General features: G+C 43.6%; 7 protein-coding genes and 3 long non-coding RNA genes across 21 annotated transcripts in view; 3 read left to right on the top strand and 7 right to left on the bottom strand.

Annotated features, from left to right (window-relative positions):
* Positions 1-46,420, bottom strand: part of rhbdl3 (rhomboid, veinlet-like 3 (Drosophila)) — a 50,677-nt gene extending 4,257 nt beyond the window's left edge. Inside the window, exons 1-7 of one of the 4 annotated variants that reach the window (XM_056408844.1) lie at positions 46,344-46,420; positions 45,517-46,144; positions 44,813-44,836; positions 17,200-17,358; positions 11,528-11,752; positions 11,163-11,311; positions 5,794-5,906 (exon numbers count right to left, since the gene is read on the bottom strand). In XM_056408844.1, the coding sequence (XP_056264819.1) occupies positions 5,794-5,906; positions 11,163-11,311; positions 11,528-11,752; positions 17,200-17,358; positions 44,813-44,836; positions 45,517-45,636 (790 nt within the window). In that variant the 5' untranslated portion in view covers positions 45,637-46,144; positions 46,344-46,420. Of the gene's footprint in view, positions 1-5,793; positions 5,907-11,162; positions 11,312-11,527; positions 11,753-17,199; positions 17,359-19,743; positions 19,790-25,617; positions 25,656-44,812; positions 44,837-45,516; positions 46,196-46,343 lie in introns of those variants that run through there. The other 3 variants (XM_056408847.1, XM_056408846.1, XM_056408848.1) reach the window with 3 other exon arrangements.
* On the bottom strand, positions 27,621-29,309 carry LOC130189862 (uncharacterized). The gene is made up of 2 exons (XR_008830870.1): positions 28,966-29,309; positions 27,621-28,846 (listed from the first exon to the last, which is right to left on the bottom strand). It is a non-coding gene; the product is annotated as an uncharacterized LOC130189862 (long non-coding RNA).
* Positions 46,421-57,068: 10,648 nt separating the features above from the next.
* rhot1b (ras homolog family member T1) lies at positions 57,069-69,470 on the bottom strand. Of its 5 annotated transcripts, none has more exons than XM_056408833.1 (20): positions 69,126-69,470; positions 68,319-68,377; positions 68,133-68,214; positions 67,948-67,991; positions 67,807-67,860; positions 67,618-67,670; positions 67,161-67,269; positions 66,310-66,411; positions 66,002-66,100; positions 65,776-65,884; positions 65,518-65,638; positions 64,581-64,665; positions 64,041-64,186; positions 61,112-61,212; positions 60,830-60,960; positions 60,607-60,690; positions 60,142-60,264; positions 59,870-60,072; positions 58,774-59,013; positions 57,069-58,344 (listed from the first exon to the last, which is right to left on the bottom strand). In XM_056408833.1, the coding sequence occupies exons 1-20, from the start codon at positions 69,160-69,162 to the stop codon at positions 58,194-58,196; spliced, it is 2,133 nt and encodes a 710-aa protein (XP_056264808.1). In that variant the 5' UTR covers positions 69,163-69,470; the 3' UTR covers positions 57,069-58,193. The 5 variants fall into 5 exon arrangements, with proteins under 5 accessions (XP_056264808.1, XP_056264803.1, XP_056264804.1 ...); XM_056408828.1 differs by having other exon boundaries at positions 57,069-58,311; positions 58,891-59,013; XM_056408829.1 differs by lacking the exon at positions 58,774-59,013 and having other exon boundaries at positions 57,069-58,311.
* A 571-nt stretch (positions 69,471-70,041) lies between these two features.
* Positions 70,042-74,415, bottom strand: LOC130189860 (arf-GAP with dual PH domain-containing protein 2-like). Its single transcript, XM_056408853.1, has 11 exons — positions 74,205-74,415; positions 73,618-73,748; positions 73,298-73,389; positions 72,954-73,039; positions 72,718-72,830; positions 72,463-72,609; positions 71,682-71,765; positions 71,516-71,581; positions 71,264-71,338; positions 70,782-71,010; positions 70,042-70,691 (listed from the first exon to the last, which is right to left on the bottom strand). The coding sequence occupies exons 1-11, from the start codon at positions 74,290-74,292 to the stop codon at positions 70,663-70,665; spliced, it is 1,140 nt and encodes a 379-aa protein (XP_056264828.1). The 5' UTR covers positions 74,293-74,415; the 3' UTR covers positions 70,042-70,662.
* A 5,391-nt stretch (positions 74,416-79,806) lies between these two features.
* tefm (transcription elongation factor, mitochondrial) lies at positions 79,807-82,974 on the top strand. Its single transcript, XM_056408849.1, has 5 exons — positions 79,807-80,343; positions 80,814-81,307; positions 81,767-81,916; positions 82,082-82,260; positions 82,371-82,974. Exons 1-5 carry the CDS (start codon positions 80,301-80,303, stop codon positions 82,633-82,635), a joined length of 1,131 nt encoding a protein of 376 aa, XP_056264824.1. The 5' UTR covers positions 79,807-80,300; the 3' UTR covers positions 82,636-82,974.
* On the bottom strand, positions 82,896-88,892 carry atad5b (ATPase family AAA domain containing 5b). Of its 2 annotated transcripts, none has more exons than XM_056408819.1 (14): positions 88,200-88,892; positions 87,748-88,071; positions 87,578-87,674; positions 87,421-87,485; positions 87,156-87,292; positions 86,548-86,719; positions 86,101-86,378; positions 85,909-86,002; positions 85,765-85,829; positions 85,398-85,596; positions 85,196-85,320; positions 83,702-84,459; positions 83,448-83,606; positions 82,896-83,159 (listed from the first exon to the last, which is right to left on the bottom strand). In XM_056408819.1, exons 1-14 carry the CDS (start codon positions 88,738-88,740, stop codon positions 83,081-83,083), a joined length of 3,093 nt encoding a protein of 1,030 aa, XP_056264794.1. In that variant the 5' UTR covers positions 88,741-88,892; the 3' UTR covers positions 82,896-83,080. The 2 variants fall into 2 exon arrangements, with proteins under 2 accessions (XP_056264794.1, XP_056264795.1); XM_056408820.1 differs by having other exon boundaries at positions 83,448-83,561.
* Positions 88,893-89,854: 962 nt separating this feature from the next.
* suz12b (SUZ12 polycomb repressive complex 2 subunit b) lies at positions 89,855-99,256 on the bottom strand. 4 transcript variants are annotated; one of them, XM_056408824.1, is made up of 17 exons: positions 99,112-99,255; positions 98,588-98,732; positions 97,978-98,024; positions 97,810-97,874; positions 97,644-97,712; positions 97,426-97,475; positions 96,689-96,774; positions 96,373-96,604; positions 96,007-96,112; positions 95,810-95,915; positions 95,475-95,652; positions 94,311-94,399; positions 93,982-94,125; positions 93,576-93,733; positions 93,089-93,287; positions 91,970-92,043; positions 89,855-91,624 (listed from the first exon to the last, which is right to left on the bottom strand). In XM_056408824.1, the coding sequence occupies exons 2-17, from the start codon at positions 98,715-98,717 to the stop codon at positions 91,306-91,308; spliced, it is 2,052 nt and encodes a 683-aa protein (XP_056264799.1). In that variant the 5' UTR covers positions 98,718-98,732; positions 99,112-99,255; the 3' UTR covers positions 89,855-91,305. The 4 variants fall into 4 exon arrangements, with proteins under 4 accessions (XP_056264799.1, XP_056264798.1, XP_056264800.1 ...); XM_056408823.1 differs by having other exon boundaries at positions 99,134-99,255; XM_056408825.1 differs by having other exon boundaries at positions 94,311-94,396; positions 99,134-99,255.
* Positions 99,257-99,908: 652 nt separating this feature from the next.
* Positions 99,909-109,465, top strand: utp6 (UTP6 small subunit processome component). Its single transcript, XM_056408840.1, has 19 exons — positions 99,909-101,212; positions 101,440-101,524; positions 101,618-101,659; positions 101,781-101,873; positions 102,142-102,189; positions 102,282-102,345; positions 102,429-102,547; positions 102,686-102,763; positions 102,877-102,958; positions 103,260-103,341; positions 103,428-103,606; positions 103,953-104,032; positions 104,117-104,194; positions 104,616-104,795; positions 107,915-107,995; positions 108,114-108,223; positions 108,378-108,444; positions 108,655-108,727; positions 108,903-109,465. Exons 1-19 carry the CDS (start codon positions 101,121-101,123, stop codon positions 109,055-109,057), a joined length of 1,788 nt encoding a protein of 595 aa, XP_056264815.1. The 5' UTR covers positions 99,909-101,120; the 3' UTR covers positions 109,058-109,465.
* Positions 109,466-109,619: 154 nt separating this feature from the next.
* Positions 109,620-112,445, bottom strand: LOC130189863 (uncharacterized). The gene is made up of 2 exons (XR_008830871.1): positions 112,133-112,445; positions 109,620-110,880 (listed from the first exon to the last, which is right to left on the bottom strand). It is a non-coding gene; the product is annotated as an uncharacterized LOC130189863 (long non-coding RNA).
* A 2,189-nt stretch (positions 112,446-114,634) lies between these two features.
* Positions 114,635-129,680, top strand: LOC130189861 (uncharacterized). Its single transcript, XR_008830869.1, has 3 exons — positions 114,635-115,000; positions 118,733-118,852; positions 128,815-129,680. It is a non-coding gene; the product is annotated as an uncharacterized LOC130189861 (long non-coding RNA).
* The last annotated feature ends 12,558 nt before the right edge of the window (positions 129,681-142,238 follow it).

The raw sequence follows: 142,238 nt of genomic DNA, 5'->3' as shown, positions 1-142,238 counted from the left end.
CTTTCTTTCTCAAATCAAAATATACTTTATTTGCATAGCACAGGGGTGGGCAAACTTTTTGACCTGCGGGCCACAATCGGTTCTAAAATCTGACAGAGGGGCCGGGCCAGGAGCATTTGGACACGCAATGTAATTTATTAAACCTGGAGATTGCGTCTGTTTTTTATACATTTCAATTTAAGGTGCAAAGTTAAAGTAATCAACATTTGGAAAGAAGAGATCAATGGAATCACTTTCAACATTCAAAACAAATTACCCAACGAAATACTCAAGCTCAATAATTTCTAATTGTTTTAAACCCCTCAAAATAATGGACGGATTGTCCTGAGAGATAGACTGTATTAAATATCCTGCCTGCAGCAGAAACTAGAAAGGGGTCTTTAAATTGAGGGCGATGTGCGGCGTCATCTGGTCAGCATGTGTATGAACCCGTCACAAACAGACTGACAAGCGCTTTACTCGAGAAAATATGACCCTAAAGCTGACAATTGAAGTTCGATTTTTAAAAATTATTCATATCTCTTCTGAAAACACACCTTTACTCATGTGGACGAACTGTTTTGGTGTTTGAAATTGGTTTACCAAAGGTCATAGGTTCACAAAAGCAGTGAAATATCTGAATACAATGCTAGATACATGTAATTGCACCTGTCCATCCTGGAGAGGGATCCTCCTCTGTTCTCTCCTTGAGGGTTCTTCCCTTTTTCCCCTGAAGGGTTATTTGAGAGTTGTTCCTGATCCGATGTAGTCAAAGGTCAGGGATGTCTATATGTACAGATTGTAAAGCACTCCGAGACAAATTTGTAATTTGTGAAATTGGGCTCTACAAATGAACTGAATTGAATTGAATTAAATAAATGAGGAAAACCAAATTTTGTATTCACGTTTTTTTTGTAAAAATGATGTGGTCTGTCACACATTCACCAAAATGATAAAGATGGGACTGAGAAATTACTTCATATTGCAGATAAAGCTTCATGAGGTGTGTGCAAATAAAAAATGACCATTACATTTTTTATATTTTTTTATATGTATTGTACATACATTTAAAAAAATCTACATTATATACATGTTGTGAAATAGAAAACAACTATTGACAGACTATTTACAATATGGCTTCACTATAATAACATCATGTCATCGTGTCACGAGACCTCCCTGCTGGCCGGGCAGGTGGAGCTGCAGGTTGCGCTGCAGGTTGCGCTGCAGGCTGCGCTGCAGGCTGCGCTGGTGAATCCTCTCTGTAAAATACAAGACTAGTCAGCACCGCGCACAAGTTACGGACACCGGGACGGACACCGTGACACGTAACGTGTAGTAAAGACTCTTACCCGGTCCAAGTGGACCTCTTCTGGCTGCGTGTTCCTCCTCGTGGCTCCGCAGCTCCTCCAGGCTCCGTGCTGCTCGCCAAAATCACTGCGGATGTTTCTAAATGAGCCTCACCTGTGTGGTGGGCGGGTCCTTTGTGATTTACTGAGTGTTCATTGGTTGTTTTTTTCGCAAAATGTTGACAGACAAACGGATTGACAAATCATGGTGAAGGGTTTTGTGTGACGAGACTTTCCGCGCAAACGCACACCGGAAGTAAACAAAGTCGCGATTTGGACAAGTTCGGCGGGCCGGATTAAAAAGCCTAACGGGCCGGATGTGGCCCGCGGGCCGTAGTTTGCCCATGTCTGGCATAGCACATACATGCATGCATTAGAGTTAATATATATGTGCCATATAAAATGCTCCTCTGCAGAAGCCTCTGAGTTGGTTCTACTCTTGATGAAACCCTTGGAATATAAAAGTGTTCTGGTTAGCATGCTGAGAAGAAGTCTCTGCATAAACCCCCAGAGGCGGTTTTTGGATGGCGCAATTATACCAAAGACAATGGATTCTCTGTGAAAACTCTCACAGATGGTTCTCGGTAAAACTGTTTACATTGGGTTCTAGCTAGACAGGAGAAAACTATTTGTTCCCGGGGTGCACCAAAGCACAAAGGTCCATGTAGTGGCCAATCAAATCAGCTCAATTGTCCACACCTGAGCATCAAGAAAAGCTTGTCCAAACTATTTATTTACAGAGTTCCATAACCCGGAAACGGCTGTCTTTGGGTTTCATATTCCTTCAGAACTGCACTGAAATTATTTTTTTAAATGTCTCATGGATAAAAGTTCCAAACCAGTGTGCCGGCTTCCAACCCTGTGATTTTAAAGGAATGCGCGACATGTGAAATGAAAAGACTTTATTTCCTCCGTTTGTTCTTTGCCTAATTTGTGGCCCCCTCAGGTGTGTGAACCTCAATGGCAGCACACCGAGGGGGCGTAATAACAGCATCTGACTCAGCAGGTCATTAAACACTGCAGAGTAGTAATCTAAGTAACTAAATGATTACACACACAGACACACACACACACACACACCCATATGAGCATTTACAATGTTTGTTTCTCTCGCACAGAAAAAATTGTTCACGTAAGAATCCTTCTCTCAAATTGAAAAATAAAATAATATTAAGAATTCTGGACAAAAAGCTGGTCACCCGTTGAATTAATTCTGAATATCTAATTACAATTCATTTGTTAGCATCAATATTAAAATGTTTAAGTATTATGTACAGAGTGCCACTCCCTAGATTACCGGTACACTATTTTAAAGCACTCTACATTGCTTCCATCCTCTACACACACACACACACACACAAGCACACACACACACACACACACACACACAAACAGTTCCTATGTTTAGGAAGTGTAGCTGGCAGGATGATATCCATCCCTGTAATTAACTTTGTTTGATAACATTATTTTAGCCGCCACACTCACACACACAACCCTCACACACACGCACACACACACACACACTTACACTACCCCCTCCCCTCCCCCTCCTAACACACACCCTCAGCAGGCCCCAGGAGGCCTGTAGGTTTTAGAGGCGAAAGTGGCATCTCATTTATCTTGACTGTTCATCTGAACCGCGGAGTAAGAACCCCTGAATCATGAGGAGGAACTGTAACGCACATCAGCACTCGTGATGAGAAGAGTCAACAGCTCGGCTACGAGTTGAGTTGGCGAACGTTGATTGTGTTAGAGTGGCTTCCTGTTCTCTTTATGGCTTTCTTTCGTTGTCGTGCACTGGTTCTTGCCTGTCGCTGCACCTATCTGGTGCTCTTTGTGCCGGCAGACCGATGTTCACTTTGCAGGTCAATAAGTGAGTACTTGTGTGTTTTTATGCCAGTCCATTGTTTCCATTAGTGTCAGAGTTTGTGTTGGCCCTAGAGGGCCGTCGACCTCTCTCTGAGTCATTGCTCTGCCTCTGAACTCTGACCCCTGTTATGTGCCAGCTGAGCCCTTCTCTGTTCCCGATTGCTTGTTGCTCACACAATCTGATCTCGTGGAGAATTTAAAGGCGCTGTCCGCGTTTCAACTGATCGTTTACGACAAACGGCTGAAATGGCAAAAAAATACTAAAGAACTTGAAAGAAATTCAAATATGTTTGAAAGGTGATGGGCTCACTTTCTGATGTGTGTGCACACACACACACACACACACACACACAAACGCACGCTCTACAGCCAACTGATTTTTGTGTGATATTTGAGAGAAACAATATGAAGGAATACAAATTTTAAAATGATCAGTATACAGGACTGTCTCAGAAAATTAGAATATTGTGATAAAGTTCTTTATTTTCTGTAATGCAATTAAAAAAACAAAAATGTCATGCATTCTGGATTCATTACAAATCAACTGAAATATTGCAAGCCTTTTATTCTTTTAATATTGCTGATTATGGCTTACAGCTTAAGAAAACTCAAATATCCTATTTCTAAATATTAGAATATCATGAAAAAGTATACTAGTAGGGTATTAAACAAATCACTTGAATCGTCTAATTAACTCGAAACACCTGGAAACACATTTTCAAATGTTTGATTTTGTTTTGCTGTTATAAATCTTTTTTTTACTTGGTCTGAGGAAATATTCAAATTTTATGAGATAGGATTTTAGAGTTTTCTTAAGCTGTAAGCCATAATCAGCAATATTAAAAGAATAAAAGGCTTGCAATATTTCAGTTGATTTGTAATGAATCCAGAATGCATGACATTTTTGTTTTTTTAATTGCATTACAGAAAATAAAGAACTTTATCACAATATTCTAATTTTCTGAGACAGTCCTGTATGTCAATAGAAATAAAATCATAAATGTTCCTATGTGTTTCTACTGTTTATGACCCAATAAAGTCAGAAATGCTCTAAAAACTATCATGCATGACTGCAGCCATAAAACATATGTCACAAATATAATGATTTGCCAATATCAGCCAATCATATCTGCCCACGTGTTGCTTGATGCTGAATATTCTAAGAATTATGACTTTGGCTAAAGTCCCTCTGCTTCCAAAATATAAAAAAGAGCCAAGTCAGACACAACAAACCCATCGCAGTCAAACACAACCAAAGTGTGCCTCTGCTCTTCCCCTGGCGGTCGATATCTAATTAAAACAGCAGGCAGACTATGTGTTTGTGTATGGTGTGTGTGTGTGTGTGTGTGTTGGTCTGTGTGCGTACATCAGTGTGTGTGATTTATGGCGCGTTTCCTCCTCATTTCAATGTGAGGTTAATACTACAGGCCACCACAGCTGGTTTCCCCAGGGTGTTTGTCACTGACCCCTGAATATGCACACACACACACACAGATTTTCATGAATATGAAACAAAAACGCACTTGCTGTAATAAGTGTACCGCAATCCTCTCTGCTTTTTCTGTCACACACGCACAAACACGCACACATGTGCACACTCACGCACACTCACGCACACTCACTCACTCACGTACTCGCTGCCACAAGGCATCACTTTTCCGTCCCTAAAAAATCTTTAAAACACTCATCTAAAAAAAGTAGCTCAATAATTCCACTCCAGTTACGTTGTACCTAAAAGTGTCACCCCGGGACACCAGACAAAATAATACAAAATGAAACACGTCAACAGTTTGTCTTGGGGAAGGAAACCAACACAGTATGGACTCGATGACTTTGTCAGTTTATTGATGAAGTCAAGAAAAGAATAGCCTGAATGCATCAGCGCCTGAGGTCGATAGCAAAGTAGGAAGGGAGCGACAACCTTTTCGTTCATCTTTGCTTTTTTTAAAAACTTATTTCTAGTTTCTCCTAAATCTCCCCCACCTCCACTCATCTCCCGTCTCGATGCTTCTCATATCCTGTGCACCCTCTCCAAACTCCCTCAGGCTTATTAAGGCTTGTGAATTCATCTCCTCTCCTCCGCCTCTTCGCTCTACTTCACCCCTACCTCACACGCTCCCTCCTTCCTATTTGATTATCACTGTGTTTGTGTTCTTCTGATTGAGCTCCATTCGAGATGACTCTCTCTGCTCTGCCCTATTGTACGTGGCCAGAGTGGGATGCGGGGGCTTTGAAGGGACACTGACAACCCCCTGCATCCCAACGCGTCTGGTAGGGTAAAAAGAAACACAAGGCCATCTGTCCCAAACGTCCTACACACACATATACGCTAAATATTCTCATTGACCAGTGCCCACCAACACACTGGCTGCAACCCGATAGGCCACTGAATGCATAAAAAAAGGCAACAAGCAGATGGAACAATGGTGGAGATCAAAGGGGGAAAAAACTCCACAGTGTGTGAGTGGGTTCGTCTAGGGGGGTAGAGTGATGTGTAGATAAGAGAGAGGGAAATGTATGCAGTGAGTGGAGAAGGACAGAGATTGTAATTGTTGCATTTGTGTGTGTGTGTGTGTGTGTGTGTGCACACGCCCACCTGCCAGCACACCACACGCATAGACCAGTCCAATGCGCACGGCTCCGTGGACCATTTCTAGAGGGACTCCCACCAGCAGCTGCATGGCCATGTTCAGGCTCAGGTGTTCAATCCTGTAATAACACACACACACACACACACACACACACACACACCACACCTCAAGTTAGTGAGTGTTGAAATAATGAACAAATGTAAAAAGTGATCGTCGTAGTTTTGGTATTTTGATGTTTGTTGTTGTTTCTGATCAAATCACAATTGTTGCTGCTTCCTTTTCAGTTGATTAGTGCTGACAATCAAGCAAATTATCTGCATGTGTAGAGCATTTATTTTTAGAAAATTAACCCGGCAATGTTTAAAAAAACATTCTAAACTGAAACTACTGAAAAACAAAAAGAGAGAGAGCGGTGGAGAGTGGGCAAGTCTGCACAGTAACTATTTACACTTTGGCTTTGAGAATTGGGAAGAATCAGCATCGCTAAACTGCTGGCAGGATTAGCGGTTCATGTATGTTTGTATGAGCTATGAACAAAAGTGAAAAATATATATTTTTTACTGTTTTTCCTTGACGTTGCAAATCAAACACACCAATCTTCACCTATTGCCTTCTACGTTCGTCTATAAATACATTTTTCAGCTAATTTTCCAAACCCTGATGCACTTATAACTCTTATTATTCTACAAACCTGCAATCACAATCAGACTGAAAAGAACGCATTTCCCCTACAAGTAAAATTGTTCAAATGCGAAGACATGGATCTGACAATAAACAGGGGTCATGCTTCCATTTCCTCCTCTGGATGAGGAGTCTGGCAAAGTCTGACAAATAACAAAAGTGATGATTTAAAGTGATGAGGATCTCCTACACCGACTGTAAGAGATTTTACAATAACATATTATCACCTGCCTGTTCCCTACAAAGGCCTGATTATAATGCTTGTTCACGGACAACACACACACACACACACACACACACAAACACACACAAACACACACAAACACACACAAACACACCATCTGGTACTACATCAAACCACACTTGTGGCCATCAACATATAATCCTAGACACACTCCAATACACTCAAACAGAAACAGAGACACAGAGTGTGCACACACACACACACACACACACACACAGCCCACACAGATATGCACCCACACAATCACACACAGCACATCAAGAGATGTGTGGCTGCTGCACATTTACCCAAATCTGATTACAGCATGTGTTTCACTGTGAGGACTATAAGCAAGGGACAACTTGTCCTCTCTCACGCACGCACACTCATACACGCGCACGCATACACACACACGCACACACTCACACAGTGCCCTTCATGGATAGAAAGTCCTTCCAGACAAACCTCTGTCAGCAGCACAGACACATTCGGGTGTCACAGCAGCTTTAGCGTAATACATTCTCCGTTCTCTCTCTCTCTCATTGTCATCATTGACCCTCGCTCGCTTCAGTCCCCTTCTCCATTGTGTCTCTGTCTGAGTCACACTGCCATTTCTGTTGCTAAAAGAGAGACGACAGAAGGAAAGATTCTCCATTATCCCCCCCTAATTTTGACAAACTGTGTGTTCTGTCTGTGTGTTCATTCAATAAACAACCCTGACATACCAGAAATTAATACAAGCCTTCCCCAAACAAACAAACACAGAGACAAGTCAAACAAGACAAGGACGATGAGGTGTTTAGTTTGAAACAACCCAGCCACCTCAGCTACAACGCCGACAGAGGGGATCGTTCCAGTGATCACAATGTGGGATATCGATCAGCTTCGAGAGGCCTGTCCAAATGCACAAAGACAACTCCACTCCAGGTGGCAGCGGCTATCTATTCCTGTACCGCTAATGAGGATGTGAGGGACGGGCTGCACAGTGAGGCAGATCTGTGGATACCCACAAGAGGTCCTACTGTGCCCAGGCGACCATGGTCCTTTCAGGGCGGCATCGAGCCCAAAGAAAAATACGATTGTGATGCGCTCATACTGCGACAGTGACGTTTATGGTTGCAAGCCACACTATTCATGACACTGAGAGGTGGACAGAAGCAGAACGGGCGCAACTGGAGAGAAATACTTTGTTGTGAACTGTTGAGTCACATTTTACTCTCCCTGAAGTGTTCCTCGTGAACTGCTTCGGATCAGAGAGAGAGAGAGAGAGACCGAGACCAGGTTGAATGCATAATGCTCTACTGAGGGATGTTTTGGGGCCAATATTTACATGTTTTAATGTTAAGAATTGGGAAGCATCAGTTCTACTGAGCTGGGGATAGGATTACATGATTTGTAGATGTGAGCAAGAGAGTAAGAGAGAGAGACAGAAAGAGAGAGGGTGTAGGCAAAAGGTGTGTATATATATATATAAAAAATATATATATTTATATAGTGGTCTTACTGAGTCACAAAAGCTTTTAGTGTTAAAGGTCATAAGCACTGGGTACTTCGGAAATGTCACAAATAAGAAATGTTAATAATGTTAGGGAATGGCAGGGAGCCCCGGGGAGTAGGACTCAAACACAGACCTCAAGAACAAGGTCTTTACTCGACAAACATTTAGAGACAAACTGGCCCAGAATGAGGAGTTGACACAGACGAAATCCACAGGGCAACGAGGCACAGGTGGAAACAATGAGGGCGGGGTCTGCAATCACACAGGAGGGCGGCACACGAGGGGGGAGGAGTCTGAAACGAAGGACCAGGTGAGTGACAGACAGCAGAACAGAAACAGACAGTGAACACAAACTACCTAGAGCAGTGGTTCTTAACCTTATTGGAGGTACTGAACCCTGCAAGCTTTATCGGTGCATTAGCCGCACCCTTCGCAATTGGAAAAATTAAATTTGATTTCTTCAAAACATAATTAACGTAGCGCCGGGCGAATTTTTCGCTTCGGTGTATCCATTTCATTCATGACTTTGCAAAGCTTTTGGTGTGAACACAGCATAACGCGGCGAAAAAAAATCGTGAGTTGCCCAAAACGGCCCGAAATTGCTATTGTGACCCGAGCTACACTGTGCAGTGTTTCCCCTAGGTCTACAGCTTCAGGGGGCGGGGACTGACCGACTGACCGACCGATACGAACACCTATAGTTGGTGCTTTTGCCAATCTTAAAACTAATACAAGTTTTCATTTACTTTATTAAAATACAAATACAATTCTATCTGTGAAACATTTAGCTTATTGTGGCTGCAATTCACCTGTTTTACACTGAATACCTTTTCAATATAATAACAATAAAGTGCAACCTGTGAAAAACTAAACAAAACCAGTTCAAATATTTGTCAATAAAGAGTTTTTCTGAGTTTTACACTGCATATCTTTTCAAAACTACAATAACATGCAACCTTTGCAAAAGAAAACGTTTGCAGATATGTGTGAGTCATCACGTTTAATTATGTGTGATAAAATGAGCTTTCCACTACACCTCTTCACATGGACGGATTAAGAAACCACGGGCCCCTGGGCCTGGACGTGTCAAGGCCCCCCCCCCCCCCCACCCGCAAAAAAAACAACAAACAAAAAAAGTAAAAAAGCCCTGACCTCATGGGCCCCTGGGTTTAGGGGCCCCCTGAGCTCATGGGCCCCTGGTGCCGGTAGGCTCGTTCGGTAATCCATCCCTCAGTAGGACTATTGGGGCCTTGTTACTGACATGAATGACTTAAGCCTAGCATATACCGGCATACGGCGCATCGTATCATATCATCATATTCATATCAATACAATGTTAATCACAGCGACGTCACGCGCGGAGGCTCAGGCCCAGGGGCCCCCTGAGCTCATGGGCCCCTGGGCCTGGGCCCGGTAGGCCCGTTGGTTAATCCATCCCTGTCTCTTCAACGGGGTTGTAGGCTTGATACGGCCACTCCCCATAATGCTCAACAGCAGAAACGCCCGTACTCACCGAGACACCTGGCAAGTCGCCAAGAACCTCGGCCGTCGCGCTGCGCAACGTAATCTATTAACGCTGTAATGTAAACATTTACACGAAAACACAGGCGTTTCGCTCTTCATTTATTAATGACTTAGTTTTATGTCTGTGTACTTTGTAATATGTGAAGTTCTCAATAAAGGTCTTGAAATTTAAAAAGAGTCTGCATTTCCCCTCGCGCCCCACCTCATTTCTACTTCTGAACCCCGCAGTCAGAAGTTGGCGCTACAGGCTACTTGAGGCTGTAATCCAGTAAACGGAGTGGAGGAAGTAGAGGTTTTGCGATGCACAAACAAAACAAGTTGTCTTGGACATCTAATGAGAGAAAAATGGAGAGAGGTCTTCAGGAATTATTTTTAAGGTTTTAATTGTTATTTTATGCCAGCTACTATTGGTTATGTGTCATGATGTCCGGAGTCGACGACAAACATTCTCACATTGTGGGAATATCCAGGAAGACACCGATCACTCGCGTTCTGATGTATCAGTTCGGTACGTCAGAATGTTGAACTCTCGGCAAAGGTGTTTCTATAATCCATTTAGCATATCAACTTATTGCAAACTCTTACACAAGTAAAACAAACCCTCAAGTGAGTGTAATCACCTTTTGTTCGCAATTGAGGTGACTTATAGAATGTTGCTATTTCCATAAAGCTTTTTTAATGCATTACTTCAAAAATGCACATAAAGATATGTGAATGGACCTTTGCTAAAGATATTTCCACACTAAGTCATGATTTCTCTCACTCTTTAGTAAATTATATCTAAATAAAGAAATGGGTCTGAATCTGGTTTTAAGTTACTTTGGGTCTCTTCAAAAGCCTTATACATCCATATAATATCAATTTAACTACATAATATGCGAAGGGAAATATTTTACAAGAAGCGGGAGAGGAGAGGAGAGGAGAGGAGAGGAGAGGAGAGAAGAGGAGAAGAGAGGAGAGGATGTAAGCTGAGGAAGTGTAATGGTAGATTTGAATACATTGCAGTATATACACACATTAAAGCAATAATCCTAAAACAACAGCTTGTTTAGGAACTATCTTATTTGTTATGTAAATTCCTTCACTGAGTATTATGAAATGAATCCAAAGAACTATTAGCAACATGCGACCCCTCCTCTCCTCTTCCTTATCTGCTCTTCCTTACCCCCCCCCCCCCCCCCCCCATGACTGGCAAGCATTTAATTGCGTTCAGTTGTTCAGAGTGTTTCACTGGATATTAATTGCACTGTGTATTTGTGTTAATTAAATCGTAGACTAACAAGCTCTGGCTCACTGAATCTTTCAAATGTCATAAAGCGCCCGAGGCCTCTTAGATATGCAGTACCTCTAGTTTGTGTTCCGCTTTTCAAAATGGCATTTTCCACTCCGATAGTGTCACGCGCACAACCTTTGAAATAAGTCCAGAGAGTAGCGAGATGTAAACTCACCCAGTGTGCATGAAAATGTAGCTGAGGTATCTCCAGGCCTGCGCCCGCAGCTGTGGGTGGTACGGTAAGGGGCTCTTCAGGAAGGAGGGGCTCGATACCTGCAGGACCAAGCGGTCCAGCTGGAACCCGTAGTACATGAACACGGCTACCTGGTAGAGCACAGGTGAATACACACAGGTTGTGTGGTTTCATACGCGCCACAAAAAGCACAAGGGAATAAAGTGAAACTGGGACGTCATATCGTCATTTACGTACACAATATAAAGAAAACATGCCTTCAGAACTGGTCGAAAACTCTTGCAGCGTAACGTTAAATCAGACGAGCTCTAGAGCACATATTGGTCTCACCCTCCCAAACGATTTACCTCAGCAATGGTAATAGCCAGGATGAGCCAGGGTGGGGGACAGTAGGTGTAGCTGTCGAAGTACCACTTGCGGTCGACCTCGCGGGGCAGCGTCTCGTAGGCGACGTGTCGGACCAGCCGCTGAGACAGCCCCAAGCCGGCCTCATCTCCCAGACTGCAGCCCTTCAGCTGCCTGCTCCCCTGCAGGATGGCCCTCCGGAAACTGTTGGAGCGCTTGTTGCTCATCTGGAGAAAAGAGGACGGTGACGAAGGGGTGGGACGAGGAGACAGAGGGAGGAGGAAGGCCCGAAAGGAAGAAAGAAAGAGGACGGTTGAGAGTTTTACCACCAATAGTTCAGAATGTTTGAACATTAATGAGCATTCGGTTTTAGTTAACGTGAACTGTCCAAGGTGCTTTATTAGATCTATCAATGTACGAATGGAGTCTCAAAGCATTCTCAGTACAGGCTGCACACACACACACACACACACACTCATCAGTCCAGCACTCTGAAGGACCTCTTCCAGCTCGCCATGGTAACAGAATGCCTGTAGCATCACCTAGCAACCACCAAACCCCTTTCTTAATCCTTCTCTGTCTGTGAAGGGTTCATTTCCAAACCACCATAGGTTGATTTTTGATGGGCGGGACCTCACCAGTAGTTCATCATTCAGAGAAGATCCCCAGTCCAAATCAATTTCTATTTCTAAACCTGACAAAATGAATTCTCTGCTCTCGTTTCAAGAGGACTGCCATCTATTTTGATTTAGTGCGGGCTGTTTTTAGAGCACAGGTGTCACATTTTTCAAACGGTGGGCTTCTCATTTTCAAACACACAGCGCAGCCACACGTAGGCAGTCCAAACACACAAATTCACAACCTGACACAAAAAGGTGAATATATCCATAGATAGTATTTTTCTCTGTCAAAATTGATGGACCTCCCAAAGGCCAAGAGGTCAGTTACAGCTCAGATAGTGTCCTTGACATTTAGAGGCCGAGGTTATCAGAGCGCGTACGTTTATTCCTCATCCCTAAGCAAGGGTTGAACATGTACCCAGCATACAGTGAAACCTCTACCCGGGGATGGATCACTGAACAGGCTTGAAGGAGTGTCAGCCCCCCCCCCCCCCCCCCCGGCACAAAACAGCCTCGAAGACGCAGAAAATAACTACAAAAGGGGCAAAACAACCACACAGGGAAACAAGCCCTCCTCCCCAAATAAAAAATGTGCATAAAAACTATAAAGAACCACCAAACACAACACCCGAAGAGTAAACTATAAAGTGCGTGTGCCTTGCTCTTATGTGGGAGAGGTGGTTAAAAGGCATTAAAAGTATAATAATAATAAAACGCATATGGATACAACTACTGGCCACTTCAAAAGCCACACCTTTAAAGCGTCGCCTGTGTATTGAAGCTGCGATTGATGTTTATTCAAGAACACAAACGCATCACAGAAATAAGCTGATAGTTGTGTTTGAAGAGAGTGGATTTGTTGAATTCATTTAAATTTGACAGCGTCGGTAGGAGAAAAATACAGCCAGCGGAAAAGAGCGATGAGACGGCCGCTTTAAAATCAGAATATCAATAAAGAAATATCTGTCAGCACAAGCAGTTGGCTGAAGCTTCTTCTGGCACCGTTTAATGAGGCTTTAGAGTCTCGGCACAGATCAGCGTTTGGAGATAAACGTCAGAAAGAAGGAGAAAAAAAAGGCCCATTATTTCAGCCTTTATGTTGGGCACAGAGAACTGTGAGAAAATGATTACGAGTTACCATGGCCACTTCTGGACTGCGCATGCACACACGCACACACACACACACACACACACACACAGGCGGACCTCTCCAAGGCAGCCGTGCTCCATAAAGACAGTCAGTTCTTGGTGTGGAGTGACTGCAATTCCTTTGCTCTTTGTAGGACACAAAAGAAAGAATGACCTGTAAACCCGCTGGCGGGAGGAAGAGAGGGGAGAAGGGAAGGGAAGAGGAGGACACATGGGTGTTCGGCCAGCAAGACACAATCTCCCCGTTTGATGATTGGGAATCACAGTTAGAGGAGAAGGAGATGGGAGAGAGACTTAAACAAGAGAATAGGGAGAGGGAGAAGCAGATGGAATGAGAAGGAGACAGAGGAGGACGTATGGAAGTACAGGAAGATGAAGAAGGTCGGAAAATACAAACATTTATTTAAAGGGACTGCGATGATAAGGACATGTTGTTTCAGGCCCTGGTAAGATGCAATTCAGGAATTCCAGTTTGAGAAATGGCTCCATGAGTCACAATCACTTTATCTTTTGTAGCAACAATCGGCAGGTAAACATTATCACTCGACAAAGTAATCGACCAGGAATTTATACTGGGACGTAGTTGATTGGCCAACGCAGAGACATGCCAGACTTCTTTCTCTCTTCTCAAACTCCTTTTCTTTTCTTTTTTGGTATACCCTGCCAACCATGCAACAAAGAGTCCCCAGTCAGGCCTGATGATCTTGAAAAGGGCTTCCACAAACTGCTGAAAGCAAACTATTGTCTCAAACATCTTGCTCGAGCATTAAGATGTACTTTCATTGGTACTAAGAAGCTCGAACCATGGAAAACATGAACTAAAGCAAACCCGCCCTGGTGGTTGTATGCCTCCAACCAATCATGTCTTGATTTGATCCTCTTAGATGTTTGTGTATGTCACATTCATGAGAAATGGACGAACAGACACTTTGTAAACCTAAGGGATGTATATTACTGAGCATCTACTGAGCATATAACTGAGCCAGCTTCTACCCAGAATAGACAGAGTGTATTTTATGAGTGTGAGTCACACAGAAGTTGATGGACGGACAGAAAGAAAGAAAGAAGTGAGTTGTGATTTGAACGCTGTGACGAAGCAGTGAGCAGGCAATCACTGGCAATCACATCGAGAGCCGCGGTGCTAAGGGGAGATGGCGCTACAGCACACCCCTCACTGTGTGTCTCTCTTTGTCTGTCCCTGCCTCCTCCTCCACTTCTAGTCTCCTTCTTTCCTTCCTTCTGTGAAGAGATAGAGACCAGACACTGACAATTAACATGCTGGAAGAATTGTAACTCTCTCTCAAGCTCCCAAATTGGTTGTGACTCCTTTAATCTTTAGAGAGCATCGCTGCCTACCCCTCAGAAGATCCATTACGTTGTGTTTTCATACCCTACATTCCTTTGGCTATTCTTACTTTATTTACAAGCTGCATACACTAGTATGGGTTCACATGTCCCCATTTATTTTATTACTGGTTATTCTGGGCTGCATCTGGCAGTATGGTGACGAGCACTGTTGGGTTTCGGGGTTTGATCCCGGTTGCATGTTCTCCCCGTGTCAGCGTGGCTTCCTCCCACAGTCCAAAGACATGCAGCTTTGGTTAATTGATGATTCTACATTGCCCGTCAGTGTGAATGTGAGCGTGAATGGTTGCCTGTCAACACATTTTCACCCAATGTCAGCTGGGATCGTCTCCAGCCTCCTGCCACCCTGAACAGGATAAGCAGTTCCGGATAATGACTGCATGGATGGACGATTTGGTATCTAAAATGTCAAGAAATGCCTTGAACATTTTTTCAAGGGCCCAAAGTGGTGTCTTGAATTAGCTTTTTTTATCCGACGTATTCCTGTAAAACCTGAAGACATTCTATTAACAATAATTTTAAAAAAAAGACAATCAGCCAGTCCTCACACTTTAAAAGCTGAAAACAGCAAATGTCGGGTATTACTAACCGACTTCACCAATTAAAAGATCATCAAAGCAGCCGTGAAGTCACTTTCTGACAACTTTCAAGTCAACTAGTCTTTTCAGCACATCATCTATTCCCCTAACCATGGTTACATGTCACTGTATGTTTAAAAAAAAAAAAGTTTAAAATCCCAAATATTCTTTACAATTATTTTAATAATAAAGAAGAGCAGTTAATTGTCACTTTTGAATAACTGGAACAAATCATTGTTGCTTGATAAATGATTAACTCATCGATTGGACTAATAAAACTAATTGTATCCACTCTTACTCATTCATCGCATGTGTATTACCATAATCATGAATACATGTCCCTACTTTAAACCTCCCCCTCCCTGTGTTTAGCTTCTGCTGTGGCTGCATCTGTGAATGTATAACCAGTGAGGGGGTGGACACAATAGCGACTACGAAAAAACAAGAAAAAGTGAGTGTACACACAGATGCCGGTGCCCCATTCCTCTCTATCCCACTTTCAGTTGCACGCCATGACCCACACACAGCCTGTCACGTGACATGAATGCACCAGTTGGAAACCAGCACCAAAAAACCCTTTTGACACTTTTCTAAGCCTCCTACAGGGTTCATCCCTTACCCACCGTATCAGACAATAAGCAGCTCTGAGGAACAAGAGAGAGAGAGAGAGAGAGAGATGGATGAACTCACACTCACAGGCAACAATGAATTCCCCACAGCCTCTACAGACACACACACACACACTACCACCCAGTAGTGTAATGTGTGCCACACAACTCCTCCCACTGCGATCCCACTCCACCCTGTTCGGGGTCAGCAGCTCGGCCTCCCATGAGGAATGGCAGCAAGGCAGCGGAGACCAGAAAACGAGGAGGTGAAAAGGCAGCGAGTAGGCTGGGGATGCTCGAGTGAGAAGACTTCAAACAGCAGCAGGCTGCAGTTTGAAGGTGACACTGAAAGTGGGGCAAGGTGAGCGTCAGGAGGGGAATTTATGACCAGGCCGAGAGTATTTTCCCATTAGGAAGACTCCCCACTTCTCAGCTGATTATGGAATGTGGCTTTTAAGGGCGATGTTAAAAAGAAGGAAAATAAGTTTGATGTGTGACAGAATAATTGGAGTATTTCCACAGGTGGGACACAAATGGAGCTATTGTGTAAATTCAGACAGGAATATCTCACCCCTCATGCCAGCCATTTATCCCTCATATGTCTGCTAATCATTTCCCACACACGCTCACTCATTGTTTACTCGCTTCTCGGCGGTGTCAAACACCAGCTTTGCAGATCAGCTGGTCCACTCTATCCAATAAGCATAAGGCTATTATGTACTGAGTCAAGAAACTAGTCAAGATAAAATACTTTCCCGTTTAAAAAAAAAGTCTTTATTTGGGAATTGACATCAATATGTAATGCCTCTCTAAAGTTTGTATTTAGTACTTTTAAAAAAACTTGAGAGCATTGAAAGCCAAAACGATCTTCGTGTTGTTTTTCTGAGTCACAGTCATATTAATTTGTCATCTGTAAGCTTAACTAATGTTTTGCATGTTCCTGTTTAAGTATCCTTGAAAATCTGAGGTCAGCAGCACACCCTCTCCTCAAAATGTCCTACTGCTTGCAAAACTTAGCTGCTGAAAGACGTGTTTAAAGAATATCCATTGTTGGGAAAAATGACAAACTGCCTTTTTGTAACCATAAATAATATTTAATCTTTCTTGGTAGGGAGGATGAAGTCAAAAGGTCTGACGTCTCAGTGAAGTCAAGAGCCTTTGGTGTTCAAGTCTTATTTTTTCCTCCAATAACTCATGTCTTTTGTCATCAGATTCATGAGATATGAAAACCAGAGCATGCAAGCACATTTCTATACCTAAATCAATTAAAATGATTCACTAAACCTGGAAGGAAGGACAAAGGTGCCAATAAACAGTTGGTATCAGCGAGCCTACGAAAGGTTTAACATCTCACCAGGTTGACAAAGTCTTGGTAGCAGATCTTCCCGTCGGCGTTGCCATCGGCGAGGGCCAATAGGACTTCCAGTTTGTGTGGGTCGAGCTCAGAGCCGTAGGTCGCCAGCAGGTCCCTGAACCGCTCCGTGCTGATGAAGCCCGAATTCTCCGAGTCATACTGCAAATGAACACGAATGCAAAGATGAAGCGTGTTGATACAAATACGCCTCCGTCTATAGATTACAGACACATGCAGTCCAACAAATAAGCAGTAGATTCAAATAAACATGCGAGAAGTTTGTGGGCAGGTCCCACACACTCTTTTCTTTCCTTAGTTCTTAATATTTTGGGGCTTCAAATCTCAAGTGACAATTTGGAGTGAAAGTGCCACTTGCAAATAAACAAAAGTAAAAACGTACACATCATGTTTGTGTTTTGTTTTGGCAAATTATATCTAAGAGAGCAGATTGCAGAGAAATGAGCAGAGATATGAGCAAAGACACTTATTACAGCCGACTCTGTTTCAAATGGAACAGACTGCTCAGTAATTCTGCCTGGACTCCTGAAAATCAAGCTGCTCTTGATCCCCCAAGGATAAAACAACAACTCAAATAAAAAGCACTGCAGCTGTGTGACAGTATTTGTCTGTTCGACTGAGGACACACCGGCATGTAATAAACATCAAGGACTTGAGTCTTTGAATTTGAATGTCAGGTTGTTTGTGGATGCGGGCAGAAGACAGCTGCTCCTCCTCTCCACATGCTCACGTGTGCTGAGTCTACGCACGTGTGTGTCTTTCGTGGGGTCTGTATATTTGCAAGTGTGTCAATACAGTGCCTTCATTACTAAATATGTGACATTCAGACATTATGAGCCGCCTGCCAGATTCCAACACCCCCTGAACCAGTAACACACGCATAGTGCACGTTTGCTGCACGCCGTTGGTTGGCAGATGCTGAGTGGAGCCAGCTGGCAGCTTCCACCCAACGGCAACGAGGGAGAAGAGTTCTTTTGGCTCTGTTTCGTGTTTTTGTTTTTTTGACTCCATGCCACCGAACGGAGATAATGATTTTTTTCTTTTTGGCAGTTAAGGCTACAGTTGCCACTGCATTTTCTACTCAATGTCATCTGCGAGATCTGCCGGTTATAATCACTCACTCTTGGCCTGAAAAAAGTATTTCATGTATGTGGCTGCAGAATTTTGGTAAATGATGAGAGTATGATCTCCAAATAAGCATCCTTAGCAGGAAATGCTAAAGCTATAGTAGGGTGGAAGAAATGTGTTTGGAAGAAATATGGCACTGAATATCTCTTCAGATGTGCGAACACACACTGTTCTATTAAAAATGGCCTCCATCAGCACCCCCATCACTCAAGATGAGATTTGTGACACAGTTGGGAACTTACGGTTGTGTTCCAGAAAATGTGTGGTTGCAATAATTGGGTCATAGAAGAGAAAAATAGGAAAGAAAGAAATGTGCCTTCTTCCCTCTGAGAGGTGTTTGGCATGTTTTTCTGTGACACCTTATAAAAAGACTAACCATGTCAACCTTATAGGCCCTCTCTATATCTGGGAGAGGAGCATATTTGTGCATAAATGAATGTTCCTGACTATTTTTACTGGCATTTTTTGATTCACCTTATTTTATCTTGAAAGCTAATCCAGCAAGAGAAGATGTAGGTTATACAGTGGGTACGGAAAGTATTCAGACCCCTTTCAAATGTTCATTCTTTGTTTCATTGCAACCATTTGCTAAAATAAAAAAAAGTCAATTGTATTTCTCATTAATTAACGCAGCACCCCATATGACCATGTGATATTTCAGTTTTTCTTTTTTTATAAATTTGCAAACATTTCTAGGTTTTTCTTTTTTTCTGTCAAGATGGGGTGCTGAGAAATAAAATTAACTTTATTTCTCAGCATTTCTCAGCATTTCATGAGAAATAAAATGAACTTTTTTGATTTTAGCAAATGGCTGCAATGAAACAAAGAATGAAAAATGTAAAGGGATCTGAATACTTTCAGTACCCACTGTATATACTCTAATTTGTTTTAATGTTTGAGACCAAATAAATACATTCAGGTAGAGTTGACAGGCTCTTGTTCTTTCCTCTCGTCGGTGTAACAGAACACCGACGAGAACGTTATAAGTAGGCGACAATTATCCGAATACAATATCAACAATCAGGCTCCCTCGTGGAGCACAAGCATGCGGTGCATGCAGCTACATATGTTAAACAATGATTTTAGAGGAGTAAAGAGATATTATGTGGTCAAATAAAATCTAAAACTGTCAATAAAATAAATATACAGGCCTACGTGCATGAGGGGCGTTAGCTTAACAAGATAAAGTCACTTCATGTTATTATGACTTCTTCCACACTTTACATCGTGTTCACTAGATTGCATCTGGACTGTGTGACAACTTACTTCAATGTAAATATCTGGCATGGGAGGTGTGAGTAACATCCTATTCTGGTGTGATCTGATGCAGCATTTTATGCATTCTGGTGGGTTTTTGGAGACAAAAAGGCAACTTGGGGATCACAGGCGTAACCTTACCAGAAGTGAGCTGTTCAGTAATGACAACTGGCCTGACTGGTGCCATCTGCCACATGGAATCCAACAGAAGAAGAGGAGGAGGCGGAAGGAGGTGTTGCATAAATAATTTGTACAACCTTATTAAAATAGACAGTATTCTTACAATGACTGTGCATTTTCACAGTGCTAGTATGTCCATGCAAAGGCAAAGAAACCAGAGCTCCTGAATGTGATCAAACTTGCACTTGAATCCAATATACACAATGTTACGTTACATGGCACACCTAAACAACCCTCTCTCTCTTTCTCTTTCACTCTTTCACTCTTTCACTCTTTCACTCTCTCACTCTCACAATTCATAAAATGTAAACTACTTTATGGAAAAACAACCAACCTTCTCTTGCAGTAAATCAGCCGGTTTCTGTCGAGACCATTTTTTCATGATGACAAAAGTATAGTCGCATAAAAACAATGTTGTGAGTGTGTGTGTTGTGTGTGTCTGTGTGTTTCCCTGTTATATTGTTTGTCCCAGACTGATGGGGTGTTATTTCTAACCAGGACTGAAGGCTTGCAGTCCACTCCAAGAGCCTCAACACACACCTCCCCCATCTTCCACTCTCAAATAAACGCACATGCACGCACCCCCAAAACCCCAGACACTCTCTTCGCCCCGCCCCCTCACCCTACATTCACCCCCCCCCCTCTCACTGTCTCCCCCTCACTTTCTTTCTTTTTTTCTTTCGAGCTAACATGTGGGCTCCCTCAGAAGTAAAACAAATAAGTCAATAAATGTGCCTGCTATCTCTTCTCCTGTCACTCCTGGAGGCAGGCAGCCATACGTTAGATTGCGCACACAAACAAACTCCCTCGCTCCACTTTTGCGACACCGCGGGCTTCATCGTCGAGTGAGCGCTCTCTGAAGTCAACAGGCCGGCTGCTGGGTTGGAGCGGCCAGAGGGACACACAATCAACAATGGGCCCAAGATGGCAATTTCATGCAAGGTTTACCTGATCCCTTCACTCCAATTAGTGTTCATTTCCTTCTGAGGAAACCAGAGGTCCATGCAGAGCGGGACATTATATGATGCGAGGACAAGTCGCTATCCAAGGCTCCTCGAGCTTCACCACTCACCAAAACTTAAACTGTTTAGGACAAATCTCTGCTGTTGGGCTGCAAATAACAGTTGTTATTCAGATACCCAAAACATATATTAAATGTATTCTCATAGCTGCCTAAGAATACCAGAAAATATGTATGATTACCAGTAAATTATTGGAATTCACAAAATAAATATCTGTTATTAAATCAACTAATGATTTCAGATTTACTTTACTGCAATTTGCCATTGGCTTTTCAAGGTCATAGCAATAACACTAATAAAACACTTTGGACTGCATTGAGTTGCAGCATAATTTTTGATTTATGCAGTACTTACACACTGAGTAGAGTGTGTGTGTCGGAAACATTCAACAGATTGCAAACTTTTATCACAGCACATTTTCTATTTTCATAACCATGTTATTGTCTGTGCTCCATAAGGCTTGTTTTGTAAACAGCAAAGGGAGTGTGATGCAAATCCCTAAGATTAAAATAGGCACACACACACACACACGTACACACACAAATCCTGGTGGAGACATAATAGCACCAAACATTCACAACCAATGAGCTCTCATATTGAGGTCTTCTCAGCAGCCTGGTGTTAGTGCAGAGGAGAAAAAACAGAGAGGGTGGGGAGCAGGAAGTAAAGGAGGGTTGGTCTGGGTCATGGGGAGTGGAGGGGAGGGGAGGGGGGGGAGGTGCATCTTGGAAACAATTCAAGGCTTTTTGTCTTCAGGCTCATTTTCATAAAGCCGAATATTAAGGAACTCAAGGTTTGTAAGGGTCAGGGTTATTTTTCTGAATACTGCAGTTTGCACATGGGAGCCTGGAGAGATGTTGGAGCCTGGGCCAACATAAAATATACAAAAAAGGCTACCGTGAAAAATGTACTTAGAATGATATTAAAAATAACCTTGAAAGCCTGAGAAATCACAATATCTTTTTTTAAATTAAGTGGATATCATACTTTTTTCCCGTTTTGTCCATTTTCCAATGATTCTCCGATCTCTGGTACTTTCAGTGACCTTTGACATTTGACCCACACTATTATACGTCACTCTCCAGAGGCGTGAATGAAGTCCAGATTTAGTTAAGCGGGACAGTGAGTAACTCAACCCTATCGTGGTTTACTACCAGCGACCTGGCGGGCACTCTCAAATCCTCTTACAACTACGTCTCACACACACACACACATACACAGCATGTACTAAATTGCTGATGTAGTGAATGACAGGTCTGCAGGACAATCGCTCAGCAGTCGAACAAGATTTGACTGTCATGCGCATAACTTTAAAAAATGAGAACAAAAATGTATTCCCCTCTAGCGGAACATCTCAGAAGTGAGTTCTTGATTCCAAGTAAACTTATTTTTAGACACCAAATTAAAGTGAAAAAATATATTGGCAGCAACGCAACATTGCTGAGGAGAAATAAATTAAAGTTGCATCAGCAGAAAGCAGAACCCCCCCCCAAAAAAAGATCTTTTGATAACAACATCATCAACAATTCAGACAGGGTGCACCCTGGGAGCTCTGTGGGAAACAGCTCAAACTGTACCGTGTAATCACAAACTGTTTGCTTTGAACTATGAAGACTTTTGCTGTGAGTCATCCTGTCACTCAAACTGACAGGGAAGGAAACTTGAGTCTTAAGTACATCCCTGATGAAGTCATCTCATTTTACACAGAACACTAATCCAACCACACAGGATCACACGGTAACAGGCATGAAGAAAGTCATTCAGCACTGTCCGTGACACGTATGACCTGTCCCAAGAGCAATAAAAACACTGCAGAAAATGCCCGAGGCATCAGCAGAGATGTCACATTTTTTTGATAATAACCTCCATCAGGCTGATGTGGTTTTCAGCATGGCAACACTGACTTGAGGAATCAATAATGTGTAACCTAAGCAACAGGAGCTCCAATAGCCCTTGAGTTACTGTATGACCGTAACGATAATGTGTGCGTTTGTGTGTGTGTGTGTGTGTGTGTGTGTGTGTGTGTGTGTGTGTGTGTGTGTGTGTGTGTATGTGTGCATATAATGTAGGTGTTTGTGAGGGCAAAGAGACAAAAATAAATATAATCTTTAAGATGCAGGAGATTTGGCAGCATTGTTTCATATTATAAGTGTCAGATAAAAACTACTGTGTATAAATACAGTATAAACTATATGTGTCTCGCCAAAGAGAGCAGTCCTATGTTAATACTGTTATTTGGGGCATTAAGCTGAGAAATGTATTTCTATATTATTGGATCTCTAAATATAATTACCGCTTATCCAGTCAAATAACTGGTGTGGCCGAACTCCAGTCAGTGTACAGCCTCTCCAGCAGTATAATTACTTCCAATCCCCCCACTGAGTCAGACAGTGTGCACCACTGAGTTGTTGCTATTTAAAGGACGGTGCAGTAAAAACAGCCTCTACCCGCTCGATCTGCTGACCTATGGACAACACAAGCTATTGGATAGATGTCAAGGCTCTTATGGATAATTTCCATATTGACCCTTTTTCTTCTATTTACTATTCATTCCTGAACAATTGCAAGCCTCTAATTTGAAGTGTTGCTACTGTATGGGGTAATAGTGGATTGCATGCAGCCAGACTGGCCAAGACTGCCTGCGGTTGATATTATGACAGCCCATTTAATGACCTGGCAGTGTCTTACTCTTCTACTGGCTTTTCCACTGCAAGTGGACAGCAGGTTGTTCAGATAAGACTCGTATTCTGCACACAAAACACAACAGGTATTTCTGACCAATGACCATGATTAACATTGAGATGGTAGAGCCTTGGTTAAAGATGAAAGGTTAACTAACTATAGCTATGTTGTCTGGGTATAAACTCAACTTAGTTAACATATACTGTACATTCACATGTCAATTTCACATCATGTCTCCTTATGAGCCAGTAGACGGTTACAGGGGCAGCTTTTGTTGTCTTTATTGTAGCCATGTTGCCTTGTCATAGCAGGAAAGAACACAGGAGGAGCCATTTCCAGGGACACTTAATGCAAACAAGGTCGTTAGCTAAATCTGGTTCAACTGGGCTTTTTTTATAATTGAAAAAAAGTCTGCTGGCTATAAAAGGCTACCACATCTCCCGTGGTACACCCACACAGGTGTTTCCACTTTGGCTTGATTAGCCCTCAGGACTATATGACCACATTCAAGCTGCACTTGATTGACATCTCTATCACAGTCTCCACGTGAGACATGGAAAAGGTCAACATATTTACAGTATGTACTGCTGTACACATGCCCACTTATGCATGTAGATGCCTGTTTGGACACAGTCTTTACAAGCGACCTCTTCTCTTTGAGTCCTCTATTATTGTGGGTGTGGCAGCATGAACTGTAGACGTACACAAACACACACAACCATACAACCATGATACACAGTTACTCTGCTTCCCGTAACTTCCTGAGCACAAAGCCAGAGTTTTCCCTTGATATGGCGCAATTAGCAGTTCTAATAAAAAGCCACTGTCGTTAGAGTGGAAGAAGCTTGTTAGTCTCCTCGATAATTACACTGAAGCACCAGGGAGGACAGGCGAGAGCAGGGGCACCTCAACCACTGGCCATCACTCTCACACGCACGCACGCGCACACATTTTCGGTGCTACTGGCAACCGTTAGAGATAGGAGACGCGCTGTGTTTTTATAGTCGGAAGTGGCCCAGACCTGGTCTCATTTAGGGGACTGGTTCAGATTGAGAAGATTGGACAGCTTGTCGGCAGGCCGAGGCTCTGAATGGGGTGGGGCAGTGATTGAGAGGTGAAAGGTCAAACAGACTGACAGTCAATACAGTGGGGCAATGAGACATCATGGATGAACATCCTCATGTTAGTGACCATGAGCACACAGAGTTGGCTTAATTTAGTAGTGCCTCTTTTTCTATCTATCTCTCTCCTCAGGCAGTCCACCAATTTGGTCCAGACTTAATATAACTATTTGATTGATTGCCTTAAAGGTGTGTACAAACATCCATTGTCCTCACAGGTTACATCAAAACAACTTAAATAACCCCGACTTTATCCCAAGCACCACCCAGAGACTGACATTTGAGTTTTTTACTGTAATGTCTCTCTACCTATTGGATGAATTGCCAAGACATTTGGAACAGATATCTGTGGTACAAGATGGATCTTTATCACTTTTCAACAGGTAAAACTTGTTTTTGAAAAATCATTGTTCATGGTTTCCAGACGATACATCATAAAAACAGTTGCTTTAGTGCCACCAAGAGGTTGACATTTGTGGTTTTCAGTGAAGTGTCTCATTAGCTGCTGGATAGATTATCATGAGTTGTTTTCCTCAAGATGAATCGACCCCTTCATTATCAGGTTCACCCACTATTTTGAGTTAGAGAACAAAGCTAATGGCATTCCCATCAGCCTCAGCTGTAGTGCCAATGTTAGCATACAATGTGCCTGCTCAATTAAGTTAGGATGCTGATTTAAGCATCAAAGCAAAAGAATTGAAGTATTTTATGGGAGACAAATGTCAATATGAAGAACGTCTACTCTGAGTCCATTATGTTTCCCCATGAATTTCCCCTCCTGCATACATACTTAGCCATCTAATTAACATCCTGTTGATGCATGGTTCAGATAATGTACAGATAATCCTTTTAGTGAGTGAGAGCAACTCGCATGAGCCAAGAGAGATGTGGAGCCGTGTGCACAAATAAACACATACACCGGCAGAGCAGTTTGTAAGAACGAAGAGCCGCGCTAACGGAGGTCCATCCAACGTGAGCAAGTCTAATCTCCACCACAGTCTGTGTCTGACCTGACAGCTCCCGGCTCGGGCAGGCACTGATGCTGAGGGGGTACCAGTCGGTAGCCAGTGGGTTGTTTCATTGTTCTCTAACAGAGACAGAATTCAGAGTTACTCAGACAAAAGCAGTACTGTTCAGAGGAGGATGAAGAGAAGATGCAGGAATATTGCAGTGTCTCACGATCCAAGCTCAAGAGGAAAACATGGTCTTCTAATTGAGCTGCATGTGCATTTGTCTTCTTTCAAATCTCAGAGGAAGCTCTCCGTCTGCACTGACGAAAAAACAATCAGCTCAAGTTGACCTGTGTGACACGCAGACTGTTTTCAGTCCGGCCGTCACTCAGATTCTCCTTCCTCTTTTCAATTATCATTACCATCAAAGCATTCAAATTGAATTTGCCTGCATCTCAGCTGGGAACAAATTCCCTGCAGATGGGCAGATCCAATACCGCTACCGCTCTTCCCAGTCAGACCGACCACTGGCGTCACTTGCCAGCGGCACAGAGGCCGCAGAGCGGGACGGGGTGCAGCGGGGAAGGGATGTGATGAGCCGTCGAGGTTTCGCACCATTAATTACCCAGACATCACCTCTCCCGTCGCCGAGGATTCTGTGGGAAAAGGTCAGCCGTCTGGCTCGCGTAAAGACCGGCTCGCCATGCATGTCACGGCCCCCAGTTGGCCCAGCCAGTGCTCTGCCCACGTCACACCTCAGAGACATGACTAATGCCTCAACAAGGCTTGTAATAGCCCCCAAAATGCCACCGACGAGTAAGGAGAGAGGAGGGAGGACAGAGGAAGACAAGAGTAGAGTCGGCAGGAAGTAGAATATGGCGAAAACAGAAAACAGAGGTAAAGGATTCAAAAGCAGAGAAGAGACGTTACAATGGATGAGTCAACAGTGTGATGCAATTAGAACGAGGGAATAACAAAATATCGATACTTGACATTTTGGGACTGGAAGCTGCGATTCAACGATGGCTATCAGGTTGATATATTATCTACTTTTAATTATGTAAATGTCCTATGAGTCACAATAACACACAGGCAGCCAACTAAACTAACTAAAACACTGCCTCAGGCACCAGACGACACCCAGACGTTGCTGAAATAAATCCACAGGTCGTCCTGGACAGAAACGAACAAAGGTGAAATTGCTGCCTGTGATACCTTCAACTGACAAGTTAATTAAGCAACAATCTGACAAAGCAAGATCAACAAGCTGAGAGAAGGCCTCGCTTGTCCCAGTGGAGCACTATTATAACCCACTTTCATTGAAGCAGCACCGTCACAATTTCTCACCCACTCTCTTTTCTCTCCCTCGTTACTCATGTTTGAATACGAGCAGTGTCTGTGTGTGTTCCCCCTCCTCCCTCCGGGGGAAAACCGAAGGGGCAAAGACTGCACACTTGAACTTGTTATTTTCCCGGCTTATTGTGCGAGGAGATAATTATTGTAGGGAACAGAGCAAATCCACTCTGCTTTGAAGTGTGAGGAGACACAGGAAGGGTAAAGCAGACAAAAAGATGGGGACTAATCACAGGCAGGCGATAATTGTGAAGTGTTGTTTGTCAATTTTAAATAAAAAGGTTGGGAGGGGGGAAGTGGCAAAACACTAGAAATTATTTATACTACAACAGTAGAGAAGAACAACACCACAAACCACAGCCAGACAAATGATCACAGATTGAAATACACATCTCAACACACATTTTGCATGACAAGCATTCATGGGAGGTTATTGTAATGGATTCCATCGCATGCTATAGGTCAGTGGTACTCAACTTCGGAGGCCAAGAGGGCCACATTTAAACCACAACAGGTGCAAAGGGCCACAAATTATTATTAACATATATTTGTACCATTTTATTCACTGTATTTACTACTGCTGTTTAATATGCTGTCTTGCTAGTCATTTTTAATGCATTCCAAAGCATCATGGAATATTTAACAAATATTCTTAGTTTCAGGAACAAATGTAGTGTAGCGACTGCGTTTCCAAGGATGACAAGTGTTGGTCAAGCTGATGTTTTATTAACACTGGAGTGAATAGCTTTGCATTGATGACATTGATAAAGTTTGCAATTGCTACTTTTCCTATTGAGAGCTCTGTCTGCATTTCACAAATATTAATAACAATAACAATATAACAAACAACTGTTTACTTATTCCTAGTGAGAGCTCTGAGTGTGCATTCTTTTCACAAGTCCTTTCAGATCTGGTTGTTGCTCAGTTGTAGCTGCTCTGAGATAGTCTGCCAAATGTCTGTCAGTTAGACTGGAACGCTGCTTTGATTTTATTATTCCCATGGCAGAGAAGGAGCTTTCACACACATAAGTAGATCCAAAGCAGGTCAGGATTTTCTGAGTACACAGGATTAATGCAGGGTTTGTGTTCCTCAGAACACAGGATATCCAGAATGTATCAATGCTCTCCTCCTTGTGTCTTTCTTTGAGGATGTTGTTGTGCTGCAGCTCTATGAGTTGTTCCTCAAACGCAGCCCTTTCGACTCGATTTTACAAACAAAATTAAATTCACCTTTAAAAGGCTTTTGCATATGACACATACCCATGTGTTATACATCAAAAATTCCAGAACAATCTCAGCTCTCTATATAATGAGGCACAATTGACCTCAGGTACAAGTGGAAAGAAAAAATATGGCCCTAAAGCTGAAAATGTAAGTTCGATTTCTAAAAATTCTTCATATCTCTTCTGAAAACACACCTTTACTCATGTGGACCAACTGTTTTGGTGTTTAAAATTGGTTTACCAAAGGTCATGGGTTCACAAAAGCAGTGAAATATCTGAATACAATGCTAGATACATGTAAAGATGTCAAAAACCACATTTTGTATTATCGTTTTTTGAGTAGAAATGATGTGGTCCGTCACACATTCACCAAAATGATAAAGATGGGACTGAGAAATGACTTAATATTGCAGATAAAGTTTCATGGGGTGTGTGCAAATAAAAAATGACCATTTACATTTTTTCTTCTTCAAATAAATGTATTATACATTACAAAAAGTAAACATATTCTCCATAATATTCATGTTGAGAAATAGAAAACAGAACACAAATATTGATACAGAATATTTACAATATGGCTTCACTATAATGGCATTATGTCATCGTGTCATGGTCCTCCGGGGCACGAGACCATTGCTGGCCGGACAGATAGAGCTGCAGGTGGGGCTGCAGGTGGATCTGCAGGCTGCACTGCAGGTGCTGGTGAGTCCTCTCTGTAAAATATAATACTAGTCAGCACCGCCACACGTAACAGACACCGTGACGAGACACATAACAGACACGTCCCGACACGTCCCATCACGGACACGTAAAGTTTAGTGAAGACTCTTACCCGGTCCAAGTGGATCTCTTCTGGCTGCGTGTTCCTCCTCGTGGCTCTGGAGCTCCTCTGAGGCTCCGCGCTGCTCGCCAAAGTCGCTGCAGCTGCTTCCTTGTTGTGAAGTCCGCTCGCGCCGTGTTCTCTGGCTTCTCTGACTGACAGACTGCTAATGAGCTCCACCTGGGAGGTGGGTAGGTCCTTGTGATTTCTTGAGTGTTCATTGGTTGTTCTTCTCCGCAAAATGTTGACGGACAACCGCATTGGCAAATCACACTACTCGGTGCCGCGTCACCCGACACGTTCGTCCCCCTATCTTTCTCTGTGAATCGCAGAGGAGCTTACGGTAGAGAAATGAACGAAAGAGGAAATCCTCCGGATTCATCCAGTATCTCGACGACGTATTGTCGCGGATTTTAAAAACGTAAAGCTGTCAAAACGCACTGTAGCAGGCTTCGTTTTCAGAGGGTTAAATTAAAGGCGCACTACCTAATTTTCACACGATTTTGGTTGGCTAATTATAATTATTATGCATTCATAACCAGGCATGTCGGGGGCCACAAAATAAGCGTCCGCGGGCCGCCTGTTGAGTAAGTCTGCTATAGGTGTTTGCTATCTTTGGTCCACCTAGCAGGCTGACCGTGTAATGCAACAACACCAAACCACTACTATGGAGTTTAGACCCTCATCTCTTCAGTCATTGTGATCATTTTGGAAAAGAACGCTCAAATATACTTTTGGAATAAAAAAATTTAAATGATGGTGTCTTCCTTTCTTCTGAGCCTTAATTTTTTAATTCAACTCAAGGATCTAGAAAGGGTTGAATAAGGCATCAGGGAAGTCCTCCAGAGATAGTTACGATAATTCTAGTTAAGAGAATCTTTCATGTTTTGGGGAAATGAGAGGAAAACCAAGAGAAATGTATATATATTAGGGCTGTCAGCTTTAACGCGTTAATCTATGCGATTAATTTGGCCGCGATTAACGCACTAAAATATTTTAACGCAATTAACGCAACTTTGTTTACTTCCGGTGTGCGTTGAAGTTGTTGCACTCCTGTGAGTGTCAAGCCGCAGCAGTCCGCCTCCTTTCCTCCCGTCTGCTCCTCGATATTCACAGAGAAACAGAGGGCAACGTGTCGGTGACGCGGGGCGGAAGGTGCAGGTGATTTTTTTTCTTTTTCTCCGCCCCGATGCATGCGCAGACACGCCAGCATGAAGCTCTGCGGCGCGCGAGACAGAGAGCCGAGAAGAGTGAACGACACGTCGAGACAGAATGACATGCTGCTGTAGAGACGATCAACAACAGACGTTTAGTTTTAATACAAGAACAAACACATCTTGAAGAAAAGAACCTTACATTACTTCTGCTGTAATTTGGCGCTATAGAGAACATTACAGGGGGGCGGGGCCTCACCCTGACAGAATGGTGGGGGAAACACTGGGATGTGTCACATGCAAAAGACTTTAAAAGGTGAATTTAAATTTTTTTGTAAAATCGAGAAAATTCCCCCAGCCTCCAGAGGGTTAACGTGACATATTTGAATGTCAGTCAGTTTACCAAGGCCACTGGTTCTGCTGCTGTTCAGTGTTAAAGATGACAGGACCAATGGGGGTCTCTAATAAACCTTTTCTTACGAATCTGATGTTTCACTGAAGAAACCATTTATCATCCACGATATTAAATACCTCACTGGCACTTTATAGGTAGGAGCCTCTTTGAAAACACAGCTCTGTGTGAAGTTTTGTCTTGAAAAAAGAATACAATTAAACAAGTGTCTAAAATACACGCTGTCTGAAGGGATTACTCGTTCATTTAGAAGATTTAGTCTTTAGAAGAAGAAAAAAACTTTTAATCGCGATTAATCGCGATTAATGAATTTCAAAATGTGCGATTAATTAGTTACTTTTTTTAACCCTTGTGTTGCCTTAGGGTCATATTACACCCTCCCCCCGCCTTAGGATTAATTTGACCCCATTCAATGTTTAATGTCGGTGTTCTTTCGGTAGTCAACAAACAAACATAAAGTGCCTCACACTTAAACTTGGAAAACAATATTAATTCTAATAATTTTCTGGAGGTTTTAATTGCTGGCGTCAAATTGAACCCAAAGGGTAAAATATGTTAGTAAATATAAAGGTAACAGGAGGGTGAAACATTGAATCGGGTCAAAATGACCCAAAGGCGGGGGGAGGGTGTAATATTGATTCGGGTCAAAATGACCCTAAGGCAACACAAGGGTTAAATCGATTGACAGCCCTAATATATATATCCCATCTAGTGCCTTCCTGCAGTGAGGCTAAAGTTTATCTGCAGAGCAGCTTCTCCTATCTGGACCTGCAAATTCTACCAAGTCAAAGTCCTGATATCGGTTTAAAACATAATTGAAATTTCAAGTGCATGGCATTACTGGTGGAGTCACTCAGATTAGTCTTATCAGCAGGTACAGAGAGAAGTGACTGGCAGGCCCTGCTGGCCAGAGTGCCTTCTCTCTCTTCTTCTACTTTCGTTCTTTTCTTCTTCCTCCCTTTCCCAGCCTCAATCTTCTTTCACTTTTTCACTCTCCCCTTTCTCCACCGCTCCTCTGTCCTCGGTGATGGTCTGCTTCAGGTAATTGCATTCTCTACTGAGCATGTGTACCTTTTTTTTCTCCTCCATCCTAAAAAAACCATAACTGTGAGTACACACAGCCCAAATTCAGGGACCAAAATGAATCTTCAGATCATGCATCTGTTACCCTGCAATGCTTTTCTATACATGCTAACGAAGGAAAAGCAGATTGTACCAACACTGCAGTGCCGGTAAATTCAGTCCCAGATTTAAACCAAAATAAATAAATAAATTAGATTGTCAGAAATGTCAGACTTTTCTATAGTTCTGGCCAATAGTTAAATTCCACTAAATTGCTCTCTCAGTCAGTATAACAAACGCAGATTTCAGATCGTGCTGAACTGGTTTGCTTTCTCAGAGGAACATGTTTCTCAGAGGAACATGTTTCTCATGGCGGCTGCAGGGATGACTGACTCAGTGACTGTCTGGGCAAATCAACGGAGCACTGGGTCACCTGTCTTGCTTGACCTCATTCATCACAAACACACACACACATGCACACACACACACACACACACACACACTTGCATGTCATCATCTGAGGCTGCCTGCAAATTAACACGGATCATCAGCGTTTCCTTGCCAACTGGCCGTTAACCAGGCAAGGTTGGTCGGTGTGAAGATGTTTTAGTGGGTGCACACGCATCTGGAGTTCACACACAGATAAGGCTCGATATGGGGATAGGTGTCAGACACTACGGTATTACTTTCAATTCCTGGGCATCTGATCCCCTCACAGTGCTGGACCTGAAGCACATGGGGCCGTCCAACTCCTCATCTCAGAGGAGCCTACAGACCTCTGTCTTTGGACGGTCCTACATTCGTACATTTTTTCTGTTGTTAATGTCTGTCAGTATGTACACGTTATGTATGTACCTATGGAAATAAATTACTCGTACTCGTGAGCATGTGGACTCACACGGACTACACATATCAGCCTGAAGCAGCGTCACAGTGGTTTCATTTTTAAACCCTGATCCAACAGGTAATTACATCCAAACCACAGCAGCTGCTTCACCTTTAGCAAACACTGCCACCTGTCAGGGAGTACGTTTCCCTCATGTCACCCTGATCATGGAGCATTGTTAATGTTCTTGAGACTGAAGGAGGAAATCTCAAAAGAACGGGGTGCTTTTATCAGGATAACCCTTCAGACCATATTACTGAAACCTTGGATCTGCTATACTTCAGAAAAATAGATCCCCAAAGTCATCTTATAACTCCATCTGTGCATGGCAGATAAACTAACCAAGATGATGATCAGTGTATCATTCGCCTCAAAGCCTTTGGTGAAATCAAAGCAGCCGGTCTACGTTATTTCAAGTTAGTTTTTCTTCTTTCTTCGTCACGGACACGTAGTTTGAATGGTGTCTGTGGAGTTGATATGCCGTGTAACTTGTGTTCAGCGGGTCTTTGCAAACCTCATGTTGTATTAGTTTCTGCTGAGGGTGTGAAATGTGCAACCTTTCCGTTCCCTGCAACCGGCCGCGCCCATTGTTGAGAATAACGCTGCCATCCTCTTCGTCTCGCTCGAGTAATTAAGGTTGAATACAAAAAAAGGACAGAAAAGATGCCCACGAAAGCATCAGAGAACCTGGACTGACATCACCTCGGTGCAGCCTAATCCAAATGAAATGTGTTTCCGGGCAACGTCGTATCAGTACGCTTGATCAACCAGCAGCGTGTTCTCCCCCGGCCATGTCGACACCTCTGCTAATTCCCACCGTATCGCAGCAGCTCGCACCACAGACAGCCACTGACATTACCCAACACACCAACACACACACACACACACACACACCTCTACCCACTCTCCCCCTGACTTGAAACCCTGCAGGGGTTAATACCAGACCAGATAGAGAAGCACTAAGGTTTCTACGGAGACAAGATGCAATCAAACTATCATCAAGGCTTTTATTTGATAGATGTAGCAATATCAAGCTGGAAGATTGTAAATCACAGAGAGTTCCAGATGCTATCAAAGTCCTGCAGTGCTGGTTGTCGGCTTTAGCTTGCTTCATAGGCCAAAGGCCACTTTCGCAGGGCTTAGACCCTCAGTGTCAATTGGTCAACATGTGTTATCTGACCAGGTCTGACTCTGCTCAGCTTTGGTATGAAAAGGTGACCAAAGCACATCACTGTACTATCACTATGGACAAACTGCAAAGACTTCTATCTCTCTCTGCCATGAATTAAGATTTGTAAAAGCTCAGTCTTAAAGCCAGCAGTCTAAGGGGACAAACAGAGAGAGAACAACATTCTAAATGATCCGCATTAGTGTGATGCATGGTTTGATGGCGAGGTAGAGGAAAACAGACATGTTCATAGTTTAAAAACTAGGGGGAGAGACGGACCGCGAGAGAGCTGGAGAACGAGCTGCCCCCCAGCTGTCTCCAGAAGCAGAGGGGATTGCAACACACCATCTGACGGCCCTCAGCAGACTCCAGCGTGTGTTGAAACAAACACTTAACCCCCTGTCGCTGCTTGTGAAAGCATTCACGCTGGAGAGAAGTATTTATGAAGACGCAAACTAAACACACAGACAATAACGAACCCAAGCAGGACCTGAATCCAAGACATGTAAACACCCCGGCAGGAGGGTGGAAAGCTTGACCCAGCGTGGCCAGTGATGCCAAACATGACAGAAGTCAAAACCCCTCTGACAGCCCCGTCAAACACGCATTAAGCTGCGATGCATGGGGCACGGGCAGGTCACCACAGAGACCATAGATGGAGATTGCTTGACCTTTTCTCCCAAAACCTCCCATTTACACTGAGGTGAGAAGAACCCCTCATTAACCACAGGCCCAGCCCTCTCCTAAACATCCCTTCACTCCTGCATGCATCCAGCGGCTCTTCACAGAATAAGAATGGGAACAAAAAGAAGGCTGTCTTTCACTCCCATTCAGTCCCTTCTTCGGTCTGCTCCGAGCCTGCCCCGAGGCCGACCCGCCATCCCCTCCCCTCCTCTCCTATAACACCATAATAATAAAAAACGGCATTCAACGCAGATTTATGATCTCTAATAGCTGGGGCTGGGGCTTGCCTCGAGGGGAGGCCCCCCCGACTTATTTTCTTCAAATCTGAAGAGAGAAAAGGCACGGGAAAAAAAGGGGGAGCTGAGCGAGGCTGGGGTTGAAGACGGGGGACCGTCGGAAACATTTTCAAGGTTGCCATCTGGGTCGGGGAGACCTTTGAAAATGTCTGTCAATCTTCAACCAGAACCCCACCCCTACCAGATGGGTCAGGCTACAGGGAGAAAATGACTTATTACAACAGTATAAGTGACAAATGCCCTTTGACACTTCCTTTCCTGGACTGTTTTTGGGGCAATTCTTCAAGTAGGAGCTTATATTAATCTACACCAATCAGGCGGTCAGCTGTCTCCTGATCCTTGGTGGTGGAAAGCCCCACTAGGGCACCCTCTACTTTATAATCCTATTCCCGTAATCCTCAGAGGTCAGTGAGCAAGAAACAGTCCCGGCTCTCTCTATAACAGACTCCCCTTTCCTTTTACGACGAGAGAAGAGTTCTTTTAAACTCCATTACTGAAGTTAGAAAAGAAAAACACTTCCAGGAAAGGCCCCTCAGGGACCTAAAGAGGTCAGGCAGATATGATGCTTCCGAGCAGCAGACCAGAAATTCACCACTCCGTGAAACATGAAGAAGAATTCACCTATTTGCAGGGAAATGGTTTTATTATTCATCCTACATGAAGAGGTCACTGCCAATTGTTATAGAAATAAAAAATGTGCTATATATATATTCAAGATTCACAAGTCTTTTTTATATTTTGTACCCTCTGTTTTGAAGGAACAATTCGTCGTTTTGAGAAATATGTTTATCTGCTAGAGTTGATGAGAAGGTTTAATACCACTCTCATGTCTGTTTAGCCCCTTCACACATGCACTAAACTAGTTTAGATTCTTCTTCAATACATGTTTGGCATGAAAAAAATACTTTCCCGTGTTGGTTGTACTTAGCTATACCCTATTTTGAATTTTCAAAAACCAAGAAAACGAGAGCCAAACAGCAGCCCACGAACCAACGGCTGCCATCACGGTAACTACGTCCACTCCTCCTATAAAGTATATAATACCAACCTAAACACCGTCACATATACCTCGTTAAAAAATATATATATATTTTGGGAAGGGCTCTGCTGTAAAAGGGTTGGGTAAAAAAAGGATCGAACTCCACCTGTAATGGAACTGTAAGTTATCGCAACTGTGGCAGCTGTTCCCCCCGAAGGAGATCATTCCTATCATACCGACACCTTCAGTGCCGGACCCTGACAGGCACCCCGATAAGCTGCTGTATCTGCAACTGTGTCTGTGGTAAGCCCAGCGATAAGACTCCCCCCCCCCCCTAAAATGCGGAGATGATTTCTATTAGACACAGCGACACTGTCAGGGCCGGACAGTCGAGAGGCTCTCCTTGGCCCTGTTCTCACACTTAGCACTAACATGCAGTGATGTGATTCCCAGCAGTCAGCTGTGAATATTAGTGAGATCGTAACCAAAATGAATCAGGTACACGCTGGCGTTCCATCAGAGCCCCATGGGGAGATGACACCACAAATCCCCCGGTGGAGTTGGAGAGGATTTGGGATAGAACCGCACACGCCTTCCAAATGATTACAAAAGGTGTTGCAAAATGGATAGCACCCTAGATCTTAAGGCTCGCCACATTCTAGACCTCCGTCTAGTTACTGTTGGTATTCAACAACAACATACAGAGTTTTATGGGTTCTTGGTGCAAATTGGTGCAATAAATGCAGATTTTATGGCCCCACAGCACACAATGATAATAACAGATCTCCAAGGGGCCGGGCAGAGTAATCAGCGTCATTGTTGCGGGTGACTAAGATTGTTTTTGAGCAAGTTTAGGGAAAGAGCTGGTTTATATAACCAGCCTCCCAAAAGATCTCCCACCATTCATCTTCTAAAACAATATGGGGAAAAGCCATGGATATTGTAGTGAAGGTTCATCCGGAAAGACATAATACATTTCTGAGAAAGTGGGAAAGCTGCCCCATATTAAAAAGTACTTACTTTATAGGAGGGATCTTGACAGGGCCAGATCACACATTACAGTTTCTTTGAAAACGTAATCATTAAATGGTGGTTTCTCTAATAGTTACATTTCGGAAGAAATAAATCCCTTGTATGCCTCTGCTAACCGGTCCAGTTACAGATACACGTAACTACTTCATCCTGTTAGACATTTGAGTGAAACTGTCATGAAAAGCCAATAAATCCTTGAGTTATGGCCTGTGAGGTCACAGCAAGGTAACCCGATTGTTGAATTAGGAATACTGCTGGTCTTGGATCAGTTGAAGTTAAGTTACTGGAACCGGTGATTGGAAAAAACGGTGTTTGATCAGAGCCTCCTTATTCTTTAAGATGTCAGGCCTTCAGTATTAATTTTCAAGACCCCCATGATTTTCCAACAGCTCAATCATGAAATGTGTCATAAGATATTTGACAAAGGCATGTGACAATATACTCCACCCACAGGGACTTATTACTTCTTTACTAGAATAATCTCAGCAGAAAAGACATCAGTCTGTGTGTATATGTAGCGTTGTTGCATAATAGTCAGATGTCACAGTAAAGTGTCATAAATAGCTATATTTCCTTTTGGTCCGTTTTGTTTGTGTGCGTGTGTGTGTGTGTTTATGTGTGTGTGTGATGTGGTTTTGCCTTGTCACAGTCAGCCAGCTCAGCACTCTCAGGTTTGGCAGCGATGCCCTGTAAGACGACACGGAGGGGACCGGCCGGGACCGGAGATCTGGGTGAAAGCTAAGCACTGTCGCTCACCTTGGGCTTCTGCTGAGCCCGGGTTGCCATGACAGCAGCAAAACAGCCAGTGGCGTCCGAGAAAAGCGGAATACTTTTGATTAACAGACCGAACCCCCGGCTTTCCTGTCCGAGAAGAATTCCGCTGGTCATGTGGAACATGACACTGATTATGCTGCGATGTCAACCTGATGAGCCAGATGTGTGACGGTGTTGAGCAGATTCAGCGCACAGCTCTACTAATACCCCTGGATCTTCCAATTCAGGTTTCTTTTCATTTGAAGAAAAATGAAGACAGGAAGTTGCTGCTGAGAGGTGATTAGAGGCCCAACGCTGACTGGGACTCCCACCTGCTTTGCGCCAAATGTGGAAATTGCTTTTATTCCCATAAGTGAGATGTCAAGTAGAGAGACACTGCTTTGCAGGGAAAGATTTAAGCTTCTGGGAAGTTGTCATGTACACAAACCAGAAAAAGGCAACACATTGGAAGGACAAATGGGATGCCTGATGTCTTTAAGAGGTAGGGAAGAAAGTTTTTAGAAAATGAGCAGAGTGAATCCGGAGAGAACAGCAGCTTTGAACCACAAACTAAACGTTCTACCTACGGTGTGGGTGTGGGTGTGGGCATGGGCGTGGGCGTGGCATAGGCACGGGTGGAGCAGCGAAGAAATGTCATAACTTTTGAATTACGAGTGTCTCGAATTGCATTGTCTACACCGCAGCCTGCCATGACTTCAGGGAGCGGAGGAGGAGGAGGAGGAGGAGGAACAAACAGGGAGACGCCGTTGTTAGAACAGTGCTTCACGGACAGTAAAGCACACGGAAAGGAAAAATTATCTGAAAGCCAGCAAATAATTTGGAGTTGAGAATCCAGAAAAGTGTTGCAGCCGGCATCACAAATCCAGCACACACAGGCGTAAACATCTGCGCTGGGAATTGTCGGCTTCTCTTTGCGGTGGTCGTCAACGTGGCCATCTGTCTCGGTAAAAACGTAACTGCTCTTCCATGTGCGACAATGAACGAGTTGTCTGAGTCGTACGCTCGGTGTGGAACATTCCCTAATGGGCAGCACTTGACTGAGGAGGCAGAAATCAGTTAACACACAAACACAGCCACACACACACAAACACACACACACAGGTGCACACAGCCAACACAGGATTATCCTGTGTCGGCAGCGCACCTGCCAGGTTCACTGCAGACCTGAACTGCTTATGACATAGGAATGAGCCCCAAAATAGGCGTGCGTGAGTGTGTGTGTGTTTTCTAGGATCTTACTCGGTGAACGTTCCCATGGTGACTTCAAGCTCTCTGACAAAAAAAATTTATTTTCCATTTAGCGCTCCAAAGGTTCCTTTGAAACCTCCTGAGGTGTCACCGGAACACCGAAGAACAGCAGCCCGACGAGTTAGGTCACGCACTCGCGCACGTGCACAACCACGGCTGGCACGCCACCCTGTCAACGGCTCCGTAACGACAACCTGTGGGAAGGTATTTCAGTTTCAGCCATCAGGAATGGACCGTATCTTTGATCCACCTGGGGGTCAGAGTGACGGACTGAAATAGGAAACTGCTTCAACGGTGCTGGTTGATTGGTACGTTGGAGTTCAGGAAGTCATCCTCCAACCTACCCTGAACAAAGGCAGTCTTGCTGACATATGCACACCCGAAAGTAAACAACCTAATGATACAATAAAGGCGCCTTGTCAGATGGTCAAATAGGAAACCCGACCCTCTCCAACATTTCAATGGTTAGGTGTGCAGAGCTGAGAGAGTAAAGAAGGGATTAAACTTCCCTCTCAAGCATTTCTTAACACAACTGCTTGACGTCTTTTTGTGTCCAACAAGGAAAGATCGTCTCTTATGGCAGAATGGCTTTTGAACTTTCACTGGGTCCAACAAACCGTTGGACGAATGAGTTGGTTCTGAGCACACTGGCTCCGGGTTCAACCTGAAGACATCCTTTTCTCCACTGTGGCCTTCTGTCCACACTACGTTGCCGTTATTCCACATCCAGAAAAATGTGCACACGGTGAATATAAGTCTTTGGCAAACAAAGCCCTAAGCTTGCTCTGGGCTTTTCTTGGACCGTGTAGCAGAAACACTTCAAACCCTCTCTATGAACACATCTTTTTAAATGTCAACATAGCTGTACCTCCCAGCCCAGTCGTCTTTTAGCTGCGTCTATGATGCCAGAGGACTTTGCTCTCATAAAACAGTGATTTGATTGCGTCTGGTCCACAGTTAGTCATCCCATCACTATCCGCTACTCGTTCAACTGTCTGCTAATAAAAACACAGGAAAAACATACGAGATGGACAGAAGTTTGGAAGAAGAACTGAAAACACTTGGGCCGGCCTCTTCAACTGGTGCAGCTTCACCAGGACCAGAACAATAAGGCCGCGATTGGTTTGTTTAACTCTTCCAAACACATTTAGATCCCAACCAGCAGTGACACAGACATGCGAGATGTAACCTCGGGGAAAAAATAAAACCATAATTTTAAGTTTTTTCTTTTCTTGAACTAGCATGTGGCAAACCTTTAACAAAGCTAATCCAAAGAGATGAAAGCATGGATGAGCAGACCGAGACCGAAGCCTCTTCACATCTGCAGTGTCGTCCACATTACACTGATGGGGGCTTCATAACAAAAAGATGAGAGGCAGGGGTGGAGAGGGAGGGATGGAGAGAGAGAGAGAGAGAGAGGGGTAATAAGTAAGTGAGAGAGAGAGAGAGGTAATAAGTGAGAGAGAGAGTTGAAAGAGAAGCTAGAAAGCAAACAATCGGGGCTAATTTGTGCTTGGGAGCCCCATCACAATCCCCACTGGCCCTGAAAGGCAGCAGGCATACACAGGCGTGTTCAGCGGGCGGTGTCTGCTGTCACTACACCTGCCCTTCCTTGACCTTTAGTAATGGATTTACATTTTTAGGCGTGGCGGGTGGAAAACATACTGCATGTGCACACACACACTAACACACACTAAGCATACGGAGGTTGCCAGATCACAGAGTCCTTCAACCATCAAAATAAGCCCTTCGATTTTGCACACCGTACGCCAATTACGGGTCTTCTTTCACCCATTTACAGATTGACGTATCGGCAACAGCCGCTATTTTTACCTCGGTATAAAAGCACGGACTGTTTTCACGCTCCACCAACTGGAACCGCGCCTTTCATTAAGGAAATCTATTTAGAGCCCAGCAGCGGGGCGAGGCGGATGAGCGGGGAAAGATGAGCTCTGATTAAATCTCTCAATGAAAATGTTTGAGGCTCCGTCTGTTATTTCATCGCCACACGGGCGTCGAGCAAGGTGCAGTTTTCCGCCGTCAACTACTTTCACGGTCCTGAATCAAGACAACGTGGTTGGATATCAAACCCCCGGACTGTTATGTGGTTGAGTTATCCCCGAGACACCAACGTCAATCACCGCTGCGGAGTTAGACGAGCAGGTCGGCAGACCCCGACCCCGCCATCTCTGCACGTATCGATGGCAATTATGCGTGACGAGCATATCAGTCTTCCAAAGAGGTATGGGGAAGAAGAACAAAAAGACACTACGGAGGAAAGAAATCCAAGAGGAGGCCAACTGATGCAAAGATATAAGTCTGCTTCAGGGACACAAAGAGGTGGTCACATATTGGTCACATATATAAATTCTACCATTCTAAGTCTTTGAAACTTATAGAAAACCCGAAGCTAAAAAATACTAATATAACAGCTGCATCTATCGCCTCCATTACTGCAGTTGTTCTGATCTCATTGTCTAAGCTGCTGTTTGCTTTTAATGACGGTGGCGCTGACGGGGCGTGGCCAGTCATGCTGTCCCTGCATGCACCGGTAAACGCAGACGGGGGAAATCCTCATTAAGTGTCTGTTACCTGGGTGGTGGAGCATTCATTTGAAGTGTACGGAAAGAAAAAAGAAGAAAAAGACAGCGGGAATCTAAGAAGGACGCCAGCTGGGTCGCTCACGGGACGCCGAGGCGAGACGTCACTGGCAGACAAAACAACTTTAAATAAGGCCTTCCTTCTTCTCTCGGGCATGACCGCCGAGTGTCCATCTAACAAGCGTGACAGATACAGCAGTGCCACTGGGAACAGGTGGCTTCCCCACTGTCAAATGTCTGCTTGTTATAATTAATGATGTTCGCCGAGCTTATCCAACACCAGAGCGCACGGCCATTATTTCAGTTGCTAAGTGATGGGGGTTGGGGGGGGGGGGGGGGAGACTTTAAATCTGGCACCACGTGGCTAAAGCACTGTTTCCACTACAGCACCGTGCATGGGCGAGTATAAGTCCCTCCGGCTAGACGACATTCCCGACAGATAAGAAATACTTATATTTGTGGTTCGTGTGAGTTTTTTTGGATCATAACTCGCATTCAGAAGCTGTGTCATGCCACCAGGCGAGAAAACGAAGGCAGGAGGCACTTCCGTGGGAAGCAACGCAGCCATGTGAAAGTGTTTAATCACTAAGCTCCTTGAGGCGCGTGCCCGGGGCATTTCAGCATGCCACTCACTGGCAGCAGGCTGTCGGCACAAAAGGCAACCGTAGACGCCCAAACGGATCTCTTTCTCACACTCACCGATGCAACAGGCCAGAGTCCAAGAAGTGTTACTGTTCACTGCTTTTAGTCTTCGATTACAACAAGAGACACGAACGTCTGCTGCGAGGCTGCAGTAACGACACAAAAAAGCTCTGATATAGAGTCCGCCGTTTGAATTCATCCTGTCTCTCTACGAGGGCTCCATCTACTTTGAGTCGAGCCCAGGTCTCCAGTCTGCACACATGGGGACTTCCAATCTGAGGCTTTACAAGCACTGGGGCATTCCCAGTCCCCTTGGATCAAAGCGTGGTGCGTCTGTGCTGTACGTGGAGCGCGCCGTGATGAACCGTGTGCAAAATCACGAACAGTGCTCTGCGTCTAGAAGACAAAACAAATGTCTTTTGCCCATTCCACGACATGAACTGTGGTCAAATCCTCAGATGTACATACATGTCGATCTAACACTTCCTCATTTCTCATAACTCGGACGGTTGTGTGGAATTGTCATAATGGGCATATGATTTCACTTCATACGCGTTATGGCCAACGACACAGTGAAGTGACCTTTGACCACCTAATTCCAATCAGTTCAACCAGGAGTCTGTTTGTGGCAAATCTGTAGAAGACAACCCTTCAAAGCGTTCCTGAGATATTGCGGTTATGAGAAAGGAAAAGACGGACCAACCCACAAACATACCGCCGAGACGTACGCAAGCAACATGAAGGAGGGATGATGCACATATTGGGATTGGTGTGTGTGTGTGTGTGTGTGTGTGGGTGGGTGTAACTATAGAGGACAGGTAGAGGGACAGGTAGAAAAAGAGATGACGGGAAAAGGCTTTTTTAAGCAAGACAAACTGCTTTAAAGACGACTGAGACAAGTCGTAGGCCAAAAAGATGAGGGATAGGAAATGATCCTGTCTTTCCTCTGCTGTGTAAACATGATGGGATGGACAGAAATTAATAGGCTGTGCATTCGACAAGGCAGGGATGCCAGAATGTGTTACCACGAGAGACGCATAATTGTCTTTATCTCGGGACGTCTCTTTTGGCCACTCGATTACACTCACCGGAGCATTTTATTTGAATAAATAAGTTACAGCCATGAGCGAGGAGGTCGAACTGCGGACTATGAGAGATGACAGGTGTAACTGTAAAGAAAGTATGGATGAAAGAAATTAGAATGCACGAAGGGTCAATACTGAGGGCCAACATTGTTTGAGATTTGAAAAGTGTGGGATGGCTTGTTGAATGTGAGACGTGGCCCAGCCACCTGGACTCACCCCATCATTACCGGTTACATAAAGGGTGAAATGCAGAGGCAGAGGCAGCCCATGGATTATCCACACCGTTAATCTTGATCAGCTGAACTATACAAACGTCGGCCTTACGTGCACGGAGGCACGTTGAATCCTTTGCATTAGGCAAGTCAAAGTCGAGACCCTCTGTTTCCGAGCAGACGTCGTCTCTTTGTCTCTCATGCGGTGACACAGGTGTGTCGGACCGGTTTAAAAACCCTACTTGTCCTCTCCTTCAGCGGCCCGTCATTTCTCTCCCTTAGTCACTTCACAGAGACGCGGTCTCGGAGGTCAGCCCCTTGACAAATGGTGCAACTCATTGTGAGGCAGAAGGAGGAAAGCAGGACAAAAGAGTGAAAGGACATTTGTTGCTGCCAGATCTCGCCATTTGGACAAATCCGCGTCTTTTTGTTGTTTTTTTTCGGCCCGACGTCCACTTGAGGAAATGCATTACGGTGCCGCACGCATAAAGAAAGACGATTGAGAGGCCCACTTAATGCCTGTCCATAGAAAATGCTCCATTACTAATACACCCGCCCGCCCACACACAAACACACTGACACGCACACACACACACACACACACCCCTGCTAGCCTTTCACATAATCCCATGGGACCTCAGTCCCTCTCCGAAAGAGTGAGCCTGACACGAGCCTCTGATTCAAGCCGAGACCTTCCCACTAACCCCACACACACATACACACGCACACACACTCAGCTCAGAAAGTATAGGGGGCCCCAGGTCAGGCAGGTGCTGTGGCAGCCCCATAGAGTGGTGGCCATGGATGTACAAGTAAGTGTGTGTGTGTGTGTGCGTGTCTGTGTGTGTGTGTTATGGATCAATGCATCTCGGATTATGGAGCACCCTAATTGCATTATCAGGGTCAATGTAAGCATTCGACACACCCACGCGGCTCGCTTACATGTTATGTTGTGATTGTCACCCAGCAGGCAAAAGGATTTAAAGCTGCACCGGGCATGATTTTGATAAAAAAAATTATTGTGTATGATCTGCCTGAATCCCAAACCGGGGCTGAGATCTGGTATTTTCACTTTAGTCAAATGAAGATTCCCGTGTTTACCAACAGACAGAGAATAATCTAAATGAATCGGGGATGCAAAACCATGCAGTGAGCAAGCAGCCAGGGGCCAAACATGAGCGCGCTGTGTGAAGTCTCACACAGGATTTCTGGGTGCTGAATTACTTTATTTCTGCTACCTTCGCCTAAGTGGAACATTTCCCAGTGCAGGTTTAAGTCCCTTACATTAGTTCTAAAGCCACTGTTACAGAATAATTACAACATCAAGGCCATGATGCATGCACCAAATTGCTATAACTTTTTTATTTAAAATAATTTAATGAGCATCTAAAGCACTTTTTTTCCAGATTAAACAGGAACGTTATGTTGTTCTCCTCTTCCCACTGATGCTTGTGGTGCGATAATGCAATCTTCCTCATGTTTGATGACCTTGATCTATAGTGCACACATCTGCATTGGTACAAGCTAATAACGAAAGGTCACCCACTATTCACACGGGAAGACAACACCGCTCCAAAATGAGTAAACGCATGCAAATGGTGAGTGATTCGAGTCGCGGTACATACCTTGTCGAACAGAGACTTCCATTGCTGAGACGAGGAAAGAGAAAGGAAATGAAGGAGTGAGTGAGAGGAAGAGATAGAAAAACACACAAATACCCTTCAACAAATGATCAAAGAAACAGGTGTTGCAGTGGAGAGGAGGATGATAAGTCTGGGCCAAAAGGACTTCCCTCTAACTGCAGTCTAGAAATCGGATGCTGTGATTGTCTGACCATTGTGTTCAATGAGCCACAGATATGAGGTAACAAAGGATGGATCAATGTGTAAACGGGTTCCTTATAAGAGGCTTATTTCAAGTTTAGACTATGTAGCAAGAGTGGTGTGTGTGTGTGTGTGTGTGTGTGTGTGTGTGTGTGTGTGTGTGTGTGTGTGTGTGTGTGTGTGTGTGTGCGTGTGCGCGCGAGTGTGCGTGTGTGTGAGTGTGTTAGAAAGAATTTGGTGCTGCATAACTCCGTATTTTTAAATCCCGTATCTCCAGTTATGCCATGACATCTATATGAAATAACCTTCTAAACTTCATTGTTGGGCTCACGACATTCTCACACACTCAAACCAATAATCTACATCGTGCATTTGTTTGGCAAAAGGCGCAAAACAAAGTGCGTGTCCAGCTGCGTAATTGTAAAATTAGAGGAAACGGTTACAGTGCACTGTAACCGCCCCCGTCCCCCCGTCTCCCCCGGTACCGTGCATGTATGTAGACTCACATCCTCTGGGGCCACGGGAAGAACGTCGGTGCTTTCCAAAACCTCGATCTCTTCGCCCTCCGCGTGGGACGCCACCGCCGGAGAGGAGTTCACAGGTGCCTCCCGCGTTACGCCCGCCATCCTCGGGCTACTCGGTCCTCAAGAGTGACTCCACATAGTTCGCGATCCCATGTCGGTCCCTACGTTAGCAACCACAAGAAGGCACGAGAGCAGAGCATCGCGCTCGCTCGCGCATCCCTCCGAGACCTCGGACCTGTCTGCGGCTCTTGGACGGGCGGATCAGTGCGAATGGAACAAGAGACGCCGATGAATAACACAAATATAGAAAATAGAGGTGTGCGTACTCTGCAGTTATTCCCAGCACACGTCCACAATATACCGGGCAAATAAATCTTCACCAGCAGAGGGGGGAAAGTTGATGTGGTGATAGTTCAGCAATAGTTCTTGGCTGGGGAGTCCCTTTGGGGTCTCACGCCACAGAGGATCGCAGGGCTGGAGGGGCGTCTGGCCGCGAACAGAGGCAGAGGTCCAAGTTTGTGGAGCAGCCAGAAAGAGGGGAGGGGGGCGGGGGAGTCCTGTCACCACGGGACGCAGCGGCGGCGGCGGCTGCTGCTGAAAGCAGATCCATCTGAAAGAAATAATGACATCATCAGACACCGCACGACCACATGAGACGCAGAGCACAGAGAGGAGAACCCGGACCAGATCACTATAAGGTGCGGGTGTCTCATCCGGCTGCACCCGCAGGGGAGCCGGTGGACCTCAACGTGGGCACCGCCACATGGCAAGCAGGTGCCCTAATTTTTTGTTGTGGTGCGTCATGATACCTGGCACGCTGCTTTTGACGGCGCAGCACGGGACAACCGTCTGCTTTCTCTGGCGCGTGCCAACAGGAAGACTTAAAGATGGGGGGGTTGGAAACACACCAACCGCCTGCGTTGGGAAGTTACCCAGTTCAGCTCCAGAAGACGCCGGCACTCTGCTCCATCCACATGAGTCTCTCCCGGCACGGAGAGGGGGAGGAGGGGGCGTAGAGTTCAGTAAAGTTAGAAAGATATTCACAGATTCGGACTTCCCGGCTCAATAGCTCTCTCACGAAACGGAGTTAAAACACAAACAACACCTCTCTGTGATCGTAGTGATGTCAACAACAAGCTACAACCTTCATTTTACCAAAAAAAGCCGGTCTCCGAGATCGATGAATAACATTGGTCTCAATGTGCGATCAGCTGTGAGACCTAAGCCCAGGGACCGTCTGCAAAAAGCAATCCAGGAAAAACATATTCCAAAAATATTCAATATATCCACTGAAAGATTGTGTAGGCTGACAGAACGTATATCGTACGTCAAATGGCCACCCTGTAATGTACTACAGCTGTTATTTGGGGGAAAAACTCATCTTAAATAATTATTATGAATATGTTGTCATATGTTATGGAAACAATCTTCAATAGCGACACTGTTATCAAGTGTAGAGTGAAATCATTCAATACCTACATCAATGGGCTCCACATTAGTGGACTACCCCTCTCATTTTGAGGAAAAAAGATTTGAAATAATTTTTATGAATATTTTGATATCATTTATGGAAACAATCTTCAATAGCGTCACTGTTATCAAGTGTAGAGTGAAATCATTCAATATCTACATCAATGGGCTCCACATGAGTGGACTACACCTGTTATTTTTGAAGAAATACGATTATGAATAATTATTATGAATTATTTTAAATATTTTATGGAGACAATATTCAATATATCCAATGTAGTAAAGTGTTGGCTGACAACATTTCCTACGTCAATCCTTTGTTGTACTAGATCAGCTATATTGATGATGTGCTTTTGCATAATTTTAAATAAAATGATGTTTAACCACCAATCCTGTGTTGGTAAAACTACAATACTTTCTTCAGAAGATCTCTTTTAATCATCTCAGTTTTGTTTTTAGGACAAAGTGTAGTGGCACCATGTTCTCGTCAGTCACCAGGATATCTATTGATTATGAAAAAGCAATGTGTATTTAAGATTGTTTGTTCAATTTGGATTATTTTGAACCGAAATGTGTTTAGCATCGATACAATGTAAAACGGTGTCCTATTTGCTTTCCAGTAACCAGCATATTGGTTAAGGAGCACTTTCATGATTTATTATACATACTCAAACAAACAATAGATCTTATATTAACTAATTGCTTCTTCTGAGAAAACATGTAACCCAGTGGTCATTACTTAAAGTCTGGTCATATCAGTGATTTGGTCAAATTAGTGCAATTGTAAACCTATTCTTCATCTTGAATTAAAAAATAGTACCACACACATTATAATAAGAGCCATCATAGTCAAGTAGTTCCCACATTTAATCTTTATGAACGATCAGATACCAAAATACACATGACTGGTTCGGCTTGAACAACATTTAACTTGATAAACTTTCGGTACTAAAGTTCATCCAACAAAGTCAGACATACACATTCCTAAGTGTTCAGTTACACAACACACAATAGCAAGGGGTATCTTTGTTTGGTATTTGTGCTGCTGTCATCCCAAGGCACTGCGTGTGAAACCATCTTGAGCAAGTTCCACACTGAATCTACATGGGGATAAATAAATTAAACATATTTTAAAAATGGAAACTTTAGGAAACATGTTATGCATACAAGTTAACAATATTTGATTAGTAATGTTATTCCTTGAAACTCACTCCAGGTTATCTACAGATTATCCACAACTCAGATTGTCTAAAAACAAGTCTCACCCAAACAGCATCAACATCAGTTTTGGGCAGGTCCTCTATTCCACAGAAGGAACAGACCTCATCCTTTGAAACTAGAAATAAATACATGTATATTCGTGTCAATTATGTATTAGGTCAACAAAAATATTGATTACATATTTTGAACAAAACCTGATTGTTTCAGAATGTTTTCAGCCATGTTTCTTCTTAGCTTTTCAATCGATTGTTTAGATGAGTTGATGCGAAAATGCTGCGGAATCTTTGGAAGTTCCATCACCGTCATCTTGGCCATCTGTCAAATGGCAAAACAACACACCTTGTATGAATTTACATAGTAAAACAGCATATTGTTTAATCTATCAGAAAGACAAAAGGTTGCATTAAATAACCTGCATGATAAAGATCCCACAACTGCTGCCATCTTTCTGGCAGCTGTGGGTTATCTGCCACTTGATGTTAACCCAGTCCTCCTTTCCAAATCTGTTCCGGCGCATTTTGAAATACTGTCTGCAGGATGAAAGGAAAATAATTTTGGTTTACATTTGCACTTACTCTATGGCCTTACTAAAGATGTGTATAACATTATATATTTCCCATAATCTAATTAATATTACCCAAATCTTTGGCCAGCCTTTCTGGAGTCGTCAACTTCATTTGACCCTTGCAGAGGATCAACCACAAATACGGTTTGAAAGGGCATGGAGATACTGTTTTAAAAAGAAATATAGTGTTAAAGCATGCCATATTTTAAACTTACCAACAACAGCAACAATAATAACATAATACATTTTATGTATGTAAAACCTTAATGAATGAGCAACATTGGAAGTATATTTATTGTACACAAGATAATCACAACTGTGAGTAAATAAAGAAACAAACCACGTTAAATAGGCATATTTTAACATTTTACTTGAAAGTACTGAATATTAGTCTGAAAATAAGTTCCACAATATGGGGTCATACTCAATCAAAGAAAACTCAAATTGTTAGAGTAGCAGTGGGGACTACAAATGGGATCCTGTTGGATGATTCAAGTGCTTTGATTGGACAATAATTATATATATATTTTTCATTAAGATAGGGATGACGACCATGGAGACATTTAAAACTAAAAGAACAGTCTTAAAATCAATCCACATGCTACATATGTGCATGTACAAAATGCAGCTACATTAGATACAAATATACAATCTCATTGTCTCTTAATTTATTAATGACAATTTATGAAAAATTACATTAACTTGTAATAAAACTTGAATTTAACATTAAAGTAGATTTAGTTATATTGACTTGATTGTAGGTTGTTATAAATATTTAAAGCAATTTTAAGATTGATAACCTTAAAATACACTCACAACAATGAGCCGTACATGAATGCTGAAAAGGCACATTGTACCACATGACCAGCTGCATACTCACCACAAACTTCCAGTGCACATTTCTTATGTTGACAAATCCAATGGCTCCATCATAGTCATCAAACGTGACCTGACAACATGCGTAAAAATTGAAAAATATTTGTATTTTGCTGCAAAACTCAAAGAGAATGTACCCAGTATGCATTATTTATTTTTCCTCCAACGGAACAACCAAAAAACTAAAGCTGCTTTTTCAAATGGATTGTTTCAAAACAACTTGATGTTAAGATTTATAATAATAATAATATAATTACTCACCTTTTGTAACCCTTACCTGGCCATTTGCTCTCTCGTGCAGTACAAGATTATACCCATGGTATAATGATTCATGAGGTATAGCCGGCCAGCAGTATCCATAGAATTGAGGATGGCTCTCATGTAACATTCAATTACCTTTAGGAAAATTTGTTTGGAAAATTATTATCCAAAAATGGAAGGTAATGAAAACATTCAAGTTAAGTCGTGTTTACTTCATGCAACACTTTGATAGGTTTGTCTGACATAACATTCCAGACCCTTTGGTCTGGCTGACAATCTAATTTAATATCTATTAAGCAGTAAAACTCATGACATTTTGACATATTTTTTAAGGTTTGATGAATCAACAGATGGGTTCATTGGAGATAAATGATCTGTTACAACAACACTTTTAATAAGAAACTTGCCTCGCCTATGATGAGTTCGTCTGGCCTCAAACTTTGAAATTCACTGTGCCGCAGGTTTATATTCAGCTTCTGTTCAGCATTTCTTATAACAGCCACAACAACTTCAGTTGGTTTGCATGTCCAAAGGGCGTCAACCTACAAGCATATTAACAAGAATAAGCCAAGTTATTTCATTTAAGATTTGACAATAAATACTGAGGCTGTAAATTATATTGTGCTGGTACAAAAAGCTGATACTGAACGTGAAAATTATCATCATCATCATCATTGCTGAAATGAACGTGCCTTCATTTTTCTGACATCATTAAAATAGTTGTGTTTTTGGATTTTGTAAGTACTTTTATGCAAGACAGACATACTTCAACATAACTGTGTCCTGGCATGTACACACCTTGTCAGGCTCTATAAATTCAAATGACAATTGTATCTGTGAAGTGCATACATTCTATTTCGTGAATTAGCAAAAAAGTACCTCTGTTGCAGGCCCTTTACTTCTTATGTCATCACTGCTGCTCTCCTCGCTCCTCTGAAGTTCTTTGACAGTGTTCAAAGTTGACTTTGCTCTTTTTGGAACCGGAGCAGTGGTTGGAGCAATGAAGTATTTGGACCTGGAAGTATTGGTCTTCCTTTGATCCTTCTTTGCCCAACCCTCCTTGGATTGAGTGATGTCCTTTGGCAACACGGTTTTGAGGAGCAACTGATCAGAAAGATTATGCGACATGATATGTTCTCTGTATCTCCCCTGTAGAGAGCCATACATGTATCTGACAAAGGCCCCTGGTCTCAATTTTTTCTGCTTTTTCAGAATGGAGTGTTTAACAATGCCAAACCATCTCTCCACGTGGCAGTTTGTGTCCCTTGTTTTAATTGGACCAAAGGTGTCATCTTCAATATCAGTTGCATATCTTTTCAAGTTCCCCAACAGCAGACCACTCCAAAGGGGGAAAATGCCTAAATAGTTGTCGAAAAGTACATCTACAATGCCGGGGCAGAAGTATGGGTTTTCGCCATCATGTGGGGTCTTGGCATCTTCCTTTTCAATCTCGACCTTTACCTCCTCCAAGACGTTCTTGAATTCATAGGTAAAGGGAGATCTGCCAACAATTGTGTGGGCGTTTCGTCTTTCCTCTTCATCTTCCTCTTGAGCCAGGGGGCTCTCTTGAAATGTTTCGCTGTCTTCTGTGTCGGGAATCTTGGATTTCTTTATTAAGTCCTGCATGGTCTTCAAATGAATCATGACAGTATTGTTGTTGTGTTTACCCATTAAGACAGCGCACAGTGAGCAGAAGATTTTGAGTGCTGTGGTCATTGAGGTAGTGTTTTGCAACCTGGAAAATCCAAATGTCGCAAACTCCTTTAAACCTTTGTCTGCTGTTTTACTCCCAATTGATTGAGTGACAGCTTTGAGCATGTGTGCAGAGCAGATGTGAAGCACTGAATAGATTTGTATTTCCTTCCATGTCTTCTGTTTTAAACAAGTAGCAAACGCCCTGTCCAAGTAGCTGACAATACTCTCCTTGTTAAATGACAGAAGAACACTTTGAAGTAACGCCCAGCTGTAGTCCGTTTCTACCTGCTGTACTCTCAGTTTGGTGTACTGGGACACTTTTCGGATGAACTGCATTAGCCAGAATGTAATTGGTGGTACCGAATGTTCATTCGTCAGCATTTCACAGACTGGGAGGGGAGGTGCATTCTGACCACCTCCAGGAAGAGTGAGAGAATAGTAAAGCAGTCTTTTAGTCTGCCCAGGAACTTTAGATGCAACATTACCTGTGGCATCGAGGTACAAGGTCAGTGGGGTCTTCTGTCTCAAGTGCTGCACAACTATACCTATTCCTGTCTCAGTATACATATGCACACCGAAAGGGTCAACTTGGAAGTGCTGTATGTAGCCAGGCATCTTGTGAAACTCTGCATCACATTCCTTCATGATGTTTTGAATGAGGTGCATCTCCATAAAAACATCATCATGTATTCTTTTGCCCTTTCTGACCTCTGAACTGATCACTTTAAGAACATTTTTGTTCAGACTTCTGGTAATGTTTCCTGAAATCAACTCAGCAACAGGTTTTTGTTTTGTTTTGTTATAGAAGTGTTGACTCACTCCTTTACGAAGAGCTCTTGCAATTCTCCCTCTTCTTGAGTTTGCTGCTGGTCTGAATTTGTTTTCACTTTTTTTATGTGCCATTTTTCCTCTTTGGAAAACAGAGATTTTAACCAGGGACTCTCCAACTGGCTCCCTTTTCATTTGAAACAAGTATTTTGCACTACATGAAGGAAAGGTACATACTGCAGTGATGTTTAAAAATGGACTATTTGTTTTACGACTGTTCCCAATTTGGCTAATATTTTATACACAAAGATCAACAGATTACATTTTATTTGTATGCTTTGTATTTCTCCTGTCATCATTGTTTTAAGGACAAGGATATTAACCCTCCTGTTATGTTGCGGGTCAAATTGACCTGTTTCAAAGTTTGAAAACTATGTAATTACTACAATGAAAAGACAATAAAACAAAAAATATGACTTACCTATAGCCATGGATCTGGTGTGAAGGCAAGTTGTCAAAGGAATCCAATCGCATAAGGTAATTAGAGATGTCTTTCCCAGTCATTGTGGTTTGTATTCTCAGAAACTGAAAGTAGACTCAGAAACTGAAAGTAATTGAAAGTTGCACCTGATTGGCCGATTTAGTCATCCCCTGCATCCTCAATTTGATTGGTTATGGGGATGGTGGCCATGAGCTGATCGTAACAATCGACATGTCAGGTGAAACTACACTGGATACAATGAAAGTTATTGAATATTGTTTTCATAAAATATGAACAAATATTCATAATATTTGTTCAAAAACACATTTCTCCAAATTAACTGCTGTAGTACACTAATTGATGTAGATATTGAATGATTTCACTCTACACTTGATAACAGTGACGCTATTGAAGATTGTTTCCATAAATGATATCAATATATTCATAATAATTATTCAAAATCTTTTTTCTTCAAAGTAAGAGGTGTAGTCCACTAATGTGGAGCCCATTGATGTAGATGTTAAATGATTTCACTCTAGACTTGATAACAGTGATGCTATTGAAGATTGTTTCCATAAATATGACAAAATATTCATAATAATTATTCAAAAACACATTTCTCCAAAGTAAGAGGTGTAGTCCACTAATGTGGAGCCCATTGATGTATATATTGAATGATTTCACTCTACACTTGATAACAGTGACGCTATTGAAGATTGTTTCCATAAATGATATCAAAATATTCATTAAAATTATTCCAAATCTTTTTTCTCCAAAGTAAGAGGTGTAGTCCACTCATGTGGAGCCCATTGATGTAGATATTGAATGATTTCACTCTGGACTTGATAACAGTGATGCTATTGAAGATTGTTTCCATAAATGATATCAAAATATTCATAATAATTATTCAAAAACACATTTCTCCAAAGTAAGAGGTGTAGTCCACTAATGTGGAGCCCATTGATGTATATATTGAATGATTTCACTCTACACTTGATAACAGTGACGCTATTGAAGATTGTTTCCATAAATGATATCAAAATATTCATTACAATTATTCCAAATCTTTTTTCTCCAAAGTAAGAGGTGTTGTCCACTAATGTGGAGCCCATTGATGTAGATGTTGAACCCTGAATTGCTCCCTACGTCTATGGTGTATGATTGTAACAGGATTGTAAGTCGCTTTGAGGTTCTGGGACGGGGATGTCTATATGTACAGATTGTAAAGCACTCTGAGACAAATTTGTGAAAATGGGCTATAAAAATAAACTGAATTGAATTTGGATAAAAGCGTCAGCTAAATGTAATGTAATTGAATTATTGCAAGTCAATGTTGTACTTCATGCATATTGGATATTTCGAGCTACATCAAAACATCACACTGTATTTTACATGTTCTTCATATGTTTTGTCTGCTAAAATCTTGTAAAGTAAAAAAAAAAGCTATAAAATAAAGATGTAGAGGAGTAAAAAGTATCATATTTTCCTCTGAATTTCAGCGTACTAGAAGTAGAAGTGGTACGTAACGCATAAGGACACCTGGAATTATTTAAGAGCACACAGCGCTTGAGTAAATGCCGTTACATTCCACCACTGCACTTAAATTGCCTAATGGCTCAGAGAATGGGGAGTGTTCGAGGCCGTAAACTGCCCCCTCCTCCACCGCTACAATCACCCAAATGATCGGGTCCGATTTCAGGCAAGCACCTCCCTGTTACCTCCAGAGACATCATAGCAGACTAATAACTGGGTGGGAGCAATGCAGGAGGAGAAATGATGTGATGGCTCTGTGGTTGATCAGTATAGCTGCGCTAGCATTGCCATGGAAACAATATGGCCATTGGCCAGCTGATATTATTGGGCCTTGGGGTCTTTTCCCGATTCCCACACAGCAGGGTTAAAGTTGGACTCTGATATGTTTAAAAAAGAGCTATTCTGTATATATCATGTGCGGTCAGAGATCAAGCAATGGCCAAATGTGGAGATTCTGTATTTCCAATTTTAATTTATCGTGGCCTTATCGATAATTCTGACTTGTGCAAATTTGAACAGCCTCAAAATAATGTACTGTTACCTCTCAAATACTGATAATCATTCAAGCATAAACATAATGAATATAAGGACTTCAAGGCGTCCTGCTGAAACCATAAATAAAATCCATCATACAACATCAAACAAATTACAGGAATATTAGGACTTGGGCTGCACAATTAAAATCAGAATCAACAAAGTAGATGAATCCATTCATAAATAAACCCTTTCACTGTATCTAAAGGACAGATCACATTCCATTGTTCATATTACCAAGGAGCAAAATGAATTATTGTCTTGTTAGCTATACAGGCTCCAACGGGAATTTCAATTAAAAGCAGCTAATTGGACAAAATAAGCTTTGACGTGGCAGCTTTCACAAGTCCTGAGCAAACGTCAGCTGCAGAGCTGTGACAGGAGAGGCGGAGGAGGCAAGGCAGTGTGAACCAAAAGGAGGGAGGGAGACAAGATATACGGCAGGAAAAACACCTATGAAGTGGGAAAACCGAGCTCATGGTGCCAATAAATTACCAGCTGGGGAGTGTTGCCTCGTTCTGACAGGAGTCTGCGTCGTGTGATAACTTCTCTGAGCCACAGATCTTCACTGACGAACTCCGGCTGAGGTTCCACATGCGTTTTATTCCCATAATTGAACTGTCAGTGCCACAATACACCTGGAGGAGACATTTATCAGTTACTTATATGTAAGCCATTTTTCAGTTACTTTGAACTATTTCAGCCATTTAGTTACCTTTAGTTAGCAATTTATCATTCTGTTTAGCTATTTCATCCATTTATCAATTACCTTGAACTATGTATCAGTTACTTTAACCTGCATCAGCCAGTTATCAATGATTTCTTACTATTTAAACCATTTATCAATTATTTTTGAACTATTTCAGCTCTTTATCAATTACTTTTAGTTAGTTCAGCCAATTACTATACTCACTACTCTTACTATTAGCTAGCCTTGTAACCCGTTTATCACTTTCAGTGTACCATTTCAACATCTAACTTCCCACACACTCTGCAGTGCATCGCGGTGGTCAGGTGGTGCCGCTGATGCAGGCGGTGTAGAAGCTACTGTAGTACACCCCGAGGTACAATACTCCTGTTTGGGAATCACCTCAATGTCCTCTTTATCAAACACACACATCTTTAGCAGTATCACCAGAAGCAGTACTGCATGGCAGGGTCTTAATGATCATGTTAAACAGGAGTTCTCCTGCAGCACGGCGTCTGACTCTCACATAATTACAGATGCTCATTAGTGAGGAGCAGTGGTGCTTTAAATGTCCTGACAAAGCAGTTGAACCAGAGAATTCAGCTTCAGATGTCCAAATGCAGTGTTTCTTAGAACTTTATCGATTGAACAAGCCCAAGTTACAATGTTACTGTCTCAGCTGTCTAATTTATCACAAATGTTGAGTTGTGCTTTTATGTTTTTATTTTTTTTAAAGGTGTGTGGGTTAGTCAGTCAGCCTAAGGTCAGGAGATGTCAATTTAAGTAAAACCAGATGATGCCCCCCCCCCACACACACACACACACACTGCCCAGTTGGCTCAGCTCAAGCTAACCCAGAGTAATATGGTTGTTTAGAGAATAATCACACTTTTTTTTTTTATCTTGATCAAATCGTTGTACTGGATAAATAATGCAATAAAGATACATTTTAACCATGAATGTGGGATATTTCTAATATAACATCGTCATCCGTCCCTGGTACTTCTCCCCCAACAGACCGGCTCTTTATGGAAGCTGATGCTAAGTAAAGCATATTTACATGCCCGCCACTGGTTTTGTAGATGAGTGAGCCACTGGTGTTTTCTCTTCAAGCAATGCTGCCCTCTTGTGTCATTAGATGCTTGTTCCTTACTATCGGAATATACTAAATATGAACTAGTCTTGTCAGAATGGGATAAAAAGAAAGGTGACCTAGTGATGAATCATCAGAAACAAAAACATATTTACAGAAGCTCTGATGGTCACAAATAATTTAAAACGCTTGCTTTACGATAGTTAAAGAACACCGTCTGCATCGTGTAGCAAGCATCAGTCACAGAGCTGTTCAGAAAAACTAAGTAGGCTACCCTAATGTATTTATGTGACGGCTGGACAACTTCAAATCTCTTGGAAACTGAAAGGAAACGCCATCATACCAGATGTCATATAGATATTCGTTTATTGTAAACTTTTGGAAAGGCAGGGCAGAGTGATGACATCAAACGGGACCAATTGCATGGGCGTTAACATCTAGGGCCATATTTTTGCATCTTCTGCCATCAGTCGAGGCAGAAGGGCTGTCGAACCGAACTGTGACTCGACTGTTGTCGGTTTCAGCACTCCTGTCAATAAACATGATGAATACAACCCCGGGATTATGGGGAGGTGGACCGCAATGTAGAGAAGTTGGCATGCTGGTTCTTTTGCACAGCGAGTTTTAAAACGCTGGAATGTGATAGATAGAAAGGTCAGAAGCATGCACATGAAAAAAAATAACAGAGTGGCTGCAAATGTCAATGTCACACACACAGGAGCTGATGTTGGGGAAAAAGTGACCACGGTCAAGAGAGAGCAGCAGACTCTTCCACACATTCACATCCACTGATCAAACATTGACCTAAGACGCACAAATGTTAATAAAAAAATAATTTCAAAAAAGTGGGCATCCAAGTGTTTTGGGCCTGAAAAGCAAACTCGATTGTGAATATCAACGCTAACGTATGTGTGAGTTCATCACCAGGCCACTGAGCCATTAACACCGTTGCATCCAGTGTGTTGACGTGGCTCTTTTGAACAAAGACAAACAAATGGAGAGTCTACTCTAGCAAATATACTATTTACACAAAGTTCAGTCTAATAAAAGCACCAAGGTTATTGCAAACCTCACAGCTGACACCAAGTCCTTCCATTTATCCGCTTCCATTTGTCCTTCCATTTATCCGCTATGTACGTAAGCAACTCCATCATCTTAGTCACTACAGCGCATCAGCAGCTAACACTCATTTATTATATAAATATAGATATTTAACTTTGCAGACATTTGAAAACAAACAAATTATGGAAAGTAGCAATTTGGGTACAAAATTAAATATATATATTTTTATTCCCATGATAATAAATTGACAAAAGAACATGCACCAAATAAAAAAGAGGAATGTGTGCCATGGTGAGGTTTGACACATTTTTCCATCCCACCAAAAACACAACAATGACTGACGTCCTAATGCCATCAAATTAGCTCTGTATGTAGCATGGGGCCGAGAGGGTTGGACCCGGGGGCCGGAGAATCACCGTGGCTTGAGCAGCACCCTGTACATGGCGAAGCCCAGCATGGCACACACCGTGGCACCGGCACTCGCTCTCAACCAGAAGGTTGAGCTCTTCAGGTCTGCTTGTCTGACGTGTCTGTAAAACAGAGGGAGGCAGTTGAAGAGAGAGAGAGAGAGATATCAATATAGAGAAGGGGAGGACAATAAAGAGTACAGAGACGATGAGGTATTACTTGCGAAGGGTTGGCGTGAAAATAAATAAGACAAACTGAAATAAAAACATGGGTGAAATGACGGAGGAGGGCTGCAGCCTCGACGCATGCTGAAAAAAAAAAAAAGCCAGTCAAACAGATGACAGACGTGCAGGGTTGTAGTTTTGACACTAGAAAGACAACAAGGAAGTTGACGCCAACGCCATGACAATGAGACTGAGATCAGAATAAAAAAGTGCATGCTGTCAATCCTACTGTTGTACAGGAAGCAACATCAAAGGTAGATGGAAAATTAAGATTTAATAAAAAATGGAAAATGACAGTCAAAGGAATTCTAATGGGGAAATGCGTGCGACATTCTTTTCTAATTCTTAAAAATACAACGACTTTCCAAAAAAATAAAAGAAATGAGGGGAATGAACGCGACAAGCTGAGGCGGCGATGACGACCGATCATGAGGCTGATGGGATGCAGAGAGACGGTTGAAAAAAGGCAAGAAGGACCTTCTGAGTACAACAGCGTAGAGTTTGGCCCTGACCGTCTGCAGCAGCTCAGAGTTGAGGAAGTTCTGACACAAGCAGAAGGCGCACCGGTTACAAGTGCACATGCAGCGCAACCGGGCGTGGCTTAGGAGGACATGGGGAAGACAAAAACACCAACACAGTTTGTATTTCGGAGGAAGAAAGTCACACGGTTAGAGTTTTAAGAGGCCAACAACAATAGATGAGTCGTATGAGGCTCAGCGCCGGGGAGCCAGAAGCCATAACAAGGAAAACAGATCAACCGTACGCAACTTTTAGGTTCCTGAATTATCCAAGCATCGGGAAGAAGGAATCAAGTACACTCAAATGATCACTGGATTATTCTCAAAATAGAGTTGAATGATGAGAATAAATCAGTGGATTAATGGAGACTGAAGTGCATCACGTATGATACGGACACTTGGAGAGTAGGAGACCCCCCCCCCCACCTCCTGAGGAGGCAGGTTTATCCACAGGCATGGAGAGAAGTTACAAACAGTCTCAGTGGGATTTGAAGAAGAAAAAAAGGCCTCCCATCTGTACACAGGATTTCCTGCCATTCAGGACCCAGCTGCAGGAACAACTGCAATTCCCTTATTTATACGATATCAGGAACAATGGTGATGCACAAAAGCCCCGAGACGGAAGCAAAAATTAATTCTGCTCATCGATTTTCTTAAGTCTGATCTAAATAGGACTTAATTTCTTCCAATGTGCTCTTAAAACAAAGTACGTACATATTACCAAACTGAACATTTTAACCTTAAAGAAGGTAGGTTCCATTGTAGGACTGTTACACCGCGTTAGTTCTACATGACAAAAATGGCCACTTTAGAACATTTTAAACCAGACAGGCGGGCCTGTTAACAGAGAAAGGTACAACTTGAGTTGTACTTAGCTTGGGGACCTTAAGTGACAAGTGCAAGGTCCACCAATCCAGATGGAGGGTCTCCATACTTACGGGTACATGGCCATAGTGGTCAGCTTGGTGTAGATGTCTCTGCTGGGCGCTGCTGCAGTGTTACAGGTGAAGGACTGGGGAGGTGGCATCTTGTGCCTCCTGCAGAACTCCAGAGGACTGCAGCCGTACATCTGTTTGATCTCCGGCAGGTCCGACTTCGCCGCGATCATCATGCATGGTACCTTGCTGTCCATGAAGTATTGCTGAGGAGGGAAAGAGAGCGGCGGTTACGGTGTCGCTCGTCTTTCGCTGTAATGTGCGCACGGTTTTACCTTGAAGACCGTGGCGCAGTACTCGAAGGAGTAAGGGTTGCTGACATCGTAGAACAGGCAGACGATGTCACAGGCCAGATCGGCCTCAGACAGGGAGTCGAAGTCAGGGAACACTTCATGAAGCTGAGGGGAGGGGGTTCGAAGACGTGTCAGATAGTTGCCAATAATCTCTGCATCACTGTGGCCTGCTTTCGTGGCCTGGTTTATTTACCACCACGGCATTTAAAAATAAAACGTGTTTCATTGTGGACGGCAGCACAGGGAGTGCCTGTGTGTGAAAACATTATGAAAAAAGGCAAAAAGTGCAGGTAATAGTTAGGTGCTGGAGTAAACTTGTACGAACATTGTTTAAATACTTTTAAAACCATTGCGCAATGTGCCTCGCTAAAGGAAGAACAAATATTGAGGCATTCAGTGCGACAGACACACACACACACACACACAAGGGGCCTCTTTGAAACTCACAAGAAGGTATTTCTCCTGGCCGTAAACGTAGGTGGTGCTGATGGCGTAGTAGGATCTGTGTTCCTCTCGGATCGTTTTTTGGCGCTGAAAGAAGAGAAGAGACGTCACGTCGAAGCAGATCGTGACATGAATCTAGGGTTGAAAGCATCAGGGGGTGAATTCTGATTTGAGTCTGTGTGAGATACAGATTAATGTAAGAATGAGAAGCATCTGTTTTATTCACCATGTGGTTTCTACCCAGGAACGCTTGCAGGAAGCCGCTCTTGCCGCTGCCAATGTCTCCAAAGACATTACAGCGGAAGACGCTGCGCTGCGTCTGCTTCTTCTGCAGGTCAATCTTCTTATCTCTGGTCACTGTGCAGGGGAGGGGGGGGCATCAAAGGATCAGTTCAGACTGCTGCTGTATGTCAACTATATTTGTGATATCACAATAAACCCTAATACAGATCTACAACCCTTGTATTGAATGTGAATATGGAGAAGAAGTTGTGATGGTGTAATCGACCTGTGATCCCTGATGCTTGGGACTCGTGCTCTGCAATTATTGAGTAACCGAGGTAACCCAAATACTCCAGGCATCGCTGGACATCCAGATATGTTGTTAACCTGAACAAACGCACATGGAAGTCAAAAGACACAAAACAAGAGATTAATCAAGTTAAGAAACCCATGTGACAGAGATTGTGTTGAATACATAGTGTAGTGGCACTCCGTCTAGTTCTGATTCTTCTGTACCACACTTTTGCGATCAGTCTTAAAAACTAATTGACACAAGTAGTTCTTTCATACAAAAGGATGTTTACTAAAAAACGTAGAGTACATGTTCACACGGTCAAAAAACGATGTCGCTTCCAACAACTCTGAGCTCAAACACGACTGACAGTCCAACACACAGCTGTTATACTGATGTGACATCATCTGATTGGAAGCTTACATTCAGACAAATTATTTAGCTTTCAAATACAATACTAAACTAGAACGGGCACTCGGTAGAGCGCATACCTTCGCATATCACAAGATTGGGCATTGAATTATGAACATTTTGGCATTAGTTGCATGCCAATTAGACAAAAATGTATCGTGCTATGGTAAAAAAAAAGATTTTGACCTTTCCATGACCTTGACCTTTGACCCGATTGATCCCAAAATCTAATCAAATGGTCCCCGGATAATAACCAATCATCCCACCAAATTCCATGTGATTCAAGAAGATTTGACCTGTTCATGACCTTTGACCTTGACCTTTGACCCGATCGATCCCAAAATCTAGTCAACTGGTCCCCGGATAATAAACAATCATCCCACCAAATTTCATGCAATTCGGTTCAATACTTTTTGAGTTCTGCGAAAGATTTTGACCTGTTCATGACCTTTGACCCGATCGATCCCAAAATCTAATCAACTGGTCCCGGATAATAAACAATCATCCCACCAAATTTCATGCGATTCGGTTCAATACTTTTTGAGTTCTGCGGAAGATTTTGACCTGTTCATGACCTTTGACCCGATCGATCCCAAAATCTAATCAACTGGTCCCCGGATAATAAACAATCATCCCACCAAATTTCATGCGATTCGGTTCAATACTTTTTGAGATTATACAAATAAATAAATAAATGAATACTGTTAAACTAAACATTCTTTCAAATCATAATGAAAAGGATTTATATATAGTTACCTTTTTAAATCTTTTAAAACTAAATTATTATAACAAATGAAACTAGAATGGGCACTCGGTAGAGCGCATACCTTCGCATATCACAAGATTGGGCATTGAATTATGAACATTTTGGCATTAGTTGCATGCCAATTGGACAAAAATGTATCGTGCTATGGTAAAAAAAAGAGTTTGAACTTTCCATGACCTTGACCTTTGACCCGATTGATCCCAAAATCTAATCAAATGGTCCCCGGATAATAACCAATCATCCCACCAAATTTCATGCGATTCAAGAACATTTTGACCTGTTCATGACCTTTGACCCGATCTATCCCAAAATCTAGTCAACTGGTCCCCGGATAATAAACAATCATCTCACCAAATTTCATGCGATTCTGTTCAATACTTTTTGAGTTCTGTGAAAGATTTTGACCTGTTCATGACCTTTGACCTTTGACCCGATCAATCCCAAAATCTAATCAACTGGTCCCCGGATAATAAACAATCATCCCACCAAATTTCATGCGATTCGGTTCAATACTTTTTGAGTTCTGCGAAAGATTTTGACCTGTTCATGACCTTTGACCTTTGACCCGATCGATCCCAAAATCTAATCAACTGGTCCCCGGATAATAAACAATCATCCCACCAAATTTCATGTGATTCGGTTCAATACTTTGAGTTTTGCGAATAACACGCATACAAATAAATAAATTAATAAATGGCGATCAAAACATAACCTTCCGGCATTTTCAATGCGAAGGTAACTAGAACGGGCACTCGGTAGTTCGCATATCACAAGATTGGGCATTGAATTATGAACATTTTGGCATTAGTTGCATGCCAATTGGACAAAATGTATCGTGCTATGGTAAAAAAAGAGTTTGACCTTTCCATGACCTTGACCTTTGACCCGATTGATCCCAAAATCTAATCAAATGGTCCCCGGATAATAACCAATCATCCCACCAAATTTCATGCGATTCAAGAACATTTTGACCTGTTCATGACCTTTGACCTTGACCTTTGACCCGATCGATCCCAAAATCTAGTCAACTGGTCCCCGGATAATAAACAATCATCCCACCAAATTTCATGCGATTCGGTTCAATACTTTTTGAGATTTGCGAATAACACGCATACAAATAAATAAATAAATAAATAAATGGCGATCAAAACATAACCTTCCGGCATTTTCAATGCGAAGGTAATCATGCATTTGGCTCTTACACATAGCAACGGTAAATACTCAGGCATTGGTGGTTTCCTGATAACAATTAGCAAATAGTTAATCAAAAGTGTTGAAAGATATGTGTAACATTTGAACTAAGTTTGATACCTAGTTTTGTATCTGTTAACTAATAAGACAATTGGTGTCATCTTTGCACTTTCTTTTCTGCCCATGTTAGACACAGCATCAGTTTTTATCATGCCAGCAGAGTTTCTGACTTGTGGTACAAACCACATGTATTAAACACAAAAATAAATTATTTAAAAAAGGATAGATTTGTATCCCCGTTATTTTATCCAATAACATATTGCTACTTCAGTCTACAGGTGTCGGCATTAAAACTACATTTTCAATGCGGCTAAAAAACCAGTTTGCTTCTTATATAAGAAAATATATAAATTAGTTTTCTCTATTTCGTTTTTAGGGTGATGGCATTATCAAAATATAACAAATATTATAAGCTTTGCTTGAAAAATCTAAATAGAAACTTCAAATGTAAAAAAAGACACTGCACAGCCCTAAACTTAACGAGTGGCCACTTACGTCCACTGGGAGAGATATCCCTGGTAGGTGATCCAGCCCTGGTCATTAGTGCAAACTGTATTATTGACATCTGGACCCCAGGGCATGTAGGGAAACACATCAAACAAGTCCCTCGTCTCTTCTGGTGACAAGGCACAGTCACGGTCCTGATAAATGCAAAAGGTCGGTTACTGTTCGGGATGGCGTGCGACGGCAAACTAGGAACAATTTTGCTCAAGGGAGGAAATGTGTTCTTTAGTTAGCCGGCTGTCATCTTTACCCGTGTAAACAAACACGAGGGACTGGAGCACTCGCTCACAGATGGACAGAAAGCACATGACGGTCCAAGCTGCCACCTTTCCCCTCCTTGACTTTCACTCTAACCTAATTCTTCGGTCAATCCCTCCCCGGTGGCAACACGTTAAATCTCGCCTCAGCAGGTGGTCAGCGGCGGCTCCGCCGGTGTATTTTGGTTTCGTGCAGCGTTCCGTACCGAGCGGCTCTCCGTGAAAGCCTCTCCGAGGGTAAAGTAAATACAGAACTGGGTTTACAGGATCGCACCTTGTCATGTTTGTCAAAGATGCTCTGGAGGAAGAGGTAGGCGTTGTGGTTGAGCTCTGTGGTGCAGTCTGGAGGGAGCTTCAACCTGGAGACAGCCATGTGAGGACAAGGTGAAAGGTATGGTCAGTGAGCAGAACACAAGATAAACACACAAAACACTTCTACAAAAGAGGAGAGATGTTTTAATTTGCTTCCTGGTCCTCAGTAGAAATATGTATCCTTATCCTTCCTTGCTAAAAACTGCAGCGTTATGGAAAGTACTGAATCTATCGTCTCATTTAAAGGCTTAACAGTGCTGATGGTTTAATTAAAATAAGCAAAAAGGTTTAAAGATGTTTAAATTTAACCAAAAGGGGGCTTTGTGTTTGAGGAAAGTACAGAGAAGAAATCAAATTGCCACTGACGCGCCATGGGTTTCGGAGTCGACGCAGCCAAAAAGAAAGTAATGTCCATTTCGGTATGTTACGATTCTGATAATTTATTTCTTAAACAAACAAAAAGAACAAACGCTGACACTTCCTCTCTGTGCTGATGCTGGTTAAAAACCATAGGCCACCCTGGTGCATGCTGGTCCTGTGCCTATCCACCTCTACATATAACCACAGGTGCCCAGTGTTACCCAATCAGTGAACCTAAAACTAAATATATTTAAACAACAATCATAATGTATTAAACTAAACTACAACTATCATAAGAAACAACTAAACTAACATATCAAAATATAACCTAAAAAAGCAATAAATAATCAATTTTACTTTTCAATAAAACCTAAACACAAATGTTAACTTAAATAGCTCCAACATACAGTATTACCCTTTAAAGAGTAATAATGAGTCCCGACACTCATTAAGGGAAATAATGAGGCTTTTATTAAGGATGGAGTTGATGATGTGTCTCTAGAACAAACAAAAAAGAAAGAAAAAAGGCTGAGACTCACGGAGGGAAGAGGTAGTCCTGATTTAACTCCAGGTCATCGTCGTACCCAAACCTCCTCAGCACCGTCCACGTTGTCTCATGGCGACCCCGCTGGATGAACAGGGTGTGGAGGAACAGGAAGCCTGGCGCAGAATATCACAGAAAAAACTAATAATACCATCCGGTAATAATGTCACAAGAGACTGTGTACACGTAAACACGAGAATGACGAGGATGATGAGGATGAGGAGGATGAGGAGGCCGATCTGTGCGTTCCTACCCGTCAGAGTGAGTCCGTTGTCACACACTCCGTCGCTCAAATTCTTCCTCACCACATTTTTGACGTCCTCCAGCGCCTGAGACTCTAGTGGGGTGTTGAAGCACGTCCGCTGTGAGCGATCAGACACATTGTTGTCGTCAAAAAGAGCCAAAGACCTTTTAGTTTTTTGTGATTTTATAACCCCATTGTTAACTTTGTCAGCTACAGCAGCCATGAGCCAATTTACCTGGAAGAAATTGAGCTCATTATCGTTGAGAATCCCATCATTGTCCAGGTCAGACACTTTGAAGATTCGAGTCAGGGCTTTGACACAAAGGGACTTCATCTGGGAATCAAAAAAGGGAAATCTAAAGTTCCCTTTGACAAATGCATATTGTAATTCACCTACTGAAATGCAGCGATGTATTCCGCTTTCAGACCTTAACTCTCTCAAATGGAAATTCATACGTTTTATTTTTCTAATCTTGACGCCGATAGCTATCTGCATCACAAAAACAGTGGCGAAGAATCGGCACAGTATAGTTCCGCTCTTACGTCTCTTCTCTCTGGACAGTAAAGAGGACCTGTGGGGTGCAGCACCGCCTTTTGGGCATAGTAGAACAGCTCCGAGATGTTCTTCAGGTTCTTTGCTGAGCACTAGAAAAGAAAGAACAGGGTTTGATCCTAATGTAGAAACATATACCGTTTACGAATACGCTATATAACAGTGTAAACAAATTATATAGATAGACATATACACACACTGTATGTAGGAGCTCAGAAGGGGTATGAGCACACCTGATCTGTCTGAGCCACACGTCTGGTTGGAAAAAAAGAAACATCACCGCCTCGCTGTCGTCTACCTCCAACAACCAGTAAAGTTGCAGTTTTACATCCATGTCCGTCCTAAAATGTCATCACTTTGTCCTTTTTGGCATTTGGTCAAAATTGTCCTAATTAGCATGTGAAGTCTTGTGTTATGGGTCCAAAACAAGTGACCTTTGACATTCTAAATCAGGTTTACCTTGAGTGCAACTTTGTCATTAAAAAAATAAAACAAATCTTTGCACCAGCTTAAGTGGACTTTTAAAACCCTTAAAAAGCTGCTGCTAATAAAGTAAAAAAGAAACTGTCTGGATGTTAACTTAAAAACAATCCTGTTACTCTTTGCTCCTAAAATGACTCCACCCAACAGTTATGGACACTTGCGCCCCCTTCATGTTTCATGTAATAATGCTAGAGGATATCGATTTCCCTTTGTGTTTACATCCCTTGTGAGCTGGTTTACTGAGCGACACGTCACTCGTCTCTCTACCAGCAGCATTGCCTCAATACGGAAGCGTTTAGCAGCCAAATCTAAAACAGCATCAACTTCAATGTTCTGCTGTTGAGGAACGGTCTCTCACCTCGACGCAAGTCTCTATCTCACTGTAACGGTTCATGATGGGCAGGATGGTCTCCATGCTGCTGTGTTCCACCAGGTCCGACTTGTTGCCCACCAGAATCAGAGGAACCCTGAACCACACACACACGTTTATTTACAAGAACATAAACTCTAAATCTAACGGTGACTTTTTTATTATGTTTTAGTAATTTCCCTTGTGAACACAGCACAACAAAAAAACAGAGAATGAGGCTGAATCTGCTCATTGGAAAAATGCTGCATTTCCATGTCAGCTCTCCACTTACAGAGAAGCTCTTGTGAGGCATTTTCCACCCCATGACTGAAAGTCACCACTTCAAATCACCGCCAGAAGGACTCCATGAACTGGTCTATTCACCTCATGTTTTATTTCGAATGTAATATAATTGTCCAAAGCTGAGCCGACAAAGAAAACTCGTTATTTTTAGACAAGTTCACACCTGCTGTCCTTGTCCGTGTTCTCAGTAATGAGGGGGATCCAGTGGCTCGTCACCTATGGAAAACAAAAAGGTAGGGAGGATTAAAACGGAACAGATCATCACCCATGTCCCACCGCCCACCTCACAAGTGTTACAGTTTAACTGCAATACGAACCAATTATGGAGATGCCAGGCTCAGTAGCTGCTCACCTTTTCAATGGACGTCTTGCTGTTGACAGAGTAGACGATGCAAATCACATTCGCCTACGAGAGAGACCAACAGACACACACATGAGGCTTACGCCTGAACTCAGCACTTCTCTAACAGGAGGGCACAACGTGGCGACTGACCTTGGAGATCTCCTGAAACAACTGCTCATCGGTCTGCTCTGCCTCTGCAGGAGAAAGATGTGTGGACTGCGGTTAAAAAAAACAGGAAAGTGCTCTAAACATAGAACGTTGTACGGGACCAATGTCACCAAAATTCAATGCATTTTAATCCCAAACAAAAAGAAACAGTCGTCGTCTTAAGGTACCCGAGTAGTCCACGATGTGTGTGGGAACCCTCTCTGGTGTGACGTCTGCAGGGATGGTGATTTCCTCAGCGCGGTAGGGAACCTGGGATAAATGGAACACGGTCATCACTTGCGTCACGCAGACACGTTTACAACCAGTTTGACGCGATTTCACCAACTTCTGACAGAATAATCATGTAAGCGTACCACTTTCGGGAACTCCTCGCTGACCAGCGACATGATGAGAGAGGTCTTCCCCACTTTGGCTGTGGAAAGAGGGCAGAGGAGTGAGAGTTTAGTGCAAATGAGACAGATTCTTAGCAAACACGTCACCACATTCCCTTAATAAATCATAACAATTCAATTAATATTGTAGCCGTGGGGACATCATTTCTTGATTGATCATGAAAAAGAGACGTTATATCATTCTGGAAACAGCTGGGTTTCCTGTGAAGAAAAAACACTTTCTTCAGATGGAACGATTGGAAAATAAAATGATCTTTCCTTCTGGAGGTCACTTCCTGAAAAGCCCAAAATGCATTCCATGAATTCAATGAGCAGCGAAAACCACAGATGGGGAGATGTCACCTGACCGAGCAAGAGTTTCAAATAGATGTCCTTCTCTCTGTACAATTAGATACATGCATTTGGCTTTGCTGGGGAGGAAGGATTTTAAATGTTCTTCTCAAGAAAACATGGGCGAATAAGCTTACAATATCTTTGCAGAAGTTGAGACCCAAACATCCATTTTAAAAAGGAGCATCCTAGTCCAAGTCTACAACAGACAATCAAGTGACACAAATGGATAGTTGTGGAAAAGAAATATCCACCAACTGTTTTAGAAAGCCACGGCTGATGGAGGAGATGTACGTTTCCTCTGCAGGATACGTTACACACAGAGACTGTAACACAGAGTAGCGCTGCCACAATAAGGACGCGTGAACTGATCCGCATGAGACGGAGGTCCTCGTCCAGCTGACGCTGCAGACAACAACAGTGCACAGCTTCACTTACGCTCTCCCACCAATAATATCCGCACGTCCTTGCGCATCCTCCTCCTCGGCGTCGACAAGCTCGGTCAACGGGCTCGTGTTGAACATTGATGCTCCCGTCTGGTTGAAGGACACAAGCAGCCAGCTCTCCTCGGCCCCGACTCGCTTGCTAACAGCTACATTCGCATGACAGCTCCGGGTTCGCCTTGGTCACAACAGCCGGGCGGTGCGCCGCTCACACAGCTGAACAAGCCGTGAGATAAACGGGACTCTCACGCGGTGCTTTCAGTATTCCTCCACCTCAGTACGCCGGGCTGCCAATGCCGCGGTGTCGAGCCAGCTAACGCTCACAGACTTGACTGTTGAAGCGTCAGAAGGCGCTCGTGCTTTCCGCCACGCCCCTTCTTTGAGGGGCGAGCAAAGATCGTATATCAGTGACAGAATCGCATTTTAAAAAATCATGATTATCATCTCCATCTAATGATTAGATGGAGATGATAATCATGATAATCATGATTCTAATCCTATGATTCCATTCGGCACGTGAGAGCGTTTGCAGTATTTATTTAAGTAATACAATGTAATAAAACTGCGACTTAAAATCTGTCGTGCAGGTTTGCAAAAAACTTCCGGAAAACCTTCAGTAAAAGTAAATTGTTCAAAAATGAAGTATTATATTTGAAGATGCTGATTGTTCTAAACGCTTTCTGTGTTTGTAATGTATTCCTAAATCCATGCATTGCTTGACTTGAAATGAAGGAACTGTATCATGTATTATTCATCCAATTAAATTTGAAAACGTAAAAATATTTTTGCGATATTATTCATTATTGAAAATGTATTTGATTTGACAGTAAGTTGTTGTTGTTAACAGACGTTTATACAACTGTGAGGGTACTTTAGTTTGTATCTTAGCACAAGTAAGACATTAGGCCTACTGTGACGTAGCACACATTTATTTACATAATTGCACCACATCACCACACTATAAACACAGGTCTTAAGAATAGAAAAAGCAAGAATCAATTCTCTATAGAATGTATTATACATTATTAAAAGCGTTCACGAAACGTAGTAGACAATTAAAATCAAACGGTGTGTGAAAAAAAGAAATGTATCTTTTCAAAATGTGCAAACTAAGTGAAATATAAAATACAAAATAACTACAGAACAATTGCAGATTGTTCATTAAAACTTACTCTCACATTGTTTTTAAAATGAATACAATATTTGCTTCCAGTGTATTCAAAAAGTTTTGCAAAGAGTTTGATGTGATGTTATTTTGGCAACAACAATGCAATCAACTCAAGCCTCTGAGCAGCAGCTTCTCAAGAGGTCACAAGGTCACGCAAGGTGGAATCAGTCTGTGCAAAGTGGTGTCAGTGGTGTCGAACTGCTGTGTCCGTAAAAGTGAGTGTTACTCCAACTTTATATTTTTCCATCACTGACTCTGGTTCAGGATTATCTTTTGGAAGCAAAAGCTTTCTCTCTGTTATGTCCATAAATGAAGACTTCTTGCATCTTGAACTTCTGCAATCCAACAGGTACAACTGCTCCAGTCATTTCTTCCTTTTCATGGTGGCTTCGTCTATCCCAAAGAAGGAAAGGAAGGAAGAGTTAGGAGTGGGATCCCACATGTTACACTGGAAGGTAGTTATTGAGAACAACAGTGTCTTACTAGCGTAGTCCTCTGATGTCATAGGTTGAGAGATGACCTTCCTGAAGGCCTCCAACCACTCCTTCTGCTCCTGCTCCTGCTCGCACATGAAGACAAACTCCCTCTCCGGCGTGTGCAGCGTGACGCCGCAGCGCCAGCGGCCTCCTCTCGTGCTCCGCCCGCTGCTCTCTGAAGCGGAGTAGCTATGGCTCTCCGTGCCGATGAAGACGGCCCCCAACTCAGAAGCATCCTGACGGGGACAATCAACATCACTCAGCGAAAACCACCTATCCTTTCATTTCATATCAGGCAATTAAACGTCGGCGTATTTTCCTGGAAATGTCATCCACTCCCAAAATATTAGCCTGCATTTGATTTAAATGCATAATCATTGTATTTCTTCTCAAACCAAATGTTAGCCTTGTTTCCTAATGTTGTAAATATGCACACAAATGTAGTTTCTACACACATTGTGGACTCTGTGGTTGTTCTCTGCTAATTACCAGTGGATTTTTAAAATAAAGAAGCTTTCTGTTCATCGAGCACAGCGTGAACCACCTCTTCTTGAATGACTCCCGCTGCTAAAAACACACACACACAAATACACACACAGAGACAGAAACACATAGCGATAAAGAGAGAGAGTGAGAGAGCGACATAGAGGCAGAGAGAGAGAATTTATCAAATGTAAATTGTGAGGTACAAAAAGTATAAATGAATCAAATTTGTTCCCGTAACAAACTCAGATAATTGACGAACCGTTGGGCCAGTTTTTCCATGTACCCCTCCTTCAGGCAATGTCCCGTTATCTGAGGCACTAACTGTGCAAAGAGACGCAGGTAACACCGTTAGATGAACAAAAGCTGCACCTGCACTTTGATAATCTCTCCGAGCTAAAGATGTTATGAAATTTCGTCTCACGTCATTGTCTCGAAGAGTGGGATGCTTCTTCTGGAGGTACGCCAGACGTGTCGCCCGAAGAGCGTTGAACAAGGACACAATTACCTGCAAGGCAGGTATTGAAGAGCATATCAGGAGGATAGAATCCGCATCCATGCACGTGTACGACAGTGTGTGAGTGAAAAGAGAGCTTTAAAAACAAGGATAGCTGATCATAGAAGCTATATTTTACTCTCACACACACACGCACGCACACACACACACGTGTTAATAATAACACACAATGCTATTGTGTGGAGATTTTCCACACAACGTCTGTAGCAGCTAAAACTCCCTTAGTGTCATCAGTAGATGTTTCTTGACATTTCCATTTGTTTAACCACTCTTAGACGGAAAGAACGAGTCTACGCTTGTAGTGTGTTTCAACAACGGTAGAAAACAGTGAGTTCGCTCCGTTCTTTTTACTAAATTCTGGTGCAACCGTGAAACAAGTCCCCCGTTGATACATCAATGCGCGAGCTCAATACGTCACAACTCACCTCTGATTATTCTAAACAATGCAAACTATAACATACAATTATGCAATCACTATATCACGAACAAAATATAAATATGAATCTAAATAATATAGTATCTAAATCTGAGTGTAAATTACAATTACAATTACAATATGGAAAATGGCACTAACAACGTCCATAAGTTCACAGTGTTGGTGTTTCTACTTCTCGTCTTTGAGACACACCTCGCCTCTGATGTGAGACTCAAATGTACTGCCAGACATTGAAGTGCACCTCCGACCCACCTGTCCATTTTCGTGATAAACGAACAGATTCCTTGTGCGTTTGTCGTGCATGTAGGAGATCTGCAGACCGTGCGCGTGGCAGATCTTCTCCGGCTGGAAGACTGCATTGAAGTCCTTCATGGAGATGACGGCTTTGGGAAGCTTGGACTGGATCAGGGAAGGATTTCACAAGATTAGAATCAAAAGGGAGTCGGACTGTAACCCATGTACGCTCAGAAAACATTGCGGGCTACATGGTGATGTGGTGAAACTCACATCCTCTTTTATAAAGTATCTGAGGGTGAAGTCTTTCCGGGACAGCAGGAAGATCCTCTTTAAAAACTGTTTGTTGTCTTTGCCCTTCTTCCATAGTGTGGACTCAAACTGGTCTGGGTTGGATACATCAAATTAATAAAAGGGATGAAGAGCAACTAAACGTCTTAAAGAATCATAAAACATAACAATGCGAGAATATATTTGTTCCCAATGTTAATATAACGGCAGTTAGTTACCTGAGCAATAAGCTTGTTGTGGGTAGTTTTCTCCTGTGAATTCTCTTCTTTCATACTTTGCACGGATCCATTGATCCTTAAGAACCCTACAAACAAAGCATTATTGTTTCCTCATGGATGAAAGACAAGTGTTTGAATAAATACCAGAAAATGTGTCGACCTGTCCCTGATTGGATGAGTCTAATGTATGTCGAGTGACAGCTCCACATTGGGAACCAACTCAGTCTTTGTTCCTCTTTCTGTACCTTTCCACACCAATTCACTAAAAATACACTTCACTTTTCTCTTCCATTGTGCTGACGAGGTGAATAGAGAGTGAGGGAGAGTGAGCGCCGGTCACTTACACACAGTCTTTATGTTGCGGCCGATAGAAGAAGGCCGGGACACACTTCTCATAAATGGCCTTGGCTGCAGAATTTCCCCTCTCACGCATGAACTGAAACCACAAGATGGGAGATACCACTAGTCACAACGACCCTTCAAAATAAATGGGGGGTGAACCCCAACACATAAAAACTGATTCAAAATATGAATACATGAGAATATTATCCCAGTATTTAAGTAGGTTGTGGAATTTCCAATATAAAAAATGTATTAAACAAATGACACTTTTTATTTACTATTAGCTAGCCATATGAAATGAATACAAACTACAAAACGATACCTGAACGAGTGAATCGTCCCAGAAATCCAGACGTATGGATTTCACTTTGCTGATATCAGACAAGTTGCGATGAATCCCCGAGCAATTCAGGCACACAAAGATACCAATAGTGTAGGAGGCCCAGTCAGGCTCTGTGGGCAAAAGGACGTATGATAATAATGATATATATATATTGTATATATATATATATATATATATATATATCCACACATATACTGTATACATGTAATGAGTTCAAACCACATAACAGCCACCACTTCCCCTTATGAAAGATGCTTATGAGTTATAAAACATGACTTGGCTATGCAATATGTCATTGGAGATAGTTCTGTTAACAAACATCTCGTGGCCTGATGGCGCAGGTTACTTTTCTTTTTCATAATGTTTCTAACTTGAATTCTTAAAACATGTTTACTCACACTGAAATCTGGTATGGTGTTTTTTGACTAAACATGTGTTGTTGGAAATCAATCAAAACAATGTGGCTTTCATATCTAAATACATTTGAAATTTCCCCACTGTGGGACGAATAAAGGTAGGCTATATATCATATCATATCATATATTGTTGTTAAGAATCGGGCTCACCAGGAATTCCACAGTCAGCACACGTGCTGTTACCGGGCTGTCGCACCAAATCGAGCAGCATTTTGTTGTTTCGGTCCAGACTGGCCATGGGGGATGCTAGTTGGCTTCGCTCAGTTTGACAGCAGAGTCCCAATTAAAGAGCAGAAAGCTATAGACTCCATATTGAACCCAAACATGGACGGTGCAGTGCTGCTCTGCTGCGCAGCAGGTGAAAAACACAACTTCTTCTCAGTGGCCAGTGGCCCAGCATTTCCTCTTACCAGCACAGCATCATGAGGTTCATTGTTCTGCAACACAAACGGTCTAGAAATAACAGAAAGGAAGTGGAGCTCACGTCACCGTGTAACAGGGGGGCTGGCTGGCTGACTGACTGGCTGCCTGACTGACTGACTGGCTGACTGGCTGCCTGGCTGGCTGACTGACTGACTGGTGTGTTGCTCACAACTTTGCGTTTGACTGGAAGGAAGTTTTGTTCATTAATTTAAAATAATTAAAATGCAGGGTAGACTTTACAAACACATCTATTCATTATATAGGAGGCTTTTGGATAAGTACATTGAAACAAACACCCTCTCTATACAACATTTAATAATGCTTTGTCCCCCAACTTATTAGAGCTTTTGTTAAATGGAAGTGACATATAATTCCCCGTAGAAATCCATTTCACTTCAACCAGAGCAGAGGGTCAATGCGGACGCTGTGCACGCTCTGTGTGTGTTTACGCGTACGTGTGTGCGTGTGTGTGTGTGTGTGTGTGTGTGTGCGTGTGTGTCCTTTAAAGACTTGTACATAGTCCCGCCTCTTTCATCGTTTGTTCCACTTCCGGCTTTGTCCTTGAACTTTTGGTTCCTTAAAGATGGGAACACAATCACGCTTCCATGGTTTTGTTGAAAACTGTATATTTTTAGACCATGGATCCTATGTTTTGGAGTCAAGTGCAACAACTACTATACCCCTTAGTTATTATATTCCACATCTGGTAGTCTGTGGTGCTATTTTAATGTAGGCTACTGCAGTGCACAGTAATAAATGGTGTTTCTAATATAAAATCTACCGTTTCTTAAATAAATTGGGTATATACTCATTAAAAGTACGATTAGAGCCAGAGCCTTTAGTTAACACGCTCCTCTCTTATGGAACCAGCTCCCACTTTCAGTCCGGGGGGCAGCAGTCAACACATTTAAGAGTAGACTTAAGACTTTCCTCTTTAATAGCGCTTATAGTTAGGGCTGAATGAAGGGTTGCCCTGATCCAGCCCTTAGATATGCTGCTCTAGGCCCAGACCGTTGGGGACATCTTAGGATAGCTTTGCTTTTATCATTGCAATTCTACTCAGTAGGGGCGAGATCCCCCTAGCGACGCTGGCACTCAGTGGCACCTCAGTGGCAAGTCTGTGGCAAGTGCCGCTCGGTGCCAGTACTCAGCGACAACTCTGGCACCTCACTGGCACCTCACTGGCAACTCACTGGCACCTCACTGGCACCTCACTGGCTTTCACTGGCAAGTCTGTGGCAAGTGCCACAGACTTGCATAGATAATGTATTTTTTTAGACTTACTTACAATATGCAATAAGATATTGCTGTACAATACTGCTGGACTATATTGAATATTGTTTTGCTACTAGGTTTCACTTCGTAATATATTAGACTTATATACCATGATATGTATAATGTACCCGCCTTTCTTTAATAATAAAAAATATATAATTATTTTTTTTACCATGTCATACTGTTATACCTCCATGAAATTCTCCTTTGAGGAGATGCCACTGTTAGTCTAAAGTTTAAGCACTGGCACTCAGTGACACTTGGCACTTGCCATCAGTTGCCAGCAGTTGCCAGCAGTTGCCAGCAGATGCCACTACTAGTCAAAAGTGCCACTACTGGTTAAAAGTGCCACTACTAGTTAAAAAGTGCCACTACTAGTCAAAAGTGCCAGCAGGCGGAGGGTCGGCGCGGTGGCGAGTCTGCGACGATTTAGTGACAAGCTCCACTGAAGTGCCCGGACAGCGGAAGAAATCACTTTCATGATCACAGAATGGAGGAGCGGTCACTTACACACAGTCTTTATGTTGCGGCCGATAGAAGAAGGCCGACACACTTCTCATAAATGGCCTTGGCTGCAGAATTTCCTCTCACGCATGAACTGAAACCACAAGATGGGAGATACCACTAGTCACAACGACCCTTCAAAATAAATGGGGGGTGAACCCCAACACATAAAAACTGATTCAAAATATGAATACATGAGAATATTATCCCAGTATTTAAGTAGGTTGTGGAATTTCCAATATAAAAAATGTATTAAACAAATGACACTTTTTATTTACTATTAGCTAGCCATATGAAATGAATACAAACTACAAAACGATACCTGAACGAGTGAATCGTCCCAGAAATCCAGACGTATGGATTTCACTTTGCTGATATCAGACAAGTTGCGATGAATCCCCGAGCAATTCAGGCACACAAAGATACCAATAGTATAGGAGGCCCAGTCAGGCTCTGTGGGCAAAAGGACGTATGATAATAATGATATATATATATTGTATATATATATATATATATATACTATATATATATCCACACATATACTGTATACATGTAATGAGTTCAAACCACATAACAGCCACCACTTCCCCTTATGAAAGATGCTTATGAGTTATAAAACATGACTTGGCTATGCAATATGTCATTGGAGATAGTTCTGTTAACAAACATCTCGTGGCCTGATGGCGCAGGTTACTTTTCTTTTTCATAATGTTTCTAACTTGAATTCTTAAAACATGTTTACTCACACTGAAATCTGGTATGGTGTTTTTTGACTAAACATGTGTTGTTGGAAATCAATCAAAACAATGTGGCTTTCATATCTAAATACATTTGAAATTTCCCCACTGTGGGACGAATAAAGGTAGGCTATATATCATATCATATCATATCATATCATATCATATATTGTTGTTAAGAATCGGGCTCACCAGGAATTCCACAGTCAGCACACGTGCTGTTACCGGGCTGTCGCACCAAATCGAGCAGCATTTTGTTGTTTCGGTCCAGACTGGCCATGGGGGACGCTAGTTGGCTTCGCTCAGTTTGACAGCAGAGTCCCAATTAAAGAGCAGAAAGCTATAGACTCCATATTGAACCCAAACATGGACGGTGCAGTGCTGCTCTGCTGCGCAGCAGGTGAAAAACACAACTTCTTCTCAGTGGCCAGTGGCCCAGCATTTCCTCTTACCAGCACAGCATCATGAGGTTCATTGTTCTGCAACACAAACGGTCTAGAAATAACAGAAAGGAAGTGGAGCTCACGTCACCGTGTAACAGGGGGGCTGGCTGGCTGACTGACTGGCTGCCTGACTGACTGACTGGCTGACTGGCTGCCTGGCTGGCTGACTGACTGACTGGTGTGTTGCTCACAACTTTGCGTTTGACTGGAAGGGAAGTTTTGTTCATTAATTTAAAATAATTAAAATGCAGGGTAGACTTTACAAACACATCTATTCATTATATAGGAGGCTTTTGGATAAGTACATTGAAACAAACACCCTCTCTATACAACATTTAATAATGCTTTGTCCCCCAACTTATTAGAGCTTTTGTTAAATGGAAGTGACATATAATTCCCCGTAGAAATCCATTTAACTTCAACCAGAGCAGAGGGTCAATGCGGACGCTGTGCACGCTCTGTGTGTGTTTACGCGTACGTGTGTGCGTGTGTGTGTGTGTGTGTGTGTGTCCTTTAAAGACTTGTACATAGTCCCGCCTCTTTCATCGTTTGTTCCACTTCCGGCTTTGTCCTTGAACTTTTGGTTCCTTACAGATGGGAACACAATCACGCTTCCATGGTTTTGTTGAAAACTGTATATTTTTAGACCATGGATCCTATGTTTTGGAGTCAAGTGCAACAACTACTATACCACTTAGTTATTATATTCCACATCTGGTAGTCTGTGGTGCTATTTTAATGTAGGCTACTGCAGTGCACAGTAATAAATGGTGTTTCTAATATAAAATCTACCGTTTCTTAAATAAATTGGGTATATACTCATTAAAAGTACGATTAGAGCCAGAGCCTTTAGTTAACACGCTCCTCTCTTATGGAACCAGCTCCCACTTTCAGTCCGGGGGGCAGACACAGTCGACACATTTAAGAGTAGACTTAAGACTTTCCTCTTTAATAGCGCTTATAGTTAGGGCTGAATGAAGGGTTGCCCTGATCCAGCGCTTAGATATGCTGCTCTAGGCCCAGACCGTTGGGGACATCTTAGGATAGCTTTGCCTTTATCATTGCAATTCTACTATATCCAGTGTTGCTGTTATTTTTGTGCATTTCACCAGGGCTCTCAAGTCTCACGCATTGAGCGTGAGACTCACGCATTTCGGGAGAGAGGGCGAGTGCAATCACTGGCACCGACAACTCAATGGCAACTCACTGGCAACTCACTGGCAAGTCTGTGGCAAGTGCCGCTCGGTGCCAGTACTCAGCGACAACTCACTGGCACCTCACTGGCACCTCAGTGGCACCTCAGTGGCAAGTCTGTGGCAAGTGCCACAGACTTGCATAGATAATGTATTTTTTTAGACTTACTTACAATATGCAATATGATATTGCTGTACAATACTGCTGTACTATATTGCATATTGTTTTGCTACTACTACGTTTCACTTCGTAATATATAACACTTATATACCATGATATGTATAATGTACCCGCCTTTCTTTAATAATAAAGAATATATAATTAATTTTTTTACCATGTCATACTGTTATACCTCCATGAAATTCTCCTTTGAGGAGATGCCACTGTTAGTCTAAAGTTTAAGCACTGGCACTCAGTGACACTTGCCAGCAGTTGCCAGCAGATGCCGCAGCTAGTCAAAAAGTGCCACGACTAGTTAAAAGGTGCCACAGCTAGTCAAAAAGTGCCAGCGGACGGAGGGTCGGCCAGGCGCGTCTGAGGCATGTCTGCGCATTGACAAGTCTGCGACGACTCAGTGACAAGCTTCACTGAAGTGCCCGGACAGCGGAATAAATCACTTTCATGATCACAGAATGGAGGAGCTGCGGTTTAGCTAGATAGATAGATAGCTAAAATAGCTAGATACACAGATGGATATATATATATATTGTCTTTTTGTAGACACTTACTTACAATATGCAATAAGATAGTGCTGTACATTACTGCTGTACTGTATTTATTATTGTTTTGCTACTACTACGTTTCACTTCGTAACCTATTACACTTATATACCATGATATTGTAACGTCTCGGACGTTATGGCACTGATGACACGGAGACGGGACGACGTTATTAATCCTCCCTTTATTAGGCATCCACCAACACAGACAGCGTGCTCCTCTCAGTTTAGCAGCTCGAACGTCAACAACAACGGTTCCCGTCAACCACCCTTAACTTCCGTTTTCCGACAGGTTAACCCCGCCTCCCCTCTACTCCGCCAATCACAGGCACGCCCCCTCGACCAGCACGCACGGTGCCACACTGTGATTGACAGCCACTTCACCGTCAACAACTTTCTTCGGCTCGATGCCGGCGCGCGCAACGGTCAGCTGTATCGGGTGCTGATGGAAATCTCACGCTTGCCTGTCTTCAAAACTTGAGAGCCCTGTTTCACATATATCATATGTTTACAGATTGTAAAGTCCTCCGAGACAAGTGTGTAATTGTTGGCTCCACAAAATCAACTGAATTGAATTAACACTATGCATTAGCGCAGTAATCGGCACTATATGAATGAGTGCAATGAAGCTGTAAACACAATGAAGACCCGTGGTGTTGTGTCGAAGGCTGTCCCTTCCCCGAAACCTAAACCAATAATTTATATATGATTTTATTTGTGATCCCCTTTAATATTAGTTTTTATTTATATATACACCTAACCCCTCAGTGGGGTGCTACTGTTTTATCAGGAGGGAAACACTTTCAACCGGGGAGCGAACTTTCACACGACTCCGGAACCATTGCAGCGATGTTCGTTGTTTCCTACCCGGCGGGTTAAAAACCGTCGGACAACAACCAGAAAGGGCACCGTTGTGCAACCTATATGAGGTTGTATTTAAATTAAACCAATTATGTGGGTCGCCAGGCGATTGCTGTCGTCTGTCGCTCAGATAAGTACGTTGTGTAGAAACATTGTTTTCGCTGTTACGTTTATTTCATTGGCAAACTAGCAGCGTTAAGATAACTAATGTAACTTAGCTAGTTAGCTGTTAGTTTAGAATATACACTTTTATTAATCCCCAAGGGGAAATTAGTTCTCTGCATTTAACCCATCCTTAGTTATTAAGGAGCAGTGGGCTGCGGTGAAGCAACTGGGGGTTCAGTGCCTTGCTCAAGGACACTTCAACTTGCAACTAATGGGGAGAGCGGGGATCGAACCCACAACCCTGCGGTTGCAGGACGGCCCTCTTACCCCACTGAGCTAAAGCCGCCCATGATAGTGTTCCTGTTGTAGACTATATTTTGACTTTACAAAGCCTTTGAGTCTGACCGCCGTTCACAGTGACTTTAAGTTAACTATTGGGAGGGACATGTTGGACACGTGACCGCGGGCTCATTTGACCACGGCTCGTGTCTCCCTGCAGGTCGGCATGCCGGACAGCCCGGCTTGTTCCGCCGCCCTCGGCACGGCTGCCTCCCAGAGCTGGAGCTGCGGTACCTGCAGTGCACATGCTGCTGGCGGAGCCGGGCCCCCGTGGCGGGCTTCGAGACCCTGAACCACACCCTGTCCTCCTCCGCGTCGGAGCCATGCGAGGAGGACGACGACGACCTGTCCCTGGACGCCTGCTACACCTGCGAGCAGCGGGCCGCCATCCTCCTGCTGCTCAACACCGGCACGCAGCTGGAGCTGGCGGGCGTGAAGCTCCTCAGGGGCCGCAAATCGCTCAACATCGTGGAGCACAGGACTAAACACGGGCCCTTCAGGACCCTGGAGAGCGTGGTCAACGTGCCGCTGCTGAAGCACAAAAGTGCCATCACGGTGTTCAACTCTATTCTCAACCCGGTGAACAAAGAGAGGAAAGTGAAGATTCAGTTGGCAAAGTTCATCAGGCCGAAAGTTGACAGGTCCTTGCTGGAGGTGAGGTCCTTGTCCATGAGGTGGGAGTTTTAGGCAGGAGTCTTTGAGAGGGGTGGCAAAGTAGAGACTCATTGTGCCTAGTATGGCCATATGTTTAAGTAAAAAAATAATAAAAAGGCTAGATCTTGCACATCCAATTGATAGTTTCTTCTTCTACCCTCCTTACCTGGCAAAAAAGCCAGCCTTTAAAACTCTACACCACCCGTTTGCTCCTTTAAAAAAAAAAAGTGCCAAGATCACTCAACTAATGGCCCTCCCGTTAACTCTCAATCAAGCTTTCTGTGAACCACAACATATATTGTGGTTGCTTTCGCGCGGCGTGCTGCAATTCCTGTGACCAATTAACTGTTGGGCAATCTAATATTTGACAACCAGGCGATGGATCCAGCCTTTGTCTGTTCAGTTGTCTTCGTTAATTCATTTTGGCCGCCGGTCATAATTCTGTATTCGTTTCCTCAGGAGGCCAGTAATGTTGTGTCACTCGTATGTGGGACTAATAAAATCGCCTGGGCTCATGTGGACCGGGAGATGGCGGTGCTGGATTGGCGAGAGCTGGACTGTCCAAACTTCCTGAAGGGAACATACATGGCTTATTCTTACTTAAATGATGTGAGCATAAACACCAAAGTTCATATTATTGAAATTGTGCACAGAAAATAGTTGATTACATTTTCATAAAGAAACTATAGAACACCTGTTGTCCGTTAGTTTTAGCATTTCCTTTAACATCAACATGGAACTTAACAGAATAATACTTGATTTCTCTTCCATTAGGTGTCTGCGGCCGTGGCGCTCCTCCCGTCAGCTGACTTCTACATAATTGAGAAATCCTCCATCTCCGTTCAGAATACGGCCCTGTTCCCCATCATGGCCCACATGAGGACTGTGGAGGCCATGTTGTTCGCTCTGCTGGAGCCCAGAAACGTACCACCCGATTCAAACATTCCTCCAAGGTTTGTTTGACTGTACAAACCCTTTAAACAAGTATATATATATTCTTTTCTTTGTTGCAACTGTTTGAAATGGGTAATTGTTCACCAACTGACCATTTCCCTCCTTCCAGAGTTTTGAACATGATGCGCACCGCTGTGGGACGTCACTTCGGACTCATGGTGGGCGAGTCGCGGACCAGTGGCGCTCAGGCGGTGCGACAGCTGATGACCGAGTCGGTGACTCAGAGGCGTCCCAGGATAAACTTCCCCCCCGAGCTGCTGGTGAAGCACAGGAATTCTTTCCAGATGGGCAGCAGGAGAGGAGGGGAGGAACTCTGCGACGCTCTGCTCCAGGCGGTGACTTTTTATGAGCTCCTCAGTGACTCTTCCAGTTAGCCGCCACGTGGATCGGTCTCTAACCATGGCACTCGGAGCGCTTGTGGACTTGAACCCACAATTTACCTCTTGGAACAGATTTTGTGGCGATTCGCGGCACATTTTAAAGTGTTGAACAACGATATTGTTTATGTTTAATTTGGACACTTGGAAGTCAATGCTGTCTGCCATCTTCCCACGGTCTGTTTCACGCCTCTTTGGGACTCGCATCAGGAAACCAATGAAAGTGTTTTACTTTCTTAAAAAAAAAATGTACATCCTTTCCAAAAATATTGTTTTATTTTACTTTCAAGAATTAAAAAAAACATACATGTAAATAAAAAAACTGATTTAATTGTCTGAACTGCATAACATTAATTTGACAGTCCTTGGTGGAGACAGTATTCAGGTTTAATGAATGCACACTAAAGGCAGTACTGACTGCAGTATGGTGACATCATGTGCTCTATGAGAAGTCTTCAGCCAGGAGTTTAATAGTTGACTTTGAGAGGCCCAGCTGTGTGATGCTCAGGTAGTTCAGACTCCTAATGTGGGGGGACAAATCGTTTGAATCTGGTTTGAAAACATTATTTCGATGTACCAACATTTTATACTACAATTATTCAATTGGAAGACCTAATTGGCAACATTAGTTGGATCTCTAAACTAAAAGGTGATTTTAGTACGGCAGCAGTGCAGTTTGACCGTCAACCTGATGTCATCAGCAAAATTTTTTTTAAACGGTGCACTCGTTCTAAATGATTCACTAAGTGTACCGACGACAGTTGGCCTCCTGAGAAGGAAATTCATCTAAATCCGTATTGTGGCCTCACCTGACTGGCTCCTCTTTCTGCTCCTGCGCTCTCTGCAATCGGCACATGTGGCGGAGGACCGGCATGTAGTCGACAGCGACCGCTCGTCTGTTCCCCAGCAGGCTGAAGGAAGAACTGCAGAGAATGGTCCTGCTCAGCTTGTACCTCCTTTTGGACACACTGGGTGGGGGGGGGGGGGGCGTGGTAGTGAGACACCGGTATCTTCAGTAAAAACTGTTGGAAGGTAAACAATCTGAGATGGAGAGTAGACTCACCGTGGCGCCCACAGCAGTGGTGCGCTAAAGGTGAGGCTCTGTCCTTTCGAAGAGGCTGCTAGTTCCTCCGTCAGCCTTCCCCACCGTGCGTCTCCCAGCTCCCGTCTGTATTGTTGCGCTTCGGTCAACGCCACCGACATCCGCCAACAGCACCGGTGACACCCTAATCCCTCAACAGCCGCCTGAATATCCAATATCCTCTCCTGGCTAAAAGTCCTGCCCGCCTCCTCGACGTCCTCGCGCATCTCATCTAACGAGCCGTCCTTAATCCCGGCTCCGGTCCAGACAAACGGGCCCGAGATGAGCGGTGCCGCGGCAGCTGGTGTTGTGTAATCTAGGTACGACACAAGGTCAAAGAAGTCCGCCAAGGCATCCAAACCGCCGGTCGCTGCTTCGGCTCTGCTCGCTTCCGTCTCATCTCTCGACCGAGCGGCCCTTTGCGGCGATGAGGACGCTCTTTGAGGATGTCGCATCAACGATGTGGCGTCCAACGTTGCTGGGATCCATTTCCTTCTGCCAAGTCTAGACGCCTTAATGGACCTGCTGTGGGTGGCTGGTGCCTTTCCAGTGACCTGTCTGACGTGAGGGTCGATGTCAGAGGGTGCAGGCTTCCTCTGCAGCCCAGGACAAGTCCCCTCGGGCCCCCCGATGGGCAGAAGAAGCTCCAGGTTGCAGTACAGAAGAGGAACGCCTCCTCTCCAGCTCTCAGCTAGGAGCCTCAGGAGCTTGTTCGTCTCTATTTCAGTCCAGACCGGACGCTGTAGAATTCAAAGAAAATATTGACAAATCACATTTTTCAATTATGTAGAAGTCTGGCGTACCGTGCAACGAACAGATCGGGCCCCGTCTACATCCGGGATATGGACACACCGTACACCCCGGCACGTTCGCTCCACAACAGCCAATCGACTTGTGACTCCGTCACTTCGAGCTAATCACTCTACATCCAGACTGTTTGCTGTCCTGGCTCCTCAGTGGTGGAACGAGCTCCCCACTGACATCAGGAAGTCTCTACAGCTTTCGCCGGAAACTAAAAACACATCTTTTCCGACTATATCTAGATTAAGATAGATAGATAGATAGATACTTTATTAATCCCCAAGGGGAAATTTGTCGTGACAGTAGCAGCAACACACAAGAATAAAAACAAAACACAAGATATAAGAAACAGGGATGAAAGATATAGAAGTATACAAGTAAAATAAAAGTAAAATACAAAACAAAATATATATGTAAATATACAACACACATGCATACACAACACACAACAACACTGACAAATCAAATACACAGATTGGCACTTCAGTGGCACTTAAATAGCTCTTATCATGGTACTTTCGTAGTTCGACTATCTTAAAGAAATGTTACTTTCTGTATTCTTCTTGTTCTTAGTTTATACTCTAGGTTGATGCACTTATTGTAAGTCGCTTTGGATAAAAGTGTCTGCTAAATGACATGTAATGTAACAAATCAGCTGAAGACATTAATACTTGCCTTTAGAAGGTTATAAAGTTGGTGTTGGGTCACATGGTGGAAACCCAGCATGCTGGCAGTGCAGCCTGCGTCACACCGAGGCCGTTGGGAGTCTTCATAGTCGCCTCTTTCAGTATCACTCGAGTCTAGTCGAGGGAAAAATAATCCTGGAAATTTGTTTGTTGTTTTGGAAACCCATATCTAATCATTTAGTGCAACTTACAGATTCGCACAGTCGCCTCCTCGGGCGAGCCTCCGCTCAGAGACGACCGCCCCCCGCCACTGTTCACCCAGAGCTGCAGCTGCAGCAGGCAGCGCCTGGCGTCGCCCCGGGACAGCCGGACGAGGCTGCTCACGTCGTCCAGCTCCAGTCGCACGCTCTCAGCCAAGCCCACCAGCTGCAGGTAGCTAACGATGTTCGCCTTGGAGTCATAGATGGAAAGTAGCATCATGTTAAAACTCTTGCTTCATTCTGCATGTCGGGAGCCTTTAGAAGTTCACGGAGCGGCCGGGCCCAGCGCAAACTTTACAAGACAAAGTCTGCGCTGCCGAAAGGCATTTCCCAGCGCACACATACAAATCTAACTCACCGCCGACGGGGTTTTGAAAACGATCTCCTCCAAGCTGCAGCTGAATCTCTCTCTGAAGGAAGGATCTAAGGAAGATGGTCATTGTGTCGGAGCTCGTCCTTAAATCTATTTCTCCTCTAAAAACTACATGGCATGTGCACTTACCAGTGGTGGTCAAGACGACTGGTCTTTTGGTGGTCGTCATGAAAGTCTTGACGGCTGCGAGGAAACCAACGTCGTCATCAAATATGACATCAACCTGGGTGGGAGGGGTCAAACCAGACCAAGTTTGTGTGTGTGTGTGGTCTCATATCTAAACGATACGTCTTGCAGTGTGGGCCCTTTCAGGTGGTTTACCTCTTCAAACAGAATGAGTGACGTGGCCGTCTTTCTGTTCTTTGGCGCCATTGGATCGGAGCCCGGCGGCGACTGATTGCCCGATCCCTCGCCGTCTGGTTTGTGGGACGGCGACGGACTCTTGGCGTGAATGTGATCCGCTTTGGCCTTCACCCTGAAGTAGTTGGCCAGAGTGACCGCGGCTGGACGGAGTTTCCCTTTGCGACTCGAGTGGCCAAACTTCTGGGCCGCTCTATTTTTTGAGGTCGAGGTGACATTTTTGGGGCGCACCGCTTTGCCTGTTGAAGAAAAGAACACAAATGCCTGAAGAACGAGGCCATAACCGTCTAAAACAACACTCAAACCTGATGCCATAAACACTTTACAAAACCCCGTTCAAAGAGATTTCGTTTTACTGTTTGTATTTTAATGAGCTCCATGTCGTCATCATCATTAATAATTTCATACCAGGTAAAGTCTCAGATTTCAGAGTGCAGCTGTTGATGGCGTAGTTGTTGAAGTAGGTGGGTTTCAGTGGGTCCTTCCCCGACATCTCCACCAGGTGGGACTGGGTAGCTTCCTTCAGCTGGGACAGAACTTGGCGGCCATTGCGCTGTGAGGAGCAGTTCACCTCAAATACCTTTTCAATTGAAACAAAAAGACACAAATTTAAGAATTCATCTTATTTAAAATTGTGGTCTCCGGATTATTCTCTACGGTAAAAGCAGCCTAGAATCCTCTGACGCTCATTGGTCCTCTGGTATAAGGGCCACAAAATATTAACATGTTTAACTTTTTTAATCACTTCAGTAATGATTTCCCTGCACCTGCTAACATTACTTGCTGTAGTATTTATCAATATTACAGAAAGTAACTTTATTTCAACCAACACTTTCAAAATGGAACCTGCTTTGGTTTCTTTTCATCGACGAAATGGCCACACAAGGTATTTCTGGATCCTCCATCATCGCAGTCAATGGACAATTCCAATGAGCAACAGAGACGCGTAATAAAAGGGGAAAGGATTCAGATTGGCAGCATGGATACAAAGATATCGTTCGTTTGAATCACCCAACCTTGAAGCCAAGCTCCTGAGCGCAGGCGTACACTGAGGCGGTCTTGCCCACACCAGAGGGTCCCGTGATCAACACGGTGTTGCAGAGGCCCTCCTCGGGCCCGGCCTCACCCTGGAAGTCTCCACAGTCCCACGAGTCTGCACGGGAAACCCTGAGTCATCAAAAGCCACTTGGTTACCCCGCAAGGGGGGCTGTGGCTCATCACAAACCACATTATGAATATAACCCTGTAAAGAAGTTTTCTAAAGTGCCAGCCCGTACATACCGTTGCGGTTTTCTTCTCGTCTACTCTCGTCACGGTCGGCTCTTCGTTTCCATTTCTTCAACCAACTGAATTCCATTGAGAAAAACAAAAACAATAGATTATGCTCAAGGCCAATGTCGGCGAACAGGGTGAAGGCGGTTAATTATACTTAACGAACATTTGCAGTTTCTTAACAGGGGCAGAGTTGCCGATGACTTCACTTGAATGCCGAGGACTGTATTTGTCTGTCCAGAGGACGTCCTCAAAACTGGAATCTAGACAAGAGTTAATTTCCTGCTCTTGAAAAGGGCCTAAAACATGTCAACGAGCAATCGATTAAAAGTTCACCTCTTTGATGGATGCCGGAGGGTTTGGGCGACTGGCTGCGAGATTCTGCGGGATTGATCAACCCAGAGAGCGGCTCCGGGTCTACTGGACTCCCACTTTGCTCCCTCAGTCTGCGAGCCCGACTCAGCTTGTTGCTCCTGGGCTGCAGCTTCTTGACCACCAGGACAGGGCCCTCCTGGACAGCAGACACCAGACGGGGACCCACGCCGAAGGCTTCCTCCGCAGAGAGACTAGACCTGAGACGTTTGGGCCCCCTCTCAGAGCTTTCGTTCCCTCGTTCCCTCTTCTCTTGTAAGGGGTTCTGTGGGGAGCTTATATGTATTGCTTGGGGATAGAGGGGGAAGAGAGAGAGAGAGAGCCTAAATGGTCGTGGCAGCACAGGTTAAATTGGATGAATAATTAATCAAATGAGAAGAAAAAAATCTGAATAACTGCTGCAACAAAATCCTCACCTGTGGGTCCAGAATCCTGCGCTCTCTCCCGCAGAGTGCTGAACACTGTGCTGACTGGGAACGCGGGGTTGGACGCCTGGATGTCTTCCAGACATCTGCGCAGAGCCGAGGACGACAGCCGTCCTCCCCCGGAGCCCCTTCCCTCCGTCGGCCGAGAGACTGTTGATAAACACCGCTGACCTTTCACCCGCTGCACGTCTTCCGTCTGCTTCTCCACCGGCCGACCCGACGCCCCGTCGCCGCTCCATTTGCTTTCGCTGTGTTGTGTTTTACACAAGAAGATTGGCGCGATTTGGACGTGTTTTCCGCAGAAAGTGTCTCTCCGCTCCGGGGGTGGTGCGACTTTTCTGGTTGAGGCGGCGCCCGCAGCGGCAGCATGCGCGTCTTCCGCTGCCAGCGAGGCCCCTATGAACGTCACCCCCTCGGAGGTGCGCGTGGGCAACACATCTTTACATTTCTTGCTCCGTTTGAGTTTGTTTTGCATCGCAAGGAAATCCACATTCAAAGACTCAGTTCTTTGGCGCGTCGCTCTCTGTCGCATGACGCGTCGGTAACGTCAATGTGTGCGACGCTAACAACAACAAATTCAAAAGTATTAATTGTTATTTCAAACCGACCGAGCTAGCTCTCTGTGCATGGTTCGGCTAAGTGCATTAAAACAACTCGTAAAACAAACGTTTGGTTAGTGTTGAATCAAAAACGGCTTTGCTATGACGTTTAAAGCGTGCGACGAGCAGGTTGGGTAGAGCCAAAGATCGTGTATGTAAAAACAAACTCCACCGAGGCTCTTACAGTTTAACAAATACGAACTGATTCAAGGGACGAAGCCTCAACTTCGTTAATAGTCACGGAGGACATAGTTGCGTGATGTCTACAATCATGAGTTCAACGCTCAATTATTTTTGTCGACCAGATTAAAATGAAGTAGATCTTTTGTGTGCAATTAGCTGGTTTTCATAGTCAGTCTCCAAGGTGTATTCCCAATTTACTTACTAGGAATTTACCTTGGTGTTTGGTGGTTATAATAAACATTAAGATAACATTTAAACTAATAGAAAAGAGAATACAAATACAGTAGTCTTTTTTTTAAATCCGTTTTGCTGTCCTAGTCACACTGTCTAAAGATACTCTTTGAGACAGATGCCAAGTTGACATGTTCACTCACACTGAAGATGAAACGAGAAGTAGGCCTATAAATGTGTCTGAAGCGTTTGCGGAAGATGGAGCACCCCCTCAGTATTCACTCGACACGTTTCATTATGCATGACATATTCAGTGTTGCCTTGTGTGAACTTTAGCTATATAAACAGGTCTGATTTTGAATGCTCACTAAGACAGGAGCTTAGTAAAATGAAGTTAACTATTTTAAAATTAATTTTATGTCGACTTCAGCTTGAACGTTTATTCTAAGTAGGTGACTTTCAAATTAAGAAAACCAGTGTCAGCTCTGTCAAACAAAAAGACCTATAACGTAGAAAAATATTTAATTCTGCATGTGAAATATTTATTGTATATTTGTGGGGCATGAATTGTTATATAAACAAAGGTTTCGGACTGGAGAGAATGGTATTACACAGACAAGTAGCACGGCTGGGCAGCGACCATGAAGGAGAGCGTGCAATGAGTGTAAAATGGCTACAACATTACAGCCAACATTAGGACAAATTTCTTTTATTTCTTTAAATATACAAGTCCCCCTAGCCAGAGTGTACAGTGAAACATTTTTAAACAGGGTGTTTCAATAATAATGGTAAATGTCCCCCCCCCCCCATAGTTGATCACAAGGGATGAAACTACAAATCAACGACTGCTGTTTTTTCCCCTCATTAAAATTAACAAAAAAACAACAATTTGTTATGGAATGAAAAGAAAAGATGCTAAATAATACACAGAACTAAAAGAAAATGTTTGCCTTTGGCATAAACTGCACCGAAAAGACAAACAAACTTGGACCTGAAAGCCAACCATCAAATGAAACCGTGTATTGCTTTGAGAGAAGATGCTCGTCAGTGACTGGACTCAGAACGGGGCACGGCTCAACATTTGATGCGATTACACGTAAGCACAATTCTGTCAATGGCTTTCGATACTTCAAACTCATGTTGGGAAAACAAAAACACTTTGTGATTTCAACATGATCGAACCTGAAAGGGTCAAGAAACTTAAAAGGCGAAGGGAAAATGCGGGGCACTCTGCGACGTGCTGCTGGTTGTCTCGGGAAACAAGGTAGTGGGGAAAAGTGTATTTCCCTGGCTTTCATCAATGCAGGCAAAAAGGCTGAGGGGGTGATGGAGCATGGTTTGCGTGCGTTTTTCTTTATAGCATGGACGCAAAATCAGAATTTATTCTCTTGTTTGGAATCCAAGGCTGACAGTATATCACTTATGTCGTGGCATCCTACCAGCAAAACCCACAATCTAGGTTAAGGGCTCCTAACAAAAGCTTTACAGGCTTTATATACTCTAGACATTATGTAGGTTTGTACTGTAACTGTATTACCAGTCAAGTGTCACAATAGTGATATCAAACCCACTAAAAGTTTCTCCACTGACAGAGGAAACACTGCATTTAACATTTGGTGTAGAATGAAAACATTTTTTTTTAAAGATTTTTTTTTTTTTTAAAAGGTAAGCTTTCTAAATACAAAAACACCAAGTGCTAAAAAAAATCAGCTAAAAGGATAAGATCCCAACAAGATTATTGTGTATGTGTACAAATAATCAAGAGTGACGTTACCAGTACATAGTTAACTGTAGTCTTGAGGCAGTCGTCTCCGACGTGGACAAACCGAAACATTACGACTCGTTTGTTTAGGCTCTCACTCAAAGGCAGACACTTCAGTGGCTCCTAAGAAATGTGAATGAAGTGGATTCGACTTACAACCAGTCCTCAAATTCCTGCTCTGTGCGGATGTCGGTGTTTCACTTCTATATTGTTCATATTTGGTTCAGTTTTCAAGTTCCGAAAACATGTTTACCATGTGTACTAGGATCATTCGGTTCTTGCACCTATCTAAGCACCAAAGGGTTGGTAATGTTCATTTGAAGAAGGAAAATAAAGAAAAAGGAGAAAAAAACCACTACAATCGTTGTTTCATCCTCCATCATCAGTCAGTGAGTGCACTTTTTGTCCTCTTGCCCCGTTTCCCCCCAGTGGAGGTGATGGCATTGCCGTTACAGGTCCCCGCTGACACCAGAGCCTGGCTCTGCTGCTCCTCCCCACCCTCAGCATCCGGGAGCTCCTCCTTGATCTGCCGCAGACGGGCCATGGCGCGGTCGATGGTGGCGGTGGTCACCAGGTTGAAGTCGTGCATGCTGATGAGATGCAGGAGGAAGTTGCGGCAGAGGTTGCGGCGGACGATGTGAACGCCGGTGTTCTCCGCAAAGAGCATGATGGCCTGATTCATCTGGTTGTCTGCAATGAAACTGCAACAAGGGGGAACACCGGACCACAGAAGGGCTTAGTTTCTGGAGATTAACGGGCAGATGTGGACGTGTGTAGCTGGGACTACAATACAGAACAACTCCTGCATATGCGAGTAAACAGCGCTCCATCACACACACTGAGATTGCAAGTGGACTCCTAAGTGCTTTGGGTTTCTTTTCAAGCTAAAATCAAACCCCCTCGTCTCCTCTTCAGAGTTTAGGAAAGTTCCCCCATCCAGATGAAAGCTGCGTACCTATACACAGTGCACTCCACTGCTTTGAATCTCGGCATGAGGACTACTTCTGTTGATGGAGCGATGTCTACCACTTCGCACGTACCCGTACTTCATGACATGTAGATTCCACAGCTTCATCACTTCCTTCTCTCCCTCATTGACGTCGGTGAACTCATCCAGTTGCTGTATGTTAATAAAAAACATAGAAAGCATGTCATGTTTAAAACCTTGGTCTTGAGGGCAATAGAACAATTTCAATGAAGAGCAATCCAATTAAAGCATTTCATGTTGGCCCCAATAACGTTCTGTATTATTGATAAATACTACAGCAAGTAATGTTAGCAGGTGCAGGAAAATCAATACTGAAGTGATTAATAACGGGTGTATGAGCAAGCCGAAGAAGTGTAGAGCGTTGGCAGTCATTTTTTCTTTTTTGTACCGTTGTCATTTATGGGGAAGCGGAGCCGACCCAAATGCTTTGACTCTGTCAGACAAATGCTAAAAAGGAGTGTATGGTCTATTCCGTAACACAGGCTCATTATAAAGTTCCTTTTAGAAGTAGAAATATTATAGTGATACAACAGCAGATAAAATGCCACAAAGTATGAGAAGTTCAGAGTAAATGTTCAGAGTGCCAGAAATATACAATGGCTAGTTAAAAATAAATTAAGGAGACAGAAGCAGGGCCATCTCGGCACACTGCAGAGCAACCTGGAGAAAGGACACTATGTGACTGACGACCATTACAAACAAACACCACCAAGCAGATGTAGTTCAGATTTACAGGGTTTCCCTTCTACCACATGACCCTGGGGGGGCTCCTTATAAACGCAATCTCCACTAGGCATTAGAAGGTAAGCTGAAGCGTACATTGCTTTACAAGTCGACGGTCTTGTCAAAGCAATGAAACTACCCAGACCGCTTTCTGCACAGACAGGATGTAAAGCAGACTCTGCTATTGTCCTCCTTAAAATTAAACACAATGCCTCTCTAGTCAATCTCAAAATGAGAAAAAGAAACGGGAAAATGAAGTCCCATTAGAGGGGGGTGAGATTCCTCATTTGCTTCAGTAGTTGAGTACGTTTTGGGAGTTTATCCTGATCCGATGTGAAGTCCTGGGAACGTGTACAGATTGTAAATCCCCTGTGAGGCAAATTAGTAATTTGTGATATTGGGAGTATATCAAATAAACTGAAAAGGACGCAACGGTCAAACAGGGTCTTCTCACCGTGGCCGTCTTCTCTCTGAGCCACTCCGGGTCCCTCTCGTCCTCGCTGTCCTCCTCCATCTCCTGGGGCCGCAGCGGCATGCAGCTGTCGCTGTGGAAGTAGAGGCGGTTGTGTCCGCTGACGTACGTCCTCTGCTGCTCCAACTCTCCGTCCTCAGACTCCAGGAATTCGGACAGACTCGGTTTAGTCCTCTTGGGTCTGGAGGAGCAACACATCCTGCATGTGTACTACGAACGCTGGTATTTCACACTTTTTCTGTTCTCATTTGTTAGAGATTACATGTAATGATGCTTCAATAACCTCAATGCTGGTTTCTTTGGATACTTTTTTGGGGATATAATATTGTACACATCATCCGTTTTAAATAGGTTTCAAACAGCTCACTGCTCATGAACAATTAACTGAAGTTCATTAAAACAAGTTAATTACGTTGCTTGGCAGGCTTCGGTTCAAACACTGCTTTTTTTTAACAGGGTTCAAGTTTACCTGCAAACCAGTATGTGAGTGACAGCGGTCCTCTTAACTGGGCCGTTGCGGCTGAAAGCAAAGCCGGGCTGGCTGTGGATGTCCTGAGGGTTGCCAACGTACGATCCGTCATAGCACTCGTTGATGGACACGTCTATTCTTGCTCCTTTGGGGTGAGGCTGCGCAGAAAAAGAAAGAGAAAAAACACAAAAAACATCAGTGAAGTTTCTACAGGAAATTGGCCTGACCTGTGGAGATGAAGGAGAACGCTGCACTAAATGCCAAGTGAGAAGTGCCATTTTGCTTTGTTCTCATCTCTGTTGAGTTGGACATGTGCAGTACAGAGAAGTTATTCATTTCGAGAACAAGGATTGTATTTATTTTTTCTCCATTTCACATTTGTAGACCCCAACACCCGGTTCCTTACCACATAGTTGAAGATGAAGCGGGAGTGGGAGAGTTTGAGGTGTTTGAGCAGGCTGTAGAGTTTGCTGCAATTCAGGGTACACCAGGGACAGTGAAGGTCATCTCTTGCCTCTGTTTGCTGCCGTGTGTTATTGTTGTACAAGAACTAAACACGGACACATCTCGTTAGTTACAAGGTAAACCAGATGCGCCAACCTCCAGCAGATGTGGCAACGTTTTCTTTCTACGATCTAGAAATGTGACTAATTCCAAACAGGTTAAAATTAAAATAAAACATTTTGCATTTCAGCTTCCCAGCCCAGTTGTGTGTCCGACTGTAGCGCAACGTACCTGATAAAATATACGTAGCTTCTGGCGCGGCTCACACAGGACCTGCTCTTTCCGCGTCTTAATGTCTGTGCTCACCGACTCTTTCACTGCTGACGGGAACAGAGATGGTTCTTTCTACATTGATTTGATATTTTAAACGTGGAATTAAGAAAATTGCACCATTTGGCACATAACATTAAGATTTTAAACAACAAGCACAGACATAGCACTGTTGCTAAAGCCTCTTTCAGACAGGGAACATGTAACATCGGAATTCATCATGTATAGAATGGCCTTTTGACATTCAAACAGGAAACTCATGGGTTGCATCAGTGATGGATTTTAAAAACATATTTGAATTGATTTGAATGTTTATCTGTTGCTTGAGTAATGACCATCAAAGCATCATGAGCTGAGATTTGACCTTGCTTCTCACTTGCCTCCAGCAAACAAACCTTGTAGCCACCCATACATATATACAAATCTATTTATAAATGTCCTCATTAATTATGTTTAAAGAACTGTGCCCAGACAGATCAAAATGAAAAGATGTTAGGCAATGACTACATTCCTATTTGCAGTCTGCAAACATGTTACTTGCTTGATACTCATAAATACTTCATGAATTGCACAGAAACATGATTCGGGTGGAAGGGGGACTTTATTCAAAAGAGTGACATGTCATGTTTCCTGGACATTCATTGAGTAAAGGACAAGTCTCAAAAAGGACTCGACAGCTATGACTCACTGGATTACTTTTGGCCAGATTCAGTTATAAGAACAGATCATCCCACACCGATATGTTCTGTTCTCATATGGCTGTAGGTCACAGAGAGACAAAGACTGCTTTCAGTGTGTTGTACTGCCCTAGAGCCACTCTCCATGCATCTCTCTGTCGCGCAAGAGACGTCCACGAGTTGGTTTCAATTTCCCATTGTGTCATTTATAAAGACCAGCACGGCAATTAATAAAAGCAGAATCCTCACAACTATTTATGCCGCACTCCTAACCTTGATCAACTATGGAGGTCTTCTGCCTCCTGCTCTCAAACAGAACACCGGACTAAATCTAATTCACAAAGTAATAAAAGGATTTTTAGCAAAAGAACATGTTTCTATAGATGAAATCCCCCACGTCACAGCAAACGTCTCATTGAGCCTGGTCTTTAAAAAAATAAATACTCACCCATGAGAGCAGCTCGGTGGTTGCTGGTTCTGGTCTCCATGGGGCTGGAGCTGTCGGAGTTGCGCGTGGCGAGGGGTTTTGCCACAGGGGCAGTGGACTTTCCACTGGCATCGCCTGTCCAACGCAGCATGAACTGCAATGTGGGTCCCTGAGAAAAAGTCTCAAATGGTGGCAGTCTCTGTGGGACAGTCATACGGAGGAATAGTCAGTGATGAGGGGATGTGGCGTGGACAACAAATCCTAAAGATATGAAAGCGCCCACGGTGGCATCCAGAAACAGCCAGAGAGGAGAGAGTGCTCACTCGCTTCTTGCAGAGACATGAACAATCGGTTACCTTTCCATCCAGAATGGTTTCCCATGTGGCTCGCTTCTTGCTGACAGGGCTGTCCTCCATCCCTTGCATCGACACCTCGTACTCCCCATCCAGCAGCTGCAATCTTCTGCACAGAGCCAACCAGGAGTGACTTTTACAGGTACGGTCAAAGGAACGGCAAGAAAAGATGATTTTAAATCTGAAAACGAAAACCGTACCTATTCTTATCAAAGACAGTCATCTGAGCGACAAAGGTCTCCGTAGCCTCTCCCTCCTCCCTGTGGGATGAACTTCTCTTCTTTCTACTCGGAGTGTCTACTACATCTTTGCATTAAAACATACACAAAATAGAGTGAGAAATTCCATATCAAACCATTCTTATTCAAATGACGGTGCCCAGGCGAAGACTGGCTCCTTGCAATCAGCCGGTTTGCTGTGGCCGTATTTGGAGCGATCATAGCCTCCCTATTCTGCGCTCATAACAAAATGAACTGTAAAATAATTCAGCCCATTGTCAACTGAACGTGTGTGGTATAAACAGAACACAAAAGGCTTTTATCTGGAGGGAGGGGGGGGTCGCCTACCAATGTTCTCGTTGGCCTCTCCGTTGACCAATCCGTTGGCGGCTCTCCGCCCTGTGCGCGACACCCTGAACAGGAGCGAGTAGGACTTCACCATGTGGCTGTTGCTGGGCTCAAACTCATTGCTGGAGACCAGGAGGGAAGGGTAGGATCCATGCTTGGTTTGGTTACTGTCAGGATTCAAAGGCACCTGCTTTTTACCGGTAGGCACTTGCTTTATTGGGCAGCTGACATCCTGAAGAAAAAGAAAAAGATATAAAAAACAATATTGAAAAAAACATAAACACAGTAAGGAAGCTTGAACTACTTGCTGCTTTACCTTGCGTTTTTTATGGCAGACTTTGACAAGTAGCACCTCTAAAGACACCGAACTTTGTTCATTTTCTGAATTCTGAGATGGCTTTTCTGTATGGCAAAAGAAAAAAAGGGTGTCATTCCCTTTGTTCAAGTTTTGTTACAACAAAATCACAGATAACATCGAACTGAAGCGCACATGACTTTAATCGTTATCGCCATGCAAGTCTGACGCTCCAACTCTGATGCTCTATTGGTATATAAAACATTGTCTGAGACCAACATCACGTATCCTCGTTTTAATAACAACCTCTGTATGTTCTAAAGTAAACGGTCTACTCTTTGTCACTAGTATTATTATTATCGTATCTAAACAATACTGACATGTATTAATAACCCGTTTTGTTTTTTTCTACATTTTGATCTGAAATTGAGAATTCTGTTTGGATAGATAAACTACGTGCATTTGTGTCTTGACCCCTCACCCTATCAGCCCCTATGTTGTGCACCAACAGAGAATGATCCAAAACCTAAATAAGGGCCTTAATGTCATGCCACAATATCCAGGTTTCTGTTAGAGTACTCCAGGTAGCATATCCAGGTTTCTTCAGTCCCTATCCAGGTAACAGATTATTAGCCTGATGGCAGCCAGAATATGACTTAGTTAAACACACAACACTTCTTTACTAAGCCCATTCTGGGTTTTGTATTTCCCTTTGCACAAATATGCCACACACAAGCACATGAATAAAATCTGCTTACCATCCTTATGGAAGAACCCAGTGAAGGTTAACTGCAGATGTGATGACAAACTAAAGAACCAACAGAAAAATGCACAGGTGAAATTGGGTGATACCAAGTGCTTCAACTATTAATATGAACTGTCATACATTATTTCAATATGGATTAACTGGTGTTGTAGTCTACCTAAAAAGAAAACTAACCAGCAATAAAATTAAAAAGAGGTGGAGCCATGTTACCTTAGAGAATCCTGCTCTCCTTTCATCCTCTCCACGGTCTGCAACATGTCATCGACTTTGAATGTTTTCCTGAGAGGAAGGATTACAAGTCAGAGAGTCATAAATACAGGGGCAGAACAAAACAAGATTTGCTTAAAAACATCTGAGAACACATCAGATTTCATACCTTCTGGCATTTGATCGGCCATTTCTGTGAGACATGAAGGTGAGCGTCCTGTGCAAATATATGGGCTGGAAAAGGAAGAAAAGAGAATTCATCACATCACTTCTTTTTATTTGTTTAGCTAATAAATGCGTTAACTTAAAATAAATTAAAGGACAGCAATTCACTTACTGCAATCAAATTCCTTGTGCGGAGGAATCTGTATATCTGAGTTGGTTCTAGAAATTGAAAAGGTGTTATTGTGACATTTACATACATTATCACATTACTATGTTTTCAGAAATAGCTTTACATTGTTGAACCAAGAACCCACTAAAATGAGCAGAAGTATAATAAAACGCATTTTAAAAAGGAGATGAGGATATTTACAGAGTGCTGCCCCTACATCAGTCTGCTGTCAGTGTCAGAAAATAACTCCATAGCATTGCTTATACGCCCCAAACAAAAAGGGAGTTAACAGGTAGTGGCAGATCAGTCAAAACACTCAACAACGGTACAATTATTGAAAATATAAGAAACAATGTATCCGTTTCCAGTCTGATAACTGCTACTTCCATAGCGTTGGCGTGAGGTCCATCTTAGTTCAAAACAAACAATATAAAGGGAGGCCGAGATGAACGAGTGAGGCCTGTCAGCCACAAGACATTATTGAAAACTAAAGTCCCCGGTAAAGTTAAGCGGTTAACTCAAAGCATGTTGAATGTGTGGGAAAGTTATTCTGCTGTTAGAAAACTGAGGGGGGGATAAGTTGCATTCCAAAGAGAAGTGTGTAAAATCTTACTTTCAAAGGCCTGCAGGAAGAGCTCATGGTCGGCCTGGATCTGCTCCATCTTCGGCTTCTTCACGGAGTTCATCACCGCCGACGAAGCGGGGTACACGGCGCCGTTCGCTTTGCAACTGGCCCCACTCATAATAGGACCGGAGTTCTGCGCGTGGACACAACGGCACACGTTAACACGGGCGTTCTTGCAGCACGAGCCGTGTTAATGCACGTTAGCCTGTTGGCAAACGCTCGTGCTAGCTAGCTCGGCTAAAAGCCCAATGCTAACATGTTTTAGTTCGGTATCTCGGCGCAGTGTCCATTAGTTTACTCGGACCACGATTAACCAACAACAATACTCTTAAAGTCGACGTGTTGTTCACGTAGGGCATAAATAAAGGCAACCCACTCCGGCCGATGGCATTAATTAGTTAGCCTCGCTGCCTCCAGCCGACTCAACAGCAGAGAGCCATGAAGATGAAGAAGAGGCGACGAGCCGCTGCTAGTTAGCTAGCGATGTTAGCATGGTGAACTAGAACACGAACCTCCGTTTCGCCAGAGACTCACATGTCATGGAAACGAATATCGTTTGATGGCGGAGCTGCTGAGTATTTTTTTTGGACAGAATTATTAATTATCTATCTATAATTTATTATCGGTGTGGACTCCTTCAATTTGTCCTGAACAACAGGGCAGTAGTCAGTCGTGAGCCAATAGGAGTCGGACTCAGAGAATGCTGGGCTTTGATTGGCTGCTGGCCTCCGGAGATGACGTACAACCCGCTTTTGCTTTCTGCGATTTTGCGGGAAATCAAGTTCATCAGAATTCTCATGAAGACGAGCCTGCAGCTGAAAGTGTCAAGCTATTGCAGTCACATGATAGCTGGCAGTGTGCTGATCACAGCATCCCGAAGAGATCCTCTAGTCCAGGGGTGCTCAATACATCGATCGCGGCGACTTGCCAGTCGATCGCGGCGTAGTATGGTAGATCGCATGACATAAAAAAAATGTGGCCCGCCCCCCTGTCACTTTCTCTATAGCGCCACATTACAGCAGCAGCACGTCATTTCTGTCTCTACGTGTCGCGTTAACAGTCCTCTGCTCGCTGTCTCGTGCGCCGCAGAGCTCCGACACCGGTTTGCTGAAAAAGTGTGAGCACCCCTGCACTAGTCTATGCGGTTGCACGTAGTTGTATTAATTTAGTTTTCATAGAGCAGAAACAAATAGATTACCATATATTACAAATTATAGTTATTCCAAATGTAAAATATGTATCCAAGAGATGAAAGTTATGTTTAATTATCGGGGAACAGCACCACTTTGATCCCCCTTTATAGACGAGTGAGGAGTTATTTAATTCCATGATCCGAACCGCTTACCTTTTTAGTCGCGGGGCGCTTGAGACGATCCCAGTAGACATTGGGCGAAGGCGGCCTCACCCTGGAGAGGTCGCCAGTCCATCTCAGGGCACATGTAGAGACAGACAACCATTCACACCTACGAGCAATTTAGAGTCCAATTAACCTGCATGTCTTCGGACAGTTGGAGGAAGCCGGAGAACCCACGCTGACACGGGGAGAGCAAACTCCACATGGAAGGACATGCCCAGAGCGGGATCCAAACCCCGAAAGTTATTATGTTTAATTTTCGGGTAACAGCACCACTTTGGTCCCTTTGCTGTACTATTATAAATGTCAGATCATGTTATTTATACTAAAATAGTTTTGGACTTATGTATTGAGGTCACTATGGTTGCTTAAAGACTAGTTTAGACGTGTGCAATGAACGGATGCAATGTCCAGTTTCTAAAGTGAAAGGTAATTTATTTCTAACAAACCAATAAGATACGTTCCCTTTCCATACATATTTGTCTTAACCCAACAAAACAAAAGAAATCAAAACATAGGTTGTCACACATTGTCACCTGTTCTCATACGGTCAAAAACTGTGTGCTCCTGCCAGCCGAGCAACACCTCACGTAGTGCGCCTACTGATTATATTGAACTCTTTCCTAATTGATAGTGGCCCTACGCCCCCGAGTGGTGAGAGGTTAAACAAAACTAAAAAACAAAATGGCTCTGCTCTCGACAGCAGCATACGTGAATACACTGTATGTACATGTTGATTTAAAAACTAATATTTATATTATTTGAGTTCAAGTAAATCATATATTTATTCTTGGGTTCATTTAGGAACCTCTTAATTTTCCTATAACAATCCCCCCAACACGTTTGTTATTTAGTTTAAAGTGTTTGACTAATATATGTGTCGTGTCTTGCCTTTTAAAACCAGCCGAGATGGCCAAATCTAAATAATGCGACTCCTGAATCGGAAGCAGCTCGGAATCCGTCTCCTCATCGTGTTTCCCGACGGAGCTGTTTGCAGACGGAACCGGAAACGTGGTCAATCACAACTTCCACACACATACATGTGTCGGAGGGTTTCGGGCTTGTTGCTTACCGTCTTATTGAATTTCAATATAAAGTTGACATTAATACATTTAGTACCAGCAAACAACAGACTGACCCGAAGCTAGGAACGGCGGCGTCGTCAAGATGGCGGAGATCGTTCAGCATCGCATTGAGGAGAGGATCCCTGAGTTGGAGCAGCTGGAGAGAGTTGGACTGTTCACCAAGAAAGAAGTCAAGTAAGACCACGTTCGGCTGAAAAATGGAGATATGATGGAGAGAAACATCCACGTGTGTCATGTAATTATGATTGTCATTGACCTCACCACTACAGACTCAGAGGAAATAGTAGTGGATCTAATACAAAAAAGACATCCTAAAATATACTTAACATTGTGTGCTGTTTTTGATCAAGCTGTACAGCTCCGTTTTGATTCGTGAGATTGTAATATTATTATTATTTCAGATCCATAATCAAGAGAGCAACGGCTCTGGAGTACAAGCTTCACAGGTTGATCGTAAACAAAGAGGACTTCATTGCATACATTCAGGTAAGGGGGCCTTTTATCATGTTATGTATTTATTTTTAAAGAATAATAAAATACAAGCTACGAACACTCACATAATGTTTTATTGATTTACAGTATGAAATCAACGTTTTAGAGCTGACCAAGAAGAGAAGAGCGGTAAGTGACTTGGGATTCATTTTGATGGCAGACATGTTTGGTTGTGACCCTCTGAACACACACAGCAGTTCACTTTGAGATGATGCTGCATCAGTTGACCGTGCCTCACTTTCTTCTGCAGCACATCCACTACCAGTTCAAAAGAGAGGAGATCGAGTTCCCCGTCATCCACAGGATAAATAGCGTCTTCAGGAGAGCAACCAACAAGTGGAAGGTATTGTACAACATATTTATGTTGGAGTGGGTCCAACGAAATTGCATCCACTACTTAATGTACCAAATGAGCTTAAAGATTATTATTGTTATTAATTTGATTTTTTTCTCAATCAAACAAAAAACGTGACTTTTTAATGATCTCTTATTGTTTTTGTTTCCCGACGCCATTTCCCTCTAAAAGCTCAACATCATGATATATAATTACTTTAGCGTTAGTTTTACTTGACTGAGTTGTACCTGAGTGACATGTCTTCTCCTCCCCACAGGACGATGTGCAGCTCTGGCTCTCGCATGTGGCTTTCTGTAAGAAATGGGTACGTAACTATCTCACCATTTGCTTTAAGTGTGACTGAGACCCCGAACACCGCGTGTCCTAGTTCTAATGACGTCCTCCGTCTGTTTTCAGGCGACCAAAGGGCAAATCAGCAAGGTGTTCTCGGCCATGCTCGCTATACACCCCGACAAACCAGGTACACAAGATTGTGCGTTTCAATCTGTTGTAACACAGTCAACATGAACTGTAAATAACATATACAATGTACTCCTCTTTAAGCCCTGTGGATCATGGCAGCCAAGAGTGAGCTGGAGGATAGAAACTCCTCTGAAAGTGCAAGACACTTGTTCCTGAGGACTCTGCGCTTCCACCCCAACAACAAGAAAGTCTTCCAGGAGGTAAAGAAAGAAAGCAATGCTTAATCGCTTCCATTCTTAAACAACGAAACCTGTTAGAAACCTGCTGTGGGAAGAGCCACAACTGTGTCTTGGTCAAATATTTATGTCTAAATGTCTCCCGACAACTTCTTGTGTCAGTACTTTCGGATGGAGCTGCTGCATTGCGAGAAGCTGAGGAAGCAGAAGAGCGAGCTGGAGAAAGCTGAGATGGACCTGGTGAGTGTTGCAAATAGTGGAAAATATACAGATTTTTTAAAGTCAGGACATGCATACACAGATACTCTGGTTCTGTATTCAGTGCTGAATACTCAGCTCTTCACTGCTTCCAGGGTGAATATGAATTTTCTCAAGAGATCCTTGGCGGCAAACTGGCTGATGTTGTGTACAGAGATGCTACGGAAAAAATCAAAGGTAGGCTTTTTTTACGTGGATAACCAGTTCTGTTAATTAAATAAGAATTTAGTCCATTTCGATGGTTTCTTTGTATATTGAGTAAGAATATGGATGTATTGGAGATGGTTGGAATTTGTAAATGTATTTGTGGGTTTCAAGTAATTATTTTTCCCTACTTGGCATAGTTACATATTCTCTCCTCATAAAACCACAAACTGTTGTCTTCACTCTGTCGTTTTTTTGAGGAGTTGTACAAATGCGTTTTTGTTGACATTAAGCTTTGCTAACCTGGCATCACTCTTTTCTTTTTGTCCAACAGAAGCACAGTTTGTCATCTCACTTCTGAACATCGCAGCTATCTTCGACTTCACCAAAGACCTCCAGGACTTCATCCTGCAAGAGTGAGGAGCCAGCTTCCCCGGCCATTCAAAACAGAACGTCACTGCTAAGCATGAATGTAACCCCCCCCCCCCTTGTTGTATTGCAGTTTACAGACCAACTACACAGCAGACGGCTTGACGTGGGATTTCATGGCTAAGAGGGAGCTGGATGCTCCCGGGGCCGGGGAGGAGCTGCAGACCGCCAAAGGCCGAGCCTCGGACATCAACCGCAGAGAGGAGCGCTGCTGCCAGGTCTACGAGGAGGGGGTCAAGAGCCTCAACGCCGGTAGGTGCTCAGACACATGGGGATAGTTTCAGAAATGCGAAAATCCTGAATTGGGACTGACGGATTTCATCGCGATGCAGTGACTAATTTCTTCCCTTGAAATGTTGTAGTTTTTACAATGTGTAAGAAAAAAAACATGTTCTTTTTAATGTCGTGGTAGCTGTATTAGCAGAGCCCTTTTGACTTACCATTACTTAATTAAATTCCGGCAGTCTATTTTTTGCATCCTGTCAACGCTGTTTCCATTGTTGAATTTGAAGAAAGTCTGCTTTTGCCAACAAAAAAAAAAAAATTCAGATCCAGGTAGCGGATAACGGTATTAAACATCTGGTGCGCTGTCCTCTAGAGCCCATGTGGTCCTTCTATGCAGCCTTCTGCTTGGAAAGGCTGAAGAGAAAGACCAACGTCGAAGAGCTGAAAGAAAAGGTAAGTGAGTACACACAGGAACCAATGACAAAGGCTTCAGTGTTCCTGGAGGTGGATGTTTACGTGTGTGTGTGTGTCACACAGAGGCAGCAGAGGCTGCTGGGAGTACTGCAGCGTGCCCACGACTCCTTACTGCTGAAGGAGGATTATTACAAGAACTGGGTAAGATAATTGCGTCATTACAATGTGTATCACAAGGGCCCTCGAAGCCTCAATAGTTCAGTCTCCCCTCATTTGAATAATGGGTCCGTGTGTAAGCATCCTTGCTTTAGTTGAGCTTGCTCAGCTTGGTCCTCTTCAAAGTGCACTTCTAGTTGCTCGTTCTTTGAGCCTCTAGCGCATCAAAATGCAACCAGGCGGTCGGAGATGTGTGTGAAGTCTAATGCCATGCAGCCATCCCTTTTTTTTAACGAGTAGACTTTTTTTTGTTGCAATGCCAGACCATATTTTCTTGTTGACCTCTATTGGTCTCCATTTCATTAATTCAGTATTTTCTGCAGGGGCAGAGATGAAAAAAAGGGAGATGAAAACGGGAGGAAGTCGGTTCTTGAATTTAACATTCTCTTTGATTCTCCAAAAAAAGTTGCAGATCCTGCTCTCCACCGGAGACGCAGAGGGAGCGTCCGGCATTGCCATGGCGGCCGTGCGGCACTACAGCCAATCGGCAGCGATGTGGAGCCTGTGTCTGCGGACGCTGATGCAGCTGGGGAGTGGAGATGTGGGCAAGCTGTTCCAGGAGGCTCTCGCACACGTCCATCCCAAGGTACACACACACACACACACAGACACGCTGTAGCATTGGATTTAGGGCTGCAACAACGAATCGATAAAATTGATAAAAATCGATTATTAAAATAGTTGGCAACGAATTTCATTATCGATTCGTTGTGTCGCGCGATTATTACGGCGCTCAATAAGTCACGGAGTATAAACAAAGTTGAGTTAAGCGCAGAGCGGGGCAGGGGAAACAAGAGCGGCGGGAGAGGAGAGACGGAACGCTGCGTTGTGAGAGCCAATCAGCGCTGAGCTGCTCCTCTGTTGATGAATCTAATTGGCTGGTGCTGCTCACGTGGCGCTGGATGCGGAAGTCATTCACGTCGTCGGAGACATTCACGGAGCTGAGTGCGCCTCCGGGTCACGTTATGAACCCAGACACCAGGGCGCTACATGTCACGACGTGTGTGGCCTTTCCACAAGAGTATAACGTAGAAAACGTGGTTATTTATTCCGTGGCGGATAGCGGAAAATATTTTTCCACGGAGAAAGGCAACAGAGATAAGCCACGACGCCACTAGCTGTGAGCGCTGCGCGTGCAGACAACATTTAACGGAGCGGAGCAGCGCGTGCGCTCTGATCGCTCTTTTAATGAAGTATCGATAAAAAAAAAATGCTAAATCACTTTGTTTTTAACGTACGGGTACTTTGTTAGTATCGCTACACCGTGCAGCGTGACAGCAGCAGATGTAGCGGACTAACATTCAAGCTAACCTAACTTCCCAAACGCTGTCGACATCTGAACGCTGATTGGCCGAGACGCGACACGTCCCATCAAAGATATTTTATTGCGAAGAGCACCACTTCACATTTTTTCCGCGTCTCACTGCAATCTCAACGGCAGCGGGCCAGGTGAAAAAATAATAAATCGGAACGCGTCTCTGATATTGTTAAGGGTGCCGGTCCACATGGGGACCACTGCTCAGGAGAGTAAACCGGGTTCATCCACATGCTGACCAGTGGATCTCCAGGACCTTTCCATGACTTTAAACCAAATTTCCATGATTAAATATTTTGTGAAAACTCTGTCTATACGTGACAAAGTGAGAAGATGTAGTATTTAAAATAACAATGAGAATTCCAAAGCATACCGTATATATACCGTGTAAATTAACATTTGAATAAAACAAATTTGCATTACTTTCCCAAATATTTTGGGATTTTATTTTTTTTAATTACTTTTCTAGGCTTGCTAATAGCCATTTAAAAATTCCATGACTTTTCCAGGTTTTCCATGACCGTACGGACCCTGTTTTGAATAAAGGGTTGAAAATTAAAGTTGTTTTAGTTTTTTTTAATCTGATTAATCGATAAAATAATCAACCGATTATCAAAATAATCGTTAGTTGCAGCCCTAATTGGATTCCCTTCAAACCGCTACGGTAGGCGTTGGCGCTTGACAGGAGAAGAAGTTAATAGGGTAACCTTTAACCTGTCAATTGAAGTGAGTGCTAGCGTAACGGTTAGAGGGTGAGTCTGTAGAGCCTGCTAATCCCTTTAAATGTCCAATGCTGGGGATGAGATCCTCTGTGGCATCCAAGCAGGGTCCGGTCTTTACTTTCCAAGTTGCTCCTGAACATCCTGCTACCGGGGATCCGTACTCCTCCCTCAGAGTATCCATGACATGGTCGAGCTCAGCTGGTTCCGTTCCTTTGTTGCTCCCATTGCTTTCGTATTTCAAGCTTTTTCTAAGGTGTACAGAAACTGAATCCTACATAAACTTTTCCTTCTCCTTCAGCCACTCTCGCTTCTCTCTCTGATCTTCCTGCAGCTCACAGGTGGGCTCCTTTAACCCCTCCTTGGCTCCACCCCTCTTTTACTGTCAGGGAGAGAAAAGGCTAGTCTTTGCTTTTAATTCTCCCTTTCTGCTCCAACATACACACACACACACACACACTTTGAGTCTACATTATATTGCGCTAAATCGAATCAAGTGTTTGCAATACTCTCTGCTCACACCGAGCACATGCACCACATCCACTGTGCTGCTACTGTACACGTTTAGTCGCTCTCCTTGGAGCAGGGAGACACTCGGCTTACGCACACACGCCACCAGCACGGCTGTATAAGTGGGCCATCTCAGTGGCCCAATTAATCTCCATTTCCTTTTATTAAAGTTCCACAAATGGCCTCCTCCCCCCTCTCTGAGTGAGGAAGGCTTCAGGCACTTAAAGGGACCTTCCAGAGATGGATTTGGTTTGTGTAATTATTCATCATTTGAGTTCAGAACAAACGTGTAATCTTAGTTTAACAAGACGGATAAACTCTATACCCTGAATATAACTTTAAACTCTGGATGGATAGTAACCTAATCTGTAGAAATGTGTGGCTTCGTTTGAATAAAAAGACCTAGTAGGCCACACATTGCTTTGCTTGGTTTTGCGTTACCCTGACTCCCGTCGCATCGGTGTAACATACATTGCGGTATTTCTATGAACACACTTGGACACGGAGCCCTTTCAGTAATGAGCAGAATAACTGGTTGGTGTGTGTGTGGGGGGGTGCGTGGGGGGGTTACACAAGGCCGCGGCCCTGAGAAGTAGCAGTGGGAGGAGGATTACTCCACGCTGCTCATTAAGCCGGCCTTTTGTCTCAAGATAAACGCTCCCCCGAGATGTTTTGCAATCGCGCAAAGACCTGGAGCTACGTCAAACAATTCAATGTTTCCATCGCGGCGCCGAAGGAGAGGGCGAGATTAATTAAGAAAATGTGAACGTGCTCTCTGGATCCAGCTCGATGTTTGGTGCTCGCGCACTTTCTACAGACGTTCGTTGACCCGAGCGACGGTCACTCGTCTCTCAGACGCTCCGGATACACACTCGTTCATCTGTAGACTGTCCGTGTATTAAAGGGTCTAATTAAAGCTCGGTGTGTTTGCGCCAACTGAACGTTGATGAATCATAACAACGCTGCCGTTATTATCATTTCTTTAATTTTCCCGCTACATGATTTATAAAATAAGTCTCAATCTTAAAGCCCAATTCTGACATGAGACCGGTTGGGACTGATCTGCGTTTTCTGACTGGAAAAGTTTAATCGGAGCCTCCCCGCTAACGGCGCTTTAGATTTTGAATCCGACTAACGGCGACGTCCTTTCTGTTTCCACAGGAGAGTCTTCCACTCTGGCAGCTGCAGGTCCAGTGGAGCGTCGCCAGCCAGAGTCCAGAGGAGACGGACGCCGTCTTCCAGGTAGTCTGCTAGTTTGAGCGCTCTCTATAATGCTAGCAGCTGAATAATAGATGAATTGTGTTTGTTTCGGCCTCTGAAATGAGACAGTTTGTGTGTGTGTGTCCCTGTTTGTTCCCAGAGAGGTCTGCTGTCTACAGTCGCAGCAGTTTCCATGGCGATTAAAGAGAGCTACCTGGATTGGTCGTACTCCACTGGTGGCTACAAGAAAGCGAGGAGGAGCTTCACGAGGTAAAAACTAGATCCCTTTGCTCATGTTGTGGCTGATTTAAATGACAGTATTAAAATAATGCCACATGAGTCTGCTGCAAAATACCCTCCTGAGAATGTCATGTGACGAAGCCGACCAGAAAAAAAATGTTTCTCCTGTTTTCTCCTCCTGTAGCTTACAAGAAAACCGTCCTTTGTCCAAGGCCTTTTTCACCAGAATGATTGAGATCGAGAAGGAACAAGTACGTACAGCACCTCCTCCCGTATGTCGTCTTTAGGATTTAGGTGGAGAACAGATTATATTGACTCTAGTTTGAACCCTTTCTGAATTGTTTCAGAAGACTTCAAACTAAAGAATAAGCAAGGGAAATTGCGCGGAAAGATGGTGGACTTTGGTATTGTTTGGATTTGACAATCCCGAGCAGTGCTAACACTTTTGTCTGTTCTTCCAGGAGAATCCAAGGATGAATGGTCTGAGAGACTACTATGAGAGAGCCCTACAGGAGTTTGGTACCTTGGATGACGGTGAGCAGAGTTTAAATGCCTTTAAAAAAATTAAAAAAGCGGACCAAACCAAATGAAAAATAGCACTAGTTGAAAATATTTATTCACAAAATCCTGTTAATCAAGTATAGAGGAAAGACCTTTTTTGTTTCTTTCATTATCTTAAACTGTTTTCCCCCCCCCTCCCCCCCCAAAGATCTGTGGCTGCAGTACATCCAGGAGGAGCTGGGACCCCTCGGACAGCCAGAGAACTGCAGCAAGATCCACTGGAGAGCCATGAAGTTCCTGGAGGGGCAGAGCGTGGAGAGCTTCACCTCCAAGCACACGCTGATGCAGACCGGACACTTATGAGGGGTCCCGAGGGGCCCAAGTGGTTCAGAAACGGCAGCCAGCGGTCAACATCTGGACCCCCAGTGCTGTGCCCATCCATGAATTGTTTATTTGCTTTCAACTGGAAATGCTAGTGTTGCAGTTTCTGAAGTTTGCTGTCAATTAAGAAAAAACAAGTGTTTGGGGTTAAAATGTTCCTCTGATATTTGCGGCTTTTGAGCGGCCGTATTTCTACAGCTGTAATTCACAACTTTCCATTTGTTTTCCCGTGCAGCCGTTGGTGCTGCATTCGATACCTGACTGATGTTGGATACACGTAGTGTCGTAAAAGGTGTCCAGTTTTAATAGATTCCACATTTATTTGGCGCTTTGAGAGGACACGCTTTTGGCTTCTCTTGGCGATTTATTAAAACAAGTCCATCACTCTGAGGCATTTCTCTGTTGTGGTTCCTCTGAGACGATACACATGCACACAGGTGGTTACCCGAGCTCTCGGTACATAGTCTTAGTTCTCAATGAGGCGGTACTTCTTTAAACGGTTTCTCTGAGCAGCTTAGTGCAGTTAATTTAAGTTACTAAAAGAAAAAATTCAAAACATTTTTATTTCACACAACAATCCACTTGTTGGTAGTCGGTACCAAGAGTCACTGTACAACGCGCTGCCTTAAAAAAACATCCATAAATATCAAGCAGCAGTAGCACTCTGAGATAGTTCAATGGCCAGCAACAAAAATAAGTTAAAATATATATTATACGCATATATGTATATATATTTACAATTAGTTTTTAAGGACACTTTAAGCCAGCAGTGGCACCTCCATAAATATATATCAACTACTACGAGGTATAAAAGAGGTTTGTTTAAAAAGCATTATACAAATGAATATAATAATTAATAATACACCCATAAAACAGTTTTACCAGTTTTCTTCCTCCTTGTGGTTGTCTGCCTCCACCAACCAGTCAAGTAACAGTTTACATCCATGTTTCAGAAATTTAATTTTATCTTGGGAGACTGTGTAAATTAACATAATTGTCATATCAATTCTTCAGTTATGGCCCAAAAACACATTTTATTTTAGGGCACAGTAACTTAGAATTTTGCCCACTAAACTAATCGTGTGTCTCGTTCACATGAATGGAACGGATAATTACATTTCTAAAAATGACCGTTGAGATAATAAAAAGTTCCTCAACACTCAAGATACTAGTTTCAGGGGAATAAGCTTTTCCTGATCTCAGTCAGGCTTTGAGGAAAGTAGTGCGAACATAAAAACGACATAGAGAGCCTAAAAAACAAAACAAACACGTACTTTAAAGGCAGAATTAGTTTTGACAATGATCCCTTTAGCAAATTGGAGAATTACCAAAACCACATTTAATCAGCTTCTTCGTGTAAATGGAGTTTGAATACTATACAGTGTATTCTGGTGCGCTGATATATTAAGGAACTTGGACTATTATGCAAATGACCAGTTTACTGCTGCTATAACGGTGCGTCTGTGTCAACGCTCTTTTTGTATCCAAACTGAGAAAATATGAAAATGTGTTACAAAAAAATGTCAGGTCGGCATTTCAGTGTCCTCAGAGCTTCTTCAAGAGGATGTAGGTGAAGAGGACTAACACGCCCGCAGACAGAAGTCCAATCGCACATTGGTGGACGGTGATGACGTCCTCCAGGGCGTGGATACGCTCCTCCATGGCGTTGGTGTGGATGTAGTCATAGACGGAGGCCCCGATGCTCCACACCACCCATGCGGCATCCACCAACGCTTTCATGGTGGGAGAGACCATTGAGAGGGCCGCCCGCAGCCGGACGCCAGCCGCTTACTGGCCCTGCTGCACTGCACAGAGAGAGAGAGATAGAGGGGGCAGTCGCAGGTACACTTCTACAAACACAAGCCGACCACTAAATCTTCCTCTGTGATCGGAGTCATTTTAAAGTTGACATTTGATTGAGTTCAACCATACAGTAGACCTATGGACAATTTTATTAGAAGAAATATGATGAGGAAGTCCACTTTTATTAAATGCGATAAAGTGCCCTCTAACGCAGTGGTCACAGGCATGGACGGATTAAGAAACCACGGGCCCCTGGGCCTGGACGTGTCAAGCCCCCCCCCCCCGCAAAAAAAACCATCGCTAACAAAACAGTTCGTATGGAACAACGATACCGGAGCTGAGCAGACAACATAACGCGAATTAAATAAAAGCGACTTCACGCAGAGGCTCTGGCTTAGGGGCCCCCTGAGCTCATGGGCCCCTGGTGCCGGTAGGCTCGTTCGGTAATCCATCCCTGAGTAGGACTATTGGGGCCCTGTTACTGACATGAATGACTTAAGCCTAGCATATACCGGCTACGGCGCATCGTGTCATATCATCATATTCATATCAATACAATGTTAATAACAGCGACGTCACGCGCGGAGGCTCTGGCCCAGGGGCCCCGTGAGCTCATGGGCCCCTGGGCCTGGGCCCGGTAGGCCCGTTCGTTAATCCATCCCTGGTCACAGGTGGTTGCATTTGGTTTCGTCAAATACTTTTGCAGAATTCCTTGTGCAAATTTATATTGTTCTGATAATTTTAGTCGACTTATAACATTGAATTGAATATGAATGGCGATCGTACATTGCGTTTGTTTAGGAAATGAAAATGACCAGATATGTTTTTAACATGTGTTTATGTTGTCTGCCCCCTTGGCCCACAGACAGCCGGGGGCCGCCGCTGGCATCACAAGCAATTGTGTTTTACTTAAAGCTGTTATTCTAGAGGCCTTTACTTTTTTTGTAATAAATTTTTTTTTTAAAATAAGTTTGATGGTAGACTTGTTGCTTGCCATTTTTAAGTAATGCACTATGTGTTTATGGCCCTGCTTCCAGATGCAATAACTTTCAGTATATTTCTGCCTTAAACACAGCGGGTCTTTACTCACGCTCTCTCCCTCAACGCTGACGTCATCCCAGTATCAATAAAGTTGCTCCAATACGGATCACTGATTTCGTGATGTGACGTTACAGCCTCGTTATGGCACGGGCTTTATGTTGGACACCGAGACCAAACTGCGATGACATTCATATTGACGGACTCGAGACTCACCCGCGGGTGTCAGACGATAGTGAGATGATGAAGATGAAGATGATGATGATGCACATCCGTCCTGCTGTTGCCGGCGTGGTGTTGTGTGTTGTTTTGGAAAAAGACGGTTTTATTACCGACTGTTGGAAAATCGGACGTTGCTATTCGACGTCAAGTTAGTCTTCAGTCCAACACATCTCTTCCGGTCAACAGCTTTAACAAATAAAGCGCTGAATTCAATAACATGACATCTTAGTTTCAGAAATTTCCAAAGTTAAAGGAAATGTGCACGAGCGCAGGAACGTGGCGCCGAAACACAGCACGTGTCAAGGGGAATAAGTTATTTGGAGAAGCAGCGGGTCATTTAGCGGAAAGCAGGAAGTGATTAATTTTATTCTTAAAATTAAACCGCCCAGTTTCCGGCGTTACGGTGAGTTTCACCCAGCAGCTGACTGAGGAGAGTCACCATCCGCATTGAAAGTGGAGCGCGACCTCGAGAATAGAACAGAACACAATAGAAACGCAAAGTGTCAAACGTGAAGTATGACAATGAAGGAAGATTTTTAAAAAGGACAATATTTTATTATAATAGAAAATAAAGCAAAACATCATTTTAGTTTATAACGTCACATATGATAATATCATAATATAGACACCTTAGATCCTGGGGAGAAGCTGCTGGTTACATTAAATGTCCTTTAGCTGACGCTTTTATCCAAAAAAATAATTGTACTCATGGTTGACTTGCATTCTACCATCAGTACAAACTCAGAACAACAAGAATCAAGAAAGTAACATTTCTTCAAGAAAGCCAAACTACAAACATATCAGAAGTAAGTGTCACTCAAGTGCCACTGAAGTGCTAATCTGTTTTCTATTCAGTCATTTATTTAACTGAAAATAATCCAGCCGTCGCGCGCTGACGTGCTGAGCGCTGCACGTCATCACACTCAGTAATCTCTAATATATATATATATATATATACAAACAAAATACAACATATATATATATATATATAATATATATACAAACAAAATACAACATTTAATATATATATATATATATATATATTTGAAATGTTGTATTTCAAATATAAATATATATATAAAGAATATATAAATATATTCTATATATATATATATTTATTATATATATACAAACAAAATACAACATTAAACAAATTTATATATATATTTATATTTGAAATGTTGTATTTTGTTTGTATACAGGACTGTCTCAGAAAATTAGAATATTGTGATAAAGTTCTTTATTTTCTGTAATGCAATTAAAAAAACAAAAATGTCATGCATTCTGGATTAATTACAAATCAACTGAAATATTGCAAGCCTTTTATTCTTTTAATATTGCTGATTATGGCTTACAGTTTAAGAAAACTCAAATATCCTATCTCTAAATATTAGAATATCATGAAAAAGTATACTAGTAGGGTATTAAACAAATCACTTGAATCGTCTAATTAACTCGAAACACCTGGAAACACATTTTCAAATGTTTGATTTTGTTTTGCTGTTATAAATCTTTTTTTTACTTGGTCTGAGGAAATATTCAAATTTTATGAGATAGGATTTTAGAGTTTTCTTAAGCTGTAAGCCATAATCAGCAATATTAAAAGAATAAAAGGCTTGCAATATTTCAGTTGATTTGTAATGAATCCAGAATGCATGACATTTTTGTTTTTTTAATTGCATTACAGAAAATAAAGAACTTTATCACAATATTCTAATTTTCTGAGACAGTCCTGTATATATAATATATAATATATATATTCTTTTTTTGTTTTTTGTTGGACACGTGTGATGAAGTGTGTCGTGGCGCGCCGCTGCCGCCAGGGGTCGCAGCGCGCTCACATGTTGCTGAGTTCAGGGAGGTAACAAGAGAGGTGCGATGAACCTGGGCTGGATGCAGCCGCCCGGACAGCATCAGTACAAAAGAGTGGAACACCTTACAGAGCGGCGCAGACGGAGCCGCGGCGGCGCATGAGGGACGAGGGACGAGTTGACACACCGCGGGAATGTGTGCACTTTACAGGCAACCGCACACACACGCGTGCGCGCACTCGGACATTACTCAGTGCTGCGCTTTTTGGTCGTTATTTTGTCTTATATTTTTTTAAAGTCCTCTGACAGGATAATTGGAAATACTGGGGAGGGGGGGGGGCGGGGTCACATCTCTGCGCTGCCTGATGGAAACCTATAAGTGGAGACGAGCCAGTGACGCGCTGAAAATAACCAGGTTACCACATAGCGCCGGTCCATTTTGGGGAGGGCCCAACACGAGGGCGCAGCTCCGTATATCTGCTCCTTCCAGCTGTTTGGGAATATCCTGCTCGTGATATGGAGGCTGTGCAGCATGGCCAGTGGCGACAGCGGGCTACCCCCCACCCCCTTTTTTTTTTAAGGGAGAAGGGGCGGGAGGAGGAGGGAAGGGGGACTGAGAGGGGAGGGGGAGGGGGGGGGGAGACTGGCACAAGGCGCGACACTGTTGCGTCTGCATGTTGCGTTTCCCTCCCTCGGACAGAGGGGTAAAGCTATAGGCCTGGGAGGGAGGAGGGGGGGGGGGCGACTGTCCGACTTCTTACAACCCCCCCCCCTCCCTCCCTCCCCAACCCCCAAAAGGATCACCTTGCTCAATCTGGGATGCGTGCCACACCGAGCGATCACATATTACCGGGGCGGCGGCGGAGCCGGAGCTGCCAGTGGATGGACGCTCTAAGTTCCAACTTCGCTCGCGGTCTTCTCCGAGCAGCCGACGCTTTTTCACGCGAAGTCCCCGCGTGGCTTTGCCGGGATGCCCGACACCTGCGCGGCACGCCGGTACGGTTGACACACCAACCGGGCTCAGCATCACCTCCTTCAGCGGGTTCAATGGGTACGTATCGGACAGATCGCAGGGATATTTTAACCCCTCCTCCTCCCCCTTCCTCCTTTTCGCATTCCTTCATTATTTCGCCTGGAAGTAAAAACGTGTGGTAGAAAAAAAAGAGATATTTCCAGGATCAAGTGGTGGACATTTAGTAGCTTCCCCCACATGAGTCCATGGGAATGGTGATGGGTGGTGATGATGATAAGGGTGTGGGTCAGAGGCTGGGTCTTTGCGGGCAAGGTGAGTCCTACATTTGTTCAACTGGCCTACAAAGTCCCAGTTTCTGGCTCATGTGACCAACAAGTTTCAGTTGACACAGTCTACACGTCTGCTGCATATTAAGAACAAGCAATAGGGAACAGATGGGGAGTCTTCCGTGGAATATAAATAGTTTTTCTTCATTGGAGCACAGGAGATAAAGTCTCACTATGAAGCCCGATAGTTCAGTAAACAAACTGCTGACGTGTAATAGGATCTAATATTTCTTTTTGTTGGGGGATATTATGGCGATACCATCGAGACAAACCGTAAAATAGGCCCAACAAGGTCACCACAGAGCACTAATAGTACCACAAAACCCAATTTAACAAGTAATGACGTCCAACTATTATACAAAAGTATTCCAATGTATGAGAACGGTACCCAACAAGAGGACATATATATATATATATATATGTCCTCTTGTTGGGTACCGTTATATATATATATATATAAATTAATGATCTTGTAGTTCAGATGGGACAACCAGTGAATGTCTGTGCTTAATAGTGAGTGAAAATCTTTTGTAGTGGTCTTGAACTTGAACTTTGCAGCATTGTGAAGGAGAAGCATGCTTCTTCAGCGAGTCAGAAAAGCGGAGCAGAGGGCGTTTCTTGTTCCAACGACGAACAACGTTCACATGCCCACTTCTCCAGAAAAACGAAGTGCAGTATTTGATTAATATTTGTTTTCATCAAATCCTATTCCATTATAGCCTAGTCAAAAATAGACTAAAATGAGAAAAGCTAAATTCAAAGTGAAAATCTTCTTCATTGAAAAGACATGAATACAACTTACGATTGGCTGCGTTACAAGCACCCTCCTTAAATTTTAGACAGGCCATTTAGTCCAACATTTAACTATTTATGTCTGAGTGCTCCAAACTCGACATAAACACACTGAAGGGAATAAAAAACCCAGAGTGTCAAACTCCATTTCGTTGAACAAGAGTGTGAAGTGGGGAAGAAATTGTTTCGGAGGCCCGTTTCTATATCCGTCCTGACCCTAGTATGCCGTAGATGCCTCGCTAATGAATTTAGCATCCTGACACGAGATGCTTTACGTAATTAATAGAGCGCAGGGTCACCATGGCATCTCCATGCTGCAAGTGACACATAGGTAAGACATTTGCTGAAGCATGGGATTTTTAATTTTAAGAAAACCAACGAGACCTCAGAGTTTATTAAAACGCACCTAAAAACGCGTGACACGGACTCCCTTCTGGGCACCGCCGCAGTGGGTGGGAAGCGGTCACGTTAATCATGTACATCAGTCTTATTCAAAACTTAAGCGTCTGATCATACGTTATTTGCGGGCCGTTTATGTCAGTGGCAGGTCATCCGTTTCTCCACGCCGGCTGTTACTTGTTACGTCTGCAAGGAGTTGCTCGGGACTTCATCCAACTCCTCAAGTTCTAATTCTATTATTTGCGATTGTTACACACGTAGGAAACATTTCATCCTAGTTATCAGATGATACAAAATAAATCAACTAAAATTAAATTAAATAGAGATTAAAAGAGGCCCCTGGTTTCCCCTCCAGTGTGGCCCAGTGAAGCTCGACAGCACCTTCGCAGAAAGCAGTTAAAACCCCTCGGGCCAAAAGCGCTCCATATATGCCGCAGGAGAAGACGAGAGCCGAGGGCCTAGTAAGGGAGGCCTGGTGGAACGAGCCTGCTTTGAATAAGCAGCACGGCTCTTGGTGAGCTCTGGGAGAGTCACCAGGAGCACTGATTAAAGTTGGGATATTAAACAGTGTGGGCTGCTCCCGTCTGCCAATCCTCTCCCAGTGGCATTTCATATTGTTTAAAAAGGCCCAACCGGGCTCATCTCGCTACGCAGCGTTGCTTACATCTTTTTTTTCCACCACGGCTGTCTCATATTCTCTCCTCGCACCATTTGTTTTCAGGGTTGTTAGCTTACTTTAAATAGAAGGTTTTTTTCCCGACAGGTTGTTCGGCGCTCCCGGTCACTGGGTTCACTCAGCTCTCAGTATGGCTATTTGTTATTATGAGCATCCTATACAAAACCTCTTCACATTGTGTTTACCCTTTTCCGTGTACGCTGAACACACAAGAGCTTTCCTTCTCTGTGTTGATTCAACCCCCTTTGAAAATCCTAATAAAACTCGGACATTATAGATATACAATTCATAAATACTGTAAAGCGTGCTCGCCTTTTGTGAAATATAAAACCCGAACCGCCCCCCAGTGTTGCTCTAAGTTGTTGCATTTCTTCAGCCCTGCGACTGAGCGAACAGACACCAAAGCAATGCACCGAGCCAGCAAAATGTTGTAGTTTGATCTCGAAAGTTTGGAATGAGACAGAGAGACAGATTAAGCGAGGGAGGCAGGGGGAGAGAAAAGGCAGCAAGAAAAGTGAGGGACTTTTAGGGGCAGCTGTGTTTTATTAACCCAGTCATAATGCCCCTAAAAATCCTTATTGCTCTTGCAATGATCAACAAATCTCCTGTTTGCAACATGCAGAGGTATCTGTGAGCAGGGGTGCACACGACAACCTGTCGAGCTGGGGGGGGCACAGGTCAATGTATGCTGTATGTTATGACCACACGTGTAACATTCAGAGAGCGTAGAAGCGCTTATTTGATCACAGAGCATGTGTGTGTGTGTGTGTGTGCGTGTGTGGAGGGGGGGGGGGGGGCTCAATCGAGCGAACAGTAACCTTCGTCGCACAACTCTATCTGAACCACACAGGCTGAATGAGCAACGCACTAACAATACCAATGTTTCCCTTTTGGCAGACTTGTGAACTGCGCTGTCAAATCCTAGTAGTTTAACATGCAGACGGGGGACTCAACACTACTTGTCCTTTGGTATTTTGACTTTGCAATCAGGTGCCAAGGGACAGACAAAGAGACTGACAGAGAGAGAGAGAGAGAGAGAGATAGGCAGGTATACTGAGAAATAAGGCAAGCTGGCAAGCAGCGAAGGCAGACTCACAGTGCAGGCCGCTAAAGAGACAGGCGGGCAGATGGGCGCATGAAGACATGGAAACAATGAGACAAGACGGCAGGGCACAGATAGATTTGGCGAATGACAACAGGGCAGACAGGAGAGGAAGAAAAGAAAACAAAGGACATGCAGCGATACAGGCAAGAGAGAGACACAAGCAGGCTGCGGGGGGGACTGGGGTCCAGGTGTGGCGAGGTGGGCTGTCACGGCGGGAGAGTGGGCGGTGTGGGGTAGAACGCTCGATGTCGGGGAGTGAGTGAGTGAGTGAGTGAGTCATCATAGGTAGGTCACTCTGTCGAGTTTCCTTGTGGGGACGGCCGCCGCTGAAGGGAGGAAGGAAGAATGCTCCACTCATCGGGGGGACAGAGGCAGACAGACAAGGGAGTGAGGGAAAGTGTGGACAATGACTCAGGGCCATGAACCACATGGCGATGGAGGGAGGGAGGGAGAAAGGAAGGGAGGGAGAAATTACTCATCATAGCATGTGGACTCTCATACGAATATCACAGGACTGACGATGTGCTTCCCCTTGCGGCTGCTACTCGGCCTCCACCCAGCCGTCCTCCCTGCCCGAGGCGCCGACACCTCGCTTTTACCAACCGAGGAACCGAGTGAAGATGGCGATCAGGGTGAGCAGGCGGTCAAATAATTTATTTTTCTATTTTTTCATTAAAGCCGATCCTTTCCAGTTTGAGCATCTCAGGGCGTCATGAGGCACAAACTGACTTTTGTTCTTCTTCCATCAAGACCTCCCACTCCCACAAATGTCTCCGTCACCTGGCTTTCCGCAGCCTGCGCGTGACTGCCGAGTGCATGCTGAAGAATCAGCATCACTACCTCACAAAAGCCATTTGAATTTCATCGGTGGCTGTGAGAGCTGTGACACGGGTCATTCTGGGTGTGAGACAGTCGAATCACAGGCCAAGCAGGCCAGGCTGCTACAGTTTTTATAGAAACCTGGCTCAGGTCCTGTTTTTAATCAAGATGGATAAGTATTATCGCGTGTAAATATTGAGGCATTCTGAAACATAGCGGTCCCCGTCTGCTTACGTTTGGGTTTTAAATTACAGCAAGTCGGTGCAGGCCTCTCTGCTCTTTCTCCGAATTAGGCAATACTGTCAACATTTGTCATCAAAGGAACTTTCAAAAGTACTGAAAATGGCTTCATGAGCGTGCGCCTGCAGTTCCCCGAGAACAGACATCTCAAGTCCAGCAGCTTCCTTCTCCCGAAGCTGGATGGACAAAACGTCCCTTTCATGGCTGCGTTGATCCATCTTCACGGTGATAAATGTGCCAATACAGCGAGCCTGCAGATGACAGAGTTGTCTTGAGTGATGACAACACAGAGAATCATCAACGGGTGAATGGGCTACAGGCCAGAACTGCACCATGGCTTCTCTTAATCTGCCTGACACTCAGCGGCTCAAGCTGCACATGTCCTTGAACGTGAGTGGTGGCGATTCCAGCTTTAAACCACAGCTCGGGGGGGGGGGGGAGGATGCAGTCAGCAGACTGTATAAAAACACACATGTCCGCCAGGTCTACGTCATATGTGTGTGTCCTATACACCTGATTCTCCCAACTTTTTAAACCTTTAAAATCAACAACAATTTTTTTTGCATTAAGTACACCGCAGTGGTATGACTCAACAGGTGAAAGGAACTCACGCCATAAGACTACTTCAGCCCCCCCTGAAGGTTGCCTTCAGGGTGTGGGCTGATAGAGCTCCGACACCAGAAGAACCACTCAGATCCAGAGCAAACACTGCAGACAAAAGAGTGCAAGAAAAATCGGAGCAGAGCTTCCCTCTGTCGACCCCTCCATCAGCTTGAGCTTGCTTTGGTATGACTGCAGCAAATTATAGCGAGGAGGGCAACACGCAATATATCCATATATCAATATATCTGTGATGGTAATCTTGGTTTTGGTAATCCCTTTAGCTGAAGGAATGTGAAGCTGTTTGATGTCCACTGCCTGTGTGGCTTGTTGCATTAGTTCTTTGGATATATTCTCGTGATAATTGTTTATATGTGGTTACCAAGTGGAGATTTAAGAATCCCGGAATCAAAAAATGGGTTGCATTAACGTGAAATCAGTTGTTTGTAGATACTTTTACCAATAGTTATGTAGCTGTTGCGTAGCTAACGGAATTGACAAAGCTAACGTTAGCTCGTTCATACATAACCTGTTTGGACTGGATGTGGAATATTGGCGTGATAAAAAAGCTGTTTGAAAATTGGAAAGAGTTTAATTTATTTAGTAATAATTACAAAATGTTATTCTACACAGTCTGCTTAGCAAAACCAGCCTGTTAGCACAGCAGCTGCTTCAGTGCTCCACCTGCGTCCGTGTTCAGGGACAGTACTGAGTGCAGGTCGCCTGCGTTTATCAGTGGCTCTGAGTCGGCGATGCACTCAGCTGTGATAACACAGCTGAGTGCATCGCCATTCAGAGTAGTGAGTGAGGAGTCAGTCGAAGGCAGAGGAAAACAGACGATTAAAAAGGTGTATTGAGAAAGTGTGTCACCGCAAACAAGAGAGGTCGCAGCAATAACTGGCCGCACAAAATAATAAGTTGTTTGCTGCGTCGGGGTGCGATATAAGCCGCCGACAGACACCGCGGCCCGGAGAGCATAATGATGACGCTGCATTAAAAAGGTTAAACAAAAACGTTACACAAGACTACAGGTGTAGAAGGTGTGCCTCTGTTGAAATTAACTCGTTTGACTTGGGGATCAGCACTGTGTGCACACCAATGTGTACTCAGTCACACATTCGCACGTCCACACACTTTAACCCTCGACCTCTCATCACGCTGTTTGCTTTTCATCTGGAACGTCAAACTGCTCGCGGCTGTGGAGCTTTTCCGCGGCGGCCTGCGTTTAGATCAGTTGGTAGCCGGGCCTCCAGACTGTTTGTCTTTGTGATTACGTTTGTATTGTGTGAGTTTGTGCAATATTGTGAGCAGACACAGTTGAGAAAATGCTCCACTGCCTTCGTTTGAGTTCGCCCGACATATTTTTGAAAAGTCATTCCTCCTCATCTCCTCTTATCAACTGACAACCACAAACTGAGCCACGCCGGGTTTCCAGTATTTGGGGTCAACGATGCATGCTGGCAGACCTCGTCGCCACGTCCTCTTTGCGTTCTCTCTCTGCAGGGCGATGGACAGATGTCTGCTCGATGCCGCGGCTACAGTCACGCCGGTGTGCTGAGTCAGCAAGTGAGTGGTCAAGTGCATGGGAGTGAGGAAAAGCAGGTGTTTGTTTTGGCAGCGGGTCAAAAGTTGCCAAAGAAGCGGTTCAACTGCCCAAAGTCACCAAACAAACCTGCGGCGGTGAGCGTCTGATCCGTCACAGTGGAAACGTTTTTTGTGAGCTAAGAGGGCTAATGGCGAGCCCGTTTCAGTCGGGTGTTTCTTTAAAAAAAAAAAGTTAAAGCAAAACAAACCGGTTTGTCCAAATGTCTTTTATTTGTGACATTTGCAGCAAACAAGGGGGTGCAGTACACATTTTCAGCTAATTGGGGGTACGGCAGCCTCATGGCTGCTCTGATCTTTTCTTCTCCTCGCTGTGGCTCTGTTGAAGTCCCATCGACCGGCTCGAGCCAACATCCTCCGTCCAGAGGGCCGTCCTCTGTGCCAAGCTTGGCTCGGAGGATTTTTATTAAATTATTTTTCGAAAAGGGAAAACCCAGCTTCCCCAACTACCTTTCATTAGCGAAAAGAGGTTTTCCGATTCTATCAAAGGCTGTCAATGGAACTTATTCAAGCCACTTGGGAAATATCAATTGCAGAATTTTGTTTGGAGGGGGGAGGTTGGCTAAATCATTGGTCATAGCGCAACGTGATTCAGCCAGTTGGTTTCCAGAAGAAGAAAGGGCGATTGTGCGGACGTGTTTTTATATAGTGTTGTAGGCAAGTACTGTGGCTCTGCAGAGCACACATGCAGCTAGAGGTCTGTGGAATATCAGCATCTGTATTGCTTTTATAACTGTAACCTTTGCAACTGATGTGGCCATGACTAAGTTGCCTCTGTGTGTGTGTGTGTGTGTCTGGTTAAGTGTTGAAAGAAGAGCTGTCTTATGTTTGCATCAGAGTGATGGTAGCTACAATGAGACAGACGGGCTTGCGTCGACCTTGATCCCGGTAATGCGCCTTCTTGGAACTTGACTCTCATTCCTCGTGGAGAACGACTCAAGAGCCAAAACGTTTTTAGAAAAAAGAAAATGTATTATACATCTGCATCCCAAATATTCACATACAGATTAATGAAGCTCCATACTTGGGTTGACAGCGTTTTATTTTTCCTCCTTTATGACCTTGTGTTTTCTTGTTATACTTGGCTACTCGTCCCCTCGGCACATTTAAGGGGGGGGGGGGTATTGGGCAGTGTGGACGTGGGAATGTAAACATGATGTACGGACAGACAGTATGGATATACGGTGGAACAGTGTGTACACATGTGTGTTATGGCGGATGTCATGTCACTTTTGACGATGGTAAATGTTTGTATATGTGTACGGTGCAGACGGCGTTGCTGCTTCCAGCCCTTTTTTCCGCAAAGAGTTTTAGCCTTTCACAAAGGTTTCATTTTATTTAATTTTAATACATTACAGTAAAACTTGCTCTTAATCTTTTTCTGTCTAAAGTGAATATACATTTTAGACAGACACATTTCAAGAGGTTTGCTCATTTGTAAATAATACCAATGCACAATTAAACGCAGATACTCTTTATTTTTTATTTATGGAGCCGTGCATCTGCATCTGCAAATATTTCAAAATAAAAGCCCGGTTTTATGAAGGAATCCTGTACACAAAACGACTTTGAAGAGATCCCTCTCAGGTTAATATGTAGTATATGAAACTACCGCGAGCACCCTGTTAGCGTAGCTTAGCATAAAGACTGGAAACAGCGAGCCTGACCACTTGCATCTCGGTCTGAGCTCTCGTTCTCTCCGTTTGCTCGCATGTGACGATATTCGAGACTCCCCGTGCACTTCATTGTCAAACAGCCCTTTGGCTCTATTAAGCAAGCGAGCCCTTATCTTGTCAGCAGCGCCTTAGCAACAGCTACAGTCGAGTCTTTATAAATCAACTTGTTATACAGGAACGTCTGCGTGATAGAATCAACACTCCCCCTTCCCCCAAGGCTGAATGGGAGGATGGGGGTTAGAGGGTGATGGATGTTTGGAGGAGAAGCTTCGCTCAACTTCGGCAGTCCCCATCTCTCCATCGTCCCCCCTGCACCCACCCATCCCTCCATCATCCCCTCTTCTCCAGTAGAACGTGTTGCAAAGCAGACAGAGTCCAAAGAGCTATTACAGAACCTGGGGGACTAACACAAATGTAAATCCTCAAAACCTTCGTGTGAGTTTGCAGTTGTGTAGATTTCACCAGCGACCGCACATTCTCAGGTAAAATAATCCAGTCCAATAGAGGCGCGGCTAGAACAAATATATAATCGAACTCATCATCCTCAACAAGCGCACTGACATCCAAATAATCCAAGCCATTTCTAACATTATACCTGAAGATAACTACTTTATTAATGCAGGCAGTTGAGTCACACTTGAATTTATATCTAAATTAAATCAGATATAATATCGCTGAATACCAAGTGTATCTCATCTGCCTGTATTAATTAAGATAAGATAAGATATATACTTTATTAATCCCCAAGGGGAAATTAGTTCTCTGCATTTAACCCATCCTTAGTTATTAAGGAGCAGTGGGCTGCAGTGATGCGCCCGGGAAGCAACTGGGGGTTCAGTGCCTTGCTCAAGGACACTTCGACTTGCTACTAATGGGGAGAGCCGGGATCGAACCGACAACCTTGGGGTTGCAGGACGACCCCCTTACCCCACTGAGCTACAGCCGCCCCCTAAGTTATATATATATATATATATATATATATATATATACACTACCGTTCAAAAGTTTGGGATCACCCAGACAATTTCGTGTTTTCCATGAAAACTCACACTTTTATTTATCAAATGAGTTGCAAAATGTATAGAAAATATAGTCAGGACATTGACAAGGTTAGAAATAATGATTTGTATTTGAAGTATTAATTTTTTTCTTCAAACTTTGCTTTCGTCAAAGAATGCTCCTTTTGCAGCAATTACAGCATTGCAGACCTTTGGCATTCTAGCTGCTAATTTGTTGAGGTAATCTGTTGAAATTTCACCCCACGCTTCCTGAAGCACCTGCCACAAGTTGGATTGGCTTGATGGGCACTTCTTGCGGACCATACGGTCAAGCTGCTCCCACAACAGCTCAATGGGGTTGAGATCTGGTGACTGTGCTGGCCACTCCATTACAGACAGCATACCAGCTGCCTGCTTCTTCCCGAAATAGTTCTTGCACAATGTGGAGGTGTGCTTTGGGTCATTGTCCTGTTGGAGGAGGAAATTGGCTCCAATCAAGCGCTGCCCACAGGGTATGGCATGGCGTTGCAAAATGGAGTGATAGCCTTCCTTATTTAAAATCCCTTTTACCTGGTACAAATCTCCCACTTTACCAGCACCAAAGCAGCCCCAGACCATCACATTACCTCCACCATGCTTGACAGATTGTGTCAGGCACTCTTCCAGCACCTGTTCTGCGTCTCACAGATGTTCTTCTGTGTGATCCAAACACCTCAAACTTGGATTCATCTGTCCATAACACCTTTTTCCAATCTTCCTCTGTCCAATGCCTGTGTTCTTTTGCCCATACCAATCTTTTCTTTTTTATTGGCCAGTCTCAGATATGGCTTTTTCTTTGCCACTCTGCCTAGAAGGCCAGCATCCCGGAGTCGCCTCTTCACTGTCGACGTTGACACTGGCATTTTGCGGGTACCATTTAAAGAAGCTGCCAGTTGAGGACCTGTGAGGCGTCTATTTCTCAAACTAGAGACTCTAATGTACTTGTCTTCTTGCTGAGTTGTGCACCGGGGCCTCCCACTTCTCTTTCTGCTCTGGTTAGAGCCCGTTTGTGCTGTTCTCTGAAGGGAGTAGTACACACCGCTGTAGGAAATTTTCAGTTTATTTGCAATTTCTCGCATGGAATAGCCTTCATTTCTAAGAACAAGAATAGACTGGCGAGTTTCACAGGAAACTTCTTTTTTTCTGGCCATTTTGAGAGTCTTATCGAACCCACAAATGTGATGCTCCAGATAATCAACTAGCTCAAAGGAAGGCCAGTTGTATAGCTTATATATATTTTTTCAGCTGTGCTAACATAATTGCACAAGGGTTTTCAAGGGTTTTATAATCATCCATTAGTCTTCTAAGGCGATTAGCAAACACAATGTACCATTTGAACACTGGAGTGATAGTTGCTGGAAATGGGCCTCTATACACCTATGGAGATATTTCATTAGAAACCAGACGTTTCCACCTAGAATAGTCATTTACCACATTAACAATGTATAGAGTGTATTTCTGATTGATTTAATGTTATCTTCATTGAAAAAACCAGTGCTTTTCTTTGAAAAATAAGGACTTTCTAAGTGATCCCAAACTTTTGAACGGTAGTGCATATAAAAATATATATATCAGTAGTAGTTTCATCCTATCATACATGTGAGACACGAGACACCAGCTGAACCATGTGACCACCATTTATACTTTCATTGGGACTTCATACATACAGTTTGTGTTACCAGTGAGCACTTTCCTGCCCTCTTATATTAACCTTTTTCTGACATTACATTTCTAAAACATGATCTCATTTAACTGTTATTGATAGTCGCCTCGGATTCACTCATTTTCTGGCTGCAAAGATCACTAAATAATCTTTGCAAGATCTCGGTGAGACCAAATCAAGCTGTTTTCATTTGCCCTCCGAGGTATTAACCGGCAGCCTGGCAGCGTCCACCTCGCCATCAGTCGGATGAACACGGAAAGAATAGAAAGCTCTGGGCTCAGCCTCTGTTCGGGAAACTGGAGCATTTACATGAAGGGCAGCCGACACATTACCGGTGGATCATTTCTCGCAGCTGGAGAAATGATCGAAGATCACTAGCTGTGGGAATAAAAAATGGCTCGTTGGACACAGAACTTTGGCTCAATATAATATGATATGACGCTTCATCCGTTAATACCAGCCCAACGGAGAAGGGCCTCTGACTTACTTCATTTAGATTGGGGAGCACCCAAAACAGCAACTCAGGAAAGGTTTGGCAACACGGGCCACCCTCTCAGTCCGGTAGCTCATGTTGCAGGCAATTTGGTAGGCAAACATCCCATTTGTATGCGGGCTGAATCTAGAAGCAAACAGCATTGTATTGGCACCGCGTTGCGTTACGGCGACATATTCGTGAGGACTTTGTCACACTGCCACAGATACTGGCGCCTTCAGTGACATTATGGGACTCTTTTCAACGTCAGCGTCCACTTTGGTTGTCAAAGCAAGTCGGGGCTGTTTGCAAGAACTCTGGCAGTCAAATGTGACCCCCTTCAGCTGGTGAGCGCCGCGTTAACGGCCTTGTTCTTTGTGGCGCCGGCGTGGCTCGGGCACAGAGGGTTGCGTTGTATTGCAGACGATCAAGATAATCGAGCGGTCACAGTGCGGAGTTCCTGGAAGCAGACTGTATGAGCGAGGTTCTCTTCTCTATCTCTCACCTCCTGTCAGTTTGTGTTCCCCTTATTGGCAACTTTTACACAGGAACACATTGGAGTGGGAGAGTACATGAGAAGATGTGTGTTTAAAGGGAGAGTAAAACATGGCTTCTTGTTTTAGCAACTTAGGTTTGCCTCCTGAAAGTCAAGGCGCTTAATTAAGTTGTCTGTTAAAAAAACGTGATATTTGTTTTTTTTAACGATCACGTCTTGCGAGTGATATGTGCAGTGCTGGGAAAGTAAAAGGGAGAACCCCCCCCCCCCCCCCAGAGTAAGGACTGGTTTTGTACTGTCAGATTTACAGCCATGGGGTCACCAGTTGAAGCGGCGCTGGAGCAGAGTGGTGCAGAGCTCTCCTTCCTCCCTCTTGGCCTCTTTCTCCTCCCACCCGATTCCTCTCCTCTCCAGTACAGCGTGTGGGTCACTCCGCCATTGTGTGTTTAAAAAGTTATCTTTTCCAGTGAGCGCATGGAAAGAAGTATTCTAACCTGCGCCTGTAACCGAGAGGAGCGGCGCGGCGGAACAATGCTGCATTTAAAGCGAAAGGTCACGCTCACGACTTATCGTAAACGCACGCAGGTGTTCCATCAAAACGGACCCGAGAGTCGCCGCCTTGATTCGTTGACCGGCGAGACTTTCTGTCGATGACGTTGAACTCTTCAGCTGGAGGCGTTGCACCTTCTTCTCTGCAACTCGTCATCGCAACGCTCATGCAACCGATTCTCACAGCGATGTGAACTTGTTCATGGTGGGGCTCTCGCTCTTTTCACATCTGTTAGAAGTGTGCATGCATGTGTGTGTGTGTGTGTCTTTGCATGAAAAGCCTCAGCACTACGGCATTATTCGCAGTATGGAATCCATACAGCACCCTTGGTCTTGAGGGATTTGCCCATGGGGCTTCCTGAAGTACATTTGGCAATTCGAGGGAGCGACGATTGCTACGTTATAATTAAGTAGAAAATAATTACAATTGTTGAACAATTATTGCAACTGAATCACAGTGCGAGACGATATTTGAAATAGCCAGCGTATGATGATCTCTAACGAGAAAAGGAAACCGTGAAAACAAGGCAGCACTTCTGTCTTTTTCTCAGCAAGGCTGTAACAAAACGTGTGAACGTGTGAGTGTGTGTGTGTGTGTGTGTGTTTCTTCCCACTAGTTTACCTGCTGAGCCCTCATGAGAGGTCGAGGCAAGCTCGGTCCGAGCAGGAAGGCAGGATGTTTTTGATGAAGCAGTGGGCTTAATTTAGGACCCAGCATTCTCAGCATCCGTCGCCTAAGTCCTGACGATGTCCACACACAGGGCAGGAGGTGTTTGTGTGTGTGTGTTTGTGTGTGTGTGTGTGTGTTTATCCTGGCAGACGGGTTAAATATTCAAGACACATACACTGACACTGGGTGTGTTGCTAAAAGGATGTGAAGACATGGCCATCCTCCTTTTGAGTAGTTGGAAAATAAGAACTGCAGCTATACAACTGTCTCTTTGATATGATTTCACTGTGATGTATTAATACTGGCAATTAAAAAGTAAAAAGTGTCCCACTTAACCCTGCCAAACAGCCAAAATCTTGATTTCTCCTTCGGAAAGAATTGGCGTAGCTTCAGCTCCTGCTTGGCCGTAAAATAACCAAACAGGCGTCCTCGTTGCCAGCAAACCAGCACAAGACCAATGCCAGCAACCTCTGCCAAAGACTTCAGCTTGTACCCAGTGTTCTCTTACGGGTACAGAAGAGAAATGTTCTGCCTCCTTCTTTGAATCACACTGTTCTTTTCTGGTTTTTTTGGCTGCATGAAATGTTTTATTCATAACACTAGAATAAGAGCAAACCCGGTTGTGAATCACTTTGTAACATTACATGGACCTATATATTTTTTTTAAATCCCTTTTTCTGAGACCGAGGCCTACTCCACATTTGATGAGCACACGTGCTGAAAAGGAGCGATGTGTGTGTGTGTTTTTAAATCTTTATATTTTTTTACAGCTGGTATGAGAGAACCCCGTGACGCTCCGACCCCGAGCCTGCCGCCGCGCTAATGTGGCATTGAGCGAACGTGCTCCGACTTGCAGAGAGAGCCCAGAGAAGAGGCGTGTGGTTGTCACGCATCCGTAAGGAATGGAAAGAACGGAGGACCACACAGTGGCGTGGTCAGATCGGGTTGTCGGGAGGCCATATTTAAAAAGTGGGTCAGAGTCCGCACCCCTAATTTCTCTCTCTCTCTCTACATCTCTCTCTCTCACTCTCTCCTCGCCACACAGCTTCTTCCCCCTCACCCACTCCACGTCTGTATTTCATGCTCTCCGTTCTTTTCCCTCTCTTCCCTGCTGCTTGGCATGTGCAGCCCGAGGCCTCCACGGCGGCAGCAGCTTTTTCCTTCAAGCATCTTCAGATTAAAGGGAACTCCGGGGTGAACGGGTTTAACTTTCTGACTCATAGACATCACCATGAAACCTCTCCAGTTTTATTAATAAAATGGTTTTTTTTGTATGATAAGTTTCCGGACATTTTATTTTTTAATATGCAAACCTGTAGAATTCCTATAGAATATATTCATATATTCGCAAATGTAAACATTTGATGAAGGCAGGTTCAAAATGATAATTTCCTTTTGTTGACATATTTAGAGTCGAAAGGTTTTTACGATAGACCCGGTTCCATGACCTTTCCAGGTTTTCCATGACCGTATGAACCTTGTATATTTTAGGTGTTTTCTTTTCACAAGACTAAAAGTTATGGCAGCAAAATAGCCAACAATGTAATAATTGACCAGTGCAAACCATAAATGTGCCTGTAGTGTCTTGCCTTAACAGAGTATTAGATGGATAATTGAATAAAAAAGGTGAATGTTGCATCGGAAAATGTAGTAATCGAAAAATACTATGAACCTCAGTTGAGAATACAACTCTAGATTGTATGGCTCTTTTCTCCCAAAATGAATTAAGAAATTTGAGGCGGGTTTAAGGAACAGCCATATGATTCATATGCGGGTCCAGTGGCAGCCAGATGAGTTACGAGCTGTTACAATAAGCCTATTCAGTTCATAACGTCCCAAAAATGTGCAGATTTGGCTGTAGCAGTTACACAGGGCTTAGGTACTTTGATCATATGGTAAACAAATCAAGACAAAACAATTGTAGAAAATGCCGTAATGAGCGGAAATGCTTAAACATTTTGGGAATTCGTCTCTAATTGGCTTGGAAGGATGATGTCAGTTTTTATCTGAGAGCAGCTCCACGCTGTCCAGTCGCTGGTCCCCATTGGTTAGTCAAGAGCGGCAACGCACCAGTCAACGGCTGATTAAAACACAATGCCTTTGTTTTAATGCATGTGTTATTAAAAATGTTAAATACTTTATTGTAGATTCAATATTTTAAGTCACAAACATCAGGCTCCCTCATGAGGCTCAAGAAGAAGATAGAAACATTAAATAAAAGCTCATTTATTTGGCGGGCCTAATAAAAGCCCCAGTCTTTGGAAAAGCCCGCTTTAAGTTGTTAGTCTGCAGATGCTTTGGGGATGCATTGCCGTTCAGAAACTGTTAAAGAGCCAGAGATGGAGTACGAGTTAAGACCTGGGGAGGCCGGCAGCGACTGCAGAAGCACTCTGGCTGCCATTCATCACGGGGAAAATGGCAACCGCCGTACAAATCGACCGGCGTACAAATCGTCCGACGCAAAACGGAGCGAAGATGGCTGCCAACAATAAGACACGATGACATTGTCCCGTTTTCCACGCCGGAGGGCCTCCCGGTGAGGCGTTTCTCTTGATTGCCTCTCGATTGTGGCACGGAGTCTGGGCCGCAACCGCCGGCGGCGAAGCCTCGCCGAGCTGCTTTTGAGCCTCGCCGAGACCTTCCAGACCCCCGGCTTCCCCTGCCAGGAGCCTCGGCTCGCAGTCAGAGTGAGTTACAACCCGTGCTGCTGACACGCACGCTGCTAATCCCGAAATACACACACACACGGGCAGCGGCTTCAGCGTGTACGTATGCGGCCGCACATTCAAATGTATGCACACACATGCTCACGTGTACTGATCCCACACCGACGGCGAGCTCCGCCCCGTTGGGCCAGTTAAGGCACGAGGAAGACCACTGCATTGCACACGTTACTTATGTATAGATAGTTACATGCAAACAAAGCAAACGTGCGCCCGGCCTGCACACATGCAGTAAAGTGAGCATGACCTCGTACAGGCGCTCTGTCTGGCAGGGTCAGTTTAAGGTCAGGGTCTGGCCGCCACTGCTGCTGGATCAGCTGGATTGATCTGTCTGGGTAAACATGCCGGGTGAGAATGAGCATGTTGTTTGTATTAAAGGCTTAGCAGGAGGTTTGTTTGTGTGTGTGTGTGTGTGTGTGTGAGACACCGCATGTATGTATGCCGTGTGGAATGGAGCTCTGTGCAGATGTGTCAGTATTTACATATTTTTTTGTTGTTTTCATCCCCGCTCGCACAGGATCACAGGACCCGCATCCCGTCTCAGGATGATGAGACGAAGCAAGCGGTCTAAGTTTAGAGAAGGGGATTGTAGCAGGTCTCACGCCGCTACCCGTGGGTTTCCCCCACCAGCACCAAGGATCAGCCAGGCACCAAGAGGTTTCGTTGAACGACATATTTTATTTGTCAGCACACAACGCACAGCAGACCCCAAAACCTGCACCTCTGCTCACTCTTCCTCCTCCACCCTCAACTGGGAGCTTTTATGAGGGCGGCCTCGGCTGCTGACTGATTGCCAATCACCAGCAGCCGAGGCCAAATTAGAGACAGCTGCCACAGGGATCAATTCCACGAGCTTCAGGTTTGCTGCCAATTTATCTGATTTGTTTTCTTTTAAGCCAATGGATATTCTGTCCTTCACAATGAAAAAGTATTAAATGATTCATACATGGCGATTTCTATGTTTGTATTAAAAACAGTTTACAGTGTTTTCTTACGAGTTAAAAAAAAGTATTCCACAGCGTCACGTCCCTACAACTTAATTTAATTTAAAAAAATGAGGCGGTGTGTTTTTTTCTTTGCTCACATAAAGTTTGTTTGTCCTCCCGACCATAAAGTATTTACAAGGAAGAATGAATTGTATTGTATAAACTATATTACTGGCACAATGACACAGTCATCGTTAATTTGAGGAAATGACCACATGGTCAAATGTCACGTTATCATGTGCCAACGAAAAGCCCCAAAGGCTTTATCAACATCACCAACAACGTGACTGAAACTTCTTTTTTTCTCCATCTCCTCAACTTTCGAAGTCTTCTCTTTAATTTACTTTAGGAAAGTTGTCGTCATGGAGAATAACCTACATGGTAGGGGCGTGGTTAAGTTTGGGGCAACTAAAATGCTTTATTTAAAAGGAAAAATATATAGATTATACATATTAAAGTTTATTCACAAGTGTTGCTGAAGTAAAAATTATACAAATAAAAAATAGAAATGGTGGGTAATATAGGTGCCAGCTTTTTTTGTCAAGTTTGGAGGCCCAACCTGAAATTGAATATCACAAAGATCCGCGTAGAGTCCATAAAGATGCCCCGACTGTACACACACGTGAGGAGTTTACGACTTTCAGACGACACAACTGGTCTCACTCGCTGATCTCTCTTTCAGCATCTCCCTGATATGAGTATGTATCATTAAGTCGTCAAGATAACATCCGTATGCTGGTTTAATAATTTCCATGTCTCATCCTCCAGAGATCTCAAGAGCTTCCCCCCCAGCGCTGACGTTTCCCCCGAAACTTCTGCAAAACGTTTTGCAGCCCAACAGAGCTGATATCATATACTTTTATGTTGCATGGTAGGTTTCATAGGCAGGTTGTTAAAATGCTTCTGACGGTGTTAAAATGGCTAATAAAACAAATGGTCCCACAACCCAGGGCAAGAAGTCTGTGTAATGGAGGCCAGCAACGAGGAAGGTAGCCGGGATGAGGGTTATTAAAGTTTACTGCTGAACATCCTCCCCCAATGTTCCCTCTTTGATTTGGGTGCGATCGCTGAAACAGGCTAGCAAAGTGTAACCAAACGGGTGAAATCAAATTGAGCAAAAATGTCTGAGGATATGTGTGTGTGTGTAGCATCACAAGGTCGCATCATTCAGAGGCAGTGCCCCCCCCCCCACCAGGCAGCTGACCAAAGGCCACTTTAAATCAGAGTAGTGTTCACTAACTCAAGGTTACTGGGTTCATCTGCAGGCGTCGCATGAAAAAGGGCCGGTTGTCTGCTGACGGCTGTGTGAAAATCAGGGAATAAAAAATAAAGGGGGCTCGAATCGCTGGCCCATGTGTGACCATGGCTGATTGGGGCAGTAACTAAAGGATAAATGGAAGGCATGGTTAGGTGGACGCAAAGATGGCCGTCTCTAACGAGTGGCCGCTTCCTCCCGGAGGTAATGACTCCGACGGTGCAAGTTAAGTTAAGCGCCGTTTGTGTTCTTGCTTTGTGTTCACTTAGTGTGTGTAATGTGTCGAATAAAGAGTCTGCTTGAAACAATACGAACTGTGTTGTCATTTTTGCGTCTAACTTTATTTCCATAACACAATAGAAAATGTCAGATTTATTCATAGTAAGTTCTGCTTTTTGAAGATGTCCATGACTCAGCTGGGTACTTTATTTTGAAGGAGTAAACATTACTTAAACTTGAGTAAATGTTGGAGACTACTGATTGATGCATTTTTGGAATGAACAGACAATACTTGAGAGAAGGATATGTCAATTCATAGTTAGTGTTGTTCTTTTTGACGAATACAAATCTAGAATATCTCCAGAACATCTCTGAAAATCCTTCCAGATCAAAGCACACAGATCATGACTGCTTGTTATTACTTCTCTCCTGCTCCTAATAAATAAAGGAAGACAACAAGTATGATTCAATAATTTTCTTGAGTGCGAGTCACATGCAGCCACACACAAAATATTTTCATCCAGAACATCTGCTCCAGGCAAACAACTCAGGGACGGTTTACACTATAACACACACACAGGCATATTTGAGGTAGAATAAATCTTAAAAGGTAGTTGGGCCAATAATCTTCATGCAAAGTGATCGCTAAAGAAGAAACGTGTGAAATGATCAAACTAACCTTGTTACGCTCGGCTTGTCTGAGGATGTGACACACACACACACACACACACAAAGTGTGTTTGATAAGCTGGGTCATTGTTTTTTGTATTTCTGTGGCATGTCACACGTCGCAGTTTGCCAGCAAGACATCTTTCTTCCTTCAGACAAAGAGGAACTATCCGGACGAACTAACTCGGTTCATTACCTGGTGTATGTTGATATCTGTTATTCATGTCTAAAGAATCTGTGGCAAATACGTGGCACAGTTTGGCAAAAAACTACAAATTCCATCAATTCCCTCAACAAATATTAACTTCTCAGATCAAAGCAAATTGCAAACTGCTTGGAAATAGCACATGAAGCCAAGTTTGGATAGAAATAGAGAGCTGATGTACATACTTTTCTCATATAAATCTTGACTCAAGTCTTATCAAACGTTATGAAAACTAAAGGTGACTGAACTCATGAATGAAAAGACAAAAGGTAAAAAGGTCAAACCGGTGATGCGCCCCGCATCATGTGACCTGTCCATCAAGCCCACAAGCCCGGCCCGGCAGCTGCACCAGGAGGCCCGGTCGCATGGCCTTGTGCTCCACACCTTGGAGCTGCGTCGGAGGAACTGCCTCCACGGACACCTCCCCGTCCAGACGCACGTGGATTAAACGGCAAAGAGGCGCAGGAACTCACAACGACCAACTTTGAACACAGCTCCCTCGCATCCTACACTCCAAAAACACCTGTTGTTAAACATCACTAAACTTGGCCGCATAAGGCAAAAAGGTCCGCAGTCAAGCCATTTGTTTATCTACGGGAAAAACACACAGCTGGTAGCGTCCAGTGTAGCTAGTGAACAATGCTGGCAGCTCCACACCCCAGCACAAGAGACACATTAAGAGAAATAGAAGGAGGAACTGGCCCACTCATTCTCCAGGCCAGTCTCTAGTGTGTGTGTGTGTGTGTGTGTGTGCACTAAATGTAAAATGTCCTCATCCTTACGTGCAGGATGAATCTCTTACAGCAGTCACAATGATTCCAACATGCGTGCAAAGTCTCAACGTAAAAGTGCAAAATGAACTAATGCAGGAGTGTAATGAGATCCATTCAAAGCCCAGACATTGAATTCACATTGACTTTTAACGAATGCCGCACGCGAGTCAAGAGCACTCTGTTCAGTTTTGTACTAATCTCCGATTTAGGCCACTTGAGAGCTGTTAGCCTACGCGCCTTCAACTCGCTGAGTTAACCCTAAAAAGCGATGACTCATGCCTTTGACCGTCACACGTTTCCTTGCTTGCATTAGTCAAGTCCCACAGAGGGAGATGATGTTTCAGATGCAAATATAGAGAGCGAGATGCGGCGCTCCTTTGCTGGCGTGCCCCGTTGAACCCGCTGATCAGGCTCTTTCACCCAAAGGGCTCCGAATGCACGTTTCACTAGGGGGCCGTTTCTGTTCAAAGTGGCAGGTGGTTTGTCTGCCAACCGCCCCGAGCTAATTCAATACACGTTTGTCAGAAAAAGGAAAGATCTTATACGCCTCTATCAAACATCAAACATGTACAAACTGCACGTACAAGTTTGTGCAAATCGACACAAAAAGAAAGAAAGAAGAGAGAGAGCAGAGCGTGGAACCGCAGAGATCAAAAACACCCTATTTTGTGCTTTTCTAAGCAAAGATGTCAATAATTCTACATGGCGGGGGGGGGGGAACTGAAAACGAGTAGTTGCCAGAGAGCGTCTGCCTGGGTTTTGCAAGAGTATGAAATCTCCAATTTCAACAGCAATCCCTAAAGCCTCCAGACACATGACCCCAACACCGCACTTGGTCACCGCTATGGTTGGCTGTGAACACATACACACAAACACACACACACACACACCCCTCGGTGTCCCCTCTCCCTCTTTTTTTCTCTCTCTCTCTCTGATGGCCATCGCGAGTAGCAGACGGTTTTGCCATCCCTCTCCCAAAATAGCCACCTGTTAGCACAGCCAGGTCAGATGGTTTTGAGACATCCATGGCAAACGGTGCTGGAGTGGAGGGGACAACAAGTGCGTGATCGACCTGTAGGAGAGCTCCGGTCGCGGATGGGCCCTAGAGTTGGTGGGGTGGGTGGTTCTTTCACACTTGGGTGACAATGAGTACCGGGGGAACAAAAGGAGGGGTGTGGTAGAAAAACAGGTGATGAGCGAACAAGTGGGATTGTGTGTATGCAAGCAACAGGTGGGAGGCGGGGGGGGGCATAACTTTAACTGGCTTCTGTCTCAGCGTGATCCGTCTTTGATTATTTCTTACCCTCCAAAATGGAGCATGTTTTCTTGGAGTTTACTTCGCATTCGACACATCCCCATACACTACAGCACTCACTTTTTGAATGATGGCTTCGTGGGCATTTAAAAAAGAAAATACACCTCCCATAAAAGTTTTACCAGCTCTGCAAAAATATTCCTGAAGTCCATCAAGTAGCAGCCATTGACTCTTTGACGACTCGTCACTCTGACAACTCGTGACATTCTGCTCGATCCCCGGCTCCGTTAGTCTATGTCGATGTGTCCTTGGGCGAGACACTTAACCCCAAATTGCTCCAGTAAGTGTACCTACGGTGTGTGAATGTGTGTGAGCATGTTAGTCCTGATGAGCAGGTAGCTCCTGTCATCATTGTATGAATTTTATGAATGATGACAAGCAGGGGCGGCCCTAGCACATTTGGCGCTCTAGGCGAGCTTCACCTGTGGCGCCCCCCCCCAAAAAAAAGTCACGTCTGTGCTGAACTACACTCCGGCCACGCCCCCCTGATCAATGGTGCACATTCACTCCCTCGTCACCTGCAAATAATGTTTTTTTTGTTTTCTGTTCTGTTGATGGCTGGCAAACAACAATCTTAGAAGGTCTGGGTCACTTGTGGCACTTTTTTTTATTTTTTTTACTGCCGAGCAAAAAAAACAAAAACACTTTTATTTTTGTTTTTTTGCTGGGCGCATTTTTTTGCGCCCCCCCCCTCTGAATGGTGCCCTAGGCGGCCGCCTATACCGCCTGTAGGAAAAACCGCCCCTGATGACAAGATTGGAAAAGTTCATTTACTGTGCTAGCATTCTTTTTGTCATAGGATTAACTATCCAGTGAAATTGCTTCCAGTACCCTAAAGCAGGGGTCCCCAAACCCCGGGTTGGAACCGGGCCGTGGAAAAAAAGTGAATAAAAAAAGTTGTACATTTTTTTTTTTTAATCAGTCGGAAAAATATATTATTTTGAAACAGGACCGGATACACCCGTGTGTACGTCTGAGCCGCGTTCAGGAGTCTTAAAGTTCGGGTTCATCGCTGCAGGCGAGTCTCACGCGCCGAACCCTCTGCTGGCGGCACATTTCAGTGACAAAGAATCTTAAAACATATTCAACCTGCTCAATGAATTCTGTCACTTCAGGGAAATGACAACTGTTTTCAAGTTGGCCGATAAAGTCGCTGCTGTGTGGGCGAGTGAGCAGCGGAATATTCTACATGTTTCAAACGTTGACCGGGTGGAAGAGGCTTTTAAAAGAGTTTGAGCGGTACTCCAACCACAAAAGACCCGACTGCAAAAGAATAGACCTGCAACCCATTTGTAAACAAACCCACCCGGTGAATCGAGCCCGTCCGAGCTAGAAGAAAATGTGTTCGAGATGCAAAGGACGGTGGCCTTAAGGGACATTTCACACAACAACTCTACCGGTGTTCTAATGACAGCGACCAGAACTCGGTTAGGAGCAGCGGACCAAACACACGTCTGTGTCGCCGTCTCCATTAGCGGCTCGTTGCAGGTAAACAAGCGCACGGCTCACACTAATTCGGCGTAATGATGAGTTGTAGTTTTGGCACTTTATGCCCTTCATATGACGTCATATTTATGAAGTCATTTATATTGCCGGTCCGCAAAAATAATTTCTGACACGGAACCGGTCCTTGGCTCAAAAAAGGTTGGGGACCGCTGCCCTAAAGGCACAAAAATGCTAAATAATCGTGTGTGAATATTATTTGTCTCAAGCTTTTACTGTGAAAGGCAAGAATAGAAGGAGTGGTTCTGGTTAGTGTTGCCTTTGTCAAGGTTGAAAGTAGTAAAAGACGGTGTCGTCCTGGTTTGCACTACCGAGCCTGTGTGCTTGTCTACGAAATATATAGTCAACTCATCTCATTCCGCACAAATGTGATTGGTCGGTATCTTGTTTGGAAGAAAATGTGCTTGCTTTTTTACCATATATTTATGTTCTGTGTGAAAAAATATATATTAACATACAAATCAATCACACACAAAACAAAGTATGAAAAAATATAACAACGTGCAAACAATCACACAAGAATAATACAAAAATTATAGTTAAACGCCACTGCTGTTACAGGGCCTGAAGAGTATTACAAACCTGGAAGAACAAACTCAGGCAAACAGATACCCACTTGTGTTTTCTGAGTCATCAGAACCATGACAAACGGGTTTATGAACGTCAACTCCATAAAATGACTCTGACAAAATTTGTCAGCAGTACATAGCAATCATACGCAACATCTGGTTTGACTGATGTCATATCGAAGGTACTTTTAGCACACAATCCGCGGAGGAGTTGGCTAACAGTTCAAATGATCTGGAGCCAGGCAAACCAGAAGATGGATGTGTGTGTGTGTGTGTGTGTGTCTCTCTCTCTCACAGACAGGCATTTCGGATTATGGATTCATCAGAAAAGTGGGCCGAAGCTTGACATAGAAACCAAAACATGCAGTCTCCTAATGACTTAACCACATCAACTCTTTTTCTTCGGTGCCATTCACCCTCCCTCCATCTCTCCCTTCAGGCATCAACCGTGGCTTTAACACGGTGAGTCACGTTGGAACAAAAAGCCCCATTCAAAACGCACACGCACACACACACGCTCACATATATATACACACATACGTATGCAAACTCCTGATCAACTCAGCCCACCTCTTAATACAAACTCTCCTCTTCTTCAGTATCCTCCCCCTTTTCCTTCCAATCTTCAAGCAGAACCAGATCACCATGGCCAAAACCCTTCGAGCAAACCAAATCTATTTTTGGACTTCCTTCTTCAAACAAGGCCTCAGTTGGTATTTTTTTGGCCCTTGTGACACATCACGGTCACTCACTGGCCTTTCAAAGGCCTTCACTCTGGCCAAGATTGGATTAATATTTACTTGAGTAAAAGAGTAAAAGCAAGTCTTACAATTAAAATAAGACAGAAGCAAACTCATAAACAATGTGAGAAATACTCGGACCAAATATACTTAAAGTAAAATAATTACTATAGTTAATGCTATCCTTGTTACATTAATCGTAAGCAGTGTTGTAATGTTGTAGCTGGTTGAGGGGGCACTCTTATACAACAGTGGGGTAAAAATAATACATTCATCCTCTGAAAAGAAGTAAAATACGAAATTAATTGTGGTCCTTGCCCAAAGTTGCAAGAGCATTTCGATAGCTTCTCCGCGGCTCTCAAGATGTCGGCGGCGAGCCGGCGGCTCATAGCTAACAGTGCTAACAGCGAGAGCCAAGGGAAGAGTGGCGGCCGTGAGCGAGCCAGTGGGGCACGTTCACGTGCACTAACATGCACTGGAAGCCCTTGTGCGGCTATGTCAACAAAGCAAGGAGAAGCTCCGTTTATAACACACACACACACACAAACACACACACGGCAGTACAGCGACTTCCTTCTCTGCTCAGGTAGACTTTACTCCACCTTCTTTACATTGCTATTAGTTATTTGCTGCTATATCAGTGTTCAGAATGTTAAATGCAGCTCTTTCAACAATTTTCCAAAAGGAATGCGCATTAGGAGAACTTTAAGAGTCTCCACCATGTTGCCTGAACTGGTTTGCCATGACAGCAGTATATAACATGCTTTCTCTAGGCGCTGTGCCAGTATTCACACCAGCAGTCTACATACGTAGGAGGACTCTCTCCACGGGTCACAGAGTTCGAGTCACACACAAGTGTGTGTGCCATGTATAGATTGTGATAATAGGTTCATAAAGAGAGAGTTCACCGTCAGCTTTATGGCCTTTTCATCCCATGATCGCATGTATTCTGTATCTATGGTTAAAGAGTTTCTAAACTTTCTTAATTTTCAGGTGACGAAAATTGATTTTCTATTAACTTCACATTGAATGTAATGGTCATTTTTATGCTCAGTTTTGAGCTAAAAGGGGTTTCCCCCAAAACAGAAATGAGGCATGGAGTCAAGGTAAAAGGTCTTTCCGAGAGTTCAGTTGAACTAATTTGCCTGTAAAAAACTTGGCGGTCATATTTAGGGATGGGTATCGTTTGGGTTTTTTCCGATACCGGTGCTAAACCGGTACTTTTAAAACGATACCGGTGCCTAAACGGTGCCTGAACCGATATTTTTTTTTTTAAACGCACAATGAGGACATTAAAAACCTCTTCGGCCATATTCCCTGTAGAAGCTGTTATCATGGAGCACTGACACACAACGGATATCAGACTGTTAACATACACAATATATGTTCTCCATTATATGAGGTGATATGTATTGTCATGTGCAGACTTTATAGGGTTAACCTGTCACTGTGTTGATGGGCAAAGAGAACAACCAATCAGAGGTACTGAAGATGACACGTGACAAGTAAAGTTTTGCTTCTGACAGCGAGAGTTCCACTGAAACAAAGTGATGCCCTACGGTCTTTATTCCTCCGTCATTATATTCCCGGTAACACCGGGTATACAGCCGAGACCGCTGCACATCAACACATCTGCTAGCAGACTGTCACGTTCGTAGCTCGTAGCTAGCTACGAGCTAGCTTAAGCATGGTTATAATGGCTAATTTATTATTTCTTGGCCTACTTTTATGAATGCAAGACTTGCAATCAACGTTACGGTACTAATCTGAGTTAAGGCTGCTCGTCATCATCGGTCTCCACGTGTTCAGGGGGACCGGTGACGGTCTCCCCGTCGCCTCCAGCCTGACGCTGGTGTGCTCCACACGGGTTCACGTAGTCACACACGGCGCAGCCTCCGCTGTCAAAGTTAAATATGAGAGGCTCGCAACCTGCTGACAGGGCGGAGTCACCAGAGAAGTTCACAACAATAGTTTTTTTCAATTTCAATCGGCTCAGGCACCGGAAAGAAGCACCGAAATGTGCGTTGCGTTTCGGTCCGGGTAATACCGGTTGTATTGGAACCGGTACCATATTGGCACCGGGTTTCGGTACCCAACCCTAGTCATATTCCCAGTCAAAATGTAATGAGATTTTTCAGTCCATTTGCCTTTGATATTTCGTGAATGAGGGTGGAGTAGAATCCCCTGTGGGGGAAACAGTCTACCTGAGAGATATTAGACAATTATTAAAACACACAAAGCTTTTACCACCACCAACCTTTCATGTGGGGTAACCGTCTCTGCATGTTCTCTTGCTACGGGCTGTCTGGGAAATATACAAAATACAAGACCAATATGTTTAATTTGAAGAAGTTTTTGAACCAAGTCCAGTTTAAATATTTTCGGTCAAATTTGCCCACAGCAGTTTTTCATTAAAAAAAGGTTCATATGATGAAGTTCAAAGTCCCAATAGGGATATAGTTGTGACTAATAAGTTATTTCAGATATTTGACTCGATGGACTGTGGCCAAACATATATTTACATTGGCTTCGGTCCAGTGTAAGCACAGCCGTACAATCATAGTCCAGGTTATAAAGTTATGGGCATGAATGGCTCATCTGTACATTTTACCTCATTACCTTCTTGCTGGTGGGGGGGACAAACTTATTATTATTATGTTTGCAGGTCTTTATTAGAAAGGAAATGTTTAACCCTTGTGTTGCCTTCGGGTCATTTTGACCCGATTCAATATTTAACCCTCCTGTCGCCTTCGGGTCAATTTGACCCGATTCAATGTTTAATGTCGGTGTTCTTTCGGGAGTCAACAAACAAACATAAAGTACCTCACACTTAAACTTGGAAAACAATATTAATTCTAATAATTTTCTGGAGATTTTAATAGCTGGGGTCATATTGACCTCAAGGGTAAAATATGTTAGTAAATATAAAGGTAACAGGAGGGTTAAACATTGAATCGGGTTAAATTGACCTGAAGGCAACACAAGGGTTAAACGCGGGAGTTCTCATCTAGGAAAATGATGGTGATGCTGTGGTTAGAATTTAAATGTATGTAATACAGTCCAGATGTTACTAGTTTTTGTGTAAAATGAGCTCAAAAGTAATGCTAGCTCTTTGAGGCTGTGCCTAAGCACAGCGCTTTTGAGCTAAACGCTAACTTTAGCATGTTAACATCCTTACAGCGAATATGCTAGCATTGAAAAACAAAGGAAAGACTGGAGGCAAATGGTAAGAAATGT

This window comes from Pseudoliparis swirei, chromosome 24, assembly GCF_029220125.1.
Source record: "Pseudoliparis swirei isolate HS2019 ecotype Mariana Trench chromosome 24, NWPU_hadal_v1, whole genome shotgun sequence".
Taxonomy (NCBI): Eukaryota; Metazoa; Chordata; class Actinopteri; order Perciformes; family Liparidae; genus Pseudoliparis; species Pseudoliparis swirei.
This window is presented reverse-complemented; position numbering and strand designations above follow the sequence as displayed.

Bases quoted from the DNA above. Each gene is read 5' to 3' on its own strand.
- utp6 (XM_056408840.1), top strand. From the start codon at position 101,121: ATGGCGGAGATCGTTCAGCATCGCATTGAGGAGAGGATCCCTGAGTTG. The intron at 101,213-101,439 runs GTAAGACCACGT...TTATTATTTCAG, and splicing joins TTCACCAAGAAAGAAGTCAA to ATCCATAATCAAGAGAGCAA. The intron at 101,525-101,617 runs GTAAGGGGGCCT...ATTGATTTACAG, and splicing joins ACTTCATTGCATACATTCAG to TATGAAATCAACGTTTTAGA.
- rhot1b (XM_056408833.1), bottom strand. From the start codon at position 69,162: ATGCGCAAGGACGTGCGGATATTATTGGTGGGAGAGC. The intron at 60,691-60,829 runs GTGAATAAAACA...CTCTTCTTTCAG, and splicing joins TCCTGGGTAGAAACCACATG to CGCCAAAAAACGATCCGAGA. The intron at 59,014-59,869 runs GTAAGTATGGAG...TGTCCTCCTAAG, and splicing joins ACCACTATGGCCATGTACCC to CCACGCCCGGTTGCGCTGCA.
- suz12b (XM_056408824.1), bottom strand. From the start codon at position 98,717: ATGAGTGGGGCCAGTTGCAAAGCGAACGGCGCCGTGTACCCCGCTTCG. The intron at 94,126-94,310 runs GTACGTTGCGCT...GTCCGTGTTTAG, and splicing joins AGCTACGTATATTTTATCAG to TTCTTGTACAACAATAACAC. The intron at 93,734-93,981 runs GTAAGGAACCGG...TTTTCTGCGCAG, and splicing joins GCTTCATCTTCAACTATGTG to CCTCACCCCAAAGGAGCAAG.
- tefm (XM_056408849.1), top strand. From the start codon at position 80,301: ATGTGGGTCGCCAGGCGATTGCTGTCGTCTGTCGCTCAGATAA. The intron at 80,344-80,813 runs GTACGTTGTGTA...GTCTCCCTGCAG, and splicing joins GTCGTCTGTCGCTCAGATAA to GTCGGCATGCCGGACAGCCC. The intron at 81,917-82,081 runs GTGAGCATAAAC...CTCTTCCATTAG, and splicing joins CTTATTCTTACTTAAATGAT to GTGTCTGCGGCCGTGGCGCT.
- atad5b (XM_056408819.1), bottom strand. From the start codon at position 88,740: ATGCGACAGAGAGCGACGCGCCAAAGAACTGAGTCTTTGAATGTGGAT. The intron at 87,293-87,420 runs GTATGTACGGGC...TTTCCCGTGCAG, and splicing joins ACGAGAAGAAAACCGCAACG to ACTCGTGGGACTGTGGAGAC. The intron at 86,003-86,100 runs GTAAACCACCTG...CCTCCCACCCAG, and splicing joins CACTCATTCTGTTTGAAGAG to GTTGATGTCATATTTGATGA.
- LOC130189860 (XM_056408853.1), bottom strand. From the start codon at position 74,292: ATGGCCAGTCTGGACCGAAACAACAAAATGCTGCTCGATTTGGTGCGA. The intron at 72,610-72,717 runs GTGAGTTTCACC...TCCCTGATCCAG, and splicing joins GATACTTTATAAAAGAGGAT to TCCAAGCTTCCCAAAGCCGT. The intron at 70,692-70,781 runs GTAAGACACTGT...TCTTTGGGATAG, and splicing joins GACATCAGAGGACTACGCTA to ACGAAGCCACCATGAAAAGG.